This window comes from Rana temporaria, chromosome 13 (genome assembly GCF_905171775.1).
Source record: "Rana temporaria chromosome 13, aRanTem1.1, whole genome shotgun sequence".
NCBI lineage: Eukaryota > Metazoa > Chordata > Amphibia > Anura > Ranidae > Rana > Rana temporaria.
The window spans coordinates 57489915-57634093 of record NC_053501.1 but is presented as its reverse complement, the minus strand read 5'-3'; the positions used below and the strand labels follow the sequence as shown (position 1 = coordinate 57634093).

The following is a 144179-nucleotide window of genomic DNA, read 5'->3' as shown; positions in this document are numbered from 1 at the left end:
GTGTTTTGGGTCATTGTCATGTTGGAATACCCATCCACTACTCATTTTCAATGCCTTGGCTGAGGGAAGGAGGTTCTCACCCAAGATTTGACAGTCCCAATCCATCGTTCCTTTTGATGCAGTGAAGTTGTCCTGTCCCCTTAGCAGAACCCCCCCAAAGCATCTTGTTTCCACCTCAATGTTTGACAGTGGGAATGGTGTTCTTGAGGTCATAGGCAGCATTCCTCCACCTCTTACATGCTGATCCTGATGCCAAAGAGCTCGATTTTGGTCTCATCTGACCACAGCACTTTTACCCAATTCTCCTCATTCAGATGTTCATTAGCAAAGTTCAGACGGGCCTGTACATGTGCTTTCTTGAGTCAAACGGGAGAACACCCAGTCAAGATGTTTCACATGCTCCTCAAAAGTCTTGGAGAAGATAATATTATCAAGATAAAATAGCACATGCTTGAAAAAACACAAGGTTTTACAATCTCTTAAGACTGGGAGCCAGGGCCTTAAACAGGCTTTGCCTGATCCAAGATGGCTGCTCGGGTCACATGGGTCGGCAGCATCCGATTGGATTGCTTCCCTGTTGAGCCAGAAAACCTGTTCCTATTGACTTCCTCTCCAGTTGCAGTGCTACTGTGGAATAGCATCCAATAGCACCAGTGCCACCTCATCAGTGCAACCCAGTGCTAACTGTTAGGCCTCGTACACACGGCCGAGGAACTCGACGTGCCAAACACATCGAGTTCCTCGGCCAGTTCAGCCCTGAAGCCGCCGAGGAGCTCGGCGGGCCGAGAGCTCCCATAGAACAACGAGAAAATAGAGAACATGTTCTCTATTTTCTCGACGAGTTCCTCGGCGGCTCCATCGGACCGAAAGTGTACACACGACAGAGTTTCTCGGCAGAATCCGGCTCTGACCGAGTTTCTCGCCGAATTCAGCCGAGAAACTCTGTCGTGTGTACGGGGCCTCAGTGTCTATGGGCCAGATTCTCAGAGACTTACGTCGGCGTATTAGTAGATACGCCGTCGTAAGTCCGAATCGGCGCCGTCATAAATGTAAGCGTATTCGGCAAACCAGATACGCTTAAATTAGGCTAAGATACGAGCGGCGTAAGTCTCCTACGCTGTCGTATCTTAGGGTGCATCTTTACGCTGGCCGCTAGGTGGCGCTTCCGTTGAGTTTGGCGTAGAATATGCAAATGACTAGATACGCCGATTCACGAACGTATGTACGCCCGTCGCAATTAGTTACGCCGTTTACGTAAGAGATACGCCGGCGTAAAGATAAAGCTGGTCTCTAGGTGGCGCATCCCATGCAAAGTATGGACATCGGAACAAGCGTATCTTTTTATGTCGTTTGCGTAAGTCGTATGCGAATAGGGCTGTGCGTAAATTACGTTCACGTCACAGGCATTGAGCTGACGTATTTTTGGGCGTAAATACGACGTGATACTGAGCATGCGCGCGACTGCGCCGTTCGTTCGGCCATGCATTTACATGGGGTAAATACAACACGCTCCCTACAGCCTACTTTGAATTACGCGCGCTTACGCCGGCCCATTTACGCTACGCCGCCGTAACTTAGGAGGCAAGTGCTTTGTGAATACAGCACTTGCCTCTCTAAGTTGCGGCGGCATAGCGTAAATACGGTACGCTACGCCCGCGCAACGTAGATCGGCCGTACCTGAATCTAGGCCTATCAGTGTCCATCTGTGCAGCCTCATCAGCGAACATCAGTGAAGGAGAAAAATTACCTGTTTTCAAAGTTTTAACAGAAACTAAGAAAAAGGTTTGGTTTATTTCAAAATTTTAGTTTTTCGTTAGTTTAGCAAAAAAAAAAAAAAAAACTGTGGTGATTAAATACCACCAAAATAAATCTCTGGGCAGAAAGGGGGGTAAAAGTGTCCAGTATTGAAGTGGTTAAAGCATATTGCTCTGTGCATATCTGTTCTGGGGTCCCCCAGTCCTCATTTGTTGCCCTGGTGACACAGGACACACAGGAAGGGGGAATGTCCCCAATGTGGTCACATGGAGCAATAAAAACTTTCCAGAAGTTTTACCCTTCCCTCCTATCTAAATATAATAGGTGGTGGATAGACTCGGGCTCTATATGATTGGTATGTTGTTGATGGTGCCCAATTCAGAAAGCCATTCAGTCTATATGTGTCCTCCTGAGGTGTTCCCCCTTCTAACATGGCAGACTCAGGAGGATACAGACTGAGAGACCTGCTTATGTGACCCGCTCGGGTTTAATGAGGTGAAATGTTCACTTCTAGCCGAACCCGTACCGCCGTACCGAGTAGAGGGTGAAATGAAACGCTTCACAACAGCCGGAACCTTTATCTCGGAGGCGGCGCTGCAGCCCGGACCTGTATTGTTGCTGGACCGGAAGTTGATGAATGTCTTGAATGCAGACTGAGCTGGTGCGGTGATTGGAGGAGATTTGCTGGCGGGATGGAGGCCGATTTGTTGGACACGCTGGAGTCTCTGGGGTGAGAGGAGATCTTTACACGATGTACTGTGATGCATTAATTGTACATAGATCCCTGACACTGCTCTACTGCATGAGTGGAGGTTTGCTTGCACCTGTCTCTGGCACTTACCCCCCTGCTTCTCTCTGGTCCTTGTCCTCTCTTCTCCCCCCTTGTCCTCTCTTCTCCCCCCTTGTCCTCTCTTCTCCCCCCTTGTCCTCTCTTCTCCCCCCTTGTCCTCTCTTCTCCCCCCTTGTCCTCTCTTCTCCCCCCTTGTCCTCTCTTCTCCCCCCTTGTCCTCTCTTCTCCCCCCTTGTCCTCTCTTCTCCCCCCTTGTCCTCTCTTCTCCCCCCTTGTCCTCTCTTCTCCCCCCTTGTCCTCTCTTCTCCCCCCTTGTCCTCTCTTCCCCCCCCTTGTCCTCTCTTCTCCCCCCTTGTCCTCTCTTCTCCCCCCTTGTCCTCTCTTCTCCCCCCTTGTCCTCTCTTCTCCCCCCTTGTCCTCTCTTCTCCCCCCTTGTCCTCTCTTCTCCCCCCTTGTCCTCTCTTCTCCCCCCTTGTCCTCTCTTCTCCCCCCTTGTCCTCTCTTCTCCCCCCTTGTCCTCTCTTCCCTCCCACCTGTTTTCTGTGGCCCTTGTCTGTCCCTCCCTGTCTGTCTCCTGCGACTAGGGTTGCCACCTCATTCCTTTAAAACAGAACACATATGAATTACACAGGTTCTGTGGCTGATTAAGGTGGTAATTGAACTCAAGTGGAGCCTTATCTAAATTAAATTAGCCTCAGAACCTGTGTAATTCATATGTGTTCTGTTTTAAAGGAATGAGGTGGCAACCCTACCTGCGACCCTTGTCTGTCCCTCCCTGTCTGTCTACCGCGACCCTTGTCTGTCCCTCCCTGTCTGTCTACCGCGACCCTTGTCTGTCCCTCCCTGTCTGTCTCCCGCGACCCTTGTCTGTCCCTCCCTGTCTGTCTCCCGCGACCCTTGTCTGTCCCTCTGTTGAATGATGACAATGTGACAGTTTACTTGAACTGATGTTAAATGTCATAGTGAACACACCTTGAGATTATTTATTTTCATGCCAGGTACCAGGGGCCCCTATTGGATGAGACCACTCTAGGTCCAGCTTTAGAGAGTGGGCTGTCATCTCCTGAATACTGCCAGCTCTTGTGTTGGCTCAGCTCTCAGATACAGTCATTAGGCAACTTAGAAGAAAGTGTCAGCTCTGAAGGTAAGTAATTCATCTCATCGGATACAATCACTGCAAAGAACATTGCACTGAGCCTATATGAACAATGGCAAATCTTCACCTGATGCCAACTCGCCTTAGCATGTCCCAAACCAGAGCCCTTCCATTGTTTGGAAAGCAAAACACAGTAACGTATTTCCATGCATTGCAGGTATTCAAAATGAATAGCAGTGCATTGTACTGAAACGTGCATGTTGCTGCACCATGCGTTACTGCAGTACAAAAATGTCAAACTGAGTGTAAACAAACTTTTGTGCAAATCTCCCTATTTAAAGCAAGGCAAAGGCATAATGTGCTAGTATTGTCTCCCGCCGCTCTCCGGTGCCCTCCTCCACTTACCGGAGCAGTCGGCAGAGGCGATCGGATGTTGTCCCTACCTGGGTATGAAGACGAGCGAGGGGAAGCTGGCCCCCACCCGTCTCCATATCATTGCAGGGCAGAAGCGCCATCAAAAAAGCACTTTTTTTTTCTTTTTTTTTTTTTCTTCTAAATATAGCACATTAAAAATGTTTGTATAGTGTATGTGAATATTTTTCATATTTGTGCTTTTAAAAGCATATATGTATACATAGAAAAAAGAGGGCAACCCTGATAGGCTTTAATCTGGTGCTGCAAATGTTTTTTTGTTTTTTTTATTATTTTATTGTTGAGAACAAAATAATTAGCACATACCCATTGTGTAAGGTTCAGTGGTTACAATTTACTGGTAATCCCTCCAAAAAATACAGTTTAAAAACAACTATGCTTCTGAGTGGTGTTGCATTGCAAGCAGGATGTTTACAAAATCTGACAGACAAGAGATTTCTGAGCACACTTGCCCGTCAGCCAGCATTTTGCAGGCTGGCGGGTAAGTCTGCTGGGGAATATTTTGTCTGTCTGTGATGTTCATTGCTCTTCCATGTGCGCCTTGCTGCAAAGGCCAGTTGTAGGCCCGGGTGGTTGCCACTTTTGTTTCTACATGCTTAGATGACCTGACATAGGCAAGCATGGGTTCCCTTCTGCTTTAATTTTAAATTTTATATGAAAGGGGATTGTAGAACATCCGTATAGACTAAAATGGTAAGTGTAATTGGGGTTGCATAAAAAAGGGAGTAAGGAGAAGAGTGGAAGGGGGTGGGGAGAGGTGAGATATGGAAGATGGGGAAAGGGATGCTTGGCGGAGATGGCTAGAGGAGAAAAAGGGATGGGAACTTGACTAAGCAAGGAAATGGGGGGGGGGGGGGGGGGGGTGCTGATATTTTAACCGGTTTATTTTTTATTGTTCATGGTAGTGTTGGCGCTTTTGAGCGCATGATGATATTAAAAACCGGTGTCTGTTCCCTTACCCGTAATAGGTGGAGACCTGGAGAGTATTCAGCTGGAAATAAGTGGATTCTTAAAGGAACTCTCTTGCCCATATACTTCTCTGGTGTCTGGAGATATCGCAAGCAGACTCCAAAACAAGGAGGATTGTCTGAAATTGCTGTGTAAGTACAAATAGAACACCTGCATATGAATTAAAGAGGAAGTAAAGTCCCATGCATGTATTGTACCTATAGGTAAGCCTATAATAAGGCTTACCTATAGGTACTGTAAAATATCTCCTAATTATGGGCCGTTTAGGAGAGATTTACTGTATATGCAGCCAATTATGTAATCTGCGCATTCATTCTGATAGAACGGCCACACTGTGCCGTGACCGGTGGCTCCCGCAGCTCCCACTATCTGAGTCCGCGGACCCGGAAGGAAGACGGGCGAAGATGGATGCAGCATTCAGCGGGGCCGACAAGGGCTAAGTTTGCAGTTAAGTTTAACGTACTGTGATGCATACTAGCACATTATGCCTTTACTTTTGAAGGTCAGAAAAATAAAAAAACTTGACTTTACTTCCTCTTTAAAGCGACATATTACATATGTAATGCTGCATACAGTATTCTCATTAATCGTGCCGCTCTATTTATTATATTTTATTTGTAAAACTAACTTTAGATTTGGATGTGTTGATCGGTTCCATCTTGCTAATGGGCATGCAAAGCCCACTAGGATATTCTTCCAGGATGCGGTGTTGCTGAATAATCGGCATTCACTGCCCATTCTCGCACATGTGCAGTAAGCCAATTTAGCAGCGCAGGAAACTTCTCAGGGTGCCATCACAACGGGCATTGGCGTTGAAGTGCCCGCCCCGTTGTGATGTCAACCATGATAAGCCTATCACTGGGATTCTAGCCCTCTGTGCCGAGGGAAGTGACGTCAGGTGCCATGGAGAGGAAGGGGACACATTACAAGAGACCCCATAGCAACAGCCCTGTACAAGTATGTAAAAAAATAAATACAATTCTGATGCTTTTTCCAGTTGATTAATGTAAAGTAAATTTTGTGGGTGGAACTCCGCTTTAAGTGATATTGAAACTTTTCAAAATTTAAATAAAACGCATTATTATGTGCCCCTTCACCATCTTTCAGACCGTTTTTCATTTTATCTTTTATCATATTTCCCAGTATTCTTAGGTTCAGAACTTCAGGCTGTACAGATCCTACAGACGAAGTCGTTGACTTGCTCAGGTCCAAGTGATGCTGTGAATAAAGAAATAAAAACTATTTTTGAAGTTCTCCGGTTGCCTTTGCCATCCACTTCAGATATTATTGGCCAGTTAAAAAGTGTGCAAGAAAAGGTACAAGGTTTATATTAAATGTTTGGCTTTCATGTATCTTTACATCCCTGCCTGTACGGTTTCCTCTTTTCAAAAACCAAGACATGGGCACTAAAGCAGAAAACAAAATGAGCGACAAGCCTCCGATGGAAACGGCCATTCTCTAATTCTTGTGTCACATGTTGGTTCTTTGCCAATGCCTTCACTCTTAAACCCTTGTACACCATGTACTACCACATTTACCTACAGGTAAGCCTATAAAAAAGGACCGTTTAGGAGATATTCACTGTATCTGCATGTACCACCGTCATCGGCACATGCGTACTGAAACAACGGCTTGCTCGTGCCCTTTTTTCAGTAGATGTGCCGTGACCGGCGGCTCCCGCGTCATCACGGCTCCGGCCCACCACAGTGCCGGAGCCTGCAAACTAACGTAAATAACTCCATAACGCTGCAACAGCTTCGATCTAAGGTAAGTATTTCATAATGAGCTAGTATGCGATGCTTAACGCCCGCCGCATGTACATATATAAGTATGGCACGTACAGGCATATGGGCGTACATGTACGTCCCCCCCACCCCCGGTACATGCGGCGGTCGGTAACCCGCGGGGAGCGATCCGTGACGAGGGCGCGGCTATTCGTTTCTAGCCCCCCCTCGTGATCGCTCTTTGGAGCTGAAGAACGGGGAGAGCCGTATGTAAACACGGCTTCCCCGTGCTTCACTGTGGCGGCGCATCGATCGAGTGATCCTTTTTATAGGGAGACTCGATCGATGACATCAGACCTACAGCCACACCCCCCTACAGTTGTAAACACACACTAGGTGAACCCCAACTCCTACAGCGCCCCCTGTGGTTAACTCCCAAACTCCAACTGTCATTTTCACATAAACAATGCAATTTCAATGCATTTTTTGCTGTGAAAATGACAATGGTCCCAAAAATGTGTCAAAATTGTCCGAAGTGTCCGCCATAATGTCGCAGTCACGAAAAAAATCGCTGATCGCCGCCATTAGTAGTAAAAAAAAAAAATAATAAAAATGCAATAAAACTATCCCCTATTTTGTAAACGCTATAAATGTTGCGCAAACCAACGGATAAACCCTTTTTGCGTTTTTTTTTTTTTTACCAAAAATAGGTAGAATATGTATCGGCCTAAACTGAGGAAAAAAATAATTTTATATATGTTTTTGGGGGATATTTATTATAGCAAAAACTAAAAAATATTGCATTTTTTCAAAATTGTCGCTCTATTTTTGTTTATAGCGCAAAAACTAAAAACCGCAGAGGTGATCAAAAACCAGCAAAAGAAAGCTCTATTTGTGGGGGAAAAAAGGACGCCAATTTTGTTTGGGAGCCACGTTAAAGCGACGCAGTGCCGAATCGCAAAACCTGGCCTGGGCATTTAGCTGCGAAATGGTCCGGGGCTTAAGTGGTTAATATGCCTTTGTCTTGCACGTTGTGTGTTGTGTTTTTTTATTTTTTTTTGAGAGAGAGAGAGAGAGAGTTTAAAACCACTTTAAAGCGGAAAAAAACTTCCAAAAATATTCCCCTCCAGCAACGTGGCATTTCCATCTACTTTCCTATTGCCAGGCTTTTGGTCTCTTGATTGGGTGATATGTCATGCTGCACATACACACAGAAGTCAGTGATTTTAAGCACAGCTGAAGTGTGCTAGGAATGCACACTGAGCTTTGTATACTCGATGTACATCCAGTAGAAAACTGCAGGCAGGTGAGTGTTTGTTATGGCAGAAGAGACATAGTGTGCCTCTTCTGCAATAAAAAAGCCGCCTGATGGTTATGTATGTGTACTTTGAATTTTTATTTTTGTTACGCTGGTAATTTTTTTCAGGATTTTTTGGACTATTGATTGTTATTGGCATTTCTCTGTACTGTTTGGCTTTGTGGTTTGATTTAATAAAAGTCTACATTTAGGAAAAAAAAGCTGCCTGATTGCAGTTTTCTAATCAATAGGTTTAGTTTGACTTGTATCTAATTAGGCTAAACTTCACTGCCTAAAGCCCTGTACATACGGGCTGAATGTATGTGTAAGGCACCCAGTCCGGCAGAAGCCGGTCGTTTGGCCTGCTTCTGTCAGATAAGCGTGCTGGAAAACCAGCAGCTGACCAGCTCCTCCATCAGGGTTGAACGGAAGAAAAAAAATGGTAGTGTGTACCATGCATAGGGCTAAGATGGGGCATATCAGTCGATGAATGCCTGCTATCACCAGGAGTTTAACCTAGGTTTTTTGCTTTATAAGTGATTTCCTTAAAAATAAAAAAAATATTTAAAATCGCCTAAAAGCTACTATATACAGTGAATCAGGGGAATCCATTTTAGTAGGTTTTTCTTTTATGAATCTGGCCTGCTGCATCGCAGGAAATAGTGTTCCTATGAGGCGCACACATGCCACAGTTTTCTGGCAGGTCCCTAATACCTGACATGCCCCAGGTCTTTGCAAATTCCAAATCTGGAAGGGACCCGTGAACATCTGGATTTTCCCAGCACATTCATAACGGCGCAGGTGAAAAGCAGCACAAGAAAAACCTGACAGTGATGATGGACTAGTAAGTATGTTGTGTGCTCTTCTGTCTTTTTTTTTTTTTTGTGCTTGGTAAGGTATACAAGTTTATTTAGAGAGAGATACTTTTTATTTTTAGCTACATAAGGTTAAATTTCTCTTTCACATGCATTTCTCAGCCACAAGGAAGAAGGTGGTGGGTTTTGGTTATTTATTCCAATTCAATAGACACCTTCCTTTCCAGAGACCCAGTGCAATGCTGATCCCTTTAGACACCCAGAAGCAAACAAATCTATGAGAAAGTAAGCTCTGCTTGGGGAAAAAAAGATTTATTACCTGAAATATAGTAATGTCATTTAATATGAATATTTATTTTCTTATGGGTTAGGTTACTCAATCCTAAAAAAAACAATTTGTGTGTGTATATACAGTTATATTATATAATTTGAGGAGCATGTGAGTGCAATATGGATGTCTTCATGAACATTTTAACAGAAGTTATTGTGGTATTTATTAGGACAGCCCCCATGCATATATAACACCTTTTTTGTAGGGATGGGTGATGTTGACAGCCCAAATTCACTGATTGAGAGTCTGAGACTCTCCAATCCAAGTTTTAGCAACCTGCTGTCTAGTTGTGAAAAGCGTTTCCTGTAACAATGTGTAGGTATTTGTCTTCCTGGGAGGTAGAGAGTATGCATTGCCTTGGGCATAGTCATGGAGGATATTGACCACCTGCGCCCAGGACCTCCTGAAGGGAAGGGCAGGACCATAATGGATGATAAAGTGTCCTTGAGGTCACCACATTTGGGACACGCCGAGTTGGAACCTGGCCTGTACTTTGAGAGATGAAATGGGAGTAAAGTAGGACCTATGCAATATTTAAAGATGTGTGAGCCGGTCAGATAGTTTGGGGGGGGGGAACAGATTTGCATGTTCCCAAGATTTCATCCAACATCTCTCCTACATTTGACCAGTTGGACTTCAGTTTTTGTAAGCTAGTTTGGTTGCAGAAGGAGATGGTTGTAGAACAAGATAAGTTTCTTAGAATCTTGACTAATGGTTATCTCCATAACATGGAGAGGTTCCAGGGTAGGGGTGGAGTCATGTACTTGAGTGTTAAAAGCGCACCGGAGTTGAGATACCGAAAAATCATGTGATTGGATACTCCAAATCCCTCCTAAATTCTTGGAACAACTTAACCACCCCATTGGCTAGCACATGTGAAAGGTAAAGGACCCTTGTCTCCAACCAGAGTGTATGATCAGGGATGGTTAACAATTTGGGCTATTGCGGGTTGTCCCAGAGGGGAGTCTGGGCATGAACGGGGGGAGCTTTAGTCACATTTATAGCAAGCTGCCAGATTTTGCTATAATAAAAAAGCATAGAACCCCTGTCTCCACAGGACGGCCCATTGACACCCTGAAAGAGGATTCGAAGGGGATGTACTACTGGTAGAGGCGCTTGGGAATATCGGTCTCTTAAAGTAAATTTAGAGTGTAGCTCTAAAGAGTGTAGCTGCGGTCTTTTAATAAACAGACATTCACCTTTCCCATGGTCTAGTGATGCGGCCGTCCGAAGCCTTGGTTTCTCCCCAGCACTGCGTGTCACACTGCGCATCCTGAAGGACTGGGCAATCTTCTGGGATCTGTGACGTGTCCCAAAAGATATCGGAGAGGAAAGGGGAGAACTTCCGCTCCAGTCACTTAGGTGGCCTGATCGGAAGTGGGAGCTGGGTACCTGTCAAAACTAGGTCCCCCCCCCCCCCCCCCCCCCCCCGAGATATTCAAGGTTTAATTTATATCTGGTTTATTTTTTTATGAAGGAAAGCCTGCTTTATTTGTAACTGACAGGTGGTTTTACAATTAAGCAGGAAAGAAAGAATGTGCAAAATGCCATTTATAATATTTATGTTGCCTGTGTTTTTATCCTATTCACAGGTTACAGAGTTATTACCCAAAGTTCAGTCAAATGGCATTAACAAGACGCTCCTCTGTGTGGAACTGAATGCAGAACTGCTGGTGAGAAACAAATTTAATATAGGAAAAACAAGAGAAGATTACAATAAAAAGTAACCCTAACATTTAAGCCTTCTTACTAAGTGACAAGCCTTGACTCATCTAATTGCATCCCTGGAATTGTTGACTTTCCCAGTCAGTTTCTGTAGTCCTATTTTTCACCCTTCTCATCATTTTTAAAGAAATTATTCATCCCTGCCCACCCCCACTGCATACAGCGGGAAGTAATATATATTAAATAGTTTGCACTACAGAATAACTAGTGATATGCTCCAGTCCTACCCATAGAGCTTCTAAAAGTCATGTTTAAATCTGATAATGACATGTATAAAAAGCTTATTTTTTATGTTTTCCTCAATAGTAAACAATCCTAATTGGAGTTGCCCTTTAGGTTTCTGCAGAGAGGTTTGAAACATCAAACATGCAAATGTAAATCTGATACCTAATGAGTGCAGCGCTGAATCCTAAAATATAAAAAATCATTGAATCAAACAACATATAAAGTGCCTAATTAAATGTCCATACAATATTGTGCACAAAAAGACCATAGTAAAACAGTGACATTTCCACAAATGGATGTTGATTGAACAACTAAATGTAATTGTGAAATATATATATATTTCCAGACCACCAATGGATCACCTCGCTCCAACACCGTAGTAACATGCGTTTACTAAAATGTACAGGGTACTCGCAATATGCGGGTGCTTCCAGAGCACCACACTAATAAGAACATGGGTTTAAAGCGCAACATAGAGCCACACATCCAAAATCTCGATCAGCTTCTTAAAGGGGTTGCAAAGGTACAATTTTAAAGGAAGCTATTTAGGGAAACAAAATTGTATCTTTACAACCCCTTTAAATCTCTATAGAGCCGAGTGCCTTTGTCGTCCTAGCCCTTCTTTAAAGTGGAAGTAAACCCTTCAATTTGATAGTTACAAAACAGTTAACATTCCCGGCATGCCGGAAATGCTAGCTGTCACATTTGTTTGTGCTCTCAACCAAACTGCCAAACCATCCAATGGCTGGTTTCATAACAGGTCACATGTACAGCATCATGGCAGTTGCAGATTAAACAGAGGTCAAGATGGCCGCTTCCTTGGCTGAAAACGATAGGAGGGTTTACTTCCACTTTAAGGGGAGGAGCTAGGACAGTGAAGGCCCTCAGGCTCTGTAGCAATTCCAGGAAGTTAACAGGCAGCAGCTTCGGCTGCCCACAGTTAAAATGGCTGCAGCCAGACTCAGTGGAGGGAGATTTCTGCAGCATATCCGGCAAGTACAGAATCACAGTATATATAAAATAATATGCAAAGTGGTTGGAGGGAAGCTTCAGAATGGCAAATATATTTTAATTAAAAATTATGTGAGCAGACTGCAGTTCCTCTTTAATCTCTCCTTCCGGCTACCTGTGCAGTTTGATCTTAAGCTTACCCAGGGTTCGCTGTCCTTTCCCATGTGACAGTGCTGGGACCTGTGGTAGTTGGCCTCTCAGTGCTCCCATGTGGAAAAAAGGGGAAGGAGGTCATGTGATCTTCTTTACCCAGAATTAATGGGTATTTCACTTCCCCCTTTGGGTGAATGGAAGGCAAGTATAACCACAGCCTGTGTGTGTGTGTGTGTGTGTGTGTTTTTTTTTTTTGGTGGGATTTCCTCTTGCTTTCCCATTACTCCATTTTACAGCTCAGTTATGCAGATTACTCAGAGTTTAACTCCTTGTGTCATCGGTGGAGTTCCATTGTTATGACAGCCACCCGCTCTGCATCATTAACTTTGTGGTGCTCAATTTATCAGGAGCACACAAATAGCTGTCATGCTGATTGTGCAGCTCTGCCGATTACACAGGGAAAGCCGTGCTCTCCCAGTGTGATCTGCAAGACTGTGATGTCCATGTCACAAGTCAGTCCGTTTGTTGAATGAAAGCTGATATTGTAGACTTTATACATAAATTACTAAAGGTTCGATTTTTTTTTTTTTTTTTTTTTTTAAATAACAAATATATCATCATACTTGCCTCCACTGTGCATTTTTTTTTTTTGCTCAGATTGGCCCCGAACGCCGTCTTCTGGGGTCCCTTGGCGGCTCCTCCCCACATCAGATCTCACTTTTAGGAGAAGCGCTCTGGGGGGTTTACCTTGCGGGTGTGCTCCCGTGTCCAGCATTCGGCGGCCATAGCCGCCGAATGCAGGACTCTGCCCCACCCCCATGCGTCCGCGTCATTGGATTTGATTGACAACAACGAGAGCCAATGGCTGTGCTGCTATCAATCTATTCAATCAGGAGCCAAGAACAACGGGCAGAGATACGGCGCGTCCTTGGCGTGGGACATTTCAGGGCTTAGGTAAGTAAAACGGTGAGGCTGGGGGGGGCGGTAACTGGCAGAAGTTTCATAGGATGCATTAAGGTGAAAAAACAGGAGGGTTTACAACCCCTTTAAGAACAACCAATTCATGATACCAGGCTCTTTACTTTAAAGCAGTAATCCATTAAAATCGCCATCTATGCTGCCTGCTTTGTAAGCAAGCATGAATATTTGTAATATGTACCATGGAAGGATTTATATATACATTTTTAACCTATCTTGTAGGAACGCCTGGAGAAGATAAATGAAGCTCTCTGTAAAGAGTATGAGTGTCGGCGACGAATGTTAATAAAACGTCTCGATGTTACGGTTCAGTCATTTGGCTGGTCAGAGAGGGCCAAGGTGGGTGCATTTCTGTACAGTACACTAGTTCTTTTCCCTCTTCATTGACAATGCATTGTTATCAAATGTTACATTGCAAGATACTGTGTGAAATTGTACTACTGATATGATAGCAATAATATAAATACATTTTGTTTTTAATGGTCAGTAAAAAAATATTTTTTTTCCATTAGGAAAAAACAGATGAGATTGCTCGTGCTTATCAGCCAGTGCGATACTCGCTATGCTCAAAATCGAGCATTACCATATCACACCTCTTGGCTGCTAGGGAGGATCTCTCCAGAATAGTGCGCACTAGCAGTGGTTTATCAAGGGAGAAGACTGTGTGTCCTGTGAACAAGGTACATTGCTATATAGATATTCTGTATTTGGTTCCTTGTAAGGTTATTGGTATTATGTTTCAAGTTATTTTATTTTTTCATAATTCCATCACTGAGAATGCAGGACTTGAGAAACATCTGAGCGTAGTTTGGGGTATGCAAGGGAGTGACTAGAGCAAGTGACCAGAAAACATGTATTACAGGAGATGTTTCAAGAGCCAACAAAGTTTTTTTTTTTATTTATTTTTTTTTTATTATCAAACATATGTACAAAGGGAACAGCACAATGCTAATAATTTAGTTTTCTGTGATTGTTGCTCATTTTTAACAGTTGCTTATTGACTCTAGTCACCAGCAAAGCAAGTTAGGAAGAGTATGCTCTGTGGAGCCACAATGTTAACCTCACTCTTTTTGTCTCTACAAAAACCCAGGAATAAACACCTAACAAAAGTTTAACATTCTACACTATTCAAAAAGACAAAAGTAAACAGTTTCAGTCCAAGTGTGTCCCCCATATGGGATAAAGTGTTCGTTCACCTTTACTGACTTTTGCCAAAAATATCCTCAAGCATTACTGAATCCTCAATTTTGTGTAAATTTTTTTTTTTTTTCTTAAAGCATACAAACTTTAATTGCTCTCTCCTCTTTGTCCTGTAGATGGCTGGACGTATCAAGCATTGGGTGTGTGCCCCTAGAAACTCACAAATCGGCGATCGGTTTCATTCTCTATCCACGCATACACAGTTTTGCTCTCAGCTCAGCGCTCTTGAGTTTCCAGGGTTGCGCATCCAATGCTTGCTACATCCTGCCATCCACAGGGTGGAGATGGGAGGGAAGTGAAATGAGCACCTGAGAAAGTAAGCATTCTTTTATAGAAAAGAGAAGCACTGCATAGTAATGTATTGAGGACTTTGTAATGTAATAAGAGGATGTTTTTAAGATTGTTTCTGCCCCTTTGTAGACTTGTGCTATAGGCTTGGCGTGTCACACAGTTTCTTGAGTAGGATGGATGATCGCTGGGCTTACATATGAGGATATTAAGTAATAGGATTATCCCAGTCTGCAGTTGAGCACCATGCATCTTTTTGCACTGGTGATGCAATTAGAAGGAAGTGTTTTCTCACTGTGGAAAGATCTCTTCTCACTTCCTGTTTGATTGCTTTTGGCGCCGCTCAAAGTAGAGGTGAAAGCATATCACTGTGTCTCACAGCATGGGGTGCAGGCTTGTCTTAATACCAATCCAGGGGATTAGTAAATGTAAAGCAGAAAGGATTGCTGCTACTCCTGCCCAGCCCAGGTATATAAACGATAGAGCGGCCTCAGCCTACATGTCTTCACCAAACCAGACCCTGATGCATGATTAGTCGTAGTGTTCCAGTGGCAGGGCGAAATCCATTAGAGTATGTGGTTTGGTGGAGACATGTAGGCTGAGGCTGCTCTTTTTTTCACCAGGCTGTATTTTCTTTGTATTGCATTCTATCAGTATTTTAAAATGGGGACAGGTATTGTTCACCTAACTGGCATCTTGGGAGTTTTCTGTGCATTTGAAGGTTGAAAATTGGCGTTCTTTCTATAGTTAGTGAGATTGTACATAAGAGATAAAGTAAATGCAAATGTTTTATTTTTCATCCATTAAAAAAAATACAGCAGTTAAACTTTTACCTGACTTTTATTTATTTTCATTGTTTTTATTCACTTGTTACAGGTTCTAATGGGAAGGGTGCCTGATCGAGGAGGAAGACCCTCAGAGATTGAGCGCCCACCTCCAGAAATGCCACCCTGGCAGAAAAGACAGGATGATGGAGGAAGGGGAGGTTGGAGGGGGGGAGGACGAGGAGGATGGCGAGGTGGTGGTGGTGGAGGATTTGGAAGAGGAGGTTATAATGCAGGTCGAGGAGGTGGCAGAGGATACCAGGGCAGGGGAGGATACAGTGATTATGGAGGAAGGGGAAATCATAAGAGGTTCTGAATGCACAGCTGTCTAGACTGTTTTGCCAAAAGTTTACATTTCATGAATTGATTCTGGATCTGTAAAGGTATTTCTTAATGGCCTATTTGGTACAGACAGTATTCCTTCTCAATAAACCAGAAATTCGTTTTTTTTACATCCGAGATAGAACAGCAGTAACACTAAATTTCACATTGGGCTCATTAGGGTGGAGTCAGGAAATGTGTGTTCTGCTGAACTTATCCTCCACCTTGATCACATATAGTGATTAAATCGTTATTGGTGATCTATGCACAGGCTTGCAATAATTTTTTTTTTTTTACTGTTTGACACGATGAGTTACTGTTTTTGTGCAGCATCTATACAGCACTCTATGAATATTAGACAATGTTAAGGACATAAGTAGTTTTTCTTTATTGTGCTGTCGCCTACAGAGGATCGAAAAAATGGAAAGAAAAAAGCAGCAATCGGCCTGGCTTAACCCCTCCCACCTCCAGCATGTCTCAGTATTTGTAGCCAGTGTACTAGGGCAGTAGACTTCTTTTTTCTTTAAAGAATAGTTGGACCTTTTTTAATAGCTTTTTTTTATGTCTCTTCAATAAAGAATTCATCTTGAGCTAGTCTTTGTGCAGCCATCCAGATTGGTGTATCTTCAATAATACACTAATAGCTTTGGAGGCCATACTAAGGCCCTGCTGCCTTGGGCGATCGCAGGTTTTCGCCTGGAATGTGATCTTAGGACACTGAGCTCTGCACAGTGATGCCTTCCAGACCTCTGGTCATTTAGCTGCAGAATGCTTTCCAGGTTCAGAACCGTGGTGCCTCTGGTGTGACCCAGCCTCTGAAGACTTAATTTATGAGTAGGCCATGTGGGCTAAGCACCTGGAGCTACTTCAATTATTAGAAGCTTTGAGCGGCATTATTACCAATGCTGAGAGAAAAACCAACCAGTATAGCACAATACAAGTCCCAGCTTTCACCAACATCAAAACGGTTCAGGGGAATTTGATGATTGTACCAGCGCGGGATCCTGATTAGCGTTATAAAAATCCATTTATTACAACAAAAAAAATTTAGCTCCTCTATGATGGTTTCTCCACTGGCACTGTCCGCTCCCACTTTTTTGAAGTGCCCCCTAAGCAAGCTGAACGCTAAGGGGGCACCCGTGAGGGAGTGCCCCTAAGCTGGGCTGTGTGCATCCATAGACGCACAAAATGCTGGCAAGCCATGCTCCTCGCCCCCCTTAGTGATTCCTGTGAGACCAGGAGGGGAAGGGAGGACAGCAGCCAGGATGGTTCTGAAGCTGTAGAAGGTGTCGGGTAAGTATTTTAAAGTTTTTCTGGGAACAGTTGGAGAGCATCTTTTACCTTAGTGCAGAGAATATATTAAGGTAAAAAGTGTTTAGCATTTTGGACCACTTTGATTCCTCAGAATTGGTCATGTCCAAAAGATATAAAAACAGCGGCGTGGGCTCCCCATTAACATGTTAAAAATCTATTTATAACAAAAACCATATGCGCACTTACATTTAAAACTCTTGACATCAGCACAAGGATACCGTATGGACTTCATCAGGTGTTGGCATGCAGCAGCAGTTTAGGAGTCTCAAACCGGCATGTGAAGAAACTATATTGCTATAGGTCATGGGTCAGTCACTGGCCGTGGGTGATTGTGTGGGGAAAGTGGAAGAAATCACTTTCGCTAAGTCTGCTCAATGGTGGTGGTGAACCCTCTTAGGGTCTTGGACTGCTATCTTTCCAATACAGCCTTTTGGCTGTTTCAGATAAAAAAATGTGGGTAGGAAATGAGAGCCCAGTGTCCAGAAAACTGCAACTTTTCATATATAGCTCAGAAAGAGGTTTATTAACCACATAAGCTCCGGACCATTTTGCAGCTAAAGGACCTGGCCCCTTTTTGCAATTCGGCACTGCGTCGCTTTAACTGACAATTGCGCAGTCGTGTGACGTGGCTCCCAAACAAAATTGGCGTCCTTTTTTTTTCCCCACAAATGGAGCTTTCTTTTGGTGGCATTTGATCACCGCTGCGGTTTTTATTTTTTGCGCTATAAACAAAAATAGAGTTAATTTTGAAAAAAAATGCAATATCTTTTGCTATAATAAATATCCCCAAAAATTATATAAAACATTTTTTTTCCCCTCAGTTTAGGTCGATTACCTATTCTACTTTATTTTTGGTAAAAAAAGAAATCGCAATAAGTGTTTTGGTTTGCCCAAAATGTATAGCGTCTGCCAAATAGGGGATAGTTTTATGGCATTTTTATTAATAATTTTTTATTTTCTAGTAATGGTGGCGATCAGCTTTTTTTTTTTTTTTTTATGTGGTGTGGATTTGCAGTGATTGTGGCGGGATTAATCGCTGGCAATCGCATTGTGTGAAGCTTGTCGCCAAATCAAGCTCCTGCTCCTTTTTGGGGGACAAGCTTCACGCGACATGGTAAATTGCGGAAAAACCGCACTGCGTTTTACGTGCCATTGAAAATGTCACCTGAGCCTGCGTTTTTTGCCTTTTGTAGCGCATTTTGAGATCACGAGCAGAATCGCAGGTGTGAATGGAGCCTTAATGATTGGGTTCCATCCTTTTCTGTCAAGACACTCCACTAGATCCTAGAGTACTCCTTGGGCTTTTTAGCATGGGGCAACTTTCTCTGATTTGCAAGGCTGCTACTTGGCCTTCTGTTGACACGTTCTCTACTTTTTGACAGGTGGATATTCAGGCCTCATCTGATGCCAGCTTCTGGTTAAACGTCCTTCAGGCTGCTGGCAGTCTTTGTTATAGTTGAGCCTGGTAGCATTGTGTATGCTGTGTTGCCCACCCCTCGGTTGTACTGCATTTGAATGTCTCTGAATCCTGTGTCCCTTAATTGGCAAGCTTGTTACAAAACTGAGGTATGCTGGGAGTGTGGCGCGTTATACCTGGCTGTCCTTCCTTTTGATTTTCTTTCCGCTAGTGGAGGCGGCAATATGAAAATGCAATTTGAATATTTTTCCCACTTTGGAAAATTGGATTGCAATGTAAAGGATGGTCTGTTTGCTGTTTTCCCCTGTAGCCATCATCTGTCTCTGGTTCAGGCATTAAATTGCCGGAACCTCTGGGTATCCTTCAGGTCCAGTGGTATTGCAGCTAGCCAGTGAAGATATAGATTGGGTTGTGAGGTTCGACATTGAAGAAATGTGTATGGGCTGGTTTAGTTAGGGAACAAAAATAATGTTTACAGCCCAATAAGGTAGTCAAGCGATTATCTGATTTTCCTATAGTGGGGAAGATTTCTGTGGCTGTGATTTATAGACGTTATTTGGAGCTGGGAACACTGGTAGTGAAAGGTCATCATCGGTGGAGCCTCAGTAAGTATTGAGCAGCCAAAGAGCCTTATGCCGCGTACACACGATCGGAAATTCCATCAAGAAAAGTCCGATGTGAGCTTTTGGTCGGAAATTCAGACCTTGTGTGTGCTCCATTGGGCTTTTGCTGTCAGAATTTCCGCCTACAAAAGATTGAGAGCAGGTTCTCTATTTTCCGATGGAAAAAGTTCCTATCGGAAAGTCTGCTCGTGTGTACGCAGCATTAGTCTGTCTGTGCATACTGAAATATGGGTCCCGTTGGACTTGATCTGTGTGAGTATAAATAATGGAAGTTGTAAGCTAAAAATTTGTAGTTGGTAGTGACTCTAAACCAAGACTTTTTTTTTTTTTATTTATCTTTTTAATATCGTTTAGTATTTTTTTTTTTTTTTTTTTTTTATTTGCTTTTCTCCCCACTTCCAGCTCCAGTAGAGCCATTTTTTTAAAAATGAGTCTCCTGTTGCTGCTGTATAATAATTATTATTATTTTTTTTTTTTTTAATAAAGTTCCTAGTGAGCAGATATTCCCATCGTTTACTTATTATCGGATCTTGCTATGCTGGAAATAAAATACTTACTGTATCAACTTGTACAATATACATCCAGTGGAGCTTTGTGTGCTGCTTGTTTCATCCTTTTCTTTGAAAGGGGAATCTGCTAATGTAGATGGTGGACAGATCGCTAAAAGATCTTTCTTTTCACAACTCGGGTAGTCAAGTTTTGTGACAAGATGTCCGGTAACACCAGTCAAAAACCCAGGCAGGAATCGTTTCATTAGAGATGAGTAACATTATTTTGTCTTCCGGACTTGACTTGTAAAGGGAAAAAATTGACATTCTTAGCGCTGTGCTCAGCAGTCACTATAATAGACCTCAGTACTGTGGACTGGACAATAGGATCCGTATATTCGAATAAAATATTTGTGATTTTTTTTTTTTTTTTTTTTTTTTCCTAATCTTGCAAGCAATTCACAAACGTGTAATTTGGTGTGGAATCCCCTTATCCTCTCACATGAAATGAGCATTTAACTGCTAAATGTCTTATTTCTTCATAAACAATTACTTTATCACAACTAAACAGCTTCTTGTCTCTTCAATAGAAACATCACTGAAGCTTTTGTGAATTGCCTTTTACAATTGATAAAATAACACGCATACCATCAATGTATTTGTAAATCCTTTATAAAATTGAAATGTCCAGATTATGAAAAACAAATGCGTGTTATACTTGTGAATATTGAGCATTTTGAAGGAAGCAGAACTTGACTTGTTCTGTTCTCCTTCAGTACCAGACAGTTCTTGAAAAAAGCTCTCTGATCTGTGGGAGCTGCGAAGTTCTAGACATTTCATAATGCAGAACGATCTGATTTTCTGACTTAAAGGTAGCCATTACTGAGACAAATGTATGATTGCCATTGCTGACTTACTATAAAAAAATAAATAAAGTATGCTGTCATGCAAGACCTTTTTGCTTTAGAATTTTGAGTAATTGACTTGGAGCAAGTACCGTATATACTCAAGTATAAGCCAGGTTTTTCAGCACATTTTTTTTTTTTTTTTTGTGCTGAACCCCGGATCTTGGTACACAATCTTGGCTCTACAAGTGTGCAAAGTTCGTTGTCTGGGGGGACCTACGGCTGGGGAGCACCGATTTTTTTTTTTTTTTTTTTTATTTTTTTTTTTTTTTTTCTTCTCTTCTCAAAGCCGGGCACGCCTTCCATAGACTCCCATGTTAAACGTCAGTCTAGGCCAGTGATGGCGAACCTTGGCAACCCAGATGTTTTGGAACTACATTTCCCATGGTGCTCAACTACACTGCAGAGTGCATGAGCATCATGGGAAATGTAGTTCCAAAACATCTGGGGTGCCAAGGTTTGCCATCACTGGTCTAGGCATTGGCACAGTGAGGCATGGACAAAGTGAGGCATGCAGATGGACACCCTAGGCCAGACACCTCGGCACCCCAGATGTTTTGGAACTACATTTCCCGTGATGCTCATACACTCAGCAGTATAGATGAGCATCATGGGAAATGTAGTTCCAAAACATCTGGGGTGCCAAGGTTCGCCATCACTGCCCTAGGCTTATACTCGAGTCAATACGTTTTCCCATTTTTTTGTGGTAAAATTAGGTGCCTCGACTTATATTCGGGTTGGCTTATACTCGAGTATATACGGTATGTAGCTGGTCCTGTAAAAAAAAAAGTACTGAAGTAAGAGTCCTCTTAACAGCTATGCAACTGGCAATTTCAGAACAACGTCGACCCTCCTAATGTTCTTTAGAAAGGTTTACATTGGGCAAGGCTACCACTTGTGAGCTTAGAGTATTTTACACTAGCATTATGAATGGCTCAATGAGCAAAATGGCTCAGCCTGTTTTAAGTATATTTTGTAAGGGAATCTTATCCAGAAAGAGACCCATAATGTGGCCTGGGCTTTACATCCACAAACGGATTCATAGTACTTGTTAGTATGATGGGGAAACTTAATGAATTGTAAGCACAAATAACATGTTTGCTATTCTTGGTACTGGCCACACTGATAGCTTTCTATTGAAATATGTACATGCCATGTAAAAGTTTCTTCTGTGATTGGATCTGAGCTGTTTGTTAAACCATTGCAACATAAATTTCAGATAAATGTTGAATGACTTCATCATTTGTAAATGTTTTTAAATCAAATGTGTTGGTGATGCCTTACAAAGTCGTGCTGTTGTGTGGTCACTTGTTTATGTGCAGCAGATACTTTGTGAGATCTGTGTTTTTAGACTATTTATACTGCCAGTAAAATTCCTTGTTTTAACTATCTGCTTGATTTATTAGAGTGTGTGTGTGCGCGCATGATACACATTTATGTATTGTTTCTTTGTATTTTAAAGCCAATTTAAAGGGGTTGTAAAGGTTCATTTTTTTATTTTCTAAATAGGTTCCTTTAAGCTAGTGCATTGTTGGTTCACTTACCTTTTCCTTCCATTTCCCTTCTAAATGTGTTTTTTTTCTTTGTCTGAATTTCTCACTTCCTGTTCCTCCTCAGTAAGCTTGCGCCCCCCCCCCCCATACAGCGTCTCCCCGCAAGGATGTAGTCCCAAGGGAGGGGGCGAGCGCGCTGACTAACCCCCAGCCAGAACGGCTCGGGTGATGGGGGCAAGCTTACTGAGGAGGAAGTGAGAAATTCAGACAAAGAAAACTATTTTTTAGAAGGGAAATGGAAGGAAAAGAGAAGTGAACCAACAATGCACTAGCTTAAAGGAATCTATTTAGAAAATAAAGGGGTTGTAAAGGTTGTTTTTTTTTTTAACGGATATTAACCGTGAATAGAGATGTAAAATTTCTGGAAATTTTGAAGCCGAGAGAAGTTTCCTGTTTTTTATTTTTTTGCCCAGAAAAATAGAAACTTTTGGAACTTGTGAAAAAAATAAATTGATGTGGAATGGTTTTACAAATTTGAAATAATTTTGAATTTCAGAGGTCAGCCTTTGTTTGCAACATTTCCTTACGTGACAATGCTGCTGGCAAAGAAGCACTTTGTGATCTAGAAGTAGCAGGCTGTTTCTGGAGGGAAAAGCTACTTGCACTTTCACCCCATAGTTCTCATCATTTCACCCCATAAATTATTGTAATGTCTTTAGAGCACTTCTGGCATGCCAGTATGTGTTTTGTCATCCTTGTAGCATTTGGAAAAGAATATTTCTTCTTCTATGTGCAAATTACAGCTTTGCTCTCAGCAGAAATTACACTGTGGAAGTGTTTCCAAACTCTAGATGTTGGTCTCATCAGAAGAGGAAAAGAAAAACCAAATTTACTGACCAGACTATAGGTCTCCATTATGCTATGATGGTGGAGGACATTAATAGGAATCCTTTAACGTGCATAAATATGAACTCATTTGTCAGGCAAATTTACCCTTATATCTGTCAGTTTCTATCCTCTCAGAAATAAACTATCTACTGTAGGAGGTACAAGATGGAGCCCACAAGCAAACTAAACTGGTGCCTTTGCCCTACAGTGCTGCCTAGTGGCAGAAATGCACATTGCTCTTGTTTTGAGAACTGTATTGAGAAGTAAAGTGTTATTTGAATTGTATTTGCTTGTTCTTCAGCTGAGCCTTAGGCCCCGTACACACAGACAGATAATCCGCTGAAAACGGTCCGCCGGAGATTTCTGTCTGATGGTTGTACACACCATCAGACAGAAATCCGCGCGTAAACAATATGTGGGGCGTGGCCCTCGAAGTTCAATGCTTCCACGCATGCGAGGGATGACGGTCGGTCGTGTGCGGTGAGTCTGTACAGACGATCGAACACGTCCGACGGACAGATTTCTTAGCATGCTAAGAAATTTTTATCCGCTGGAAACTGTCCGATCCGCCGGACAATTGTCCGCTCGGGCCTACACACGACCGGATCACGTCCGGCGGACCAGTTTCAGCGGATTGATCTGGTCGTGTGTACGGGGCCTTAGAGAACTTGCTAAAATCTAAGACTTTAGATACAGTCTCAGAAAACTTTTCATTATCTAGTTTAAATGGCATGTCATAGATATTTTATTTATCCTTGTAAAAGAACATTCCACTCTTGTTTTTTTTTCCAGAAAAAAAAAGACTGCTTTTGGGGGGAATTTTTTTTTTAATTTATGTTCAGGCCTCTAGCCCTGACCTTGGACATTTTGTACTGTAAAAATACATTACTGCTAATAAAGAGTAAAACATGTATGGTTCCTGCTATGTTAGGGAAAATGTTTATGTTCATTAAGCTTGTACAATAAGTGCCAAACCTGACACTTACAGATTTGGCTGTAGCACACAGATCATAGCAGGTTGCTCGCTGTACCCCGTCCTCCATGTAGAAAATGTCTTGCATTATTTTCACAAACTATATGGCGTTATGTCAGTTGAGGAGGGCAGATTGAGGTTTTCACATCGCCTTAATCTCCTCCCCCCACATGCATCAAGCAGCCATGCATATAACACTTTATTAGTACAAATTTTTATTTATTTTTTTGCTGGAGTTCAGTGTCAACAGAGAGAATTTTGTGCCAGTACTGGCTGCCTGCCATGTTAAGTGTCCAGCACCCTGTGATTGGGCGTATGGGGGTCATGTGGGGCTGGTCTGTCCGCTATCACGGTTGCTCTTGAAGTCCCGCCTCTGCACATGACCCCTATACGCCCAATCACAGTCTGCCGGGAAACACTGAACATGGCAGCGGGACTTGGGAGACAAGCATTGCAAAGTGTGAGCCACCGGGGATTCTCCTCTGCCTGTCCCTCTGGTGTGGCACTGTGTGTACAGCGGGCGGAGGGGCGGGGCTCGGTGAAGACAGGAATCATGGGAGCATGGAGGTGCAGCGGCTGTTAGCTGACCTCCTACCCGGCAGGGAAGCCATGGAGCAGGTGGATGGCGCTGGCCTGGCCCCGGCGGGGACACCGACCATTGAGCGAGCAGGTGGATGGCGGTGAAAGCCACGAAGAGCAGAGGTAAGGAGAAGGATGGCTCTGCACCAAAACTGTGTGGAGGGGGGTCTGTGTGAGTAGTGCAGGTGGGTCAGTGTAGGAGTCAGTTAGGTCAGTGTAGGTGTCAGATCAGTGTAATAGTCAGTGTAGGTGTCTGACACCTACTTTGACTAGAACACTGACTGTTTGGTCAGTGTAATAGTCAATGTGGGTGTCAGGTAGGTCAGTGTAGGGTTCAGGTGGGTCAGTGTAATGTAAGTAGTGCAGGAAGTAGGAATCAGGTGGATCAGTGGATGTGTCAGGTAGGTGTGTCAGGGGATCAGATAGGTCACATGTGTTGCAGGGGCAGGGTAAAGTGGAGTCGGGTTGCAGCAAAATAGATATCGCCTAGGGTGTCAAAGATCCTTGCACCAGCCCTGGTGGTCAGTGTGGTGTGTAGTGTGATGTGCAGTGTAGTGGTCAGTGTAGGAATCTGGTAGGTCAGTGCAGTGGACAGGTAGGTAAGTGTAATGGTCAGTCTAGGAATCATGTAAGTCTGTGTAGAGGTCAGTATAGGAATCAGGCTGATCAGTACTATTGTAGGAAGGGAAAGGACTTGGGGAGTCCCAGGTTAGGGGGGTGCACATTTCTTGCCTTCCCCCGGGTGCTGACAACCCACGCTACGCCACTGTCTGGAAACCCTTGAAAGAGCAGCAGCAGAGTTAGTTCCTCAATGCTGTATGGCAGGCAAGAAAGCGTCATTAAACACAGTATGACCGCTGTGTAAGGGGCCCCAAAATTTCTGATGGTTGCCCTGATGACCTTAGTCAGGGTTGTGGCAATACTGGAGGCTCTGGACCTGGAAAGCGTTCTGCAGCCAACGTGTTTTTGGAATAATCGTAGGCTGGCCTACAATTTTTTTCTGTTTGCCAATGTCGAATCCTCCTCTAGATGGCAGTATAACCTAAAGATGAAAGACTTACCATTTCTGAGAGAAAAAAAGTTTGGGATTCAATAGTGTATGTAAACAGAACAATGTAACATACTACAGCCCACCTGTCCTTCAATGAAGTGACTGCATTCATTTTCCTTGTTTTTTTTACATGCTACGTTCACCTGATCATCCTGCGAAAAACACTTTTGTAACAGGGCTTTTAGCATGCTTGACACATTTTGTGTTGCAGACTGCAGAGCATGCTTTCACTGGATTTTCATGGTAAAGCCATCATTTCCAAAAATACCCATCGGACATTACCCTCGCGGTACAAAATCCCATAGTTTAAGGTTATTTTAGCTGACCCCTCAAGGATTTGCAGCAATAAAGACCAGAGAAGCTGCGGGCAGATTTAAGCTGCAAAAGTCTGTCCAAAATGTTCTTGAATCAAAAATGATTTATCACAGCATTGTTTCTCAACTCCAGTCCTCAAGGCCCCCCAACAGGTCATGTTTTCAGGATTTTCCTGTGCAAAATAATGGAAAGCCTGAAAACATGACCTGTTGTGGCACCTGGAGGACTGGAGCTGAGAAACACTGTATTACAGTATAATGCTGGAATTAGAGGTTTTATTAAAGTTCTACATGAGCTATATCCTGACTAATCTGTGTTCCCTACTATGTTGCAATATAGATAATGTTTCTTTTGCCTCATACAAACAATTGTTTTTCCTGGCAGGAAAACTGCCAGGACAGATTTTGGCCGGGAAAACTTGCCATGGGTATGCTCCATGGCAGTTTTCCCAACAGGAAAACCGACGGAAATCCCGGCAGGAAAAATTAGAGCATGTCTTCTATTGTCCTGCCGGGATTCCTGGCGGTATTTTTCTCGCCAGTTTCCCTATGGAGAAAGCCTGCAGTGGAGCATACACACGGCCGGGATTCCCGGCCAAAGCTCTCATGGCAGATTTTTCTGCCAGGAAAACCGGCTGTGTTTAGGGGGGAAGAAGCTGCCGAGCCGGTTCTCGGCTTTCCCGGCGGTAAAAAGCCCACAGGGAATACCGGTCGTGTATATGAGGCATAATTTTGGTGTGAAATGAAGGATGGATGGCCGCACTCCAAACCAAACAGGTTGTCTTTATTTAAACGAACAGCAAAAACATACCAGATCATAGCAACAGAAACAGAAACAGGAGGATAACCGACGTTTCGCACTGACTTAGTGCCAGCCATGAATAAGCACTAAGTCAGTGCGAAACGTCGGTATCCTCCTGTTTCTGTTGCTGTGATCCGGTATGTTTTTGCTGTTCGTTTAAATAAAGACAACCTGTTTGGTTTGGAGTGCGGCCATCCATCCTTCATTTCACGCTAATGCTTGCCTAGTGCACTGCCAGCACCCTTGGAATCCTACACCTGTGTATGACCCTATAGCAAACCCACCTTGAGCGGTGATTTTCCTTCTTTTATACGAGGCATAAGATCTGCGTTTAATATTCCCAACTGTACACATTGTTGTTGTTCATTCACACAGTTGTCAACTTGTATAAGGCCTAAAAATGACATATCTATAAATAAATATAAAATCCTTTTGATTTTTTTTTCCTGCTGTTCTATTCCTAGCTATCTATATAAAACCTAAAATCAACTTGACATTTTAATGAAGACATACTGGTACCAAATGGGACTGGTGATTTCAACAGTCTGGCAAAGGGCGAACATATTGGGCAATATTTGAATTGTAAAACAGTGAAAGCGGAGCTCCACCCTAAAGTGTAACTTCCGCTCATCGGAACCCTCCCCCCTCCGGTGTCACATTTGACACCTTTCAGGGGGGAGGGGGTGCAGATACCTGTCTAAAGACAGGTATTTGCACCCACTTCCGGCCACACAGTCTGTGGGTAGACTGCAGGCAGGACTTCAGATCCCCCCCCCATTGTGTTCTGGGAACACACACAGCGGGGACCAGTGAGCATGGCGCACACGACTCGCGCATGCGCCGTAGGGAACTGGGCAGTGGAGCCGGAGCGCTTCACTTCCTGGTTCCCTCACCAAGGATGGCGGTGGGGGCACCAGAGTGATGAGCGATCGCTCGTCCTCTGCTGCGGACGGTGCTGGACTCCAGGACAGGTAAGTGTGCTAATATTAAAAGTCAGCAGCTGCAGTATTGGTAGATGCTGGCCTTTAACCTTTTTTTTTTTTTCGGCGGACATCCGCTTTAAGAATGCCTGTGCTACAGGATGATGACTTCAATTATCAGTCATTATTTGGTTTTAGACTGTTATATAGTGTCAGTGCAAGTAAATTGCACCATTAGTGATGAGCCAAGTTCAGCATCAGCATACACTATTGTGTTTTTAAATATAGAATAAAGTTTTGTCAAACATGGGATGAGGGCTTTTTGATGTACAAGGTCAAAAAAAAGGATACTGTGCCCCGTTGCCTTTTGAGTTCTGTCTCTATGTGTGTAACACACCACTAAGGTTAAAGGAGTATTCTGCTCTAAACAAAATATTTGTAGCAAAGCTGCTTGTTGTCTATGTGTGACCTTTGTATTTGTGAACAATTTGTTGACTGTGGTCACACTGGGAGGATACTATGGGTTTGATTTACTAAAACTAAAAATTTACTAAAACTGGAAAATATAACCAACAGGGACATGTCAACAATGCCACCTGACATTGGTATGGGGTGGGGCTGATTTACTAAAACTGGAGAGTGTAAAATCTGGTGCATCTGTGCATGGTAGCCAATCGGCTTCCAAATGCAGCTTGTTCAATTAAGCTTTCACAAAAAACCTAGAAGCCAATGGTTTTCTGTGCACAGCTGCACCAGATTTTGCATTCTCCAGTTTTAGTAAATCAGCCCCAATGTGTTTTGCCCCATCCCGTACCAATGTCAGGTGGAATTGTTGACGTGTCCTTGGTAATATTTTCCTAACTTTCAGTTCTATAGCCTGACACATAGGATGACATTAGGATGGGACGGAAGCGGAAACCTCCCTAGTACATCAAAGGAGTTGTAAATAAAAAAATGTAGGCTGAAATGACTGTTTACAGGGTATAGAGACATAATAGTTAACTGATTCCTTTTAAAAACGATTAAAAATAGATAAAAATCAATCATATAATGTACCTGTAGTTTCTAGTTTAGTTTTTGCATGTTGTTTCCTGCCTCTGTGCTGTAAAGAGCTAATACAGAGCAGTGATGGTTTGGAAAACTAAACTGATTGGTGCTGAGGGGTTTTAGACACACAGTAATCACACCTCCTTGAAGTTAGTGACCACACTGAGAAATTTCCCAGCACTATGGTTATCAGAAAACAGACAACCCGGAAGTGTGGAGTTCAGAGAAGAATTAAAGCAACTTGAGAGCAAAAATGAACAATGAGGACATGAAAACAGCACTGCATTATGGTAAAGGAAGCTATTAAGATAAACAAAAAAAAATCCTTTACAAACCCTTTAATAAACACTTGACAAAGGTTCTGACTCTTACTCACTCTACCCAAAACACTATTAGTTATGAAAATAGAATAAGTATGTAGGGACATGTGTTTGAAAATTGTGCTATTGAGGACATTTCTTATTGCCCAATCAGCTTTAAATTTAACAAATGACAGATGAAGCCAAGTGTTATACAAATCTATTGCCAACTCACTTTTTATATGTAAACCCCTAAGCATGACAAGTAGGCTAACAAGCTCTGGGTCATGGCAGAGACCTATGATAGATCTTCACACATGGGGGATTTCGTGGGCATGTATGCCAATGACATAGGTACCCTGGTACCAGATACCAGAGTTGTGTGTGCACGCATGATCAGAAACCCCCACAATTGTGCAGATGTGCCTCAGGCTTTGGTACCAGGGCTCAAGTCCTGTGGGAACGGAGTTCCTGCACTTTTTTTTACAGCAGCAACTCCGTTCCCTTTGCAGGACTAGAGCAGCCTCGAGCAGCCAAGCCGCCCGAGCCAATTCTTTACTAAGCGGCGATGCCCAGCTCGAGTCACTCTTAGGGGCAGGCGAACCTTAGTAATCCTTTGTTACTGGCCGCTTCCTGTATATGGATTCATAGGGTAGTGTGCGGGTATTCCGTCACTTCCTCAATGCTGCAATGTCTCCTGGGAGCTTTTGTCATTGTTCCCAGGAGACATTGCGGAGGTCTGCCGCGAGTTATCATGGGATTTAGAAAGAACTTGTGATTTAGTAATTATGCATATGAGCGTATCATTTTTTTTTTTGGTGGGAAAGTGGATCTTGGGTGGGAGTTCCCACACTTTTTTCCCCAGGACTTGACCCCTGATTGGTACCTTTTATACATGAGTGAAATTCTCAAAGATGGCAGTGCAGGATAGGAGGGGCTGAACCAAAGTTGCTCTTTAATATCCATAAACAGCAGCAAAGGAAAGTCTCTTGATTCAGGACAGATTAAACAGATATTTTAAGGTTTTAATCGTTTATTTCACCGTCATCCCCTCCCCACCACTAACAAAATAACCGTCAATGAAATTTTGAAACCATAAAATTAAGCTCTTTAAAAGCTCAAAAACCTTCTAGAACATGAGGTAAAACTAGGTCTATAGTTTTATATAAATACTGGACAATGAAATCCTACCATATTAACATATATGAAAATCTATACAACATTTACATAAGGTCACCTATATGTAGCAAACATTCTAGCTGTTGGCACAAGCACCTAATACAGATTAGCAGCACTGTTACCAATGAAACAGTTTCGGAGACAAAAAATAAACAGCGGGCTGGTCCTCTAGTTACCCAGCAGGTCTCTTCTATAGCTATTCACATCAATAACGTGATCACAATTGTACAGTACAAGAGTGGGCGCAACGCGTCTGTAGACACTGAAGTCACTTTAAAATACTTTGGCTTTTAAAGTCAGTTCCTTTTACCTCCATCTCCACTGGCATTGTTTTCTATATCGGCTTCAATCTTACGCCAGGAAACCATTTTTACCAGTACTGTTTTGCATCAAACAGATATGTAACAGCCAATCAGAAAACGGGAGAGGAGTTATGACAAATATACTGTGAAAACTTTAGAGAAACAGACATCTCTTTTAGGACACAATTTACGGTAGTTAAAAATCAGAGACAATTTCAGTTGGCTTAAACCCTTTACATAGAAAAGACTAAATATATTAATGTACTTGACCAAACAGCGCAACACCAAGTTTGCAAATTGATATGCCCAAAATGAGATGGATGAATTTAAGATGTATTTTAAAAATGTGTTATATGGCTTATCCTTTTGATTTATGTTATTGCTTCATAAGAATGTTCATAGGCTTGTACAGATGAGTCATAAATATCATCATACAAAAAAAAAAACACTTACTGATTTTTAGCTTCCTGTGTAAAAAAAAAAAAAAATGACAGGCTGCATTCAATTCTGTACGAGATGTATGAGAAGGCTCAAACATTTGTAATTGCTAATGAAAATCCAGGGCCTCAGTTTACCTATAAGGTCCATTTATCCAAGAACATTAACAATCAGTTGTACAAAAGGGATCTCGGAGCAAGGTGCTGCAGATCAGTGCTTAACCGACTTTGCTCTTATCGAGAACTGTTTCTTTGTCATACCAGGCCAGACGTTTGGTTAAAGTCTTTTAAGAGCTTTTTCTGCAAATCTTTTTTAAACAGGACATGTATTGGTGGAAACAGAAAGTTCTCAACAACTAAGATGAAACCCGTAATCAATTCAACTTGTAGGAACATGGTGGCCAGGAAACGATACTTTTCCTGTTCTTCTTCTAAACCATCGTAGTCCAACCGAAAGATCAAAAAGAACCCTGCTCTGTCATGTACTCTACAGCTACCCATCTGCACTGTGGTACTTTACAGGGCTTTTTTTCTCAGAAAATAGGCGCAAGAACTCAACCACCCTCCAAACTGCATTAAATAGTGGGTGTGGTCATATTTTACTAACAGTGAGAGGGTCTTACAATGGCATTAAATACTAGGAATGCATAATGTACAGAGTGCAGAGTTCAGGGTTGCTCTACACTGGGATTGCAGAGTTCAGGGGTGTACTACACACACAGTGCAGAGTTCAGGGGTGTACTACACACAGAGTGCAGAGTTCAGCCTTCTTCCACAGCTGCCTACATCTTCATCCCCCCATTCGCATCTCACTTTCACCATTCTTTAGGTCTGACCCATGTATGCAACCGCCCCCCCCCCCCCCTCCATAAGCTCCACCATCTTCCACATGTCTTACTTTTGTTGCTGTATTAAGCTGAAGCTTCCAGCCGGCTCTAGTACCTTGTCACACATTGTAGCTGGCTCCTCCTCTTACTTGCAGGGAGATCATTCAATGGGGGTGTTGGCATCCACACTCCACCCTAAGCAACTGCATCTTCCTTGTCTCCATCCTGAACTCTGTGGGAGACGCTGAGGAGATCAGACCTGTGGGAGCCATTGGGAGACAAGCTGTCACCTGTAAACAAAGAAGCTGGACTTCTGTGTTTACAAGTGATAGTGGTGAGCGGGGAGCAGAGGGCCTGAGCCAGAGGTGTTTGAACCGAGTTCCACCAAGTTCCAGCTGAAAAAAAGCCCTGGTACTTTATAATAAGGTTAACCCCACACAATAGGGTAACACCACTGCTAGATGGAAGACAGTGTATTAAAACATGCTCAAAGCCTGTTCTAAAAGGGATTCTGTCACAAGAGATTATAGAGGCGGGCAATACTCAATGTTCCTTTTAAAAATGCTAGTTTCCCAGCTTGCTTAGGTTTTAATGCAGGCTAAACCAATGATCTACAACAAGATAGAGATAACAAAACAATTCTGACACTTCTTAAAGCGGGAGTTCACCCGAAAAACAATTTTTAACATTAGATTGAGGCTCATTTTGTCAAGGAGAATTGGGTGTTTTTTTTTTAAATTGAAGCAGTCCTTTCCGTTTTAGAGATAGATCTTCTCCGCCGCTTCCGGGTATGGTCTTCAGGACTGGGCGTTCCTATTTGATTGACAGGCTTCCGACGGTAAGTACTGCTTCGATTTAAAAAAAAACACCCGATTCCCCTTGACAAAATGAGCCTCAATCTAATGTTAAAAATTTAGTTTTTGGGTGAACCTCCACTTTAAGTCAGATACAGCCTGCCAACCAGCATTTTTAAAAGGGGCCAACAATGGCAACTCCTGTACTTCTATGACAGAGTCACTTTAACATTGTTGTCTTAGAGGAAAGGGTCATCTGCTAAACACCATCTTCACACCCAAGTTGCCATTGTCAAACGAGGTAGTCAAACGTCTGCTCTTTGTATTCCCCACATCGTGAAAAATTTGGCCAGGCAGGAAGAAAGCCTAAATACAATAGTAATAACCTTGATTAGAAAACTGGTCCAAGAGACCAGCTGATGGATCTCCCATTCAAAGCCCTGGAGGAGCACAGGTAACTTATAGTTCCATACTACAATTTTCTTTTCAGTAGATCTCAGCTTAAGAGCCAATGGAATATTCTTTTCTTTGCTTCAAGCTGGTTTTGTATTTCTATCAATCTATAGGAATGCAAATTCTGCTTAAAGCAGGTCAGAAGGAGGTCAATTGCACCGGTCAATTCATTCTGAATGATCTTACACATCTCAGAATAATGTCAGATATCATAAACCTAAAGTAAACCTTTCCTGAGAGAAAAATGCTGAATCTGGGTGTTCTACTGACCTGCCGGCTTCAGTAATTTCTGAGTTTGGTCAGTGACCAAGGTATTAAAGCTGATCAGCCAGCATGAGCAAAGCAAATATCATTTTCAGTCATCAGCCACTAGACTCCAAGTTGTTCTCAATAAACGTTCCTTTTATAAAAGACCATTAAACCTAAATAGATACTTTATGTAAAAGAGCCACCAGTAGTATTCACAAATAAACGTAAAAAAGTTCCCATATTGTACAAAGACAGATATTTGACATTGTTTTACTGTCCTTTGGATTGTTCTGTGTTATTAGCCATTTATAGCCCATAAAAGGCATAAAGCAGCACTTGCTTGTACTGTATTGGGTTACTGACAATATGACCTTTGCTTTAAAACCGTCATTTTAATTTCTGCCGCCGTTCCCGATTTGTCTGTAAATGTTATTGTGTAAGTCAAGCCAACACCTTTTTAATGTTTTAAAAATACTGAGGGATGTTTAGATCTCCAGTCAGGTTTTTACTGCTATCCCAGGCTCTGTCAGAGCGATTAAACCTCATTACCTGCCCTGCTGACAACAATTTTTACCAGACAGGAACTAAGGGAAACTTTTTATAACAGGAATATTAAAAGCTAGAAAAAGACATTGGTTCTAGCTTCCCCTACTCTACTAATAAAAGTATATTTATTTCTGTTTGTGTCGCTATTGAAGGTTTCCCTTACTTCCTGTCTGGTAAAACATGGTCAGCAGAGGAAGTATAGAGACATTTTCTTTACCGGAACCCCCGGACAGCACTACAAATCCGGCGGGTTCAAACACCTCCACACTTTTTGCATATTTCAACCTGTGGTTGATGCTTACTGGTTTTAGTGAAGCTGCAGTGATCTTCACTACGGCCACATTTGTTTTCTTCCAAGCTTCTCTAGAAATGTGTCATTGTCACAGCATAGCCTGAGACATCTTACCATGTAGAATTGCATTTGGTCTTGAAAAACAGCAGAAGCAGAGCAGCCAATATAAAACCAAGCTGCTTTGTTTAGCCTTGAGTTCTGAACCATAATGACATTCTATGTTCATTGCTGCAGGTTTGTTCTGTTTCGACATGCCAGTCAGGTAAGGAAAGGAGAACGCTACATACATTGTACACTGACATCACCAATGTGCTCATCCTTACTAAATAAACTAGCTAGACAAAGGTTATATTTACACACCTTCAACTACTGATAGACACTCCATAACTACACCATGAAATGTGATGTATTAAGGGGAGGATCCTTAAGATTGCATGTAGTAGAGTCTTAGAACAGGTATACATATAATTAACCTTCATGGAAGTAAGGTGTACACCGTATTTCTTCAACCTGCAGAACCCCTGGTGTGTTCCACTGTGCAACTGGCGAGCACCCAGTTTCTACCGTCCGGCTGTGGACATCGAGTCCATCATGCTCATTAGCAGAATAATGGCCTGTATCTGTACAGTCCGTGGCAATAGGCTTTCCAGCAGTCCCTGTACCTATGATCCTTTCCCAACAGTCTCATTGTCCATGACATACTTTCTAAGCTCTGTTCGCAAAGCCTCCATTCTTCTCTGGGCATCTTTAAGCTGGGTCTTCAGGTTTGTGTTCTCGTCCTTTAACAGGGATTTTTCCTGTTGTGAAGAGCAAAAATAGAACATTAGTCTTGCAAACCGCAGTACCGCACCCTAGGGACATATTTCAGGATCTCTACAGCACTGCTGCTTACTTTGCACTTCATGTGACATTGTTTATGGTATTGATTGGTCTCAGAAGCAACAAAATTGATATCATGAACAATAAACTAGGATTGGCCTAAATTAGTGGTTCTCAACCCAAGTCCTCAAGTACCCCTGACAGGTCATGTTTTGGGAATTTCTCTTAGATAAAATAGCTGTCCAAAATACCAAGCCATTGACTAGGATTTAAAGCACCTGTGCAAGATAAAAGGAAAGCCTGCAAACATGGCCTGTTGGGGGTACATGAGGACTGAGGCTGAGAACCACTGGCCTAGATCACTTGGCGACATGGCCAGATTTTAGGAAGAACTGTTAGGCATGTGCGGATTTTTTTAAATAGACCATCACAACCGTGATTAGCAAGCTAGAGACCTCCAGCTTTTGGACAACTGCAAATCCCAGCATTCCCCGGAGGACATGGACAGCCCAAATGTATGAACTGGCAGTATGTTTAGTTCCAGAAGGGCTGCAGAAACCCGTTTTGCCTGTGTCTGCCGATCTTTTAGGTTGTACACTCAACTCTCCGAGATCAGGAAGAGAGACATCTTTTAATAAAAAGTAGATAGGCTAAGGACCCCCCCTGTCACATTGCCTGTTATGCAAACCATGAAGGATTCAAATGCCAAAAATGACTGGTGTTTTTTTTCAACCACTACTTTTCCCTTTTATTGGCCTTTAAAAAAACAAATTCAATCATTTAGAAGTTGGATGGAGTATAACACTTTTGGTAATTAAATACAAGCAGCCCCCGAGTTACAAACATCTGTCTTACATACAACTCATACTTCAGAACAGAGTCAGCCTGACGTCATCTTGTTGCTCACTGCATGCTGCCACCTACTGTACAGCAGACCTGTCAGCAATCTCACATAACCGTATGGCTTGTTAACCCTTCCCTATGCTATCCACAACTTAAAGTGTAAGTTCAAAAAAAATCTGTAAGGTGAACTTACGCCTGACATTGCTCCCTACATGTTGGTCCTTTGTATGTGGCCAGGCTGTGTAAAAGTCTCACACATGTGGTATCGCCATACTCGGGAGGAGTAGCAGTACATATTTTGGGGTGTAATTGGAAGTATACATATGCTGTGTGTGAGAAATTACAATTTTGTGTAGAAAAAAAATAAAAATAAAATAATATTTGTTTTCATTTTCCCAAGAATTGTGGGAAAAATTACAACTTCAAAAAACTTGCCACGCCTCTTACTAAATACCTTGGACTGTCTAATTTTCAAAAAGGGGTCATTTGAGGGGTATTTGTACTTTTCTGACATTTCAGAGCCTCAATAAATGAAAAAGGCTATCAGTGCATCAGGTGTGATCAATTTTCAATGATTTGCACCATAGCTTGTAGACTCTAACTTAATATACACTTAGTTGGGTTATTTTTACCAAATATATGTAGCAGTATACATTTTGGCCCAAATTTATGGACAAAAATTACCAATTTGCAAAATGTTATCACAATTTTTTTGCTCTAATTTCACTTATGTCGCAAAAATAAAAAGAAAAACAGTGGTGATTAAATACCACCAAAAGAAAGCTCTATTTGTGTGGATTTTTTTTTTTTTATAAACATTTTGTTTGGGTACATGTTGCACGACTGAGTAATTGGCATTCAAAATGCAAGAGCACTGAAAGCTGAAAACTGGTCTGGGCAGGAAGTGTGTATAAGTTCCCTGTATTAAAGTAGTAATAAGGTTTTATGAATATATACTGGTTACCTTTTCCAGTTCTTGTGTTGTTTGTTTAGATATTCGTCTCTCCTCTCTGGCTTTACGGACAGAATCTTTATTTTCCCACTTGGCATATGCTCGCTTCCTAATTAAAAGCGGACTAGGACCGCCATCTGGTGTTCGAATCTTATGAGGAGAGGTAACCTGTAAGGAGGGACTGGAAGGAGCGTCTTCGGTCTGCGTGCTCCGGTGTCTCATTGTTGGTTGCATTCGTAAAGAGATTTTATGACTGGAGCTTCCCATCAGCATGAATGTCCTGTCTTTGCCGACCTCTGTGTGCTCACTGTCTTCACCATTTGTGAAAGGGAAAGGGTCCTCTTCAGCTGCACAATTTTGGAAGGTAAAACCCAAAATTAGCAACATAAATGGACCAAGAACCAATTAAAACCTGCTTTTAGTATTTACAAATAAACAAACAAAAATAAAAACACAGAAGTCTCAGTTTACAATTTGTGCTGCGGAAGGTACTTTGCAAGCAAGTGGAAAGGCAACTCTGTACAGTGTGTGCCTCTGCTCTAATCTTTAGAGAAAATTCAGTAATTAGTATATTGAGAGCAAGGTTACAAAGATCAACTTTCACAAAAAAACGGTCTACATTTATCTGCAGCATTTCCTTGGTGTGCTAAAGTGATAAAGCCACTAGAGGGCAAGCATGGAAAACACTTGTGATTACATGAACACTACGGGCCAGATTCACAAAAGAATTACGCCGGCGTATCTCTTGATACGCCGCGTAATTTTAAATTTCCCACGTCGTATCTTTGTTTTGTATCTACAAAACAAGATACGACTGCATCTGGGATCGATCCGACAGGCGTACGTCTTAGTACGCCGTCGGATCGTAGATGCATTTTTTCCGCCGGCCGCTAGGTGGCGTTTCCGTCGAATTCCGCGTCAAGTATGCAAATTAGCCAGTTACGGCGATCCACGAACGTACGTCCGGCGCATTTTTTTACGTCGTTTGCGTTCGGCTTTTTCCGGCGTATAGTTACCCCTGCTATTATGAGGCGTACTCAATGTTAAGTATGGCCATCGTTCCCGCGTCGAATTTTGAATTTTTTACGTCGTTTGCGCAAGTCGTTCGCGAATACGGCTGTACGTCATTTACGTTCACATCAAATCCAATACGTCCTTGCGACGTAATTTGGAGCAATGCACACTGGGATATTTTACGGACGGTGCATGCGCCGTTCAAAAGAACCGTAAAAACCGCGGTCTCAAGTCAAATTTAAATAAAACACGCCCCCAACATCCCCATTTGAATTACGCGGCCTTACGCCGCAACACCTACGTTACGCCGCCGTAAATAAGGGCGCAAGTTCTTTCTGAATACAGAACTTGCGCCCAAAGTTACAGCGGCGTAACGTATCGGGGATACGTTACGCCAGCAGAAAGATCCGCTGATCTTTCTGAATCTGGCCCTACAATTCTGGAAGTTTGTCACATTTAATTAGTAAGGAAGAGTAAAGAGCAATGTTCAATATGTATTTTCATCTAGCAGGTGTGAATACAATAATTTCTCATTGATCAGCTATGTAATCTGATTGCTTCCTCTGGTTAACTGCTCTTTGCACATCATCTGCACAGACTGTTTAGCCCTGTGTTTTCCCAATTGTGTGCTACCTAACCTACACAAAGCACAGCTGCTCACACTGAGGCCCCGTACACACGACCGAGTTTCTCGGCAGAATTCAGCCAGAAACTCGATCGGAGCTGGATTCTGCCGAGAAACACGGTCGTGTGTACACTTTTCACCGAGGAAGCCGACGAGGATCTCGTCGGGCCAAATAGAGAACATGTTCTCTATTTCCTCGTTCAATGAGGAAAGTTGGCCCGCCGAGTTCCTCGGCGGCTTCAACACAGAACTCGACGAGGAACTCGATGTGTTTGGCACGTCGAGTTCCTCGAACGTGTGTACGGGGCCTAACAGTTTGTACATCATCTTGAATGCATTATAGCAATCACTTACTTACCATTTGTTGACTCTTTGCCACTGGCCGATGAAATGTCAGAGGCGGTAGCATCTTGAGATAGACTGCAGTCTTCAGTGGAGCTTTTAGTTCTCTTCTTACATTCAAACACCACCAGCTCCTTACATTGTTTATGGCAATTCATCCCACAGTCTGTGCACAAAATAGCAGAAAAGAAATATGCAGGTTAGGTCACGTGTAAGCAGTAGTCCTAAAATGTGGACAAGCACTTAGTTTTTTCCCCAAAGTAACTCATATTCAAATGTTTTGCACTGTCAAAACAGACAAATGGTTGTGCACACTAAAGGACAACTGCTGATAGGATTCAGTGAACCTGAGCAGTGGGCAGGAGGTACCCTGTGGATATGCTAAATAATTCAACCAGCTGCTGGTGATAACACTACTGAGAAATGAGGTGAACTGTTATCCCCCCTTGTATGGACTTCTGTGATAATTCTTCTTCTATAGTATTTACCTTTGCAGCGATATCCTTGCTTGATCACGCCCCAGAGCTGAAAAATAAAGCATATACAGTACCACACTTCAGCAAAGGCATCAATTAAATAGTATTATTCATTGTCTTACAAATATTAACAGATATTTTGTCTGAAAATGTTTACTATGGAAAATCCTTATACTCTTCTATCATTAAATTGAATTTAACTTTAGTAATGAGTGAATTAGTAGGGCATTCAATGGGTAATGTGATACAGTAAACCTTCTGACATTCATGTAGATGCAATGGTTAGCACTGAAACCTTGTAGCTCCAGGTCCAGGATGTAAATGTTCAGTATATAACTGGGACTACCCTGACACAAACCTTGGACTTTGTAAGTAGGGATTTTTGGGTGTTCTGCCCCTCCATAACACACACACACACACACACACACACACATTAAGGCCCAGATTCACATAGAATCGCGGCGGCGTAACGTATCGTAGATACGTTACACCGCCGCCAGTTTTCATCGCAAGTGCCTGATTCACCAAGCACTTGCGAGAAAACTTCCTCCGGCGTAAGCCCGCGTAATTCAAAGGGGCGTGTGCCATTTAAATTAGGCACGCTCCCGCGCCAGACCTACTGCGCATGCTCCCTTTTGACGGGAAACTAGACTAGCAGCAACGTAGCGAACGCGAAAAACCGCCGTGGATCGCCGTAACTGCTAATTTGCATACCCGACACTGGTTTACGACGCAAACTCCCCCCAGCGGCGGCCGTGGTATTGCATCCTAAGATCCGACAGTGTAAAACAATTACACCTGTCGGATCTTAGGGCTAACTATGCGTAACTGATTCTATGAATCAGTCGCATAGATACTCTGAGAGATACGACGGAGTATCTGAGATACTCCGTCGTATCTCTGCTGTGAATCTAGCCCTAAGTGCCTTTCTGCTCAAATAATCCAAAGACTGCATGGTAGAGACATTCTATTTTACAGGAAACTTGGCCAATAACAGACAGAGGTTGCCTTTGCTGCCACTCTTGCTGGATATGTTCGGCAGCTAACAATATCACTAATATTTAAAAAGCATCTACTTTCTGCCTGAAATCCATATGGTCTAGAACAGGGGTCTCCAAACTTTCTAAACAAAGGGCCAGTTTACTGTGCTTCATACTTTAGGGGGGCCAGACTGGGGCAAGCCTGAATTTAAAATTTACCAGACATTATTGGGAGTAAACAGCGCCCCATCTTTGATACTAGGGGGAGGAATTGTGCCCCATTGTTGGTGCCAGTGGCATGAATTATGCTCCCTTTTTGGTGTCAGAGGGCAGAATAGTGTCTCATAATAGTGCACCAAAGGCCAGATAAGGGCAAGCAAAGGGCCGCATCTGGCCCCCAGGCCACTGTTTGGAGACCCCTGGTCTAGAATAAATTGAACAAGAGCCATCATATTATACATTTTACACATAACCATTCATCTCAGTCATTGCCCAAAAATAGCTTACAGCCTAAAGTTCAACCACAGTCATACACACCTGCACACAATAGGGCCTTGTTTTGTCAAAGACCTACATTTCTAGGCAGGAAACTGGAGCACTATCAGGAAACCCACACATACATTTTCCATAAAGATAGCCTCTGGTGAAAACTGAACTTAAAGTTTCAAGGTAGGTATGCTAATTTCTTAGCCAGTATGATCTGTTGGGTCTTTATGATTTCACTACTTACAAAGCCAGCACAGTTGTCACAGAAAGTTGGGCGCAGGTAGGTGGTCTCTTGGAAGTTGTGATTAAATCCCAAGCCAAGTTTGGAGCATATGGAGCTTGCCCTCATAAAGTATGCAGTGATTTCTTGTCTGCTGATCTGTCCATCCCTGTAGGTAAAAAAAAAGAAAAGCATTAAATAGATTATCAATTTAAAAAATGACCAGCCAACACAGGTGTAAATAGTGAGGCCGTGTACAAATTCCCTGGCCTAGTACCAGGCCTTGTACTAATTCCTAGATGACATTTCCTAGGATGCAGAAGCTCAAGCACAGATATGTGGAGGACTGGGGAGCAAATTAGAGCCAAGGTTTGGACAGGAAGCCCCCCCCCAAAGCCTGACATCTGTATTACAGTGCCCTGCAGTGAGGATACTTTTATCAGGACGATAGGTACTATAATCACACTGGTGGGTCAGTGCCTAGGCAGCAGGGTTAGAAATGGCAGTACCAAACTAAATACAGCACTGACATTAGGTGTTAATGTGCTTCGGAAAAGGGCAATTATGTAGGAGCATTATAAGCCTTCACAAAAACCACATCAGATTACAAAAAAATAATAGTAATATTCATGCTGCTATTTTTAAATGCCAAAAAAAAAAAAACACAGTGTAAAATACAATATGAGGGTGGTTAGATCTAATTCAGTGCTTACATTACTGAACATGGAAATGAAGAGAGCAATGATGGTGTGAAATGTGCAGCAACCAATTAGGAAACTTTTTTGTTAATTAAGGTTGCCATTTGTCTCCCTTTGCTGGGGACAGCCCCTGTGGTGAGGGGTCTGGCCCCCGGCAAACAAATATCCCCAGAGTGTAAAGTTTGTAATGTCTGGGTTTTGGCAACTGAATGAATGAATGAGTAACTTGTATAGCGCTACAAACGCAAACTAAATCGCCTCAAGGCTCTTTTGCAGCCAGTGTCCGCCTGTGCCTTCAGAAGAGATGGGTCTTAAAGCGGAGTTCCGGCCACAATTTCACTTTTTAAATATAAATACCCCTGTAATACACAAGCTTAATGTATTCTAGTAAAGTTAGTCTGTAAACTAAGGTCCGTTTTGTTAGGTTGTTACAGCATTTAGACACTTTATAAAATAGAAATTGACTGGGGCCATCTTAAGTGTGGGCATCATGAAGCCAGACTGTATGACTTCCTGGATTTCAGCCTTGCAGATCTCGCACATGCTCAGTGCTGCACAAGCAGTGTCAGATCAGGTTTCAGCACCTGTGCTGTCCAAGTCACATGATTCTTTGAGACTGGGGAGTGCACAGACTCCTGGAAAGTTACACCCACTACATTCCCAGGAGTCTGTGCGGTGCATTAAGCACCTAGGTGCAGGAAGTGGGAAGATTAACTATTCTGCCTAGCAACAACACTTTAAAGGCATCTAAAAAAAAAAAAAAATTCGTAAAGGACTAATGACATTTTTTTAAAACTACTGATGTAATGTTATATTTATGGGTGGAACTCCACTTTAAGCTTCTTTCTGAAGGCCAAAACTCAAAAATTATGCTGGATGGGGGCAAATGTTTAAGAGTATGTCTACAATTGAGAGTGTGGTGTGGGGATGGTCAGTAGGATGTCCCTGGATTTCATTTGGAAAATCTTCTAACATTAAAGTGGTTATAAAGCCTAAACATGTTTTAAGCTAATGCATTCCTTGTATTAAGTGAATTTTTTTTAGGCGTCAGTATCCCCTCACCCCCCCTACTACTTACTTGAGCCCTCATTCAATCCAGTTATGTGCCCATCTGCAGCTCATTTCTCCTCTCAATTCCTGGTCTCACTGGCTTTGCTGAGGCAGCAGGAGCCATTGGATCCCACTGCTGTCAATCAAAGTCAATTGACGCCAGTAACAAGGGAGGGGGGCCCAAGTCCCGTTGTCTGTTTATAGTTGCAGGGAGCGAGCCAGCATAAAGGCCCTTTCACACGGGGCTGTCCATGTGCGGGCTCCGCTTTGCTCAGCGGGGGTCGATCCCCGTTGAGCAGGCAGATGACAGAGCACCACTCTCCCCTACAGGGGATCGGATGACAACGGACCGTAGAGTCCGTTGTCATCCGATCCCATCCGCCAGATGGATAGAAAAGTAGGGTTTTCCTCCGTCCCACTTTGGCGGATCGGAACGGGTCGGATGTCAGTGGGCATGTCACCGCTGACATCCGTGGCTCCATAGAGGTGCACGGAGCTCCTGTTCAGGTCCGCCTAAAAAACCTGAACGGTCCGCCTGTGTGAAAGGGACCTTAGTTCCCTATAGAAATCGGCTTTTCTACACAACTGAACCTTCATAGTTTTATATAAACATATAAAAAATAAACTGAACTTTCAATGTGAGTTGGTGTGATATTTTACCAACGATAAAGTGCATAGCACATATGGTAGAACTTTTGTTTGTCTTATTTGCTTACAATTTTTTTTTCTAGATGTTCCTTTGCACTGCTCACCTGTCTTTATCCAACACACAGAAAGAGAATGGGAAGCTGGCTGCTATTTTCTCAAACTCTTCTTGAGATATATATCCATCTTGATCCAGATCATAATTCTTAAACACCGACTGAAAGGGAAAGAATATCCATTATCCAAAGCGCATTTAGAATAAACTCATTGTGAATGTAAAATAACAACAAATATCAGATGTTTAAATCCACACATTGTAAGTATGCTGTGCTGGATAAATATAGATTACAAAAACACAGTTGGGCCGCTTCCATACAGGAACACTCTGCTCCAACAGCAGATTTCCTTCTAAAACAGAGCAGGACAGGACAAATGTCAGTTTTCGCTGCATTTTGACAGCAGACTGTTGCGAACCTGTGATAGCTCTATGGACGACCAGATGTAAATGGATGTGTGTCTGATTACATCAGGCTACCTCTGATCTGTAACATTTAGGTCTAGAAAAATGAAAAATAAAATAAAAAATGCAGTCCTTTTGCAGTTTTTTGTTCCAGACCAGGATGGACTTGGAGGTAGGTAGAAGACTGTTTACATCCACCTGCCCATAGACCTGCATGGAGCTTCCAATCAAGTCTGCCTAAAAAACAGACAGGTGGGCCTGATCGGAAAACTCTTCTGAAACTCTTCTGAAACAGAAATTAACATTGGACAAATATTTTAAAATCTTACTTACATCCACCATCCTTTGCACATGTTTGCTGATGGTTTTTGGGTCGGGTTTAGGAGAGACACCAGATGCCCAATCTGCAACAACTGGAGGCTTACAGGGTGTAACGGGCTGTACACAAAAAAAACAGACAATGTTTCATCAGTTGTTATACAACATTTCCTAGTCCATATTGTGAAACTGGCACTGTAATATTAATAACTAATAATGCAAAGTAAAATAATTCTGTCTAGATCCAAAGCAACTGACAGTGAGTAGACTGATATTCTAAGACAAGAACACCAATGCAGAAAAACACCACCTGAAGTCCAAATCAACTGTCGGGCAGATTGCATGTGCAGTCGGGGTGCTGCTGCTACAATGGCCTACTGTTAACATTACAATAAATAAGGGCATGGCCTTGGGATGAGGTAGGCCTGACAGTGGGCTCCCATTTCAGTGTGGATCATCAATGCCTCTCTTTAGAGCAGTCAGATCCCTATTCTCAGGCCCCGCTATTCCAGAAGCCATATGGCTGGATCAAATTAGGAGCAGAAGGGTAAGATAACCATACAGAGAAAACCATGAAACAGTGGACCCTGAGCTCCTGGGTGAGATGGACAGGGCTCTGCATTGCCAGGGGTACCCTGACAATATTTCCTAAGCAAGTGCTGCCTGTGTTCTCTTCCCACCAGTGGATGGAGCACAATACCTATCCCTACCATTATGTGGAGGCAGTGATTAACATTAGAACCGAGCTGTAAGTTTGGGAGCTATTTCACAGAACACTTTGCTCTTCACAGCTAGTGTCACGACTGCAATCCGCATCTAGTATTCTCAGATAATACACGTGTTTGTAGGTGAGGTGGCGCTGCTATTTATACGTCTTCTTTTACACTCTGACTAGACTTAATTTTCAGCTTTCACAGAAACCGTTCCCACCACATATGGAATTGTGTTCTAGGTCACAGCCAAGTAAGCTGAGTGTTTTAGGTTCTTAAAGGGAAGTTAATGGCAAAATCTAAGGAAAAAGAAAGATGTAATTAAGTATTGTGCTGCCAGTTTGTCTCTCTGTACAGAATCTGATACAAGCTTGTCCTTCTATATATTTATACCTACACTCGCCAATGAAAATGTAGGCTAAACAGTTCTGTACTTAAATTTATTAAAACTAACATATTTGCTTATGCAAGTAATGAGTGTTGTATAAGTAGCAGTTTGAATGCATGCAGAGAAGCTCATATCCTAATTGCTAGCTGACCTCAAAAAGAAACGGTTATCTAACCATATCATATTGCAGCTTGGGACAATAGGACAAAAGACGAAACACGTGTGTGCTGGAAGGTCGCAACTGCAATCTGGTTTTGTTAGATACTCTATGAATTACTTTCATGCAATGTTTGTGATGCTCCCTCTCTCCTTGTTATTAAAGACACACCGCCTTAAAAGGATAAGTTCACCTTTCATAACATGTTACACTCATGTTCGGGGTATAACATGTAGCATGTTATGAATGCACTGGCCCCCGCACCTCCATGATCCCCGCTGTTCCAGCTAGCAGGGGTTCTTCTCCACCTGCTAGCTATCAAAATTTATTTTAAAAACATGCCCATCCACCCGGCCAGGTCACTCATTCACAGCGCTCTGTGAATGGAAAACAACAAGGTCCGGCAGCCTTTGCGGCTTACGGCTTGTAGTTTTCTAATGAACTATCAAGGTGTTGTAAAGCGCTGTGGTAGTTCATTCATTTTTCCTATCAGCATGTATTGGCTTCCTCGTAAGAGTTACAAGGAAACAGTTAGGCCTTGTACACACGATCAGTCCATCCCATGACAATGGGCCGAAGGACCGTTTTCATCGGTTAACCAATGAAGCTGACTGATGGTCTGATGTGCCTACACACCATCGGTTAATGAACCGATCGTGTCAGAACGCGGTGACGTAAAACACAACGATGTGCTGAAAAAAACGAAGTTCAATGCTTCCAAGCATGTGTCGACTTGATTCTGAGCATGCACAGGTTTTTAACCGATGCTTTTGCATACTAACGATCGGTTTTGACCTATCAGTTAGGCGTCCATTGGTTCAATTTTAAAGCAAGTTCTCATTTTTTTGACCGAAGGATAACTGACCAATGGGGCCCACACACGATCGGTTTGGACAGATGAAAGCAGACCTTCAGTCCGTTTTCATCGGTTTGGACCGATTGTGTGTACGCGGCCTTACATTGACAGGTCTGCAGAAGACCTGTGTAGCACCAGTGATCTGCTGATCGCTGGTGCAATGCTTTACAGTCTCCTGAATGAAAAATGAAAACATTTTGAAAAGGTGAACTTAAATCTTTTAAGAATCTATTGAACGAAAATCAAAATTGTTGCTCAATTTTTTATACAATTGTGCTGATGGCAAAATGGTATCAGAACTTGTTTTTTTTTACTTTATCTTCGGAAGTGATGCAATGTATTTAGACTCTCTTGGCTAAACTGGGTTTATTATGTTAAATAGCTTTGCTTTACACACTTCCAGCCCCATCTGTCTGGATTCCTTGTTGTGATTACAAGACTGCAGTACATAAAATGTTCAATTTCGCTTGTCCCCTACAGGTAGCCCTGGCTGCAGGAAATTTTTTATTTCCTATAATTGAAAAACACACACACACACACTACACTTATTTTTTTTTTTTTTTTAATGAACGATAACCATATACACAATTAGAAAAACGTTCCTTCTGTTAAAAATTTCCAACATGTTTTGATCAGTCATGCCTGCACGTCGTCTGTTGCTGTGGGCACACTAATTATGCCAAAATCAAACAGTTGTTCTTTCGACATTTTGTTGATTTTTCTACTCATGTATGGCCTGCTTTACATTTGCCACTCATCCTATAATTCAACCATCTCTTAAGGCAATGGAACCACATTGAAAAATCGCTGATTGTTTCCTTTTTCCATAGAAAAGAGAACTGATCTTTCAATGTACATGCGTCATATCTAAATGTTAACTAACTTGCATATGTCTTGATGGCTCCCTGAGTTCACCTCCATTGATGGTGTAAGATCTGTCTGTGTATAGCTGGCCTCAAGCTACCTGCAAGAGTGTCTTATATCCTGTCCCTCTTCTGCTCCGCTTTATATCCAGCACCAGAAACAGTCTGTCTTCCAGAATGGAACCAATAGCTGACAGTCAAAGATGGACACTTAAGAAAGGATAGGTAAAAATAGGATGAACTGATTTGTTTCCCTTCCCTAACCCTTCTTCAGCTGCCAGTGATTGGAACAAAGTGAATTATGCCTGTTATAATAATACTGCAATTTTAGGTAACTTACTGGTGCCCGATGATTCCTAGGCTCCCGTGCGTATGACAGCTCATACATTTCATCCTCTGTGTAATACAAGTCGAGGGAAAGCTGCAAATACATTGATGTACAAATATATAATACAGTGTAGAATGTTCCTTACATATATTAGAGCAAAATAATATGTCATTTGTATGACAGACAGTAAAAACTCGTGCTGTCAGCTGCTGCAGTCTATGTATGCCAAGATAGCCGAAGGGTTTCTAAAATGCTATCACTATGGAGAGATTGCAGTAAGCAGCCACTTCTGGTGCTAGCAAGGATCAACAGGTAAATAGCCATGCAAAATACTTGGAGGCCCATTGTATTAAAGTAACAACTTAGCAATAGTTCATTCCCCAGAGATATAGCATTAATACTAAATCTGGGGTGGGGAAAATGTTACAATAATTCTGTTGAAATATATGTATGGTAGAGGGGCCAATCAGGAAAATGGGCTTCTACAGCTATTGGTTTATATCTAGTAACTTCATAACTGAAGGTCAGAGCTTTACGATAAAGTAAGAATATATTATTTTTTTCTTGTTCCATAGTTGTGATTTTTTTTAAAGTTGTTGTAAGGGCAGAAGTTTTTTTTTTTTTACCTTAAATCGGGAGTTCACCCGAAATTTTTTTTTTAACATTCGATTTAGGCAAATTATGCAAAGCAGAATCGGGTGTTTTGTTTAAAATCAATGCAGTACTTACCGTTTTAGAGATAGATGTTCTCCGCCGCTTCCGAGTATGATCTTCGGGACTGGGCGTTCCTATTTGATTGACAGCCTTCCGACGGTCGCATACAGCGCATCACGAGTGCGGCTCTATACGGCGCCTGCGCACCGACGTTCGGCTACTTTCGGGAACGCGTGACGCGCTGTATGCGACCGTCGGAAGGCTGTCAATCAAATAGGAATGCCCAGTCCCGCAGCCCATACCCGGAAGCGGCGGAGAACATCGATCTCTAAAACGGTAAGTACTGCATTGATTTTAAACAAAACACCCGATTCTGCTTCGCATAATTTGCCTCAATCTAATGTTAAAAAATTATTTTTTTGTGAACCTCCACTTTAATGCATTCTCTGTATTAAGATGAACAACTTTCTGTCCTCAGCCCCCTAAATATTTACCTGAACACGATCTTGTACCAGAGCTGTGCCCGAGAGCAGCAGCTCTCTCCTCTCTCTTCCTCCTCACTGAACAGGAAGGCAGGAAGGCAGCAACAGGAGCCAATGGCTCCTGTTGCTGTCAGTCAAATCCTGTGAGTAGGGAGTGGAGGTGGGGGCAAGCAGCACTGTGTCAATACAAGGTTTATGTATGATTGTTCAAAATATTCCAAGTATATTCAAGTTACCTTCTGCAGTAAACAATCAGGGGAAATGTATAATGGTTTTCTCTAAACAAGCAAACACTGAAAATCAGAACTTACGGTGAGCAGATGTACAAGATCCATATTGGCATCTAATGGCGGAGCTATGTTTTGTAGCTGAATTAGCTCATTAATATGGTTGTACATGGAGTGCAGTTTGGGTACGTTAATTTTCTTTTCATCCAGAAAGTCTGGCATGGCTGCATATAGAGAGATAAGGTCTTTCAGGTGTACCCCAAGAATAGGTATCTTGAAATTACTGCATTCATTATATGCTCGTCTGTAATTATCATAATTTCTGCAGGAGGCCAACAGCTCTGTCATCTCATTAAGGACCTGCAATAAAAACAAACTCAAGTAAAAGATAAAGCATAAATTGATCTACCTGATTTATAAAACCCTTATGCCGCGTACACACGATTGGATTTTCCGTCGGGATAAACTCCGACAGATTTTTCAGATGGAATTCCGTTCAAGCTAAGAACACGGTGACGTACAACACTACGACGAACCAAGAAAAATAAAGTTTAATGCTTTGTCGACTTGATTCTGAGCATGCATGTTTTTTTCTCAGTTGGAAATTCCATACAGACGAACGGAATTTCCGTTGGAAAAAAAGAGAACATGTTCTCTAAGTTCATCGGAATTTCCAAAGGAAAAACTCAGATGGGGCACACATGATTGGAAAATCCTATGACAAAAATTCCGTCTGACTTTTTCCATCAGAAATTCCAATCGTGTGTATGCGGCATTAGAGGTGTGTTTATTACAATTGTCACCAAAAATGTACACAACTTACATCCAAGAGCCACACTTTTTTCTAATTGAATCTTATGTGAAAAATGTGTGAATCTTGTTTCAAAGTTGTGCAAATCTTGGGTGAAAAGTAAACAATAATAAATAAACACCTCATATTGTTACTGGATTTTACGTAGACCCAATACACTTCTGAGGCACACTCTGAGGAGTAGAGTACCCAGTATCTAGTGTCAAGGGCTGTTAATAGCATGGTACAAAAACTAAGGGAAGTGGCAATAAATTAACATGAAATAATGGTAGGAACTACACAAAACCCAGAGAGTGAATGTAATGAAAATAAATATGATACATTAGTGCAGTTCGATAGATAGAGATGGCTGTCTCTTATAAGTTAAGGTTAAAGGTTAACTTAGCACACAGTATTTTTACTCTGATACAATGCATATATCGTGTTCGTAGAAGTATTTACCTTGCTGACATCATGAGACACATGAGAACTGGTCTCCTTGAGTCTAGAAATGGAACTATGACACAGCCCTCCAATAACAGCCATCAGAGTGTTGAAGTTTTGCAGCTGATGAAGTTTCTGTGAGGATAAGCCATAAGATATAGATCTTACTGCTATGATAATTAGATTGCATATCTTTTAATAAACAAAATGACACAATCTACAGATGTTAACGCTCACCTGAGCCACATGAATGAACTTAGTGAGAACCTCGGCTCGGAGCTGAGGGGTTGGCCGGCTTAAGACCATCAGTTGAACCCACTGAGAAATCCCATTGCAGAGTGCAATTGAACGTTCCATAGTAGGATTATCTTTCACACAACCATTTACAATGTAGTTCTGATAGTCCGAAAACTAAAGGGAAAGTAGAACAAGAGTGTTGAGAATATAGGCATGTGCATTATTCTCTAGTCTGTGGTACTTAAAAATATAACCAGGCAATTTAAGGATAAGTTAATTTGGGTAATGTTCAGCCATACACAAAGGATCTTTCAGAAGATAAGTTATATAAAGACTTCATGACTGCTTCGAATGAGATTCCATGCACATTGGGCTTAAAAAAAGTCTGCTCTTTTTGGAGTAAAACATGTCCATATGACCAGGTTGTCTGTTTTGTTTTTTGTTTTTGTATGTTTTTCTGTTTGTTGGTTTGTCTTAAACCTAATAAAATTATCTTAAAAAAAAAAAAAAAAAACGTCCATATAGAGCATTTTTTGTACAAAGTTTCGACGAGTTTAGGAGAGTTTTATGTTTTTTCAGCCAGTGAGCTCCAATCAGAAACGCGAATGAGAAGGGTTTTTTTTTCCTGCCTCTAAACGTTGTTCTCAAAAATATGTCTATAAACGTCCTAATGTGTATGAACACATAGGATAACATTGAGTTGCTTCTACAGGCAGAATACAAAACTCCTGTAGAAGCAAGGGTTTTTTTTCCCCAGTGTGCATGGAGCCTTATTGTTAGACCCAACCCCAGTCCATATTTTTGTTTTTCCTCTCTCTAAGTAATTACATGTATCTGTTTTCTTGTGAGAAGATCCATATATTGTTGTTGAGGTCTGGAGGACAAGAACATCTGCGCTAACACATTAATTGCTGTCATGGTATCAGTTTCCTTGTTTGACAGTTAGGACATAGAGAAGTGTATTATAAAACCGAGTTGTATAACGCCAATGAGATAATTAACATATCCCATTAAGATGATAAACATATCCTTCTTGGCTTTGTTTACTTACAGAAATTCTGCGGAATGATTTGAACTCTAGGTAGGTTAAGTGTTCTGCCAGTTCCTGTGGCTCCAGGTGGTCAAACAGAAGCGACACTTTCCTCTTCTTACTACAGTTTGATTTTATTCTTTGTGTCAGTTTTCGAGACCATTCCCGAGAGTTACTATATTATAAAATAAAAAAATTACTATCCAACATAAAACAACAATATGCCAAAAGATATTTACATTTCCTGAGAACTCACATCTGAGCAGTGTCAAGAAGTTGCCAATGTAATTCTTCCCCCTGGGCTCGCACCAACTCCTGGAACTCCTCCATAGTCTCGGTGAGACGGGAGTCCACTTTGAACATAGTCCAGAGTTCTGTAATCCAATATCTAAAAAGAGGAAAGAGTTGAAGGACTGACCAAAAATGCTGCATCACAACAGAAAAGCTTAGTCTATATTATAAGAAACGTACCTTACAAAGTAGCAGATCTTAAGACAGAGCAGCAAAGACCTCTTCTGCAGAGCTTCCTCATACGTAAATATTAGTTAAAGAAAAACAGCAGTGAAGTCTATTGAGAGCGAATTATAATACAATGTGAACGTAGCATGGCTCTTGAGAACCAAAAATACTTTTAATGCTTAGCCTACACGATAGCTTGTCTAAATCTAGCTTCTATGTTTTAAGGGACTCTGCTTGTAGAGTATAATCATATAAAGCATGTCATATGAAAAGCGTAAAGCAGAATGTATCTCTTGCACCTACTCACATTGAAAAGATGATATGTAAGAAGGGTGATAATAAACAAAGATTGAGTGTAATTTTCTGTTGCCAGGCTCCCCTTCTCCCACGGGAGGCTTTGTTACCTGCTCCCAGCCTCCTCAGCGGCACATGCCTGTCATTAATGACACACATGCTAAAGTCTTTTTGTGCAGAGCCATATGGAATGCATTGCCTTCTAGAAGAAGACTCGCTAAAAAGGCTCATTGTCTCTTTAATAAGCTGTAAACAACTTCTGGCTCTCTGTGCTTAGATTATTCAGTTTGTTTCTAATTTATCTGTAATGAAAAACATCATCATTTAGATGTACCCATTTTCCTTATCTCCAGGCAGAAACACAAAAAAAAAAAAAATTTCCTTATGCTTGCGATACTGACTTTTAGTGCCTGAAGCCTCCTACACATGACCAGTCCATCCAATGAGAACGGTCTGAAGGACCGTTGTCATCGGTTAACCGATGAAGCTGACTGATGGTCCGTCGCGCCTCAGAACGTGGTGACGTAAAACACAACAACGTGCTGAAAAAAATGAAGTTCAATGCTTCCGAGCATGCGTCGACTTGATTCTGAGCATGCTGGGATTCATTGGCTCATTGTGATGCTTTAGCTGTTTAGAGCTCCTAATGAGGACAAATTACAGAACCATCATGGGAAATGATCCATGGAAGGAGGTTATGAAACCCTCAATACACACTAGAGATGGAGCTATGCCTTAAAGCGGAGGTTCACCCATACCTTACACATTTTCCCCTTCGCTTTATGCTCGTTTTGTCTAGGGGAATCGGCTATTTGTTTTAAAATATGATCCGTACTTACCCGTTTACGAGATGCATCTTCTCCGCCACTTCCGGGTATGGGCTGCGAGAATGGGCGTTCCTTCTCGATTGACAGTCTTCCGAGAGGCTTCCGACTGTCGCATCCATCGCGTCACGATTTTCCGAAAGAAGCCGAACGTCGGTGCGCAGGCGCAGTATAGAGCCGCACCGACGGTCGGCTTCTTTCGGCTACGAGTGACGCGATGGATGCGACCGTCGGAAGCCTCTCGGAAGACTGTCAATCAAGAAGGAACGCCCGCTCCCGAAGACCCATACCCGGAAGCGACGGAAGAACATGCATCTCGAAAACGGGTAAGTACGGATCATATTTTAATACAAATAGCCGATTCCCCTAGACCGAACGAGCAGGAAGCTAAGGAAAAAAAAAAAAAGGAATTGGTTGAACTCCCGCTTTAACCTGATATGGGTGAGACAATAGTGGTGGCATTGGAGAAATGTCTGGTATTGATAACAAGTATATACTAAATATTTCAGAATAGACTTTTGAATGTTCCCTGGACAGTGAGGGGCATCCAAGCAAAGGTATATGTGCTACACAATAAAGGATATAATGCCCTGAGCTTGCTGAGCAGGTCTGCAGATGGGATCAGGAATCCGTGCATTGTCAACATAATCTGTACTAGCTCGCTGCTCTGGCAAATATTCCCTTCAGAATCTGAAAATACAAATAAAAAAAATATTGAATAGGTTAAATAATGCCTTGTACACACGGCCGGACTTTCCGCGAAAAAAGTCAGGTGGCATAAGTCTATATATAAGCCACGTCAGATAGTCCAGATTACTGAGGTACAACCTTCAATAAAGCAGTAGATTACTATAAAACATAAAAACTTCCATGTTTTATGTCTCCATATTGCAATGTTACACACACTTTGAAGACTGACTATTGATAGGTTAAATAAGACACATGCAGTGCTTTGAAAAAGTATTCAAACCCCTTGAAATTTTCCAAATGTTGTCATGTTACAACCAAAAATGTAAATTAATTGTATTGGAATTTTATGTGACAGACCAACACAAAGTGGCACATAATTGTGAAGTGGAAGTAAAATGATAAATTGTTCTTCAATTTTTTTTTACAAATAAATATGTGAAAAGTGTGGTGTGCATTTAAATTCAGGTCCCTCTATTCGGATACCCCTAACAAAAATATAGTGGAACCAATTGCCTTCAGAAGTCATCTAATTAGTAAATAGAGTCCACCTGTGTGTAATTTAATCTCAGTATAAATAAAGCTGTTCTGTGAAGCCCTCAGAGGTTTGTTAGAGAACCTTAGTGAACAAACAGCATCATGAAGGCTGACAGGCTGGGCAAGGAGAGCATTAATCAGAGAAGCAGCCAAGAGGCCCGTGGTAACTTTGGAGGAGCTGCAGAGATCCACACCTCAGAGGGGGGAGAATCTGTCCACAGTCCAACTATTAGTTGTGCACTCCACAAATCTGGCCTTTATGGAAGAGTGGCAAGAAGAAAGCCATTGATGAAAGAAAGCCATAAGAAGTCCTGCTTGCAGTTTGTGAGAAGCCATGTGTGGGACACAGGAAACATGTGGAAGAAGGTGCTCTAGTCAGATGAGGCCAAAATTGAACTTTTTGGCCTAAAAGCAAAAAACACTATGGGCCGGATTCACAAAAACTTACGCCGACGTATCTACTGATACCCTGTCGTAAGTCCAAATGTGCGCCGTCGTATCTATGCGCTGATTCTCTAAATCAGATACGCCTGAATTGTGGCAAGATACGACCGACGTAAGTCTCCTACGCCGTCATATCTTGGGTGCATATTTACGCTGGCCGCAAGGGGCGCTTCCGTTGATTTACGCATCGAATATGTAAATGACCTAGATACGCCGATTCACGAATGTACTTGCGCCCGTCGCAGTAAGCTATGCCGTTTACGTAAGGCGTACGTCCGGCATAAAGATAAAACACCTCTATAGGTGGCGCAAACCCATGCATGGTATGGACGACGGAACAGCCGTCGTCGTTTACGTAAGTCGTACGTGAATGGGGCTGGGTGTAAGTTACGTTCACGTCGTACGCATTGAGCCGTCGTATCTTAGGGAGTATATGCGACGTGATTCTGAGCATGCGCGCGCATGCGCCGTTCGTACGGCCATGCATTTACATGGGGTCACGACTCATTTTAATACAACACGCCCACTACCTGCCTACTTTGAATTGGGCGGGCTTACACCTGCCTATTTACATTACGCTGGCGTAAATATGGGAGAAAGTGCTTTGTGAATACTGGCCTTGCCTCTCTATTTTACGTTGGCGTAGCGCAAATGAGCTGCGCTACGCCCGCTCAAATGTACGCGGCTCTATCTTAATCTGGCCCTATGTGTGGTGGAAAACGAACACTGCAAATGATCTTAAACACACCATCCCCACTGTGAAACATGGTGGTGGCAGCATCATGTTATGGGTATGCTTTTCTTCAGCAGGCACAGGGAAGCTGGTCAGAGTTGATGAGAAGATGGATGGAGCCAAATACCGGACAGTCTTAGAAGAAAACCTGTTGGAGTCTGCAAAAGACTTGAGACTGGGGCGGAGGTTCACCTTCCAGCAGGACAACGACCCTAAACATACAGCCAGGGCTACAATGGAATGGTTTAGATCAAAGCATATTAATGCGTTAGAATGGCTCAGTCAAAGTCCAGACCTAAATCCAAATGAGAATCTGTGGCAAGACTTGAAAATTGCTGTTCACAGACGCTCTCCATCCAATCTGAGAGAGCTTGAGCTATTTTGCAAAGAAGAATGGGCAAAAAAATCACTCTGTAGATGTGCAAAGCTGGTAGAGACATCCCCAAAAAGACTTGCAGCTGTAATTGCAGTGAAAGGAGGTTCTACAAAGTATTGACTCAGGGGGGCTGAATACAAATGCACCCCACACTTTTTACATATTTATTTGTAAAACATTTTGAAAACCATTTATAATTTTCTTTTGAATTTACAATTATGTGCCACTTTGTGTTGGTCTATCACATAAAATTCTTATTTGGTTGTAACATGACAAAATGTGGAAAATTTCAAGGGGTATGAATACTTTTTCCATCAATTTGAACCAAAAATTAAAAAAATAAAAAACATACAAATATGAATGGAAGGGTTCACCACCTGTAAGTCATACATATTACTGCAAGAGTGGGTATATAAGAAATTTAGTATTTTCATTCCCTGTTTACTTTCTCAGATTCAGTATGGCTTTCTCAAAGGACTCTGGGTAATATTATAGACTCTTGCAATGCTATGCAATCAACCTTTTTTTTAATCTACATCTCTACATGCAATGCTGTGATTTTTGTATCCATGCAAGTTTGACAAATGGTCTAGTACTAGTATTTACAGTGCAGTGAACATGTTGGCTTATAGATAACATTCAGACTTGACTTGAGGTGCTTTAGGCAAAAACATTTTTTTTACATTTTAGATAGAGTGGGGAAGGGTTCTAACATCTGTTGGCATTTGACTGTTTTTTTTGGTCCCTGTATGGAAGATTGTCCTTTATTTCCTGTTTTGGTGACTGGTGCCATCAGGACAGGAAGTAAGGGATTATCTCCCAAACACCGACACCAACAGCTAGAAAAACATTTAGGTGAATAAAGGTGGTTTTCCCTCACTTCCTGTCCAAGTTACTGCTGGCTGGCCAGGAAGGGCAGTAAAACATAAACTCCAATGTCTAACCTCTACAGTAGTCAAATTGACGGTATGTGCCACGCCACAGCTAAGAACACAATGTTAAGGGGCCTTTCACACGGACGGATAGAATGGTGCTTTTAGCTGCGGATTTTACCGCAGCTAGAAGCACACAATGCTTTCCTATGACATCATTCACACACTACGGTTACCTGTGGTTTTGTTCCACGCAGTTTTGTGCGGACAGAAAAAATATGACCTGGATGCGTCCAGCTGCGAAATCCCACAGCTATCGGCACATAACCGCAGTGCACTATGAATGAGAAGCCCTGGAGGGGGTCGCTAAAGAAGAAAGCGTCCCCCCTCGGAGGAAGAGAACCAGACGGCGGTGAACACCTGCACATCCTGCACACCCCCCCCCCCGCCGAAGACACCGAATGAGAAGACTGGGAGGGGGCCGCTGTAAAAGAGCTAAAGAAGAAAGCGCCCCCCGGCGGAAGAGAACCAGACGGCAGTGAAGACCTGCACATCCCCCCCCCCCCCAGAAGACATCGAAGAAGCAGCCCCCCCCTCGTAAAAAAGCTAAAGAAGAGAGGGGGGGCCCCCCGAGCTGACGAATAAATTACTTTAATAACCCTGTGTTGTGTTTTTTTTTTTACATATTTTTTTCCACCAGGTAAAAGGGTAGGGTACGATGTACCCCATACTCATTTACCTAGGGTGAGGGGCCGGCACCTGAGGGCCCCCTTATTAAAGGGGGCTCACGGATTCCGATAAGCTCCCCTCCCGCAGACCCCGACAACCAACGGCCAGGGTTGTCGGGAAGAGGCCCTGTCCTCATCAACATGGGGACAGGTGCTTTGGGTTGGGGGGCCACAGGGCGCCCCCCTGCCCCAAAGCACCAACCCCCCCATGTTGAGGGCATGCGGCCTGGCACGGTTAAGGAGGAGGGGGGCGCTTGCCCATCCCCACCCCTTTTCTGATCGGCCGGGCTGCTGCTCGGATATGAGTCTGGTATGGATTTTGGGGGGAGCCCCACGCTGTTTTTTCGGGGGAGGGGTGTCTCCTTAAAATCCATATCAGATCCAAGGGCATGGTATGCTCCTGTAGGGGGAACCCATGCCGTTTTTTTATTTGAAATTTGGCGTATAGTTCCCCCTTAAGATTAATACCAAACGCAGTGCTTGGTATTGGCAGGGATCCAAGTCGGATCCCCGTTCAATATCGTGCCGCGGCTAAACGCAACCGCAGCTAAAAGCACTGTACAAATGCAGCTGATCGCTGTGCCTGGAGTCTTGAATTCCAGCAAAACATAAACCTGCTTTTAGCTGCGGCAAAACAGCCGTTCGTCTGAAAGGGGCCTAACAGTTTTCTTTGTAATCAATATTACAAGCTTCATAAATGTCCAATTAAAGTGATTGCAAACTATCACTTTGTAAAACAACTGATTCAGTTTAAAATAGAAATGAAAGACAAAACATTTGTGTATACTTATAAAAAAAGACCCCATAAAATACCCCCCCCCCCCTTTTTATAAATGATCACATTCCCTTTGTTCTCAGATGCATAAGAGCTGGGGAGAGGGAGAAGAAGAAGAAACACACTGAGCTTTCCAGTGAATGGCTGTGCAGCGGGGGCGTGTCAGGACAAGTCTGATCATTGGAGGAGAGTACACCGAGTTCCCAGCATAGCCAGAGAACTGACAATGGTGTGCTCTACTGCTTAGCAAGGTCAGTTTTTAATAGGAAAGCAGAGGGACTAGATCCTTCACCAGGATTTCACATAAAGGAAGCAATACAAAGAGAACAGGATACTTTCTCATACAAGTACATGGTACAGCAGGCACATATCAGGAATATGAAGTCTTGGGGTAACAAACCTTCTACTTTTAGCAGAACATTAGTCATTAATCATATATCTATACAAATGGTGATCAGTCATTAGGTGAAAAAGGCTTCCTAGCCTGGAAGGAACACAAGTTTTGTAAGTACAGTTGTGTATGTGACCTGCAGACGCTAGCATCACTACTAATCTTGGGGGAAAATTTACTATTTTCTGGATGTTTCCAGCTATGACCAAATATTATCTCCTTAGATTTATTTATTAGAGATACACTGATATATGGCACATTTATTATTATTACAGGTACTTACATAGTGCTGTCAATTTACGCAGGTCTTCTCATATATACTGTATATTGTACATTCGCATCAGTCCCTGCCCTCAAGGAACTTCTAAGGTCCCCAACTCACATTCATACTACTAGGGCCAATTTAGACAGGAGCCAATTTACCTACCAGCACTTTGGAGTGTGGGAGGAAACCCACGCAGGAACAAGGAGTACATGCAAACTCCAGGCAGGTAGGGTAGGGTCATCCCCAGTTTTAGGGGACAGTCCCCTGATTGAGGACACTGTCCCCGGACCAAGTCTGTCCCTGGTTTTGTCCCCAGATTGGATTTAATAGGGGGCAGGGGCAATTTCAAAGACAATCAGTACAGAATAAAAAAAATTAGAATTACACACCCCGCTCCGCCGTGCCTACTAGCATAGGGGGGTTGTATGTGTCCCATTATCTGTGCCCCTTTCTGACGATCATGTGCTGGTCGGAGCGGAGGGAATATTTCTTCAGTTTCGGGCACATGCCCATTTAGCTTCGCTCGCATGTTCTTCTGCCTTGGCTCAAATCCTGGCCAGCCACCTGCCTATCTCCTTGCCTTCCCTGGCGGAGTGATCTTCCTCCGCTCCACATCCAGTAGTAGCCGGGGCCCGAAGAGTAAGGCCCCGTACACACGACCAAACATGTATGCTGAAACTGGTCCGCGGACCAGTTTCAGCATACATGTTCGGTCGTGTGTAGGCACGAGCGGGCCGAATTCCAGCAAACATTTGCCCACCGGGCCTTTTCCCAGCAGACAAATATTCCTGGACGTGTTTTAAAACCGTCCGCTGGAATCCTGCCCGCTCGGACATGTTCGGTCGTCAGTACAGACCTACCGAACATGTCCGAGCGCCCGCCTTTAAATGGCAGGCCCGCCCACGTCGCCGTGTCATCGCTGCGGCGACGACGCGGACACGCCCCCGCGTATTGTTTACGCGCGGTATGATGGTTATTACAGCCATCGTACAGAAGCCCTCTGGCAGACATGTACGGTGAAAACGGTCCGACGGACCGGTTTCATCGTACATGTTTGCTCGTTAGTACCCGGCCTAAGACTTGAGGCTGTGAGGCGGGCGGCGACGGGCAGAGAGTCGCTGATTGTTGCCATTACTAGTAAAGAAAAAATATGTCCCCGGATTTCATTTTAAAAATCTGGTCACCTTAAGGTAGGGCCATGGTTGGGATTCGAACCAACGACCCTAGTGCTGTTAGGTGGAAGTGCTCACTACTTAGCCACTGTGCTGCCCACATGCACCAATATCATTCTAATAATTGTCCAAGAACACCAAAATGACAGATATTGTCATACAACCCTTTAATGCCTATTGGTATATTTACACCAACGTTTATCAGCCTAAAATTTCTAGGTTTGGGTTAAAAAAAAAATCCCTAAAAAACAAACTGAACCCTTGCTATTTCTATAATGCAGTCAGGTAATAATTAAGGGGCTCTAATCAGCAGTGCTCTTGCATCTTGAGCAGCGCTAATTAGAACAGCGTTCAGGGAACAGATCTGAACTGCTGGAGAGCATGGCTGCTGCTTTGTAAGACACGGCTACAGTCTGACCCTCCTATGTGCGGACAACACAACATATTTTAACCCTTGGTGTAGCTCTCAGCAGTTGGAAAATGTAAAAGAAGTGCAGCCTGGCTGGCTGGTTCAAATAGTTTTAAAGAAATTCTGAACTCAAGCATAAGGAGCCTACAGATTTAAAGCCGATTAGAATGGGTGTTAATAGCCATAGCCTTAGGACTGCCTGACAATATTTAGAACTTTGACTTTAATACAATGATATTGGCGATAAAATGTTATAACGTCCTGTTACAGAGTGACCAATGCCTATTGGCCTTCCAATTATGTTCATGCGCCATCACCCTGTCACATGGGCTTCTGAAGTGAGGGTCAGTGCACATTACACATCCATGGGCCACTGTTGTCACCATAAGGAATTCTGCCCCATGGTTGTTGAAGTGCATGTATGTAAAAAAATGGCTGCAAAAAAATATAAGAGATCAGCAGCACTGAAATGCAACAAATATTAAAAAAACTAATTTTTAAAAACAGCAATAGTAAACGGATACAATCCTAATGTCATTCTGCTTTACAAAGATTTGTATTGAGTGTTGCAATGTAAAATAACAAAATAACAAAAAGGTATAAAAGTAATGCACAATAAAGGGGGGGGGGGGGTACAATAAAATGAGAGGCATATAGGAGGATTACAGAATTTAACACAAATACATGGGACCAAGCACGAACGGTCACATAACTATACTCCACCTTCTCCAACCGAAGGCAAGGTCAAAAAGTATGTGAATTCAAACTGGGAAGGCACATAACACGGATCAGTAGGAAAATGTGTTGTCTATGTAGTTGTACACCCTGGGGAAGGGGAAAAGAGAGAGAAAAAAGAAAGAAGAAAGAGAAAGGGGGGGGGGGGGGGGAGCTCTCCAAACGCAATACCATTCTGGTATGGTTTAAATCTGTGTTAAAGAGCAATTTCAGGCAAGAAGTAAAGTGTTCAGTTAGCCACTAATGCTAGACATTATAACAATAACCACTATAATTATATAATTGCCTAGATTTACCATAATCAGCGTTGTGTGTAATTCCCTGCAGATTAGACACACATAGGTTGATTCACAAAGAGTTAGGCCGGCTTATCAGTAGATAAGCCGATCTAACTCTGAATCTACGCTGTCGTATGTTTAAGCGTATGCTCAAACAGAGATACGCTTAAACAAAGCTAAGATAGAACGGCGCAAGCCGTCCTATCTTAGCTTGCAATTTTTCGGATGGCCGCTAGGTGGCGCTTCCATTGCGGCCAGCGTAGATTATGTAAATGAGCTTGTACGCCGATTCCCGAACGTACACCAGCCCGCCGCAGTCGAAATACGTCGTTTGCGTAAGGCCCTAGGCGGCCTAAAGTTATTCCACCTATGAGGTGGAATAACAATGTTAAAGTATGGCCACCGTTCCCGCCGCGAGGTTTGAATTTTTTACGTTGTTTGCGTAAGTCGTCCGCGAATCGGGAGTTACGTCGTTTACGTCCACGTCGAAATCAATAGGCCCGTACGGCGTACTTAGCCGCAATGCGCACTAGGAAATGTAGGCGCCCGGTGCATGCGCAGTGTAAAAAAATGTCAAAAAAACGTGAGGTCAAGCCTCATTTCCATACAACACGCCCCCCTCCAAGCAATTTGAATTAGGCGCCCTTACGCCCGCTCGTTTGAGGCTACGCCGCCGTAGATTAGCATGTAAGTAGATTGAAAATCACTACTATCCTAGTTAATTTACGGCGGTGTAGCCTAAACAGGCTAGGCTACGCCGCCCTAAAGATATTCCAATCTACCTGAATCTACCTAACAGAGGTTGATTTACTTAAACTGGAGAGTGCAAAGTATGGTGCAGCTCTGCATAGTAGACAATCAGCTTGTTCAATTAAAGTAGAATTTTTTATTATTATTTTCCATTTTGGATAGAGCAAGGGAGGATTATACCCCTGTCATATTTTTTTTTTCCATCATCTTTGTCGTATTGTGGAGATTGCCCCTTCACTTCCTGTCCTACAGCCAAACAGGAAGTGAAAGGAAATCCCTGCAAATTAAGGGAATTCCTTGGGGACCCCCCAGGTCACCAGAACTAGTGTCCCCATTGGAAGATTTCCCCCTTTGAGATTTATTTTTTGCTTCCACTTAAAATGATAACGGTAAACCGGACAAATAGAGAGGGTGGATCTCTTTAACGGGGCACAAACAGCGATAGAAACCGGCAGGTGTTCTAATCCATCTCCACTCTATCCAAAACTAAAAACAAAAAATTGCCTTTAGTTATACTTTAAGCTTTGGTTACTTGCAGAGCTGCACCCAATTTTGCACTCTCCAGTTTTAGTAAATCAACCCCACAGCTGTATACTGTACATCATAGCTACAAGTGTGCTTCCTGTAGCATATGCTGTGACTTCCTTTCTCACTTTCTGTATCACCAATCAAATTCAGACTTCCAAGGCAGGGTTGAATATGTTTGGTGGCTTTGAGAAACTTTTTTCTTTTTATATAAGTTTTTCTTTATTTGAGAATGAGCAAGGTAGGTGGTGCAGCAACACCAGCAAGTGGATTCCGAGATCTCCAGATTACAGGGATGCTGGATGCTGCTCCCTCTAATGGCGCGTACACGTGATTGGAAATTCCGACAAGAAAACTTTGGCTCAAACTTGTGTTGCATACACATGGTCACACAACGCAGTGACGTACAACACTACGACGAGCCGAGAAAAATTAAGTTGAATGATTCCAAGTATGCGTAGAATTGATTCTGAGCATGCGTAGGATTTTTGCACGTCGGAGTTGCATACAGACTATCGGAATTTCCGACAAGAACTTTTCCCATCTGAAAATTTGAGAACCAGCTCTCAAATTTTTGCTGTAGGAAACTGACGCAAAAAGTCTGATGGGGCCTACACGCATTCGGAATTTCCGACCAAAAGCTCACATCAAACCTTTGTCGGAAATTCTGATCGTGTGTACGCGGTATAAGAATTTCAAGGCCAGTCAAAGTGTTGACTCGTCACTACCAATTAAAAGAAAATATAAGTATTAAAAGGGAAGAAAAAGCACCATCAGGCCATCAAGTACTGACCACCATTACCTTCCATTTGCATTACCACCCCATTGTTGTAGGATACTTCGAGCCCCCATAATCAGAGTGCCTTTAGTTTTTAGTGCTGACTTTCAGTAAAGTCAATGCTGAAGCACACCTTCACCTCATCCAATAATTTAGCACAGGGCAGCCATCAGAAAGTGTGAGGCCCCTTACACAGCTTTATGCCTGGGCCCCCCACCACCATTCCCCAGGGCCCACCCACTGGCCATCCCACCGAAAATGACACTCCCATTTATTTAGTAAAGAGACATCCCCAGGGCTCTAGTCCTGCGGGAACGGAGTTCCTGCACTTTTTTCACAGCAGGAACGCAGTTCCCTTTGCAGGACTAGAGTAGCCGAGAGCAGCCGAGCCGCCCAAGCCAATCCTTCACTAAGCGTCGATGCCCAGCTCGAGTCACTGTCAGGGGCAGGCGAACCTTAGTAATCCTTTATGTTACTGGCCGCTTCCTGTATATGGATTCATCAGGTAGTGTGCCGGTATTCCGTCACTTCCTCGATGCCGCAATGTCTCCTGGGAGCTTTTGTCATTGTTCCCAGGAGACATTGCAGAGGTCTGCCGCGAGTTATCGCGGGATTTAGAAAGAACTTGCTTAAAAAAACATGCGGTTTAGTAATTATGCATACGAGCGTATCATTTTTTTTTTTTGTGGGGGAGTGGATCTTGGGTGGGAGTTCCCACACTTTTTTCCCCAGGACTTGGCCCCTGGACATCCCCATATATTCAAAAAAGAGAAATCCCAGTCCAGCAAAATGACAGCCCAATCCAGCAAAGAGACATCACCATATAGCAAAGACACAGCCAAATCTAGCAGAGATACATCCCCATGCAGCAAAGAGGCATAGACAGCCCAATCCAGCAAAGAGACAGCCCAATCCAACAAAGAGACAGCCCAATCCAGCAAAGAGACAGCCCAATCCAGCAAAGAGACAGCCCAATCCAGCAAAGAGACAGCCCAATCCAGCAAAGAGACAGCCCAATCCAACAAAGAGACAGCCCAATCCAACAAAGAGACAGCCCAATCCAACAAAGAGACCGCCCAATCCAGAAAAAATACATCACCATCAAGCAAAGAGACAGCCCAATCCAGCAAAGAGACAGCCCAATCCAACAAAGAGACAGCCCAATCCAACAAAGAGACAGCCCAATCCAACAAAGAGACAGCCCAATCCAACAAAGAGACAGCCCAATCCAACAAAGAGACAGCCCAATCCAACAAAGAGACAGCCCAATCCAACAAAAAGACAGCCCAATCCAGCAAAGAGACAGCCCAATCCAACAAAGAGACAGCCCAATCCAACAAAGAGACAGCCCAATCCAACAAAGTGACAGCCCAATCCAACAAAAAGACAGCCCAATCCAGCAAAGAGACAGCCCAATCCAGAAAAAATACATCACCATCAAGCAAAGAGACAGCCCAATCCAACAAAATGACAGTCACAGACAATCCAACAAAGAGACAGTCACTGCACAGGCCCACATCCAGAAACCTGGTCAATAAATTTTCCAAAAATGTGATGTCTAACAACTTGTCTCCAATCCACAGCGAGCAGTCAGTCAGTCAGTCAGGCTACACGCAGCTCAGCCCTTCCACACAGCTGAGCTGCACCTGGTGCCCAAACCATCATTCGGACTACAGGGAGAGGCGGAGTGCAGATGATATCACTCCACCTTCCCCTCTCTCAGGCCGAAACTAAGGCTGCATTCACACTGTAACGCCGAGTACGCGGCGTATTTTGCCGCGATTTGTTGAACTTTTTTTTTTTCTCACAAATTATTTCCATTGCTGTCTATGGCCGAACGCCAATGCCGCCTGAAAAAAAGGGTCCGGGACTTGTTTTCAGGCGGCAGGCGTACGGCGTTTCGGCGTTCGGCGTGAGATGTGAACCATCTCATAGACAGCAATGGAAATTCGCCCCTCCAGCGCATCGAGCGTCGCGCTTTGTCGCCTAGGTGTGAATGCAGCCTAAGTGAGCTGTATTGGTTCAATCCTCAGCAGCCACCCCACTAAAGCAATAGTATACTGAGAGTGCTTCTCTCTCACTGTCTCTGGCAGAGATGCTGGAACACCGTTCCGGAAAGTGCTGTCAGAAAAAAAAAAGCCCTGGCTGTTACTATACCGTAAGTTAACAAGTCGTTGGTTTGGGGACCGGGCCCCCTACATGTTTATGGGCTGTCCCGCCCTGATGGCGGGCCTGATTTAGCATATTTAGACATGTCCTGCATTGCATAGTGGGATGCAATCGGATGTTGAGTACTGGGGCGTTTATGTGTTTCAGAGACTCTTGGGGTACACATAGCCAAGGTTTAGCGCATGAAAGGCACTGACTGGGACCTGCTGGCAGTGCCACCAAGGTTAGTTTCACTTGTCTGGGGTACTGCCAGGCTTATTTGACAATGTTTTTGATAAACAAACACATCAATATCTGATTCGATGAATATAGTAGCAAATCTCAATGAATTTTCAAGGTGCTCATCAGATATTTTGGTTCTAATTTTTCCCTTTGTGTGCTTCAACATTGAAATAGTTGCTCACAAATATAAGTGCCGAAAAGGACATGCAGGAGGCGCGATTCTGAAGAGTGGGACATTTTTCTTTGGGAAGATAAAACGTATAAAATTCTAGTCATAGACACTGTAAATTTTTTCTTTCGCAAAGGGTAAATGCGTGTTTACAAAAAAAGGTACATTTTTAAGTAGGTTTACGATTTTGTGTTGGGCCGCATTCATAGTCATCTTTCGCTGCATGCGGCCTGCAGTAAACTCTGTGTGAGAGCAATAGTCTCTTTACAGCGGTCTTATCCACCCCCTGTCTTGTCAGAGCTACATTGATGCAATTAGAGAAGCTTCCCCCTCCCCAACCACTAAACACTCCCTTACCACACCAATAACCACTGCCTAGGCCAGGGGTGCCCAACCAGTGGACCGGGGACCACATGTAGCCCGTGGAGCCCTCTGATGTGGCCCACGACCTCCTGCTCTGGGATGGTGGGTTGGCAAGCCTAGATCACGGTTTGCCGATCTGCCATCCCAGAACATCAGTTTTGTTAATGAAGCCAGCGGTAGCGCAAGCAAGTGGCTGCGTAGCAGAGCCACATAAGCTGATGCTTCCTGTATAGCACTGGATCCTGTCATAGGTGGAGTGATGCCAAATGCACTTTGCCTGGGGCCACAACAGCCGGTGATACCTGAATGGAAGACTTAGCAAAGGTAAGTTTATTACTAAAATCACAGAATATATATGGCCAGATGGTTACTGGGCTGCTTTCAAACTGATGCGCAGGTGCAGCGTGGTGCACCTGTGGGTTACCTGCATTGAGCCATAGGCTTCTGTTTTTTTACCTGTGGGTTTGGTCCAGTTTCAAAAAGCTGCACCACACCTGCAGGATATAATAGAATTCTACAGCAAAATCCAGCTTACCCGCAGGAACGCCACAGGTGCGGTGTGGGTAAACACAGCGCATCAGTGTGAAAGCAGCCTTAGGCCCCTTTTACAGAATCGGTCCGACCCTGTAAACGGTCCTGTGTCCCTTCCATCTGGGCTGATTGGATCAGAAGGCCCATAGAGTAGAGTGGGCTGTGTCAGTGTCCTCTTTCCATATGCACAGTGGACACAAGCCTGTCATCCACCCATTCCGCTCATTACGTGGCCCGTGACCGGTTACTAAGTCGCTTAAGTGGCCCTCGCTCTTCAAAAGGTTGGGCACCCCTGGCCTAGGCCATCGATATATGCAGGAATCAGTGACACATGATAGTCCTAGGAAGGGCAGAGGTGACTTTGACATGCTGGCTTTGATTGACATTCTGGTTTAACTTTGGTTTTACTATAGAAGGAGAAAGATGGCAGCACCCAGCAAGGGAATAATATGGGGACAGACAGGAGTATAGCTTTGTTCACCGATTAAGCACTGGTCTTGTGTTTAAAAGCTGAATGGTTTTGCAATATTTTCTGTATTATTAATATTGGCAAAGGCTTCTTTATCACCTACAACACAATGTCAAAGGATATTTCTTGGTGACTAAATGAGAAGAGCAGAAACTCTTGAGCAGCATTAAGCTTTTATGGTTTAAATATTAAAATGCTTATAACGTTCCCATTTTGGGTTAACATTGATTTAAAGGTTAATTTTCAGTTCAGGACTCACACTCATAAACGAAGATACGCCCCAGGAAGTAACTGGTATGTTCATGCCTCACACCCAGATCCACACTTCCTTTTTAGAGCTTTCTATTCTCAGTTTACCAGAAGTGGTTTTGGGAGATGTTTGTGACAACCACAAGCCTATATACAGTGTCTCACAAAAGTGAGTACACCCCTTTTTGTAAATATTTTATTAAATCTTTTTATTGTGACAACACTGAAGAAATTGCACTTTGCTACAATGTAAAGTAGTGAGTGTACAGCTTGTATAACAGGGTACATTTGCTGTCCCCTCAAAATAACTCAACACACAGCCATTAATGTCAAAACCGCTGGCAACAAAAGTGTCAATATTTTGTGTGGCCGCCATTATTTTCCAGCACTGCCTTAACCCTCTTGGGCATGGAGTTCACCAGAGCTTCACAGGTTGCCACTGGAGTCCTCTTCCACTCCTCCATGACATCACAGAGCTGGTGGATGTTAGAGACCTTGCGCTCCTCCACCTTCCATTTGAGGATGCCCCACAGATGCTCAATAGGGTTTAGGTCTGGAGGCAAGCTTGGCCAGTCCATCGCCTTAACCTTTAGCTTCTTTAGGAAGGCAGTAGTCGTTTTGGAGGTACGTTTGGGGTCGTTATCTTGTTGGAATACTGCCCTGCGGCCCAGTCTCTGAAGGGAGGGGGATCAGGCAGTGCAACAGTATGTCACAATGTAGCTCCCCAGTGATGGCAGCACTAATGCGTCCCCAGACCATGACATTCCCACGACCATGTTTAACTGTAGGCAAGACACACTTGTCTTTGTACTCCTCACCTGGTAGCCGCCACACACGCTTGACACCATCTTAGTCTGCTTGTCTTCAGCAAACTGTTTGCGGGCTCTCTTGTGCATCATCTTTAGAAAAGGCTTCCTTCTGGGACGACATCCATGCAGACCAATTTGATGCAATGTGTGGTGTATGGTCTGAACACTGACCGCAGGCTGATCCCCCCCCCCCACCCCTTCAACCTCTGCAGCAATGCTGGCAGCACTCATATTTCTATTTCCCAAAGACAACCTTTGGATATGACTCTGAGCATGTGCACGCAACTTCTTTGGTCGACCATGGCGAGGCCTGTTCTGAGTGGAACTTGTCCTGTTAAACCGCTGTATGGTCTTGGCCGCCATGCTGCAGCTCAGTTTCAGGGTATTGGCAATCTTCTTATAGCCTAGGCCATCTTTGTAGAGAACGCATGTTCTTTGCCATGAGTTGCCATGTTGAACTTCCAGTGACCAGTATGAGAGAGTGAGAGCGATATTACCAAAATTTAACACACCTGCTCCCCATTCACACCTGAAACCTTGCAACACTAACGAGTCACATGACACCAGGGAGGAAAAATGGCTAATTGGGCCCAATTTGGACATTTTTACTTAGGGTGTACTCACTTTTGTTGCCAGTGGTTTAGATAATAATGGCTGTATGTTGAGTTACTGTGAGGGGACAGCAAATTTACACACAGTTATACAAGCTGTACACTCACTACTTTACATTGTAGTAAAATGTCATTTTTTTCAGTGTTGTCACATGCAAAGATATAATAAAATACTTACAAAAATGTGAGGGGTGTACTTACTTTTGTGAGATACTGTATACCTTACCCAGTATACAAGAGCTCCGTTCACCCGTTTTCTCAATCCTGCCTGTCAGCCTAGAGTTAACAGCTTATTAAACCCCCAGCATGTTACGTTGTTAGACTAGACCATTACTCTGCCCTAGTTACATAAGGAATACCATGTGGCGATGCTCAGCACTAGCATACAGTGCAGCAAGTTGTTTTCTAGAGCATATGACACCAATTTGGCACATAATCTGTCATTTGCACAGTGGATCACGTCATGGAAAATAAAACCAAATAAAAGAGAGCGTTTCTCCATTTCACTTCTTATATTCTTGCAGGTTAGCAGAAGATTTCCTGCCGTGTTTCCATTTAGGGAAAGTTGTTGTATTAATGCTAATGTGATTGCAATTTTCCTCCAGAGTGACAAACAATAGAGTTTCTTTTGTCAATGTTCCTCCCACATTTCTCGGCACAGAATAAGTCCCTGGGGATTTCAAACTCGCTCCAACTCAATCCAGGTAACACACAGAGCGGCCCCCTGCCCAGAGGCAGCTCTCAGTACATTTCTGAAACATACAAATCATAAACACTGAGCTGAATACAACTTACATAGTCCAGCCATCAGCTACTAGTGGAGTCACCGGCACAAACCTCTTCTACTGTGACTATCAAGTAAGCAGCTCTCCTCTTCAACTGAATGACATTTACTTGCTAAAGCACTATGTATCCTAAACAACTGTTATCAAAAAATAGAAAATACTGGGCCAGATTCTCGTAGACTGGCTTAAAAATGCGGCGGCGCAACGTATCTCATTTACGTTACGCCGCCGCAAGTTTTACGGGCAAGTGCTTGATTCACAAAGCACTTGCCTGTAAAGTTGCGGCGGCGTAGCGTAAATCCTCCGGCGCAAGCCCTGCCTAATTCAAATGATCCGGGTAGGGGGCGTGGATCATTTAAATTAGGCGCATTCCCGCGCCGAACGTACTGCGCATGCGCCGTCCCTAAAATTTCCCGACGTGCATTGCGCTAAATGACGTCGCAAGGACGTCATTGGTTTCGACGTTAACGTAAATGGCGTTCAGCCCTATTCACGGACGACTTACGCAAACGACGTAAATTTTTAAATTTCGACGCGGGAACGACGGCCATACTTAACATTGGTTGCCCCTCATATAGCAGGGGCAACTTTACGCGTCGCAAATGGTACGTAAACGTCGTATCTTCACTGCGTCGGCCGGTCGTACATTTGGGAATTCGCGTATTTTGCTAATTTGCATACTCGATCAGGAAAACGACGGAGGTGACACCTAGCGGCGAAAAAAAAAATTGCATTCAAGATCCGACAGCGTAAGAGCCTTACGCCTGTCGGATCTAATGGTTATCTATGGGCAACTGATTCTAGATTAGGATTAGGAGTTACGACGGCGCACATTGCGTTGCGCCGTCGTAAGCCCTTTGAGAATCTGGGCCACTGTTATTTTTTTTTTTGCGCCAGGATTTATTTTTTTTGTACACATGCTGGCATCCCAGCTTTTTACAACATAGGGAAACACTGATAAGTATATTAGGTTACTAATACTGTATATTAAACTCATTGGATATTTTTACTTAATGGTAACCCGTAGAAAATCAAGCTGATACAAACATGAAAACAACAATAAAATATGCAGAATTGAAAATACAGTTTTTTTTTTTTTAATCCTTTGTTGCATGTGAGTGTTGCTGATCTTTTGCACCTTCTTTGCAGTGACATACATGCATACAGACCCGTGATGGCTACCTTGCATTTCTTAAATTGGCGTTCCAAATGTTGTCAACAGCATAATGTTTATCAATCCAGTCGCTTACAGTCTCCATCAGGAGCCCTTGTGACTTGATGAGAACACAGGGGCAGAATTGAGAAAAAGATGTGTTGTCACCCTGTAACATGCATCTTCATGGCAGAATCATCAGATAGTATTCTTCCTGGCTGCTGCCTCACAGCCTCATGTTGGCTCTGCTATGCTAGGAACATTCAGATCTGAAAGGTTGAAACATAAGTAACCAGTTCTTAACATGAATGAATGGTGTACATGCACCGCTTCTTGAGGAAACCAACCAGTATCATTTATGGAAAGAGGACTACTTCCACCAGTGGCGGCTGGTGCTCAAAATCTTTGGGGGAGGCGCAAACAACCTGAAAAAAAAACATCAATTGCAGCCACTGTGCCCATCAAACGCAGCTACTGTGCCATCAAATGCAGCCACTGTGCCATCAAACGCAGCCACTGTGCCATCAAACGCAGCCACTGTGCCATCAAACGCAGCCACTGTGCCATCAAACGCAGCCACTGTGCCATCAAACGCAGCCACTGTGCCATCAAACGCAGCCACTGTACCCATAAATTGCTGCCATTGTGCCATAAAACACAGCTACTGTACCCATCAATTGCTGCCACTGTGCCCATCAATTGCCACCACTGTACAATTAAACGCAGCCAGTGTGTCCATTAAACGCAGCCACTGTACCCATAAATTGCTGCCATTGTGCCATAAAACGCGGCTACTGTACCCATCAAATGCAGCCACTGTGCCATCAAACGCAGCCACTGTGCCATCAAACACAGCCACTGTACCCATTAATTGCTGCCATTGTGCCATAAAACAGCTACTGTACCCATCAATTGCCGCCACTGTGCCATAAACGCAGCCAGTGTGCCCATTAAACGCAGCCACTGTACCCATAAATTGCTGCCATTCTGCCATAAAACGCGGCTACTGTACCCATCAATTGCCGCCACTGTGCCCATCAATTGCCGCCACTGTGCCCATCAATTGCCGCCACTGTGCCCATCAATTGCCACTACTGTGCCCATCAAATGCTGCCAGTGTGCATCCCCCGCCCGGCACTTACCTGTCTCGGTGGGGCAGCGGATCACGGTGGCGATGTCTTCCACACTCCTCAATGTCTTCCTCCCTCCTCGATGTCTTCTCCCATCCTCTTCCCGTCCTCTGCTATGATTGGACGCTTGATTGGCTGAAACGACAGGCGCTGTGATTGGATGCCTATCAGGTGACAGGTAACAGACCCAAGCACCTGATTGGCTGAGAGGCAGTTCAGTGTTAGGAAAACTAATGAATATTCGCTTTCCTAACACAACGCTGAGTGAACTGCGAGCGCCCAGCATGGAGCCCACTGTTCACCCTTTTGGACGCCTATTAGAGCCTATGGCTCTAATCAGGTGCTTCCAAAAAATACCCCGCCGCTGAATAGGGGGTGGCAGCGGCGACCATAGATAGATTCATGCAATGCATGAATCCATCTATGGTGATAGACAGGTGGCAGGAGAAGGCGGCTGTGCCCATGCGCCCTTTATGGACCCACCGCCACTAACTTCCACCTCTTTTCAAAATAAAGTTCTGCATAGAAAATAGAATGGCTTGGAAGGTAAATACCTTCCTGGCCATTCTCTATTCTATGCCTGTCTTTTCTGTTAAGGCTAGCAAAGAGAGACAGCCCGCTTTACCACAAATGAGGGTACTCTAGCCATAGGGTTTCTAAACGAAGGTTCAACCACAGCCTACTGCTGCAGTGGATTTATATCTACTCAGCAGTGGTTTCAAAGCTGAGTCATTGTTGAACACTACTGCGCACATTGATATCTGCCGACAGTACCATTAAAGTTCCAGCTGCTAATGTCATCAGACAGATGCAAGATGAGAGTAGTTCACCTGTTTTTTTTTTCTTAAAGCGGGAGTTCACCCGAAAAAAATGTTTTAACATTAGATTGAGGCTCATTTTGTCTAGGGGAATCGGGTAGTTTTTTTAAAATCGAAGCAGTACTTACCGTTTTAGAGAGCGATCTTCTCCGCCGCTTCCGGGTATGGTCTTCGGGACTGGGCATTCCCATTTGATTGACAGGCTTCCGACGGTCGCATACATTGCGTCACGAGTAGCCGAAAGAAGCCGAACGTCGGTGCGGCTCTATACGGCACCTGCACACCGACGTTCGGCTACTTTCGGAAAATCGTGACGTGAAAGATGCGACCATCGGAAGCCTGTCAATCAAATAGAAACGCCCAGTCCCGCAGCCCATACCTGGAAGCGGCGGAGAAGATCGCTCTCTAAAACGGTAAGTACTGCTTCGATTCTAAAAAAAACTACCCGATTCCCCTTGACAAAATGAGCATCAATCTAAGGTTAAAAATGTACTTTTCGGGTGAACCTCCACTTTAACAATTACAATACAGGGCACTTATACACCGTTCCTGCCCAGACAAATTTTCAGCTTTCAGTGCTCTCGCACCTTGAATGACAATTACTCAGCCAAGCAACACTGTACCCAAACAACATTTTTATCATTTTTTTTCACACAAATAGAGCTTTTTTTTGGTGGTATTTATTCACGACTGTTTTTTTGTGACATAAGTGGAAAAAGAGCGAAAATAACCAGAATAAGTGTATATTATTTGGTCTAGTGTAAAAGTTAGAGTCTACAAGCTATGGTGCAAATCATTTCTTGAGGCCCTGAAATATCAGGAAAGTACAAATACCCCTCAAATGACCCCTTTTTGAAAAGTAGACATTCCAATGTATTTAGTAAGAGAAAAGTGAGTTTTTTAAAGTTGCACATTTTCCCCACAGTTATTGGGGGAAATTAAGAAATTATTATTATAATTTTTTTTTACACAAAATTATCAAAATTGTCATAACAACAAGTTATTTCTTACACACAGCATATGTATACTTCCAATTACACCCCAAAATACATTCTGCTACTTGTCACAAGTATGGCGATAACGCATATGTGAGACTTTTTCACAGCCTGGCCACATACAGAGGAGCAGGGAGCACCGTCAAGCGTTCTAGAAGCATAAATTACACATCAAATTTCCTAACGACCTATCACACTTTTGAAGTCCCTGGAGCACCAGGACAGTGGAATTACCCACAAAATTACCCAATTTTGGAAAGCAAACACCTCCAACATATATTTTATGAAGCATAATTAGTCTTTTGAACGTCTTTGAAGGTCTTTGAAAAACGTGGAAAGAAAATTAAAACTTTTTTTTTTTTTTTTTTACACAAAGAGGTCAATTTCTAAGATATTTCTAACACACAGCATGTACATAGCAAAAATTACACCCCAAAATACATTCTGCTTCTCGTCCCGAGTATGGCGATACCACATGTGTGAGACTTTTACACAGCCTGGCCACATAGAGAGGTCCAAAATTGAAGTAGTACCTTCATGCATTCTAGGAGCATAAAGTACACCTATCATTTCATTCCTTCCCATCACAGTTTTGAAGGTCCTGGAGCACAAGGACAGTGGCATTACCCACAAAATTACCCCCTTTTGGAAAGCAAACACCCCAAAGTATATTCTATGTGGCATGGGCTGCAGATAGGTACTCGGGTACTCTGATGGGCTGAAGACAGGTACTCGGGTAATCAGATGTGCTGCATATAGGTACTCAGATGGGCTGGAGACAGGTACTCGGGTACTCAGATGGGCTGGAGACAGGTATTCTATTTCACTGGGGGGCAATCAGTGTGATTGGTTTGCACTGTAAGCGGTAACGAGCTGTTACCGCAATCTCCTCCTCACACACCATAGAACCCAGTAACAGCTCGTTACTGCAGTTTGTTGACATTCTGTGACCGGTTGTGATTGGAAACAGCCAGTCACGTGGTAAAGAGCCAATTTCTTCGACTCTCTACTGCGATCAGGGATGGGCTGTGTCAGGGTGACAAGCCTCGTCCCAGTTTGCCGCTCTGTGCCCCCCTAGGGGCATGCATGAGCCTGGTGTGGGAGGACAGTGCACGTGATCGGCTGTGATTGGACACAGCCAGTCACGTGGAAAAGAGCCAAATTTTATTGGCTCTTTACACAGATCTGGCGATGGGCTGTGTCCGAGGAACAAGCCTCATCTCCCATAGCCTAGGGGTCCGCAGTAGTGGCTAGCAGCAGAAGACGTCATATGACTCCCACCCAGGATGGCAGAGGACATCATATGATGCCCGCCCAGGATGGCAGAGTGTTCCTGCACACGTCATATGACAATAGCCTTGTATGGAAGTGGCTAAGAATCATGCTTACCTAGGTGGATGCAGCATTGGTCCAAGCAATTTGAACCAAGCGATCAAACACCGCTGATCGCTCAGTGATTGCTGTCTCTGAGGGATTGTATAATTTTTTTTTTGGTTTGAACTATATGGACTTGTGTCTTTTTTTAACCTGACTAACTATTTAACTATACGTAACTATGCAACTATGTCTGTTCTGCCCCTCCTGGAGCTCTGAGCTGTGGAGGGGATGGGAGCACCTGGCCCAGGCTCTTAGTGGCTTGCTGAGATGCTGAACCAGGTGCCGATTCTGGGTGAATCCTGACCATATGGTTGTGATTATTTCCCAGCCTGGGCTCACTCTGTGTCTTCAACCCGCTGTCAGCTGAAAATGGGTCAAAGCAGTGCAGAACGAACTGTACTCCTGTGATTCACAGAAGTACAGCCAAACAAGCTTCTCCTGTATTTCACCTTTAATGGGCAACCTCTATAATACCTGCCTGATCTTTAAAAAGAAGAAGTGGAAGGAGGCGATACCTGCACACGTGCAACAGCTCTGAGCTCCTGCGCTGATAGCCAAATGCCTAAATCTGGTCATACGTGGATCTCCATTTGGATGGTTCTTTCTATCGACTTGACTACCACCAGCCTGTTGGAAGATTTTCTCTCAATCAGCGATGCCGGCTATAGCCAAAGGCGCTGATGAAAATTAATTCTTACGGCCGGGAAGTCTACCCACTGTCACAATACAACAGCTCACCAGGTGGGATTCCCCCATCCGCATTAAATGTGTGGATGGGGAAAATTGAGTAATTTTCTTTCGTTCAACCAGCTGGTCATATGAAATAATGTACTCATGTATGGCCAGCCTAAGGGTCCATTCACACCATATTCTTTGACATGCAATGGGTAGCCATGCCCAATGCAGTCCCAACACATAGACAAGGCAATTTGCCTTATGTCTTATTGTTTCAGCTCACACCAATGCACTGTATTAACGTATGCTGAAAAACAAAAGACGTGTTTTTACACAGCGCATAGACAAGTTCCAACAAACTAAAATGCAAAAAGATGAATGAAATTTTATTTTGTGACATTTCAGCAAGGTATATAAAAAGACAACGCATTTAACATTCTAACATTGCATCGCACTACCCCTCCACAGTGCTCACTCACAGATTCACATTATACATAATACGCACCTGATGGTGTGAATGATCCAACCTACTCTCCTGTACAATGTATTTTGGGGTTCCCTGAAATCTCTAACTTTTGTTTAAGGGTTCCTCTATCATAAAAAGATTCAAAATGTTTGCTCGAAGCAGTATCCACTTCTTTGGGAGTTACTAGACTGAAAGCTGATGAACAGGCCTGAATATGGGAATGTCCTAGTGCACGAAACAGAAGAACTGGTTTATCCAGACAACACCATTCCCAAGTGCATTAAAAGTCCATTGGTATGCTAGAAACGAATAGATGTTAGATGTATTGATGTTTCAAGTCTTTTCATGAAGACAACCAACTTTGTGTTACTAATGCAAGTGGAGGGCACAGAGCAGGGCCCCTGGTCAGATTAATCTCAGCACACAGCTACTATTACATATCATTTATCCGTCATACAAATGTGTTTTTCTAACTCCGTGTTTCACCTCATTCACAGATACAGCACATAAAATCTGGGATCAGACGTCATTGTATTCAGTGCCCTGATTGCAAATACTAGTCACTTTAACCTCAAAATGTGATCTAGCATCTACAAAGCAGTGGCAAGAAAGCCTTTACAAATCGCTAAATCAGATGACCCAAATAGAGGATTAAACTGTCTGGAGAAAGTAGTTGCAGAGTGAGGACCTTACTGCACAGTCATGTGATGCATGTCACCCAAACCGGACATTTTCAACCAGGCTGTGTGTCAATGTCATGTCTATGGTAGCAATAGATGTCCAAATATCTGGAACAAGCAACACAGTAAATTGGTTCTTAGCATGCTCTTCATGTATAATTGGGTTGGGTTTAGTTGCTTATTTTTATGATCTTTCCTGTTTGTGTTGGTTTTCTTTACATGCTGTCTTTACTCCAACAACTCTAAATTGGTCAGTTGACCTCTGACCACCTTGGGCCTAGTGTGAGAGTGTGTTTGGATGATTGAGAAGGACAATGGACTGCACATGCCTCTGAAAGGATGTGACAGAGGAAGGCTCTGTCACTGTAAGAATATAGGAAAGTGTGACACAGGATTCGTATTTAGGGTTAATGCGAGGTTCAGAACTATCATTTCTGAGTGGAGAAAGCGGTCTTTCTCCAGATTCTGTAGTTCTAAATTAGAACATTCAATTCAACACTATACTACACCACAGTAGTACGACTTTCATCCTACTTTGCTCTGTGCCATCGGTCCTACATTGGTCCAACATCCATCCGACTTTCATGAACAGGATACTACTTTGATCCGGCTTTGTGACAGTCTGAATTGTTCTTTGACCAATCAAAACAATCCCAGAGTGAGACAAATACCTTTACTGCTGCTGTAATGCTGTCGGATGTCAAAAGTCGAATGGTAAGGACAAGGATCCTACTTTGATCCGACTTCAATGATATTCAGTGGGCTAAAAGTAGGATCAAAGTCGGACCAAAGTAGTACAGGGAGCATTTTCAAAGTCAGACCGACTTGTGTCGGACCAGTTAAGACGGCTCTCAATGGGAATCATTGATTTTCACACGTCATGTGACATGAGCTCCCAATGTCGAAGCGTTTGTCGGACCAGTGTGAACCCGGCCTCAGTCTAGGTTTTGTTAGATGCCTGCCACCTGGCTGACTACACAGGTGTGCAGGGTCATTATATACTCAGGTCTGAGAATTGCTCAAAGCTCCCATTTTGGAGACAACTTCCAGTTTGGAGACTGCTCCCAGTGTGGGAGATTAAAGGTCTCACCAACGTTTAGTGGGCCCCAGACAGAAGCCACGAGACAGAGGTCTCTTAGAGGGGTCAGAGGGCCCAGCCAGGAGACAGCAGTTCTCAGTTCCAGGAGTCAGGTCAGCTCCTATTGGGGAGATCAGAAAAAAAACCCAATCCTTAGGCCAGAGGTTGGTCGTGGAGCAGGGTGCTGCGACTGAAGGCTAGAAAGTCAAGTATTCCAGGAAAGCTGGATGACACAGTCTAAAGCAGGGTTTCTCAACTCCAGTCCTCAAGGCGCCCCAACAGGTCATGTTTTCAGGCTTTGCATTATTTTGCACAGGTGATTTGATCAGTTTCACTGCCTTGTAATTACCACAGCTGTTTCATCTGAGGGAAATCCCGAAAACATGACCTGTTGGGGCGCCTTGAGGACTGGAGTTGAGAAACACTGGTCTAAAGAACTGGTAAGAAGAGCAAGCAGTGCAGCCAACAAGTGAGCCAGGTGGCTTGGTATTTTAGTTTATGAATGATTATGTGGAAGAAACCCTGCGTGGGCAACTGATGTACAAGTGAACTTTTCATTTATTCAATAAAAGAGGGCTGCCTTGCCCTAAAATATACAGTTTGGACTGGGGTGCAACTCATTGTAAATGCACCTGCTGCTTGCGTTTAATCACCCCAATCTCACAAGGGATTGGTGTGAATAGTACTATATCTTCCATTAGAAGCTTTGTATTATGGCATTATCCTAATTATCCTAATGCATAAAATGCATTCAGATAAAATACTTCTGCCTTTAGAGTCACTTTAAAGTAGAACTATAAGCAATTTTTTATTTTGGATAGAGTAAAGGGGGGTAATAACCCCTTCCAGATTTGTTTTTTCACCATCCGTGTCCCATTGCAGAGATTTCCCTTCCTGTCTCATAGCCAAACAGGAAGTGAGAGGAAATCCCTGCAAAATTGAGGGAATTCCTTGGGGACCTCCAGGTCATCAAAATTAGTGTCCCCATTGGAATATTTCCCCTTTCCTACTTTTCTGGGGAAAACCCATAGACAGACACATCACTAGTAAGCCACACACCCGCTCCCTCCTCACAGGAGCGTGATTGACATAACAAGAGCCTATAACTTCTGCTGCCCTCAGTGTCTCCTGTGAGACCAGGAAGAGAGAAGAGCAGTGCTGCAGCCGGGACAGTTCTGGATTGATGAGAGAAGACTGGTAAGTGTTTAGGGATGGTTGGGAGAGGAAACAGTAGGTGGGTTGTTTTTATTAAAGTGTTTATTAACCCATAAAAAAATATATATTTCCTGGCCCTTAAAGCAGATTAAACAGCACAGTGCTTGTGCTGTGTAATCTGTCCCACTCTAAAACTGTAAAAAACCTCCCTGATCCTGCTACTTCCTGTATCTCCCTCTCTGCTCTGACCACGAAATCAGGTCTGCTGAGCCCTGACCACCATGGTCAGTGTACGTCCCTTCGTCATCTGTAGCCTTACTCTCTGCTCTCCTCTCTCCCCCTCACCCCTCCTCCTGGCTGTCAGCTATGTGTCTGTGTCTCTTTCTCAGCCCCTCTATTATAGCCTGATATAGCACACTGTAGTTATCTTTTATAAAAACGAGCATTATAAATACCGATTTAGCGCGATCTTCAGGTCGGTCACGTGACACTCACCCGGTTACTGCAGAAGGAGCTGAGCGGCCATGTGATCTCCCAGGCTGACGTCAGTGGGAGATCTTAGCCCCTCCTGCAGAAGCCATCCATCAGAGGTATACAGCGGCTGCTGGTCATGTGACCGGCCTAAAGATCGTTCTAAATAGGTATTTACAAGCTTTGTTTTCATAAAAGACTAATGCAGTGTGCTATGCCAGGCTCTAATAAAGGGTCTGGCAGTGTTTGTTATATATGGGTTAACAAACACTTTAACCTCAATGCAGGAAATACTTTGACATTAGAATCACTTTAAGGATGGCATTATCGCTAATACACAGATGAAAGAGACATTTTTAAACCATTCTCTGTCTTTTGGTCTTTGACTATCACAACTTACAGGATGTATAGTGTTGCTTAGAGACAGACTTCCTTGCATTTGTTTCCTGTCCAGACTCAAAGTATGCCACCCCACAAAAAGATAAACTCTGTCACACTCACTCACATAAATCACTGTTGCAGCATGACTGAGCGATCACTGCAATAGTGATGATAAAGAATAATCAAAACAAAAGGATTCGCCCCGGGACTTTAAATGAAGTGGGCAACGTTTCCGCCAGTAAAGATAATAGTAATTGTATAGTATATAATTTATTCAAGTAAAATTGTTTACATGCGTAAAGTAAAATTGTTACATACATAGATAACACCAACAATTGCCAGTACCTAGGATGAAAAAGTATATGGGCCAGATTCAGAAACCACTTACGCTGGCATATCTACAGATACGCAGCGTAAGTGTAGAGATGCGCCGTCGTATCTATGCGCCTTATTCACAATACTAGATATGCCTGAAATATGGCTTCTTCCGACCGACGTAAGTCTTAGTACGCGGTCGTATCTTGGGTGCATATTTACGCTGGCCGCAAGGGGCGCTTCCGGCGATTTACGCGTCGAATATGCAAATGACCTAGATACGCCGATTCACGAACGTACTTGCACCCGTCGTATTAAGCTACGCCGTTTACGTAAGGCTTACATCCGGCGTAAGTTTACCCCTCATAAAGCATGTTAAGGTATGGACGTCGGAACAGCCGTCGATTATTACGTCGTTTACGCAAGTCGTACGTGAATGGGGCTGAGCGTAGGTTACGTTCACGTCACAGGCATTGAGCCGGCGTATGTTAGGGAGTAAATTTTAAGTGATACTGAGCATGCGCGCGCATGCGTCGTTCGTTCGGCGCTTCATTTACATGGGGTCACGATTCATTTAAATACATCACGTCCACCTTCCACCTACTTTGAATTAGGCGGGCTTACCCTGGCTTGTCGGCGAGTGCTTTGTGAATTGTGATCTTCCCTCTCTATGTTACGTCGGCGTAGCGCATATCAGATGCGCTACGCCGCACTAAAGATACGCCGATGTATCTGAATCTGGCCCTATAGGTTTGGCAATCTGGCTGCCAGATTGCCAAACATATATACTTTTTCATCCTAGGTACAGTGTTACACACCCCTAAAGAGCGAGCTGGATCTTGCGAAACTAGGCTAGTCGGTTAGTACGATGCCCGTGTACTCTGTCCACTATTATACTTGTGTACTAATATTTATTGTTTATGTATCGTTTCAACTGGCAATTGTTGGTGTTATCTATGTATGTAACAATTTTACTTTACGCATGTAAACAATTTTACCTGAATAAATGATATACTATACAATTACTGTTATCTTTACTGGTGGAAACGTTACCCACTTCATTTAAAGTCCCGGGGCGAATCCTTTTGCTTTGACTATATGTAACAGGGATGGAAGTGTGTTACTGGGGACACCAGACCTTTGCTCTTTTTTCGTATAAAGAAAAATCATTACCCAGTATGGCTGCAATGTTTTACCTTCTCCTGTCCACATGTCAGCTTAAAGTGACTCCGTCACCAAAATACACCCTGCACAAGAACAGGAATATTACTCATCCCATCTCCGTGTCTTAAATCTACAGAACTACACCAGCTTAAAGCATAACTACACTGTATTTGAGCACCCCAAACCAAAAGTGCCATTTCATTCATTTTTAATATTCAAAGCCAACTCGCCTATCCATCCATGCCTCCATGCTTTATTTGCTGAAAAATCACTTTGAACCCCCCCCCCCCCTAGCATTTCTGGCCATGACTATCCTGAGTAAGGGAGCAATTAATTACTGGAATCCATATGCGCTTAGCTCAAGCATACAGGTAAGAGGGTGTGCTTAGCTGAATAAACCCCTCCTCCCCTACTGAAGACTACTGGGATGTATGACATCATTTGCCTAGGTATGGCAACCAGGACGTTACATAGTTAGTCAGGTTGAAAAAAGACACAAGTCCATCCAGTTCAACCATAAAAAAATTAATAATATCATACAGTCCCATATACCCAATCCCATACCCACAGTTGATCCAGAGGAAGGTGAAAAAAACCAGCAGAGCATGATCCAATTTGCTACAGCAGGGGAAAAATTCCTTCCTGATCCCCCGAGAGACAATCAGATTTTCCCTGGATCAACTTTACCTATAAATGTTAGTACCCAGTTATATTCTGTACATTTAGGAAATAATACGGCCCTTTCTTAAAGCAATCTACTGAGCTGGCCAGAACCACCTCTGCAGGGAGTCTGTTCCACATTTTCACAGCTCTTACTGTGAAGAAACCTTTCCGTATTTGGAAGTAACTAAAGAAAGGTCAAAACAGTTTGAATTGGAAAATTTCCTATCTATTTACCAATGCTATCAGCATAAGGATTTAAAATAGTCAATGTTGATTAAGAGAGTGAAGTTCTACTTTAAGAATCTTCATCTTCTGACACACTTTGGATAGTGTCTGTGGCTGGTTCCCCTCTGCATGCTGTGCTACCAACTATGTCATCCAGGTCTTTTTTTCTCAGAGAATAGGTGCAGGAACTCCCTCCTTCGGAGTCACCTCTTGTGTCCAACCCCTACCCACCTCCAGGCACCATTCATTGGTTCCACCCCCTCCCCACCTCCAAGCACCATTCCCTTTCTCCACCCCCTACCTACTCCGAGCACCATTCCTTAGTTCCACTCCCTACACACCTCTGAGCACCGTTCCTTGGTTCCACCTGCTACCCACCTCCAAGCACTATTCCTTGGTTCTACCCCCTACCCACCTCCGAGCACTATTCCTTCGTTCCACCCCCTACCAACCTCCGAGCACTATTCCTTGGTTACAACCCCTACCAACCTCAGAGCACCATTCCCTTTCTCCACCCCCTACCCACCTCCGAGCACCATTCCTTGGTTCCAACCCCTACCCACCTCAGAGCACCATTCCCTTTCTCCACCCCCTACCCACCTCCAAGCATCATTCCTTGGTTCCACTCCCTACCCACCTCTGAGCACCATTCCTTGGTTCCACTCCCTACCCACCTCCGAGCACCATTCCTTGGTTCCACTCCCTACCCACCTCCAAGCACCATTCCTTGGTTCCACTCCCTACCCACCTCCGAGCACCATTCCTTGGTTCCACTCCCTACCCACCTCCGAGCACCATTCCTTGGTTCCACTCCCTACCCACCTCCAAGCACCATTACATACATTCAGAGCTGGAGGTGCCAGAACTGCGTTCCCCCGTGTTCCTGCTGAAAAAAAGCCCTGATGTCATCACTGCGTATGCAGGTAGATCCACAGCATCTATCAGGGTTCCAAAAATTCAACACTCAAGAACAGATCTGGAACGTTATGCCCAGCATTGAAGAGGAGGGCCTACATGACTGAGTTTGCAGTCAAGGCTGTTGCTAGGCAGTTTTATAGGTCCAAATGATTGGACGGTAAAAAGGTGTGGCAGGGTGGGGCATAGGGGTTTAGTAATCAGTGGGAGTTTACTGTACATCAGTCTGAGTGGTTCAGCTTAGGAGAAACTTTCCCTCACTCCCTCCCCTATTTGTTACTATTGTCTGTTGTGCATTTTACGTGTTTCTTTCCAGTTGCTCCCTTCAAGGGGCAGTTGTGCTCCTGGGGTCGCAATTTTTTGCATGTGGGATATCGGTGTCGTAGCTGGGAGCAGGGGTTCCAGGCTTTTGAAGGTTGGCATGGTCAAATTGTCTGTGGAGAATTATGGGATGGGTCCATCTTTGGTATGGGTACCTTCCCGTAGATAGGACGTCACTATGGTGATATTAGTACTGGGGCTGTATCGGGTGGTAATGTGGTAACTAATTGTCCCTGAGTCAGTGTAATTGTGACCGGGGGCCGTGGTAAGGGACTTGATGTTTGATACAGCCGATTCAATAGACCACGCTGGTCTCCAAATACCTGGATTTAAGATAGTCAGTATTATGCAGTCAGTGAAAAAAAAGTTAATCTTTCAGGAAATTAAAAAAATACATTTGTTCTTATTGAAATGGCGGCTACGGCCGTTTAAAAAAGGCGGTCGTGTTTTATTTACATAAAGTGGGTAAGACGTAAATTATGTTTTGGTCTTGTCAGCCTGTAAGGCCTTGTACACACGGTCGGACGGTCCGATGAAAACGGTCTCTAAACTATCTCTAAGGCTAGAGAAAAAGTTAATTTTAGGGTGAACCCCCGCTTTAAGCAATTTGCACACACAAAAAAGTATTTTTCCTACAATGATCCCAAACACTCATCTACGGCCACTGTTGTATTTCTGAAGAATAACAGAGTAAAAGTGAATCAGTGGCCAAGTATGTCTCATGATCTGAACCCAATCGAACACCTATGGGGAAATCCAGAGAGACAAGTTGCTCCATGCAGCATCCCGGCTCTAAAAAAAAAAAAAAGGAGGTTGTTCTTGAAGAATGGAAAAACATAGATGTTGCAATATGTTGCCAACTTGTTCATTCCATGACTAGAAGACTCTGTGATATCCTTACAAATCATGGAGGCCATACAAAATACTAGATGTAGTCGTTTTTGTTGTGGGGTGTGTTCATCTTTGCATCAACTAATTTGAGTAAAACTGGAGATTTTGTAATCCAAGTTATAATATTAACCTTACTTTCATGCAAGAAGCTAAACAAATGTTCTATAAAACTCAGTTTTGTCAACATTTTGAAAATTGTTCTGGTGTTCATTTATGCTAAGCACTTCGTTTATAAAAACAACCCATTAAAGGGGTTGTAAAGGTAATTTTTGTTCTCCCTAAATAGCTTCCTTTACCTTAGTGCAGTCCTCCTTCCCTTACCTCATCCATTTGCTTTTAAATGTCCTTATTTCTTCTGAAAAATTCTCACTTCCTGTTCTTCTGTCTGTAACTCCACACAGTAATGCAAGGCTTTCTTCCTGGTGTGGAGAAAGCCTCTTGAGGGGGCGAGCAGGAGTGTCAGGACACTCTCTACTTTGCAGATAGAGAAAGGAGCTGTGTGTTAGTGGGCGTCCTGACACTCCTGCTCGCCCTCTCCCCCCTCAAGAGGCTTTCTCCACACCAGGGAGAAAGCATTGCATTACTGTGTGGAGTTACAGACAGAAGAACAGGAAGTGAGGATTTCTCAGAAGAAATAAGGACATTTAAAAGCAAAATGGAAGGATGAGGTAAGTGAAGGAGGACTGCACTAAGGTAAAGGAAGCTATTTAGGGGATTTTTTTTTTACCTTTACAACCCCTTTAAGTTATTAATAGAAATGAAAGTCAAAACATTTGTGTGCGCGTGTGTGTATATATATATAATTTTTTCCCCCCCTTTATTTATAAGTGAAAACATAACCTCTGTTCTCAGCTGCATAAGGAGCTCAGAGAGCTAGGGAAGGGGAAATGGCAGTACACTGGTCTTCCCAGGAAATAGCTGTGCAGGCTAGGTGGGGGTGCGATGACATGTCAGCACAAGTCTAATCATTGGAAAAGAGCAGGCCGAGCTCCCAGCACAGCCAGAAAACTGACCACACTGTGCTCTCATGCCTATTGTGGTCAGCTTTTAATAGGAAAGCAGGGGTGACTGGCAGGAACACCAAGGATTTAATCAAAATGAAAAAAGAGAGGACAGGATACTATTTCATACAAGCACATGGTACAGCAGGCAAGTATCAGGAATATGACATTTTGGGGTAACAAATTCTAAAGAAGTGACAACTGTTTTTTTGTTTTGTTTTTTGGATAAAGGTTTTACATTTATGAATAAAAGCTGACCATTATAAGCACCCCTGTAAGTGGTAAATGGTTTGTCTCAACCCCATAACTGTAACTTTTGCTGGACAGCTTTGTCTGTAAAAGGAAGTTGCAAAAAAAAAAAAAAAAACATCTAAAAATTGCAATATAAAAATGTTTTGTTTTGGGGTTTAATACCAGTTTAAATATGTATTTTTTTAGCTGTCAGTCATTGGAGAGATGCCTTTCATTTCCCGTGTGTCCACATGAGCAGGAAATCTCACTAACAGGGCCAAATCCAGCAATCAGAATCGGTTAGGGGTTAATCCTTCTGCACTCCAATACCCAATAATACTTCTATGTCCAAAAATAATAATTAGAAAAAACATTGCTACCGATAAGCGGTTAGTATTGCTCCTCTTTATTACGGAACACTAATAAAGTCCACAAAGCTTTCTTTTTCTAAAATGTCAATTTTGCGGTTTGTCAGACCGATTAATTTTTACAGAGAAATGGTTAACCACTTCAAACAAAGGGCAACAAAGTATCCTGATGTAATCCTTTATTGACTTGACCCAGCTGGAGTTTCTCACATCAAACACTGTTCTGATTGGTGTTGTATGGCGGTGACATTTTGGCTTGGAGCTGAAGCAGTGCTCAGTTAATGCATGCCCTCAGAATTCTTTTCTCTCTGTGGGGCCCCTACCTGGCTTCTGTATGCAGTCATTTGTAAATACACGGACTCATGGTCAATATATTATTATTTTGGATCTACCAAGAAACCTGAAAGAGGGGAGACTGTGTCCCAATGTTGGGGGCATAGGTGTGCGCAGCCTATCACATTAGGGTGTGCACCGCAGAGCTCCAACACATATGCGTTTGACATTACCGGTCTCTTCCGCGCTCTCCATCCTGAAACAATGGGGGGAAAGGGGGAGCACATGGGGGACCCGGGCAACAGAGGGCAGAGGAACAGGGAAAGAAGGGGTGGCATATATTAGTACCAATCCCCTATATAAAACTCCTGTGGCAGTTGAATATTGACAAAAGAGAGAGGGGGAGATGCCTACTTTCAGCTGCTGCAGGAGGAAAATACTCGGTTCCACTAAATTCCACCCCGCCACCTCTAGTGTCCAGGTTCTGGGGTCGGCAATTAAGGATTGCGGTTTACCCAGCACCTGCCCACCATTGACAGGTTGCCAACCCCAGGATTAGGGTGTGCCCAGGCACACCTGGCACACCCCTTGCGCACGCCTATCGTTGGGGGTATTGTCTGCTCCGCTGGGGCTGTGTGTAGAGACCGGAGACTGAGATCCACAAAAAAAGGCCAAGAACCTGATGAAACGGCTCCTTTCACTGCTGCCAAATGGCAAAACAAGCAGAAATCCACACACAGAAACAAACCTGCAGAGCAAACACACAGGAACCCAACTCATTGGTGGATCGGCATTGGAAGAGATTTTTTTCTCAGATTGGGCAAATACGAACACCTATTTATGGAGCTTTTCTTCTGAGGCAGGGCAGACAGAATGAAAGCTCTAATTTTAAAGTATCACCAAATCAACATCATAAAAAAACATCAATAAATGGTGTATTACATGCTGTTCATACTCAGTCACTATGAGATCCGTTTTCTGTATTCTTCAAAAAACCTGGTTGATCCTGCTGTTTTTTATCCCCCCCTTCTGTCCATGTCCCCACTGCAGTTGGGGATTTTGCAGAGCAGTGTTGGCAACTCTTCACATGCTCAGTTTTCAGTAAGTTTCTATGCTGAGCAATTCTTCTCTATCCCATGTGACTATAGAGTCACACATGTGGGCGTATACACAGTGGTAAATGACAGCCCACTCCCTCCCTAGTCTTCCATGCCCACTAAACCAGCTAAACACAATGAGGACTGGATATTACATGTCAATTGATAGAGGCTTCACCTCCCTTCTATTCTAAGACACAGGCTGGAGGGGCATGGCACAGCCTGTGAGTGGCAGAAATCCACCCATACCATGGTATTGCCAAAAATAATAAAGATTTAATTACAAATATATATTTGTATGACAATTTAAAACCGCTTATTAACCACTTACAGGGCACTTACACACCTTCCTGCCCAGACCAATTTTCAGCTTCAGTGCTGTTGCACTTTGAATGACAATTGCGCGGTCATGCTACACTGTACCCAAACTAAATTTGTATCATTGTGTTCCCACAAATAGAGCTTTCTTTTGGTGGTATTTGATCACCTCTGGGATTTTTATTTTTTGCAAATTTGGAAAAACAAATGCTTTTTTTTTTGTTTCCGTTACAAAACTTTGTAAATAAGTACGTTTTCTCCTGCACTGATGGGGCTGCACTGACGGGCACTGATAAGGCGGCACTGATGAGGTGGAATTGATGGGCACGAGGATTATTTACCCTTGTGTTCAGCGGAGAGGGGGGGCAGCCAATCTTCTTCTCTCCTCTCCACTGAACACACACACGAGAAAGCCAGAAACTGGCGAGAAAGGTTTCCCCTGGCTGCCGGCTGTGATTGAAACTCCGCCCCTCCAGCCCTCTGCTCCTCCTACTCTCCGCTCCTCCAGCCCTCTGCACTGCTGCTCCTCCTATTCTCCCCCGAATGCCAATAATCCTTCTACTGGCCACGGGTGGTCACTGAAGTAAGGAGGGCTCTGTTGCTGGGGGACACTCAGGGAGGGCTCTGTTGCTGGGGGACACAGATCTGTAAAGGAGGGCTCCGCTGCGGAGACACCAGATGTAAAGGAGGGCTCCGCTGCGAGGAAACCAGAAGTAAAGGAGGGGCTCCGCTGCCTGGGACACAGATCTGTAAGGAGGGGCTCTGCTTCTGGGGGCACCTGATGTAAGGACAGACTCTGCTGGGGGCAGCTGATGGCATCTGGTGGCAGGCGACATGACAAGTGACACACTCAGGAGTCCCACGGATTCTGCATTATGGTGAGTTGAATGATTTCATTCTATATTACAATGTAATAATAAAAATAATGCGCTTCAATCATCCGGACACCATAACAGCCATGGTGCCGGGATGATTGAAGCGCTAACACCAGGTGTTTGGAGTATCTTTATCTGTTTATTGTTAAACTTTCTGGAATACACATATTTCTATTGTGGTGTAGGATCTGGGCCTGCTGTCCCTCTATTCCTCTTTCCTTCCTTCCCTCTCTCTTTCTTTTGTTCTCTCCCCTTCTTTCTTTCCTTCCTTCTTTCTCTCCCCCTTTCTTTCTCCATTCATCTCAGACTCTAACCACACCCAATTTGAGCCACGCCCATTTAAGCCGCGCCCACTATTTAATGTAAATCACACCCATTCTTTGCGCGCTACATTTTTCTTTTTAGTAGGCCACACCTACAAATGCATGCCCCTGTCCCCTAATCATAATAAGACTCCACCTACAGCCAAAAAAGTGGCCCTACATTTTTTTTTTACAATATTGCCAACTATGCAGCAGAAGACTTGTCCATCCATGCTGTGGAGCCGGCAACTCCAGGCTGAACAAATAAAATGTATATGTGTATGGTCAGCTAGAGTGTCTGAGGGAATGCGGTAAGTTCCTGCAGCGAGGGCACTGTTTAAGACAGGGGTCTCCAAACTTTTCAAACAAAGGGCCAGCTTATTGTCCTTCACACTTTAGGTAGGCCGGATTGTGGCCAGCGGGGGCAGAAGATGTCCCAGGCCTGGCATCAGTGAGAATAAATATGGCCTCAGGGTTGGTGGTCAATAGGAGGAGGAGTAGTGCCCCTATTAGTAGGAGGAATAGTATCCCATCATTGGTATCGGTGGAAGAAATAGTGCCTAATATCAGTGGGAGGAATAGTGCCCCAAGGGCCAGATAAAGGCTAACAAAGGGCCACATCTGGCCCTCGGGGAGCAGTTTGGAGAATATATATATATTTTTTTTTAAATGGACAAAAACGGAAAATGCCTATAAATGGAAATGCGGCTAAACGCCGGTACTGCGTTTGGCATCTGAAACATGGAAATCTCCGGCATCTGAACTAATTTTTTTGCTTTCAAAGAAACGCTGTTAAAAGCACACGTACATGCTCACATAAGATAATACTGAATGTGTTCAGGGGCAGTTGAAAAAAGCATCCAACTGCCTCTGAACGTCCGTTTAACAGCAGCAGTGTACATGGGGTCTTAAGGCGGCCATACACGGTTCGAATTTCGAAAGAATTTTCTTTTGAAAATCGTATCAAAGAATTTCGCACATTTAGTGGGCTGCAGCAACATTTTCGTGCGGCAAACAAATTTGAGGAATCCGACATGTTGGAAATTTTTTGAAAAACAAACGATTTTCTGTTCATGGATGGGAGAATCGTACGAGAAATGTAATAGAAAAAAAAATACGGGACCGTCAGTGCTGATTAGACTGAAGTGGACTGGAGGAACTGCTAGGCTTAGAGAGAGACTGTCACTGTGACTCAGGAGAGGACATGTCAGGGAGGTCTCATCATCATCTGTGCTGCTGTACATGGCTGTCGATGTGAGAGTCAATTTTATGTGTGTGTGCCGCCCATTCTAATTTCTTGCCCCCTGAGTCCTGACCCTGAGCTACTTACTGTATCGGAAAAAAAAAAAAATGTTTTGCCTTATTATCTACCTTAAATCATATTGCTAATTGCATATTGTATTTGTTCATAGCCTACATACTCTAATTTGCACTTAAAGGGGTTGTAAAGATAAACGTTTTTTGCACCTTAATGCATTCTATGCATCAAGGTGAAAAAACATCTGTCAATTATAGGCCCCCCCGAACCCCCCCCTTTACCTGACCCCTCGAAAGTCCTGCGCTGTGAACGCGCAAGCTTCTCGGCCCTGTCATTGGTTGATTGAAAGCTGCGCAGCCATTGGCTCGCGCTTCTGTCAATCACATCCAATGACGCGGCACGCCCGAGGGCGGGGCCGAGTGATACGGCTATGGCCGTCGGCTGTATCACGGGAGCGTGCCCGCAAAGACTTAACACCATGCTCGCTCGCATTAAGGTGTTGAGTCCTTGCGGGGGGGAGCCGAGACAGCTGCCGAGGGACCCCAGAAGACCAGGTTCGGGGACACTCTGTGCAAAACGAGTTGCACAGTGGAGGTGTGTATAACAGGTTTGTTATTTAAAAATAATAACTTTAGTAATCCTTTAAAACTGTAATTGTGTAACATTTGGAAATGCCAGTAAAAACTTGGCTGTGCCGGTAAATTTTGGGTGTTGTGTCAGTAAATTCCAATCTGGTAGGTTGGCAACACTGGTGTGGAGGAAGTAGAGGTACACTACTGATATCAGGAAGGGGCATTATCTGTACTCCATGAATCCCATTACATCCTCCATGGAAATCTCTCCAGCCAGACATAACTCTTATCACTTGGGATAATGTACACACCATGTTATCTGGGTTTTATTCAGGCTTCAGGACTGTTTCAAGTCAACATTCATTAATCAACAAGGAGTAAAAAAAACATGGCTATAGCCTATGAATGGCCAGCTCAGTAAATAGAAAATACTAGCAATGCTATCAAGAGTTCCATGTCACCCAATATCCAAGGACACAATTTTTTTTTTCTGGTTTAATAAATAAGACATTCTTGTGAAATTGCACTGACAAGCACCCCACGCCAATTAAGGCATCATAAATGGAAAACATTCTTGTTTGATCCATGCAAATACTCATATCAGAAGACAAAATAATTTCCATCAGAGAAAGGTAGGGTTGAAAAAATGTCACGGGATTTCCTAATTATCTCTGGCCTTGTTCTGCATGGAAATGTTTCTTATAAATAACACGGAACTTCCAAAATGTATATCAGAATGCAGACTAATAAAGCCATTACCTTGTTAATATGTCATGATTGTAGGCAAAACATTTTCCAACAATCGCTCCTCACAGCTGTAATTATAAAGTAGGCACAATGGAAAAGCCAGCTGCTGGCTAAGGCATTTGATCTAGTGCCGTTTATGGTAACCCACTGCTGGATTTTACCCCCATCCGTTTGACTGTCACATGTATATTTAGAAATGAACAATCAATGTCTTTACAGAGTTCAGGAAGAGAAAACAAAAGAAATTGTGAGGGACATAATACAACCCAAATAGAATACAAAGAGCCAAAAATAAATGTGTACGGCTCCGACTAAAAACAGGGAGTAATGATCTTGTATTGTATAATAGTCATGAGAGCGCTAAACAAATTACCGGGTCGATTAAAAAAAAAAAAAAAAAAAAAAAAAATTAGGAGGAAGTGGAGTTTCTATTTACTGCAACAGTTTGCAAGATTCCAATTGCCATTTGCTAGCAAAGGTTGTGATTTATTCAAATTGTATTTAACATCTACTACTTTTGCAACAAATTTTATGAGACTATTACGACACGCACATCATTCTGTTTTATTTGGAACCCGCTTAATTAAAAATAGGATCATCATGCGGAAGATAATTGGTTATGGTCTTTTACTTTTCTGTCGCTTGCGAAATATTTAGCAAAAAATAAATAAAAAAAAGGAGATGACAGAAGATCATGATAACTTACCAAAAGTTTGAATACACATCTGTATGAGTTCATCCAAGCTGGCTCCTTTGATAAGCTGTCCTAAAGGCATCATCATCCGTATGGGATTCACTTGGGGAAGCTTGGAATGGGACGTGCAGTGAATGATTTGCTTTAACTCCAGGGCCAGTCTGGGGATTGTCGTACAGCCATGAGCTGGTCTACTGTGGAAATAAAGGAAGAGGGTAAATGAACATCGCAGTCACGATGAGAAAAGCCTTTCTGGACAATGTATTTGAAATGTCAGGATCTGTGATGGAGAAAGAAAGTCACCTCCCCTTCATTCCTCCCCCTTTCACATCAAACAAAAAGCAGCAGGTCTATTTTCCTTCATAGGAAACAGGACACATGGTTTTCTCACAATTCCCGAAATCCTCACGTCTTGTCCAACTTCAAGGGGCCTGGGCTTCTCCGTCACAAGTATTCGGACTTCCTTTACATACAAATGCAGAACTTCCACATTGTCTTGTACATGGTACAATGTGCAAAATGGTACAATGGCTGATGACATACGAGTGGATATTTTTATCTCATCATTGAGTACCAAAAAGCCAACTTGCAGCTTCAGCCATTTATTTCCAAGGAAAATGGTAAAATGCTGCTTAAAGGTTGTAGAGATTTTTTATTTACCGTATATACTCGAGGATAAGCCGACCCGAATATAAGCCGAGGCACCTAATTTTATCACAAAAAAATGGGAAAACGTATTGACTCGAGTATAAGCATAGGGTGTCCATCTGCATGCCTCACTGTGTCCATGTGCATGCCTCACTGTGCTCATGCCTCACCGTGCCCATGCCTCACTGTGCCCATGCCTCACCATGCCCATGCCTCACTGTGCCTCACCGTGTCCATGCCTCACTGTGCCCATGCCTCACCGTGCCCATGCCTCACCGTGCCCATGCCTCACCGTGCCCATGCCTCACCGTGCCCATGCCTCACCGTGCCCATGCCTCACTGTGCCCATGCCTCACTGTGCCCATGACTAGACTTACGTTTAACATAGGAGTATATAGAAGGGGTGCCCGGGTTTGAAAAATTGGTGCTCCCCGGCCGTGGGTCCCCCAGACAGCAAACATTGCACACTTGTACTGGGACTACATGTGTGCCAAGTGTTGGGTCCAGGGAACCTACGGCCGGCTGGTACCATGTCCCCAAATTTACCAGAGAAATTACGGTTTAACATTGGAGTCTATGGAAGAGGTGCCCAACTTTGAAAAATCGGTGCTCCCCGGCCGTAGGTCCCCCGCACAATAAACTTTGCACACTTGTAGAGGAAGAGTGGGGCTATATGTGTGCCAAGTTTGGACGATACCGGGTCGCCAAAGTCCGGGAGATCAGGCGCAAAAAGGTGACTCGAGTATAAGTCATGGGGGGGGCATTTTCAGCATCAAAAAATTTGCTGAAAAACTCAGGTTATACTCGAGTATATACGATGAGTCATATTGATGCTTAAAATGTCTAGCCAACAGGACACAGGTCGCAAGAACCCATTTGTGGGCATTGGATTTTGCATACATTTTTAAACTCCAGATATAAAATTATTAATGCAGTATTTTTCATTAAAAACTTTTTTTGAATATAATTAGTGTAAATATCTGAATTTGTTTTGCTCTCCTCCTGCAGCCCCATACAGCACACAGTGAGAATTGAAGAAAGGGCCGCACACCACTGTACTGTGGATTAAAATCCTTTTTTTTTTGGACATCCCAAAACTACAAGAACCAGCATTCTGTCCAAATAAAAAAGGATTTTGATCTACAGTGGTGTGCGGCCATTTCTTCTATTCCCAACGTTTATAAAGACCAGTGCAAGGATCAAGTATGAGCTTCCTCATTGATCATTTAGAAGGACGATTGTGCACTCTTGGAAAAGCTGTGCTGCAATGGCAGGTTGAGAATCTAGTTGTGCGGTCTGGCAAGAGTGCCTGGATCACACAGTCCCAAAACCTTTGGGAACTCCAGTTCCCATATACAGTTATGTACACTATATTGTCAAAAATATTGGTACGCCTGCCTTTACATGCACATGAATTTTAGTGGCATCCCAGTCTTAGTCCGTAGGGTTCAGTATTGGGTTGGCCCACCCTTTGCAGGTATAACAGCTTTAAAGCGTTTGTAAAGGAACATGTTATACTAACCTCTACTGTGCAGTTCGTTTTGCACAGCGTGGCCCCGATCCACGTCTTCTGGGGTCCCTCAGCGGGACCTCTGGTCCTCCCCGCAATTACTCACCACAGTCATGCGAGAGCTCGCATGGTGGTCAGTAATTGCGGGCGCGCTCTTGTGATACGGCGAGCGGCCATAGCCGCTCGCTGTATCACTTGGCGCGCCGCGTCACTGGATGTGATTGACAGCAGCGCCAGCCAATGGCTGCGCTGCTCTCAATCCATCCGCTCTAGCCAATCAGCGGCCAGGCTGAGCGGCGAAGAGGATCTCGGGACCACACGGGACTTTCGACGGGTCAGGTAAGTAAAACGGGGGGCGGCAACACCAGATGTTTTTTCACCTTAATGCATAGATTGCACTGATGTTGTACGAGAAGGCCTGTCTCGCAGTCTCTGCTGTAATCCATCCCAAAGGTGTTCTATCAGGTTGAGACGCTTTCCCCGACTTGTTCATTCCCCGACTTAGTTGGGGTAGGCGGTACACTTTGGTGGGGGTGGGTCAGCCATGCCATGTGACCTTTGACCTCTGGGAACCCGCCTTGTGACCCTTGACCATGTCTTTATGGACCTTACTTTGTGCACTGGTGCGCAGTCATGTTGGAACAGGAAGGGGCCATCCCGAAACTATTCATGAAATTGTCCAAAATGTCTTGGGTATGCTGACGCCTTAGGTGTTCCCTTCACTGGAACTATGGGGCCAAGCTCCACCCCTGAAAAACAACCCCACACACCATAATCTTCCCTCCACCAAATGATTTGGACCAGTGCACAAAGCAGAGCCCTGACCTCAAGAACACCTTTGGGATGAATTAGAGCGGAGACTGAGAGCCAGGCCTTCTCGCCACATCAGTGCCTGACCTCACAAATGCACTTCTGTAAGAATATTCAAACATTCCCATAGACACACACCTAAACCTTGTGGGCAGCCTTCCCAGAAGAGGTAAAGCTGGTATAGCTGCAATGGGTGGGCCAACTCAATATTAAACCCTACGGACTAAGACTGGGATGCCATTAAAGTTCATGTACGTGTAAAGACAGGTGTCCCAATACTTTTCACAATATAGTGTATTTCAACTTTGATTTTAGCTGTTTTTACATAGTTCAGCTTCATGTGCCATGTACATCTGGCACTTACAGAGTATAGTTCACCATTCAGATACCAACTGCTCATCTGTACCAGTCAACAACCAGATGCATTTTGAAGATCTAGTGCTCTAAACTTTCATTAAACGATTACAGAAAAAATCTTGAATCATTACCCTAAACAGTTAGACCAACATATACTGTAGTCAGATCGTCAATTCTTTCTTTTATTGCATCTTCTAATTGATTTTAAGCTTAAAATTAAAAAAATTAAAAAAGTAAAAGTCCACGGTAAGGCTGGAAACACACATTTGCAATGTTTGTGTGATGTATTTTTCATAGGAAGCAAAGAGATGGCATCAAACAGCAGGCCAAGGCACTTTGTAACATGTTGAAACACATGTTGATACATTGTTGCACATCATGATTCTTGTCGACCCACATCAATATATGTGAATGCAAAAATAACCTTTGGGAAATAGTTTCCATATATTGGCCCGGATTCAGAAAAGAGATACGATGGCGTATCTCCTGATACGCCGTCGTATCTCTGAGTCCGGCCGTCGTATCTATGCGCCTGATTCATAGAATCAGGTTACGCATAGATATCCCTAAGATCCGACAGGTGTAAGTGACTTACACAGTCGGATCTTAGGCTGCAATTCCAGGCCGGCCGCTAGGTGGCGCTTCCGTATTATTACGCAAGGAATATGCAAATGAGGAGTTACGCCGATTCAGAAACGAACGACCGCCCGGTGCTTTTTTTTTACGTCGTTTGCGTTCGGCTTTTTCCGGCGTATAGTTACCCCTGCTATATGAGGCGTAGCTAATGTTAAGTATGGCCGTCGTTCCCGCGCTGAGTTTTGAAATTTTACATCATTTGCGTAAGTCGTTCGCGAATACGGACGTAATTTACGCTCACGTCGAAAGAATGACGAATTGCCAACGTCATTTGGAGCATGCGCACTGGGATTCAGTCGCGGTCGGCGCGGGGACGCGCTTGATTTAAATGTTACACGCCCCCTACCCGCGGAATTTGAATTCCGCCAGGGGATTTACGCTACGCCGGCTCAACTTTACAGGCAAGTGCTTTGTGAATAAAGCACTTGCCTGAAAAACTTGCGCCGGCGTAACGTAAATAAGATACGTTACGCCAGCAGAAAGATCCACGGATCTTTCTGAATCTGGCCCATAGTGTGTATTTAAACTTTGTTTTTAGCAATTTTTTGGGGGGGTTTTGTTCCCATTAACCAGTCCTGGCCTATAGACAAATGACAGCCGGGCGGGACCGCTCCAGTTCTAGGATGTCCTCCCCGGAAAGCAGCTTGCATGGTTCATGCTGCGGCGCAATCTGTCACCCACTGTGTCCAGCCGATGACAAATCACTGTACTGGACAGTTGCCGGTACCATGTGACCGCTTTGACCAATCACAGCAGATCACATGACAATTGTACACAATGGATGGCTTCCATTCATGCCATTCATTGTGTACTATTGTGCTGCTCGCTGTAATTGGTCACAGTGATCACATGATACAGACAGGGCCAATTACAGCCAATCTGTACCATGTGATTAGCTGTGGCAATCACAGCTAAATCACATCAATACACACCGAATGAATCGATTTCATTCAGAAAAACAGGTTGCTTATAACTGTAAATATCACATACAGTGAAAATACACATCAGTAAATGAAAATGCATTAGGTAAAAAAAAGGCAATGAAAATGCAAAGGTTTGAATGAACAAATATAGCAACAAATATAATACTGAGATCCCAAACAAAATATTTCCCATTTGCTATCCATGCTCTACCTGTGTAGCCAGAATTTTTCTACATTGTTTAGGATTATTAGAAGGCCGCCAATCGTATGTCTAAAACATAACGGGACCCATTTCTACTGTCTGTCTTTCCTCCCCAACTCTCTTTTGAAAGTTTTTTTGTTATCTGAGCAAAAAAAATTCAAAATTCACCTGAGAACTCTAAACACGCAGATGATCCAGAGAGGTTCACCCTAATTGTCACTTTCACGTCAATAATTTCACATCAGACAGAAAAAAATAGCAGCCTTTCAGGCCGGGTTCACACATACGAAGACTGGATGCCGATTTCGTCACAACCAATTCGTATGACAGAAGACTGTCTTTGGTTCTGATTCAGGTGCGAATCTAGGCAAAAATTCGGAAACGATTTGCACCTGAAACGGTGGACAGGGACGCTCCGGACCCTCTGCTGTGAGCTGCTGCCACAGCATATATGAACGGAGCCTCAAACTGGTTCAATTTTGTAACTTGAGCTTCAGGCTGTGTCTAGGCTGAGAGATGCAGTCTATGAGAATGTGGTCATCAGGCTGCTGCAGGCTGGAGTAGGCATTTTCTCAGTCTTTCCCTCCCTCCTGCCAGAATTTATACTGCAATATTAGAATATTGTAGCAATGTACAAAGTTAGAGATGATATTTGAGAGAAATGTATACTGTGACAGGAGTCACTTTGGGTAGGGGGTTTGTGCAACTCAGCTTACCTGGAAGAGCTCTGGAAACTTTGGGCCAGATACACATACATTTGCGGCGGCGCAATGTATGTCATTTACGTTACACCGCCGCAAGTTTTCAGCGCAAGTGCTTGATTCACAAAGCACTTGCCTGTAAACTTGCGGCGGCGTAGTGTAAAGCCGTCCGGCGCAAGCCCGCCTAATTCAAATGGGGAGTGTATCATTTAAATTAGGCGGGTTCTCGCGCCGAACGTACTGCGCATGCTCCGTTTTGAAATTTCCTGCCGTGCTTTGCGCGAAATGACGTTGCACCGACGTAATTTTTTGAACACAGACAAAATTCTCACCGCTCCAGGTGAGCCCCGTAGACAATCAAGGGCTGTTGAACCACCAGGGTGCTGGCAATGCTAATGATAGCAAAAATAAAAAGGACGAAAACTGGACAGCCGCACTCCAAAATTTCTTAAAAAGAGATGTCTTTTCTTTTTCAACTGTGCATACAGTCACTGCAAACCAACAACATACAGTATGGCCAACGCGTTTCGCACTGGCAGTCAGTGCTTAGTCATGGCTCAGGAGTGACGGGGAGGTTCTATGACATCACACCACTATGACATCACTTTACCACTATGACATCCCACCACTATGACATCACTATACCACTATGACATCAAACCACTATGACATCACTATACAACTATGACATCACACCACTATGACATCACTATACCACTATGACATCACACCACTATGACATCACTATACCACTATGACATCACCGCTTCTTCAGATACAAAATATATTATACAGGAGTGACGGAGAGGTTCTATGACATCAAACCACTATGACATCACTATATCACTATGACATCGCACCACTATGACATCACTATACCACTATGACATCACACCACTATGACATCACTATACCACTATGACATCACACCACTATGACATCACTATATCACTATGACATCACACCACTATGACATCACTATACCACTATGACATCACTATATCACTATGACATCACTATATCACTATGACATCACTATATCACTATGACATCACTATACCACTATGACATCACTATACCATCACACCACTATGACATCAAACCACTATGACATCCCTATACCACTATGACATCACTATACCACTATGACATCACTATACCATCACTATACCACTATGACATCACTATACCACTATGACATCCCACCACTATGTCACTGTACAGCCACACTGGAATGTTGTGAGATATATATATATATATATATATATATATATATATATATATATATATATATATATATATATATATATATATATATATATATATATATATATTGTCTCATTTTGTTGTGCACTCTTTGCTGTGATCGTTTGGGGTGTGGTTGTATTCCATTGTTTGTGTCTGTCTGCCTTGGAAGAAACTTATATTATGGGATGGATGTCCATGTAGAGGGAGGGGGGACTCCTCCAGCAGCCCCCCTCCGCCTTCTGATGAGACTGTTTACTGATGAGAAGTTTGAATACACCTGACCTGTGTGTCTATTGTCATTGGACAGTTTAAAGCGGAGCTCCACCCTAAAGTGGAACTCCCGCTGATCGGAACCCTCCCCCCCTCCGGTGTCACATTTGACACCTTTCAGGGGGAGGGGGTGCAGATACCTGTCTAAAGACAGGTATTTGCACCCACTTTCAGCCACACAGTCTTGGGCAGACTGCGGGCATGACGTCACCTCCTGTCCCCCCCTTGTGTTCTGGGAACACTCGGCTCCCAGTACACAGCGGGAGCCAATCTGCAGGCGTAGCACGACTCGCGCATGCGCCGTAGGGAACCGGGCAGTGAAGCCGGAGAGCTTCACTTCCTGGTTCCCTCATCGAGGATGGCGGGGGGGCAGCAGAGTGACGAGCGATCGCTCGTCCTCTGCTGTGGACGGCGCTGGACTCCAGGACAGGTAAGTGTCCTAATATTAAAAGTCAGCAGCTGCAGTATTTGTAGACATATTAGCAGACATCTGCTTTAACTTGCCCTGAATCCAAGGGTGGAGGGAGTGTCTGAGTCATTTATCTGTTGTAACATGTGCTGGAATAGAGGCAGTTTGATGTTGTTAGTCACCCTACACTGTGTTATGGCTGGTGAGGTGACTGGGTGAGCTAAAGGGTCTTGGATAGTGCTGGTTCTGGACAGAGGAAGCATTGGCGGTGGACATAGTCCTGTTGAGGACAAGGGTTCGTCCAGGGGCGGACTGACCATTGAGTCACTCGGGCACTGCCCGAGGGCCCCATGCCACTAGGGGGCCCCATCCGGGTTGCCAGGCTCAGTAAAACCAGGGACAGTATGTAAAAATCTGTGTTTTTTTTAGATCTGTCCTTGATATGTCCGAAAATGACATGCTTTTAATGTGAATATCCCAAGATTTTAGCTGCCCGCCTCTGCACTACCTCCTGGCGTGATGGCCATCTGTAAGCCAGAGGGGCCCCATACTCTTCTATTGCCCGGGGGCCCCATGAGTTGTCAGTCCGCCCCTGGGTTCGTCACATATACATACACAGGAATTGCACGATTCTGTTATCAATGGACCAGCATCTTAGGAAGTACTCCTGTGCCTAAGCACTTTTGACCCCAAAGTCCAATTCATTTGACTAGTGTGATAGCTCCAAACCATGCTAGGGCACCGTTTAGTGTGTTGTGCTCTGTCTCACTTAAATGAGTAGGATCGAGCATGGTACTGTCGGACACGCCATGGTATGCATCTATGTGAGGCAGGGGTGATGACTAAGTGTGCCCCTGGGTGTGGCACAATGTGAACATGGGCCAGTGAGGGAATAGGGAGTGGGGACAATGGAGTGGGGACAATGGTGCTAAAGCATGGTACATGGCAAGTATGGCCATAGATCAAGATCAGGGCCGGCCTTTGGGGTGTGCGAGCTGTGCGGCCGCACAGGGCGCCATGGGCAACAGGGGTGCCGTGCGGCCATCACAGCTCGCAGAATGTAAGTCGCAGTCAGTTGCTCACATGATCACATGGGACCCGATGGTACCAATGTACCAGGCGGCACTTTCAGGGGGGTGGCAAATTGCACAATGTCTTGGGGGCGCCACAGGATTAGTGAAAATGGGGGGGGGGGGGCGCCACAGGATTAGCTCGCACAGGGCCCCTGAACACCTAAGGCCGGCCCTGATCAAGATGTGGATGTAGGCTTTGGATGTTACCTAAACAAACATGGTGCCAGACTTTTAGATAGAAAGGCGAGTGTAAATGTTGCACAGGCAAATTACTTAGCACGTATACAAAATATATCTGATGCTGGCTTTAACAAAATATGGTTGCCATGAGCCATGAAGATATTTTTTTTTTTTTCTACATTCATCAGTTTAATGATTTGTGTTTTTTGCATCCCTTTTTCTGATGGTAATTGTTGAATGTACCTGTGAATACAAGAGTGCTCCTTTGGCACACAAAGAACTGATTATTTATTTCGGTGAATTTAAATGAATGAAGGTAATCCCAGGGACTAGGTTTCATATTTAGAACCGTGAACTGATTCATGCACGCAAATTAATGACGTTTGTGAACAGGTGTTTATACGTCATATATTTGTAGTGATATGGGTCTGGAGGCTGCGGTGACCTGGGTCTGTACACCTTGATGACAAATATGTTCCTGAATAGGTATATTTACTTCATGTGCGGCAGAAAAGATCAAGGGCAGATAATGACAATGGGTGTTTTAGCACTAAAGGCAATGCCCGATAGAGCTAGAATATCCAAATCTATGTAATGCTGTAGGGATCTATGCTCCAAAGTAATGTATTTAAAGGTGAACTTTGAATTTAAAAAAAAGGACCCTTCCAGTGCCCCCCATTAAATGTATTGCAAAGATTAAGGGCTTTTACACCACAATTCTTGCGTTCAGTGTGCAGTTCCATATACATGCATTTGTAGTGCATTTTTGACATGCATGTGTAATTTGCATTCCAGAGCAGTTATGTGTGTCTCTAAATCCAGGACCCGGCATTCACTATACCTGGTCTCCCACAGTACACAGAACATGGCAATGCAATCTTTTCAGTGGTGCCTGGTGCTCCAAACCACCACCCCCCCCCCCTGCCAAGTCTGCACTTACCCCATCCAGATTGCTGGCGGCTTCCCCATCTAGCCAATCCTGTCTTAAGATCTGCTTCCTATCCTGAATGGCTGGGAGGAGAAGCAGGAAGACAATAGTGAATGTTGATTCGCTAATGTCACAAGTGGGTTGGCATGGGGCACACTGCTCTGCGTCCCCGAATCCAACCATTTTTTTAAGCCAATTAGAGCCTCTTTTTAGAAATCTATGTGTCCGGCGCCCCCCGCATGAAGATTAGGGGCAGGTGCATGGAGATTAGGGGGGTGGTGCCCCTGCACCCCTTATGGACCGGCCGCTGTCTTAGTAAATATAAACTGCTAAATACCTTTTGTCAGTAGTAAGAGCAGTCTTGTGACTTCTATCAGTGTCTGGTTAAAGCTTTTAGGAGGAGTTTTCCTATAAGGCTGCCGGACCCCTGGCCCTCTGTCTGGCCAGTGCTGATTGGCCCTGTGCTGATCACATGCACTCTCTAGCAATACACACCACACTGAGCATGTGCAGCTTGTACCCTAGCCTCTGTTCTATCAGGAGATGGTTTGGGGACTGTGGAAGAAGGGAAGGAACAGACAAAACAGGGTCAAACAACCTTTTTACACAATGCTGAGGATTTTTCCCTTAGGTTCCACAGTGAGTATAACAAGCATGCTTTACTGCATGTACAGACTGATTTTACTTTTGTGGGTTTAGTAACACTTTACGAAAGCAGCTGCAGCCTAAGTAGAAATGCCTTTTCCTTGTTGGTATACTGTACAGAGGGATCCTTACTCTCTGTGGAGAAGCAGTGGTCTCTCCGCAGAGGTCTGACATGCCCCTCAGCTAAGTCAGATTGCACAGGTCTGAATTAGCCAACAGTAGTGGTTAAAAACACATACAACATTTTTTTTCTCTACATTCTTCAGTGTCTGTACACTAAGCCCAGGTTCACACTGAGCTGCAGGAATGAAGCCGTGCGAGTTCAGCTGAACTTGCCCGAATTTCATTCCCGCATGCCAGTCCTGATTTCGGCGGCGATTTCACAGACATCTGTGCGGGCTCATCTGTTTGCGGGCTCATCTGTGCAGGTTGGTTTCTGCAATAATTCGCACCCCAAAACTTACAAAAATTTGTACAGAAACTTTTCGAAATCGGTTCAGCTCTGCAAATGCAGCGTCGCACCGATTAGGACGGTGCCATTGCCGCCAATTTGACATGTCAAAACGCACCAATGTGAACCAGGGGTTACAGTTGAAGAACACAACAATTAGTGCATATGTGTTCCATTCAAGGAAATACACATAAAGGGCCGGATTCAGGTAGGAGATACGACGGCGTATCTCCAGATTTGCCGTCGTATCTTAGTGCGGGCCGTCGTATCTATGCGCCTGATTCATAGAATCAGTTACGCATAGATTTCCCCAAGATCCGACTGGCGTAACGTATGTTAGGCTGCATATTTACGCTGGCCGCTAGGTGGCACTTCCGTCGATTTACGCGAGGAATATGCTAATTAGGTACATACGCCGATTCACAAATGTACGTACGCCCGGCGCTATTTTTTTACGTCGTTTACGTTAGGCTTTTTCAGCGTAAGGTTGCTCCTGCTATTATGAGGCATACGCAATGTTAAGTATGGACGTCGTTCCCGTGTCGAATTTTGAAATTTTTACTTCGTTTACGTAAGTCGTTCGCGAATAGGGATGTACGTAAGTTACGTTCACGTCTAAAGCATTGTCGATTTGCGGCGGAATTTCGAGCATGCGCACTGGGATTCTTTCCCGAACGGCGCATGCAAACGCGGGGTCACCATTAATTTAAATAAAACACGCCCATCCCCATTTGAATTAGGCGGGCTTACGCTGGCCCACATACGTTACGCCGCCATAACTTAGGGCGCAAGTTCTTTCTGAATACGGAACTTGCGCCCTAATTTACGGCGGCGTAACGTATCAGAGATACGTTACGCCCGCACATCATTACGCTGGGCTACCTAAAATCTGGCCCAAAATATCCCAACATAATAAACTTCCTTCCCAATAAAATTCTTATGAAGCAACATATAATAAATTGCTTTCCTTTCACACCTATTTTCCTAATATAAATTGTTATTTGTTCCATAGGCTTTCCTGTAAAGTTTGGTTGCACAGCTGAACTTAAAATGCAAATGCGCTTTGATGATGTCATGGACTACAGGGTAATTAAATGTACGCTTAGTGGCAAAGTATCGCTTCCTTGTAGGTATGCTGAAGAATTAATCACGCAGGAAGTTTGATGAACAGCCACAACAAGTCTATAAAAGAGACATATTGCTACTTGTCAGCTCGGTATACAGGCCGGACTGGCTGCTCTTACATCATAGAAGGAAGAACAGCTGAACGTTTGATGTCTGGTACACAGTCAAGCCATTCTGAGCAAAATGTTCTGTAACATAAGCTTGGCTCAGTCCAGCAATAATTACCTCTAATGAGATTCTTCACTAGCGTGAGCCGCAGTCTCTGTGCACTCAGCATTACAACCGACAACAGACTGTCTCAATTTCATGTATTGCATGGGATAAAACACTGCCAAGCACAGCTCTGTTTATCTGAGAACAATAAAAGCATTCTATAAAGTCATATTCAGTTCCGTAATGTGGATAACTGGCATTTCAGCACTGTGAAACTATCCAGCTGCAGTGTTACCTTATCATATACTACTCGCTTGTAAACAGGGGCGAACTGACAACTCGTGGGGCCCCCGGGCAATAGGAAATTATGGGGCCCCTGGGCAATAGGAAATTATGGGGCCCCTGGGAAATAGGAGATTATGGGGCACCCAGGCAATAGATTATGGGGCCACACAATATACACACATAGGGCCAGATCCACAAAAACGGGCGTATTTTTAGGCGGGCGTAGCGCATCTCATATGCGCTACACCGCCGTAAATCAGAGTGGCTCCTAGGGTATCCACAAAGAACTTGCTCCCATATGCGGGCCGGCGTAACGTAAATCTGCCGGCGTAAGCCCGCGTAATTCAAAGTAGGCTTGGAGTGGGCGTGTTGTATGGTAATCTGGCATGACCCCATGTAATTGACACTTTTTACGAACGGCGCATGCGCCATCCGTGGACGTATCCCAGTGCGCATGCGCGAAATCACGTTGCAAATAGTCAATGCTTTCGACGTGAACGTAACTTACGCAAAGCCCTATTCGCAAACGATTTACGCAAACAATGGAAAATTCGACGCTGTCCCGACGTCCATACCTAACATTGCGTACACCTCATAGAGGCAGGGGTAATGTTACACCGAAAAAAGCCTTACGTAAAAAAATGCGCCGGGCGGACGTACGTTTGAGAATCGGCGTATCTAGCTAATTTGCATACTCTACGCGGAAATCAACGGAAGCGCCACCTAGCCGCCAGCGTAAATATGCACCTAAGATCCAACGGCGTACTAAGACGTACGTCAGTCGGATCTAGCCCACATTCAGGCGTATCTTGTTTTGTGGATACAAAACAAAGATACGACGGCGCATCGTAGAACTTACGCAGCGTATCAATAGATATGCCGCCGTAAGTTCTTTGTGGATATGGCCCATACAGTATACATACAAAGTATACACACAGACACACAATACATACACACACAGAATACACATACACACACTGAAAAGGTACTGGAGAGGCGGGGCAGCTATGATCTTGGGATTTTTTTTAAAAACACAGATTTTTACGTACTGTCCCTGGTTTTACTGAGGCTGGCAACCATGATGGGGCCCCCTAGTGGCATGGGGCCCTCAGGCAGTGCCCGAGTGTCTGAATGGTCAGTCCGCCCCTGCTTGTAAACAAGCTATAGATCTGATCAAAACAAAAACAAAAAATTCGATTTGGTTATTTGATTATATTTTAGCAGCTGTTTAGCAGGGATGCTAACCACACTTGTAAATATAAATAAATATAAAGACAGCCACTGGAGGGAGAATCTCAACATCTGTTTATGAAATGCAATCGCAAAAAACAGAGGCGCTTTATTTCAGCAGGGATGCTAACCACACTCATAGATAGACAGTCAGCCACTAAAGGCAGAACGTATACAATAATGAAAATAGTGGACAAAAACGTTAAAAACGCTGGTGAGTTTTTGAGCATTTATCTGTGTTTATCGACGTTTATCAGCGTTTGAGCGTTTTTACAGCTGAAAAAATGTCTCTCAGAACCCACTCGTTTTTTTTTTTTATTGCTACTACTCAAAACTGCTGATAAAACCTATGTGTGCATGGACACATAGAATAACATAATGGGGAGTTTATTGACTGTAGAAAAAAATGTCTACTGCCAAAAACATCTGTTGTAAAAACGTCCAAAAACGTCCAGTGTGCATGAGGCCCAATAGTTGCAACTTCCTCTAATCACTGCCACTCATCACCTATTTTTTTTTTTAAAGCCCATGGCGTGTGAAACACACCCAAAAACTCCACCCTGTGCCAAAAAAATGTGCACACACATAAAGAGTGAAACACAAAAACGTGCAACGGGTGTTACACTTGTCCTCCACAAGGAAGGACCTTACCTTGATCCCCTGGGGCGTTAGGCTCCAGACGGGGACTGAGGTACTTCACTTGGTCCATCCGGCCAAAACCAGATGGACCCCGTTCTCTGGAAGGTCTGCCGAAACAGACCCACCCAAGTTCTAGGTGGGGCTCCCCCGAAGGGAGACCCCATGAGAGCAGGCGAACTAAGCCAGAAGGCCATGTCCACCCACTCCCAAGACATTCAGGGCAGGCCCGAGGACCTACACCCTACTAATCACTTGTGACAAACGTGTACCAACCAAACAAAAAGATACAAAAAAGTGACGAACACGGGGGTAAACAATAAGAAAGTGGGGCTTATGGCCATGGACCAGCCAGTAAATGTCTGTGGCTCTAGGTTTAGGAATAAATGGCCTAGGCAGGGTAAGATAAACTTGCAGTGACAAGAACGGCCGTAAAGGTAACCAAAGGGGTATGTCAGACAATATTTGAGCAAATTTGGCAACAATCTAGTATTTGAGATGTTAGCCATCATTTAGCAGAGAATCCGCATTCAAGCAGGTTAGCAAACCATATCCAAGTATTGAATTCTTTGATAAGCTGAAATGAACATTGGTGTTTAGAGGCATGGCAACAAAAACACACGCGTCGGGGAGCTTTCATTGGACCAGCATGGGTGACTGCCCTAAGAGTTATATGGGCCCTTAACAGACATTCACCAGTACAGACAGTAAAAACAATGTACCTCCCCATAAGTCCAATGCTCTCTAATAAATTGATCCAGTTTTATTCATCTGACTACTATGTTGATGTAAGATAGGATGATAATGATCACCTATCTGGGAGTATTTAACCGTCTCTGGCCTGACCTAGATTCCTTCTGATATAAACAGCTCAGCAAATTGCCCTGTTGAGGCTCACATGGTATTCCAATTTTCCATATATTTTTTTTACTGACTGTTTCAATGTCCCAAATTTTCCATAGATGGTTGTAAAATGTATTAAAAACAACACTCAATGTGTTTTTGGGTATAAACAATATCTCACAAAAGTGTAAATATTTTATTATATCTTTTCATGTGACAACACTGAAGAAATGACACAAGTAGTGAATGTACAGATTGTATATTTGTTGTCCCCCTCAAAACAACTCAACACACAGCCATTAATGTCTAAACTGCTGGCAACAAAAGTGAGTACACCCCTAAGTGAACATTTTTAAATTAGGCCCAATTAGCCATTTTCCCTCCCATTGTCATGTGACTCATCAGTGTTACAAGGTCTCAGGTGTGAATGGGGAACAGGTGTGTTAAATTTGTTTTTTCACTCTCACTGTTGCATACTGGTCACTGGATGTTCAACATGGCACCTCATGGCAAATAACTCTCCGAGGATCTGAAAAAAAGAATTGTTGCTCTACATAAAGATGGTCTAGGCCTGGGATATGCAATTAGCGGACCTCCAGCTGTTGCAGAGCTACAAGTCCCATGAGGCATAGGAATGACTCTGACAGACAAAAACATGACATCCAGAGACAGAAGCATGATGGGACTTGTAGTTTTGCAACAGCTGGAGGTCCACTAATTGCAGATCTCTGGTCTAGGCTATAAGAAGATTGCCAAGACCCTGAAGCAGAGCTGCAGCATGGTGGCCAAGACCATATAGCGCATTAACAGGACAGGTTCCACTCAGAACAGGCCTCGCCATAGTCGACAAAAGAAGTTGAGTGCACGTGCTAACCGTCATATCCAGAGGTTGTCTTTGGGAAATAGATGTATGAATGCTGCCAGCATTACTGCATAGGTTAAAGGGGTGGGGGGGTCAGCCTGTCAGTGCTCAGACAATATGCCGCACACTGCATCAAATTGGTCTGCATGGCTGTCTTCCCAGAAGGAAGCCTCTTCTAAAGATCATGCACAAGAAAGCCCACAAACAGTTTGTGAAGACAAGCAGACCAAGGACATGAATTCCTTGAACTATGTCATGTGGTCTGATGAGACCAAGATAAACTTATTTGGTTCTGATGGTTTCAAGTGTGTGCTACAGTTCAATAAGGGAACCATGAATGCCAACATGTACTGTGATATACTGAAGCAGAGCATGATCCCCTCCCTTCGGAGACTGGGCCAACATGATAACGACCCCAAACACACCTCCAAGATGACCACTGCCTTGCTAAAGAAGCTGAGGGTAAAGGTGATGGACTGGCCAAGCATGTCTCTAGATCTAAACCCTATTGAGCATCTGTGGGTCATCCTCAAACGGAAAGTGGAGGAACACAAGGTCTCCAACATCCGTCAGCTCCATGATGTCGTCATGGAGGAGTTGAAGAGGACTCCAGTGGCAACCTGTTAAAGCTCTGGTGAACTCCATGCCCACGAGGGTTAAGGCAGTGCTGGAAAATAATGGTGGCCACACAAAATATTGACACTTTGGGCACAATTTGATTTTTTTTTTATTTTGTACTAGGGTTTTATTGCTAGCGGTTTAGACATTAATGGCTGTGTGTTGAGTTATTTTGAGGGAGAAGCAAATTTACACGGTTATACAAGCTGTACACTCACTACTTTACATTGTAGCAACGTGTAATTTCTCCAGTGTTGTCACATTTAAAGATATAATAAAGTACTCACTTTTGTGAGATACACATACTTCTCGTTTAACCACTTACCTGTTTAACGACCACTCGGACTTACGACCAGCTCTCTCCACCCAAACAACGCGCTATACATCATTGTATTGTACAGTACAGAATTTTCTTTTGTGTTCTGTACAGTAGTTAATAATGCTTAAAATATTGATTATTTGTGACTCCTCGTTTAACAACCAATTTGTTTAACAAACTGGTCATTGGAACAGAACCTGGTCGTTAAGTGAGGAGCACCTGTACGGTTAAAAAAAAAAAAAAAAAAAACACACACCTTGCCAGAAACCCAGTGAACCCCCAACTTCCTGTAGCAAGCTAACAAGGCTGCACGAAAATCTCAAAAAAATTCTATTGGCCCTGCCTGAGGGAAGGGTGAGGTTGCTCCTCCTAACCCTAACTTACTTACAGCAGAGCGGCCAACCAATAACCCCAACCTAACTCCATTGGCAATGTTATCGGTTGGCTGGAAAGAACCTGTGATGGCGGAAACTCCTGTGCACTTCTCTGTCTTGTGCAACATCATCCGCTGCCATGCCGCCCACGGTCACCGGTGTGCATCTCCGTCCACAGCCCTAGAATATGTGTAAAAGCATAATCTTTGCAAGGGCTCCTGACCATTGGTTAGCGTGGTTATGTGACAGTGTTAACCAATGAGAGTCTCTTCTTTTGTATTGGGAGAAAGAACAGACTCTCAATGGTCGGTGCTGTCACATGACCATGCTACTCAATGTCCACTAGCCCTTGCAAAGTTTATGCTTCTACACAGCTTCCAGGGCTGTGTGTGGATGTTTCAAGTGTATAGAGGTGCACACTGGCGACACGGCAGATGATTTTATGCAAGACAGATTTGCACAGAGGATGGAAGCAGTGAGGAGGTAGTTAGGAGGGTCTTAATGATGCCAACAGTTAATTGGCTGACAAAAGCCCAGGTGCCAGGATGCAATTTCTAGTCGCCATGGTTACCTGACACCTGTCATCTGCTGAGCCCTGTCCTAACATATTTCATGTTTTGGGGTGGCAATACTGCTTCTCCACAAATACAGTGAGTGTTGCCACCCTTAAACACGAAGTGTGCTACTGACAAGCCTGGAAAAACACGAATAAAGGTCACCACATCTAAAGATTAGTATGCTGCAATATAGAACGTTTTTGTTGTTGGGTTTAGATACAATTTAAGGTAATAGTATACACTGACCTTCTGATATTAAAGAGGATCTAATAATTACATTTTTGTACAGTTCTGTCCCCTTTTTTCTAACGCTAGTTATGAGGTTTAATCTGCCCCCCTCCTGCGACAGCCAGTCCAGGAACAACCCTGATGGAGATGGCTGATTTTTATAGCTGCAGCTGATCTCAGCTGTGAACACTTTCCTGAAACGGCAAGAGGCATGTAGACCCTAAAGGCCCGTACACATGATCGGATTTTCCGATTGGAATTGTGTGATGGCAGGCTGTTGTTGGAAAATCCGACCATTTGTATGCTCCATCAGACAATCTCTTCCAACCTCCAGAGTCAAAGTCCGACCACAGAGGATTCTGGGCAGAAATTGATTTTGTTTTGCCATGTCACCAGCAAATATCCTGACTAGGACCTAGACATTCATTGAATGGAAAAGGCCCCTTTACTGCTGAGCACCCACACAGACTACCACTTATCCTGGGTGCCGTATACTGCCCCACTTGCTCCCTTGATGCTGTACAGACAAATGCACCCCTGCAGCCTGGAGACAATCAGGTCACAGTTTGTATAATGAGTTCCAGGATGAAGACGGTGGCATGTCTTTGGATGTATGCCAGAGGTGCACAGTCTGATTATGATCTATGTCAAGTACATAAAAGAGAATGTTCCTTTCTATTGTCGTGTAAAAACAAGTGCTAATCATTTTCTGCATTCTTCGTAAAATATGAAATGGTTATATGCAAATCATGAGGGCTCGAGGTACAAGAAAAACGTGATTTAGAACATAGCTTTTACTTGAGTTGTGCTTTTTGCCCTGCTTATTGTTAAACTTCTGTTGTATTCAGCTACCATAACCTGGCCTCTGACTGGGTGTTTTGGCTTATGGCACTTCATTGTGGCCATTATACCAAACGGTGGCATCCAGAAAACCAAATGACCTTGTCAGGTTGTTGGAAACCATCACAATCTTCTATCCAACTTAGGCAGGCCATACACAGTTTAGCAGGATCCGGCACAGATTCAAACTGTGTATGGGTAGGATGATTGTATCCAAGTTGATTGATCGATCAACTCTTGGGTATAACCAGAATGCCAGGTTTTACCTACGATTATCGCCAGGGACGGTGCTACCACTAGGCAAAGTAGGCAGCCGCCTAGGGCGCACTGCTGCCTAGGGTCACTCGGCCGCTGATTTCCCTCCGTGTCTGCATGCTCTGCTTTCAGGCAGCTGCTCCGTCTGGCCCATAGTGTAATTAGAGGACTGGAGCTAGAGCTAGAGGAAGCAGAGCTGATTCTTGCTGTATAGCGCCGCCTCCTGTCACATGGGCAGGGCAAAGGAGGTGGAGTCAGGGGTGGAGCCAATGGGGGCCCGCAAAATTATGTTTTGCCTAGGGTGTCAAAAATCCCTTCCCCAGCCCTGATTATCACTAGAAATCATCACTGTCTTCTCCAGGCAGGACGCCCCCCCCCCCCCCGCTGGGAAAAGACAATGGCTTGGAGGAGGAATTCTCGCATCAACACGGTCTGTGTTGATGAGGGAATCTGGTAAATTTCTTTCCTGCGGTTGTAAAAAAGAAATTTGCTCTATGTCCAGCCTAATGCCCCGTACACACAATCGGAATTTCCGATGGAAAAAGTCAGATGTACTTTTTCCATCTGAAATTCCGAACATGTGTCCCAGACTTTTTTCTTCGGAAATTCCGAGGAATTCCGTCTGAGTTTAGACAACATATTCTCTTTTACTCCGATGGAATTCTGATGCGATTTTGGCCGGTCAAAAGTCCGATCATGTGTACGGGGCATTAGTATACAGGCTCTAACTGCACAAATATGGGGAAACTCCTGTCAATACAACAGGCCACGGCCACAAAGAAATTTACACAATTTGGAAAATTGCTGTGTGATAACGAGTGCTCCCAGTCCCAGCAGTTAGTAGTCCTTAGCATTCAATGCAAAACAACACCAACATGATCTTTCTTCAGCCAGTCACAAGAGATGGTTGGTGGAATTACTGTCTGCATGGACTGCATTGCTACTTATTGGGGTTGATTTACTAAAACTGGAGAGTGCAAAATCTGCTGCAGCTCTGCATGGTAGCCAATCAGCTTCTAACTTCAGCTTGTTCAGGTAAAGGCTAAGGTCACATTTGGGAACGTTCCACCCGTTTTTAGGACTAACCGTCTGCACCTGCGATCTGCTGACCCAAAGGACTTTTATTTTTTAAAAGATGAACTTATCCTGTAACCTTTGACAAAAAAACATGGAAGCTGATTGGTTTCTATGCAGAGCTGCACCAGATTTTGCCCTCTCCAGTTTTAGTAAATCAACCCCACTGTGTAATTAGTGCAATATCATTTCTGACAATGGGTTACTGCTCTTGGAACAAGGCTGAGATGTAAAATGGTATTAAACACAAAAACCAAATATGTATTATATTGCTTCTTACCAACTCTGAGGCCTCGTACACACGACAGAGTTTCTCGGCAGAATTCGGCGAGAAACTCGGTCAGAGCCGGATTCTGCCGAGAAACTCTGTCGTGTGTACACTTTCGGCCCGATGGAGCCGCCGAGGAACTCGTCGAGAAAATAGAGAACATGTTCTCTATTTTCTCGTTGTTCTATGGGAGCTCTCGGCCCGCCGAGCTCCTCGGCGGCTTCAGGGCTGAACTGGCCGAGGAACTCGATGTGTTTGGCACGTCGAGTTCCTCGGCCGTGTGTATGAGGCCTTAGGCTCGGTTCACACTGGAACCGGCTGAGGCAGGGCCTGCCCTACCATGGGACCCAATGGGACCATGGTTCCAGGCGGCATTTAGGAGGGGGCGGCAGCCCGGCCGGCAAGATGTTTTTTTTTTTTTTTTTTTTATATGAGAGGAGACTCGTAGCAGAGAGCAGATGCTGGTCGGCGTTGGGCTGTGCGCTGTCTCCTGCACTGGTTGAGAGTCTCTTCTAAAATTGCTTGCCGACCGTCACCTAGCAACCAGTGATGTCAGAGACTGCGGCCACCCCAGCATTCACAGCGCTCAGCCTCCGCGCCAATCAATTGGTCCACCCACCTCTTCCATCTCCTGCATGAGGGAAGTGTGGGTCTGAGGAGAGCTGCCTGTGCGGCTGTGGCCGGCCCCGGTGACAGAGGGGGAGGGGGCGATCGGGGGAGATATACAGTACAGACAGCCCACGGCTCACCTCTACCTGTTACAGCGCCGCTGCTCCATTTACCAGGGAACTCGGCAGCAGCGCTGTGACAGGGAGAGGAGAACCGCGGGCTGTTTGTACTGTATATCTCCCTGATCGCCCCCTCCCCCTCTCTGTCAGCTGGAGTTAGAAGAAAGAGAGCGTCTCTAATTGGATTCGCCATGCCGCCGCCTTGCTTCCTGCTTTTCTCGCCATGATTGGCCACAGCAGAGGGTCAATCAGAAGACTCTGGGGACTGGGGGCATCATGGGAAATGTAGTCCCTTAAGAGTGGCGGCCCCAGCGTGTCCGCAGACACCATGCTAAAGCCCCCACATGCAAGCACTCTGCTGGGGCGGGGGGGTTACAAAAGGAAAAAAGAGAATACTGTGCTCATGCTGGGGGAAGCCAGAGAGAGCCATGCTGTACCCACACAACCAGAGAGCCACGCTGTACCCGCACCAACCAGAGAGTCACGCTGTACCCGCACCAAGCAAAGAGCCACGCTGTACCCACACCAATCAGAGAGCCACAGTGTACCCGCACCAACCAGAGAGCCACGCTGTACCCACACCAACTAGTCACGCTGTACCCGCACCAACCAGAGAGCCACGCTGTACCCGCACCAACCAGAGAGCCACGCTGTACCCGCACCAACCAGAGAGCCACGATGTACCCGCACCAACCAGAGAGCCACGCTGTACCCGCACCAACCAGAGAGGGAGTCACGCTGTACCCGCACCACCAGAGAGAGAGAGACCCGCTGTAACCGCACCACCATAGCTCCCCGCTGGCGGCTGAAAAGTGCAGCTAAAACAAAGGTAAAGCACGGGGTCGGGGGGGGGGGGGCAGCATTTAATTCTTGGTCCCAGGCAGTACCATGTCTTGGGCTGGCACTGGGCTGAGGATCACACAGGAACGCTGTACGTCCCTATTCTCCGGTTCAGGGATGAATCGGGAACGAATCTTTGCCTGAATTCAGCCCTGAAACGGAGCCAAAGACGCACATGCCCCAGAGATATGTAAACTGGCTCCATAGACAGCCGGTCATTTCTCCTGCTATGCGAAGTTGATGCGGGGAAACCCGCATTCCACTACAGATAGATGTGAACCACATAGGTGTAAACCCAGCCTTATATGTGATGGCCACAGTTTTTTTTTTTCTTAAGCCCTCAATTACACTGAACACAGTTTTGAAATCGTGTAACTTCATCTGAACTCGCACGATTTCAAAACCGCATTTCAGTCTGACTTCGGAGGCGACTTGAAAGGCGTCTGTGTGGGTTCATGCACAGATGTCTTTTGAAGTCGCCAAAAGTAATTGGTGCGGCTCCACAAAGTCGTCGACACATTGATTGGCATGCTCCTATTGCCAGCAATATGCTGCGATTTGGCATGCAATTTGACCTGTTAAATCGCGCTGATGTGAACGGGGGCTTATTGTAAACTAGTGATCCAGCATGTAAGCACACCTCCCAACTTTGTGAGATGAGAATGAGGGACACCTAATTAATAAAAGTATGTAGGCATAGGACACACCCCTGCCACGCCCCCTTAAAGGAGAAGTGTACAAAAAAAAATTATAAGTTAAACCCACAAGTGCTTTTTTTTATACCACTACTATTCCTTTATATTGGCTTTTGGAATTTACAAATGCAGCAGTTTAGAAATTGCATGAAAGGTTTAGGGCTGGGAAACACTTTTTTATAGATAAATAGTGCATTTTATATAGAACTATATAGATCAGACCAAAATGAGGGACAAATAAGGAGGAAAGAGGAGGAAATCGGGACAGTCCTTAGAAAATCAGGGACAGTTGGGAGCTATGCTGTAAGTTTTGTTTTTTGTTTTCAACAGAACGAGCTGTCTTGCAGATGTATCAGTTACAGGGTTGAGACAAACCATTTACCACAAAATAGTTTACCCAAAAGAAAAAAAAACTGCTTTAACTGCTTATAAAGTGTTAACTTGAGTTTGACTTAAATTCGTATTGTATTTAAACCTGCTAGTCCATCTAACACTCCCCTCCCCCAGACAGTGCTGCTGCCCAAAAGGGGCCCCCTGTGCTCCTTCCTCCAGACCAGGGGTCTCCAAACATTCTAAATAAGGGGTCGGTTTATTGTCCTTCAGGCTCTTGGAGGGCCGGACTTTGGCCAGCGGGGGTGGAAATTTTCCTGGCATCAGTGGGACTAAACATATGGTATTAGGGGGAGGAATAGTGCCCCATCGTTGGTATCATAGGGAGGAATAGTGCCTCATTAGTGGTGTCAGTGGGAGAAATGGTGCTCCACTGTCAGTGTCAGATGGTAGAATAGTGTCTCGTATCAGCGGGAGGGATAGTGCCCCAAGGGCCGGATAAAGGCAAGCAAAGGGCCGCATCCGGCCCTCGGGCCACAGTTTGGAGACCACTGCTCCAGACTATAGGCCCTCTAATACAGGGAGGTGTGTTACTGGCTGGATCACCAGGTGAAAAAAGAGGGGGGGGGGGGAGCCTAAATAAAGGAATCATTCAGCCACCACATCTAATGCCTGCTAAGCTGCAATACATTATATTTTTGGTTTTGGGTTTAATACTGCTTTAACCTCAAAGCTATTTTTTATGACGGTTTACAATGGGAGAGTTTTTTGGAGCTGTACTATTCACATCTTTTGTTGCCATAGTTTCTCTATGCACAGAGGCTTAACATTACACAATGTAGAGTTGCCATCTAGATAAAGGAAGGCCCGTAGACGTGGTGTATCTGGATTTTGCAAAAGCATTTGACATTTTAAACATTTACTGTACAAAATAAGTTCTGTTGGCATGGACCATAGTGTTAGTACATGGATTGAAAACTGGCTACAAAGGCGAGTTCAGAGGATGACCATGTGTCCCGGATTGCCCGGGACAGTCCCGCATTTTGCAGGTCTGGGTCTGCCCGGCACATTTATTCCAGGACAATACAGTGTCCCGGAATGAAACTGACACAGCCACCCTCTCGGGCCAATCTTATGCCCCAAAAAAAGGCCGCCACATCACCGCTTTACTCACTGACAGTACTTGTCCTGGCGGGGAATGTCTGGAGGAGCACAATCCCGCCCCATGATTGTGATTGGAGAAATCATAAATTCTGCCTCTTGTGTCCAATCACTGTGCTGTGCTGTGCACAAGCTGATTTTTGGGAATGGAAGGTGTCCCTGAATGGTAGTTTGAAAATGTGGTCACCCTAGTGGTGATGAATGGGGAATAATCGGAATGGTCAGGGTGGGTAGTGGGGTCCCCCAGGGTTCTGTGCTGGGACCAATCCTATTTAATTTGTTCATAACACTGTATTTGCAGACAATACTAAGCTAAGCAGGGCAAAACCTTCTCTGCAGGATGTGGAAACCTTGCAAAAAGATCTGAACAAATGAATGGGTGGGCAACTACATAGCAAATGAAGTTCAATGTAAAAAAATGTAAAATAATGCATTTGGGTGGCAAAAAGACCAATGCAATCTACTCTCTGGGAGAATCTAGGATGGAAAATGACCTGGGGGTCCTAGTAGATGATAGCCTCAGCAATGCTAACAAAGCAAACAGAATATTGGCATGCATTAAAAGGGGGATTAACTCCAGAGATAAAACGATGATTCTCCCGCTCTACAAGACTCTGGTCCGGCCGCACCTAGAGTATGCTGTCCAGTTCTGGGCACCAGTCCTCAGGAAGGATGTACTGGAAATGGAGAGAGTACAAAGAAGGGCAACAAAGATAATAAAAGGTCTGGAGGATATTAGTTATGAGGAAAGGTTGCAAGCACTTAACTTATTCTCTCTGGAGAAGAGACACTTGAGAGGGGATATGATTTCAATTTACAAATACTGTACTGGTGACCCCACAATAGGGATAAAACTTTTTTGCGGAAGGGAGTTTAACAAGAAACGTGGCCACTCATTAAAATTAAAACGGGTTTAAAATTAAACTATGTAGAAGGTTCTTTACTGTAAGAGCGGCAAAGATGTGGAATTCCCTTCCACAGGCGGTGGTCTCAGCGGGGGGGCATCAATGGTTTCAAGAAACTATTAGATAAGCACCTGAATGACCACAACATACAGGGATATACAATGTGATACTGATCTATATTCACACACACATAGGTTGGACTTGATGGACTTGTGTCTTTTTTCTACCTCACCTACTATGTGACTATGTAAGGGGGCTGCTATGATAAAATATGAACTGAATTCAAGAATGTTTGTAGGGAGGAAGGGGTTCTTGAACTGAATTTTAGTACCTGCAAAAGGTCTAAATATGCTGGGAAGAGCAATGGAGACCACATTCCTCCTAGGGTACGCAAGGAGGTAACACACCACACCTTTTAAAATCTTTCACCAAAAGTCTTTACTAAATTAGGATGCTTTGAATACTGTTAGGCTGGCCATACATGGTTGGGACCTCGGCTGGTTCAGGAGGAACCGGCCGGGATTCTAACCATTAATGGGCAGGCTGAAGAAATGCTCGATAGGAGGATTCCCCTGTCAACACTGTCTGCACCTTGGTTGCAGGAAAGAAATTTGCTCTGTGTATGGCCTGCCTTACAGCCTTAAGCAGGGCTGAATGAAAAACGAACAGTTGGGGAGGAGCCCTTGTACTAACTATCCAATGTTAGTACATCGATCTCCCCTGCTGTGCTATTGTGTCCTTACTCTAGGGTGACCACGTGTCCCGGATTGCCCGGGACAGTCCCGCATTTTGCAGGTCTGTCCCGGGCACCTTCATTCCAGGACAATACAGCGTCCTGGAATGACACAGCCACCCCCCGGGCCAATCTGATGCCCCAAAAAAAGGCCGCCACATCACCGCTTTACTCACTGACAGTACTTGTCCTGGCTGGGAATGGAATGCCTGGAGGAGCACAATCCCTGCCCATTGTTTGTGATTGGAGAAATCATAAATCCCGCCTCTTGTGTCCAATCACTGTGCTGTGATTCCTTACAGCACAAGCTGATTTTTGGAAGGGGGGGGGTGTGTCCCTGAATTGTAGTTTGGAAATGTGGTCACCCTACCTTACTCCCCCCGCCAGAATACTCCGATCAGCGCTCCCAGCCATTGGCTGAGAGTGCCGAGTGATAGGCGGTTGGCAGACCTTTTACGGTCTTGCCCCTTCAACAGAAACCAATCCGATTGGCCAGCTTCTGTCGGACCGACTCCAGTACACAACATTAATCCTGTGTGTATGAGGCTTTAAGCATGGATGGACAGATGGCTCATTGAGGAAGGGGTGGTGACACATCTACCTGTCCTGTAACCACGCCAAGATCTGGGCGTATGAGTGAAAGCATTATTCCCTTTTGAACACCTGGCAAGCAATTGGAAAGGGATTTTCCAAAGTGTTCAACACAATTAAAGCACACATTACCACACCTATAAAGAGCCAAGCTGTTACATCAAAAATGCTGGAGTTCCCGTTCAAACTCAACACGGCTTGGAAATCATGCGAGTTTTGCTGAACTCGTGGGATTTCAAACACGCATTTTAGTCCAACCTTGGAAGCAATTTGACATACATATGTGCGGGTTCATGCACAGATGTCTATTGAAATCTCCCCCGAAGTCGCAAAAAGTAGCGCAGGAACTACTTTTGGAAATCGGGGCGTCGGCGTTGCAGCGATTGGAACAGTGCTGCTAAAGTGACACTCGTTTCGGTGGCACTTTAGTGCTTTTTAAGCGGGGGTTCGGGGGGTTTAACACCAGAGAAATGGTTAAAAAATGCCTGTGTTGTGGCGCTTCCGAAGTGCTGCTCATTCATTTCAATGGGCACGGCGTTTTGGGAGCGATGTATACAGTGCTCCCAAACCGCTCCAAAGATGCTGCTTGCAGGACTTTTCCTAACGTCCCACAAGCGCATCGCCCCAGTGTGAAAAGACACACTGAAATGAATGGGAGGCGGTTTTCAGGGGCTATTTAGAACGCTAAACGCCTGAAAACCACGGCAGTGTGAATGGGGTGTAAATTGTAACGTTATCCTTTAGTCTCCGTTCACACTGAATGCAACTTTGAAATTGTGCTGCAAAAAGAAAATGGAATTTTGCACACCCATAGGAATTTTGTAAAAAAATAAAAAGTATAAATGTTTTGTTTGGATAGCGTTAAAAACAGCATGTATATACATACATTTAAATAATGACTGATAGACCTAGATAACACGCCAACCACTAATAACCCGAATTGGCCAAGTAAGTATCAATGTACCGTATTTATCGGCGTACACCGCGCACTTTTTTTAAATAAGGGGAAAATCGTGGGTGCGCGATATACGCCGATCCCCGCTTCCCGCGCTGTGTTTGAACGCCGACATATACCGAGCGCCGTACACTCGGGTACACTCGGCCAGGCTTGGCTCCCCTCGCGGTCACGCCCTGTGCCGCCTCCTAGCCTTTATGCGAAAGGAGCCGAGCGTGCCCAAGTGTACTTCACTCTGTATACGTCGGCGGCGGCGTTCAAACCTAGCGCGGGAAGCGGGGATCGACTCAGAAACAGCTCGGGAGAAGCGGGGAGGACACCACCAGGGCCGCAGACGGACGCCGGACCGGACAAGGCTGCCGATGGACGCCGGACAAGACACCGACGAGGGGCATTCAAACTTTAAGTATTTTCTTTTTTTCAGGAAATTTCCCTTACAGGTTGGGGGTGCGCGCTATACGCCGGGGCGCGCTTTACGAAGATAAATACGGTAATTGGCAACACAATTACTACATATTCCAAAATAGATGAGAAATTGTGCTATTTCACTTGAAATAGCATGATTTCAAAGCCCCAGGTCAGTTCAAAAACAGGTGCGACTTTGCCTGACATCTGTGCGACTTCATTCACAGATGTCTATGCAAGTCGCACCCAAAATCTCAAAAAAATAGCACGGCACAGCAAAGTCGGCACAACACCGATTTGAATGGTTCCATTGCCAATAGGGTGTGACTTGTCGTGTGGTTTGGACCTGTCAAATTGTATGACATGTCGCAACGGTGTGAACGGGGGGCAGGGCTAATGCACTGCATTTTGGACCGAGCTGTGCTAAATCATGGCGCTTATAAAAGATGACCATTATAATATTTTTAAAAATGCTTAACAAAACAGTACAACGTGAAATGGTAATTTGCTAACAACAACTAATCATTTCAGTTTGTTGCCATTAGACCATCTATGAAGTGACCTGTGGTTGGCACTTGTGACCTGCAGCAGGGCTGTCTTTTTACATAGTTACATAGTTAGTCAGGTTGAAAAAAGACACAAGTCCATCCAGTTCAACCACAAAAAAAAATAAACAAACAAAAAATAAATAAAAAACACAATACAATCCAATACACACAACTCCATACCCACAGTTGATCCAGAGGAAGGCAAAAAACCCCAGCAAAGCATGATCCAATTTGCTACAGCAGGGGAAAAAATTTCCTCCTGATCCCCCGAGAGGCAATCGGATTTACCCTGGATCAACTTTACCTACAAATCTTAAGGCAGGGCAAAAGGGGCAGCTGGGCCCTGTCATTGTTGTAGGGCCCAAAGCAGCTGCCTCATACTTGCCTACTATGCCAGTTTAAATTGCCTTGTCCCTTGAGGTTTTAGCCCTGTGCTGTGTCCTGATATCCCAGTGTGAAGTGCTGCTACTAATGCTGCCCAGCTTTACCCTATTGTTGTGTAAACATGACTCACCTGCAGACCATGGCCCGGATTCAGAAAGCAGTTACGCCGTCGTATCTTAGGGTGCAATATTTACGCTGACCGCTAGGGGTGCTTCCCTAGACTTCCGTGTTGAATATGCAATTTAGATAGGTACGCCAATTCAGAAACGTACGTCCGCCCGGCGCATTTTTTTACGTCGTTTACGTTAGACTTTTTACGGCGTAAAGCTACCCCTGCTATTTGAGGGGTATCGTATGTTAAGTATGGACGTCGTTCCCGCGTCGAATTTTGAAAATTTTACGTCGTTTACGTAAGTCGTTCGGGGATAGGGCTGTACGTAAGTTACGTTCACGTCTAAAGCATTGACGATTTGCGGCATAATTTCGAGCATGCGCACCGAGATTCTTTCACGAACGGCGCATGCGCCGTTCGAAGAAAACGTCAAATACGTGGGGTCACAATTCATTTAAGTAAAACACGCCCACATCATCCACATTTGAATTAGGCGGGCTTACGCCGGACCACATACGTTACGCCGCCGTAAGTTAGGGCGCAAGTTCTTTCAGAATACGGAACTTGCGCCCTAATTTACGGTGGCGTAACGTATCTGAGATACATTACGCCCGAGGATAGATACACAATTGTATCTGAATCTAGGCCCCTGTGTTTATATGTAAATAGCGGCAGCATTTATATGTAAATAGCTGCGGCCGGCTGCATTCATATGTAAATAGCGGCAGCATTCATTTGTAAATGGTGGCAGCATTCATATGTAAATAGCGGCAGCATTCATATGTAAATAGCGGCAGCCGGCTGCATTCATATGTATATCATGCCCCACTGCAGTGAAGAGAAGATGTGCTGTAACCTCTAGCAACCAGTGAGCAGTATTACTGAACAGTAATCTCTAGCAACCATTCAACAAGAAGAAATCCTGTAACCTCTAGCAACTAATCAGTGAGCCGTAATGTCAGCTGTAACCTCTAGCAACCAGTCAGTAAGTGGTAATGATATGCTGTAACCTCTGGCAACCAATCGCAATCACTGCCTGATCTGATACAGAAAACAGATTTTAAATCTAGCCGATATTTATTGTATGTCTTTTTTTGCCCGGGGTCCTATCATCATTAAAGACAGCCCTGACCTGCAGCATTTGGCACCTGATCTTTGCTCCTTCCACTGGGTGACGCCTGTAGATGGCACTGATCATCCCTCAGATTGTATAATGTAATCTCATTTTACCTGGTTTCCAACACAACCTTGGCTGCATCACACAAAAGCATTCATCAATCTCCGGAAAGGGTTGCGTCGATCAGAGCGTGTGCGTGAAGAGGCTGGCGCTTGTTCTGAAGCACACTCAGCAGATGGCTCTTTCCTTGCAGGACAGAGCAGAAAGTGAAAGTTTATTCAGCGTATTAATCCGCATATCTGGTCTTCAGGATATTAGTCTGTTTATAAATCACCCCGAGTACTCAGCAGCGTATGACTAACTGCATGAACAAACACTGATAGCGTCACGCCCTTCACTCCTAAAGTTGTGACAAGGACATAGGAAACACTAAAAAGGTGCAAATATAAATCTCAGATTGATTTCGCTTTTCCTCATTGAGTCTCATATTAATCAGATGATTGCGCTATAAACAGTCATTGCAATGTCTGGTTATTTACCTACTCTGTCTACGAATTCTATTACGTGTTTAATCATCCAGGGACAAAGAACGCCTCTAACGCATTTCTAGACTCCACATATCCCAATGGAGATCTCCAACACATGCCTCATCACTCGCCCCATCGTATATTCTCTCTGAAAGCCATATACATCACATCCTGATCTGAGTCATTTGTAGCCCACAAACTATAAATAAGCAGTACCAGCAATGGCAAGATTTAATGCAGCCTCCCTCAACTTATTACCACAGAGGTCTCAGGGAACCCCTGCTAATAAGAAGCAAATCCACAGCTCATGGTCAGTGGGAAGGATGCAACGTGCATGGGTAGTCAGTGGGAAGGAGGCAACTTGCATGGGTAGTCAGTGGGAAGGATGCAACTTGCATGGGTAGTCAGTGGGAAGGATGCAACTTGCATGGGTAGTCAGTGGGAAGGATGCAACGTGCATGGGTAGTCAGTGGGAAGGATGCAACGTGCATGGGTAGTCAGTGGGAAGGATGCAACGTGCATGGGTAGTCAGTGGGAAGGAGGCAACTTGCATGGGTAGTCAGTGGGAAGGATGCAACTTGCATGGGTAGTCAGTGGGAAGGAGGCAACTTGCATGGGTAGTCAGTGGGAAGGAGGCAACTTGCATGGGTAGTCAGTGGGAAGGATGCAACTTGCATGGGTAGTCAGTTGGAAGGATGCAACTTGCATGGGTAGTCAGTGGGAAGGATGCAACTTGCATGGGTGGTCAGTGGGAAGGATGCAACTTGCATGGGTAGTCAGTGGGAAGGATGCAACTTGCATGGGTAGTCAGTGAGAATGATGCCCCTTAGACTGGTGGTCAGTGGGAACAATGCTCCCTTCATTGGTAGTGAATGGGAAGAATGCCCTTTATATTAGTGGTCAGTGGGAAGAATGCCCCTTACACTGGTGGTGAATGGAAAGAATGCCCCGTACACTGGTGGTGAATGGAAAGAATGCCCCTTACACTGGTGGTGAATGGGAAGAATGCCCCTTACACTGGTGGTGATTGGAATGAATGCCCCTTACACTGGTGGTGATTGGGAAGAATGCACTCTATATTGGTGGTCAGTGGGAAAAATACCCTTACACAGGTGGTCAGTGTAAACAATGCTCCTTATATTGGTGGTCAATTGGAAGAATGCTCATTACATTGGTTGTCAGTGGGAAGAATGCTTCTTGCATTGGTGATCAGTGGGAAAAATGCACCTTACATTGGTGGCCAATTGGAAGAATACCCTTTACATTGGTTCTCAGTGAGAAGAATGCTCCTTACACTGGTGGTCAGTGGGAAGAATGTCCCTTACACTGGTGGTCAGTGGGAAGAATGTTCCTTACACTGGTGGTCAGTGGGAAGAATGCCCCTTACACTGAAGGTAAATGGAAAGAATGCCCTTTACACTGGTGGTAAGTGGGTATATTCCTTACATTGGTGATCAGTGGGAAGAGTGCTCCTCACATTGGTGATCAGAATGCTTTTACATTGATGGTCAGGGGGTATTTCCATTACATTGGTGGTCAGGGGGTTTTCTCCTTACATTGGTCATCAGTCGGAAGAGTGCTCCTTACATTGGTGGTCATGGGGTATTCTCCTTACATTGGTGATCAGTGGGAAGAGTGCTCCTTACATTGGTGGTCAGGGGGAAGAGTGCTCCTTACATTGGGGGTATTCTCCTTACATTGGTGATCAGAATGCTTTTACATTGATGGTCAGGGGGTATTTTCATTACATTGTTGGTCAGGGGGTATTCTCCTTACATTGGTCATCAGTGGGAAGAGTGCTCCTTACATTGGTGGTCAGGGGGTATTTTCCTTACATTGGTGGTCAGGGGGTATTCTCCTTACATTGGTCATCAGTGGGAAGAGTGCTCCTTACATTGTTGGTCAGGGGGTATTCTCCTTACATTGGTCATCAGTGGGAAGAGTGCTCCTTACATTGGTGGTCAGGGAGTATTCTCCTTACATTGGTGGTCAGTGGGAAGAGTGCTCCTTACATTGGTGGTCAGGGGGTATTCTCCTTACATTGGTGGTCAGTGGGAAGAGTGCTCCTTACATTGGTGGTCAGGGGGTATTCTCCTTACATTGGTGGTAAGTGGGAAGAGTGCTCCTTACATTGGTGGTCAGGGGGTATTCTCCTTACATTGGTGGTAAGTGGGAAGAGTGCTCCTTACATTGGTGGTCAGGGGGTATTCTCCTTACATTGGTCATCAGTGGGAGAGTGCTCTTTACATTGGGGATCAATGTGAATACTGCTCCTTACATTAGTGTCAGTGGAAAGAATAATCTTACTACAGATAATTAAAAGGATGATTGGTGTAGTGGCTTATTTATCTGAGAGGCAGAAATAAGTCACTGCTCAGTGAACCCCTAAAACCCCTAGAATTCCAAGGAACCCTGGTAAAGGTAGGTTGATTTAAAGGGAAGTCATCCATAGAAAGTATTTTCATTGAGAGCTGACAGATCCCTGAAAGATCAGTTTAATTTTAGCTATAGTGTGGAAAATGCATGACAACAAGGGATCTATAGGTAAAAGATCCAGAAATGCATCTGTAAATGATCAAGGTCTGGTCTTTGTCCTCACATAGAATCACTTCTATCACACTCAGCATTTGACCTGTTGAGCAGACACTATTACAGGTTGGCACACTGTACACATCTTCTATTTGGTGGAATACAAAAAGCTCAAAGTACTTGTCAATCATCTCCTAATAACAATGTCACAGAACAAACACATACACATCGACTGTCACAGCCTCTCCGGCACACACTTTTGGGTGACAGCAAGTGGCTGTATAAAAAGACAAACAAAAAGACACTTACGGGATCCCCTTCTTCTTGCCATTGGTCCCCAGGGCCATCATGAAGATGCTACTGTAGTCGGAGTGATCAGCTGTCCCAGCACTCTGCCTGTATCCCATTGTGGAATGGAGAAGAGCTTGGGGCTGATTACAGGTCTCCACCCCAATACACCTCCCAGGAGTCAGCTAGGAGAATACCTGTCACATACATGGCAGCCCCCCTATTGGGGTGGAGGCTGGTGGCTGCAGACCCCCTAAGTGTGCCCTGATCCTACACAGGAGAACATTGCATTTCATTTCTCCCTGCTAGTTCTGACAAGTTCAACAGATCTCCAGCATTTCCTTCTCTCTCTTTCACACACACACACACACTCCTCCCACACACACAATGCATCTAGATTAACCCTCAGGTATCATTCATACACTCTGACTTTCAGGAGCTAATTTACAGCTTAGATAAGCAGATGAGGCTCATCATAGAAACTAGAGCAAACCTAGTGCAATTTCCTGCACCAACCAACCACAAGCCAGGTGACTTGAATGAAGATAACAGCTGATTCCGATATGGCAGCTTTATATAAGCGTATCCCTTTCATGCCTGAGCCTATTTCTGACATGTGTTGCTTTAAAATCCGTATATTTTGCTTGAAAAAAAGAACCCCCCCCCCCCAAAAAAAAAATATATATATATATTTTTTTTAGCAAAGACCCTAGAGAATAAAATGTCGATCGTTGCAAATTTTTTATGCCACTCAGTGTTTGCGCAGCAGTCTTTCAAATGCAATTTTTTTTTTTCCACTTGAGACCCACGCTATTGACAAAAGACATCAACAGCGTGGCTCTCAGGTGGCAACTGGACGTCTTTGGACGTCATTTAAAGTGCATTACCCGCGCGCGCCTCTGAGGGGTGCGCAGCGGGTAAACACTGTCCTGGCGCATCGCTGGGAAGCCGATGCGGGTACCTGGCGTCCGCGATGTCCGCCGGGTACACGCGATCGTCGGTAACACAGCAGGGACGTGGAGCTCTGTGTGTAAACACAGAGCTCCACGTGCTGTCAGAGGAGAGGAGACCGATCTGTGTCTCTTGTACATAGAGACACAGCATCGGTCACCTCCCCCAGTCACCCCCCTCCCCCCACACAGTTAGAACACACCCAGGATACACATTTAACCCCTTCCTCACCCCCTAGTGTTAACCCCTTCCCTGCCAGTCACATTTATACAGAAATTAGTGCATTTTTATAGCACTGATCGCTGTATAAATGTGAATGGTCCCAAATTTGTGTCAAAAGTGTCCGATACGTCCGCCGCAATATCGCAGTCCCAATAAAAATTGCAGATTGCCGCCATTACTAGTAAAAAAATAAAAATAAAAAATCATAATTCTGTCCCCTATTTTGTAGGCGCTATAACTTTGGCGCAAACCAGTCACTTATTGCGATTTTTTTTTTTACAAAAATACGTCGAAAAATACGTATCGGCCTTAACTGAGAAAAAAAATAGTTTTTTTAAAAAAAAATTGGGATATTTATTATAGCAACAAGTAAAAAATATATATATATTTTTTAAATTGTCGCTCTTTTTTTGTTTATAGCGCAAAAAATAAAAACCGCAGAGGTGATCAAATACCACCAAAATAAAGCTCTATTTGTGGGGAAAAAAGGACGTCAATTTTGTTTGGGAGCCACGTCGCACGACCGCGCAAATGTCAGTTAAAGCGACGCAGTGCCGGAAGCTGAAATTTCGCCTGGGCACGAAGGGGGTTTATGTGCCCAGTAAGCAAGTGGTTAAATAAAAAAGACACTTTCACAAATTAAAAAATAAAACAGCAAAGTTAGCCCAATTTTTTTGTATAATGTGAAAGATGATGTTACGCCGAGTAAATAGATACCTAACATCATGGGCGTCCGCTCCATAGGGCAAGGGAGGGCGCTTGCCCCCCCTAGAAACCAGTGCGGTGGCACGGAAAATCCAATTAGAGCCGCTCTCTCTCTCTCTCTTCAAGCTCCAGCTGACAGAGAGGGGGGCGATCGGGGGAGATATACAGTACAGCTAGCCCATAGCTATCCTCTCCCTGTCACAGCGCCACTGCCGAGTTCTCTGGTAAATGGAGCAGCGGCGCTGTGACAGGGAGAGGAGAGCCGCGGGCTGGCTGTACTGTATATCTCCCCCGATCGCCCCCCTCCCCCTCTCTGTCAGCTGGAGCTAGAAGAGAGAGCGGCTCTAATTGGATTCGCTGTGCCGCCTTGCTTCCTGCTTTCCTCGCCATGATTGGCCACAGCAGAGGGCCAATCAGAAGATTCTGGGGACTGGGGGCATCATGGGAAATGCAGTCCCTTAAGAGTGGCGGCCCCAGCGTGTCCACAGACACCATGCTAAAGCCAGAGAGAGAGCCACGGTGTGCCCGCACAACCAGAGAGCCACGCTGTACCCGCACCAACCAGAGAGCCACGTTGTACCCGCACCAACCAGAGAGCCATGCTATACCCGCACCAACCAGAGAGCCACACTGTCCCCACACCAACCAGAGAGCCACGCTGTACCCACACCAACCAGAGAGCCACGCTGTACCCACACCAACCAGAGAGCCACGCTGTACCCGAACCAACCAGAGAGGGAGTCACGATGTAACCGCACCACCAGAGAGAGAGAGCCCAGCTGTACCCACACTACCAGAGAGGGAGCCCCGCTGTACCTGCACGACCAGAGAGGGAGAAAGACCGAGCCGCTACCAGGGTACAGGCATGCTACACTACTGACTAGAGTCACCCCAGGCAACCCAGAGTGAGCTAACGTCCAGCCAGGAGATCACTGTTGCGGTTTCACCAGGTCTGGTAAGAGGGCCTGTTGGCCATTATCCATTATTGTTCCTAGGGACTGAGCCATTAGGAAGTGTCTAACCTGATATCCTCCCATCTATGCTGGGGGCAATTATTGCAGAAAATGACACCAAATGCTGGGAGTTTTTAGTGCGGAAACTGACACCAGTGCTGAGGGTCATTATTATGTACATTGGTACAGATGCTGAAGTTTTTATTCTAGAAATCTGCACCGATGTGGGGGGTTATTATTGTTGCTACTGACACCAATGCTGGCGATTTTTATTGCGGAAACGAACAGCAAAGCTGGAGATTGTTATTGCAGAAACTGGCACTGATCCTGGGGGTTGTTATTTCCTTGGGGGCGGGGCTCCATTTTTTATGATATTGTTATTCAAAGTTGCTAGTTTCTTGATAGTTGCATCAGGTTTCTCAAACCTTTGCATGCCTGCGCTTTATGTGATAATGACTAAGCCCCTCCCCTTCATGACATTGTCAAAAAGGGACCGAGCATGGATGACCTTAAATTGATGCCCCCCCCTGAAAAAAGTTCAGCGGACGCCCATGCCTAACATTTTATGCTTTGAAATTGCGCACACTCGTGGAATGGCAACAAATTACAGTATGTTAAAATTTCCACAGGCGACACATTAAAAAAAAAAATTAACGGTTACCAGGTGAGAGTTAGGGGCCTTTCACACGGACGGATAGAATGGTGCTTTTAGCTGCGGATTTTCTAGTTTTCTACCGCAGCTAAAAGCACACAATGCTTTCCTATGGCCCCATTCACACACTGTTTAGCTGCGATTTCGTTGCATGCGGTTTGGTGCGAATACAAAATTGAATAGAATAGAATTGAATGCATCCAGGTGCAATTTAGCGCAGCTATATGCACTTAACCGCAGGTAATCGCAGTCTTTTGTGTTAACTGCTGATAGCAGCGTGAAAAAAAAGAACACAAAGCACATCATAATAAAAATAAATAAAAAGGGTTGCTATGGAAATGACTACCGCAGCTAAACGCGGCCGCATGTAACCGCACGCAATCGCAATGTACAAATGCAGCTAATCCCAGTGCCCAGAGCCTTGAATTTCACTGAAAATGTACATGCTTTTAATTGCGGCAAAACTGCCGTCCGTCTGAAAGGGGCCTTACAGGGGAGCAGGGGCGGACTGACAACTCATGGAGCCCCAGTATAAAGGTATAGTAGTGGTGAAAATAAAAAGCACTTGTGGGTTTAACTAATTCTTTTTTCTGTATGTCTCCTTTAAGGAGGCGTGGCAGGGGGTGTGTCCTATGCCTACAAACTATTGCTAATAGGTGTCACTCGTTCCTACCTCTTGGGAGGTGTGGCATTCCTCCTGTCAGAACACAATAGAACAGCAGGGGAGATCGCTGTACCAACGTCGGATTGTTAGTACAGGGGCTCCTCCTGAACTGTCAGTTTTTTTTTCAATCAGCCCTGCTGCGTTGAAAGAAAAGAAACTACTGGTGTGTACTAGGCTTAAGGCCTGGTTCACATCTATGCAATTTTTAGTGCGTTTTCAGTTTTGCAGAAACACACTACAGTCCATATAACATGATTTACTATGAATGTAGTTCATATCTGTGTATTTTAACCACTTAAGCCCCGGACCATTTTGTTGCTAAATGCCCAGGCCAGGTTTTGTGATTCGGCACTGCGTCGCTTTAACAGTGCGACGTGGCTCCCAAACAAAATTGGCGTCCTTTTTTCCCCACAAATAGAGCTTTCTTTTGGTGGTATTTGATCACCTCTGCGGTTTTTATTTTTTTGCGCTATAAACAAAAATAGAGCGACAATTTTGAAAAAAATGCAATATTTTTTACTTTTTGCTATAATAAATATCCCCCAAAAACATACATAAAAAAAAAATTTCCTCAGTTTAGGCCGATACGTATTCTTCTACCCATTTTTGGTAAAAAAAAAATCGCAATAATCGTTTATCGATTGGTTTGCGCAAAAATTATAGCGCTTACAAAATAGAGCATAGTTTTATTATTTTTTTTATTTTTTTTTACTACTAATGGCGGCGATCAGCGTTTTTTTTTCGTGACTGCGACATTATGGCGGACACTTCGGACAATTTTGACACATTTTTGGGACCATTGTCATTTTCACAGCAAAAAATGCATTTAAATTGCATTGTTTATTGTCAAAATGACATTTGCAGTTTGGGAGTTAACCAAGGGGGGCGCTGTAGGAGTAAGGCTGCATTCACACCTAGGCGTTTTCACGCCAGACACCCGCCGCTATTGCAGCCCGCAATACGCTGGAGGGGTGATTTTACATTGTCGGCTATGGAGATGGTTCACATCTCCACGCCGAACGCTGAACGCCTGAAGCTCAAAACAAGTCCCGGACCCTTTTTTTCAGGCGGCTTCGGCGTTCGGGCATAGCCGACAATGTTAAAATCACCCCTCCAGCAAAAAACAAGGCTAAAAACGACGCGTTTTGTCGCCGCAAATCGCGGGACAAAACGGCTATTTTATGTCGCCGCAATACGCCGCAAATGACCTACGCAAAGATGTGAATGCAGCCTTAGGGTTCACCTAGTGTGTGTTTACAACTGATGGGGGGTGTGCCTGTAGGACTGACGTCATCGATCGAGTCTCCCTATAAAAGGGATCACTTGATCGATGCAGCCGCCACAGTGAAGCACGGGGAAGCCATGTTTACATACGGCTCTCCCCGTTCTTCAGCTCCAGGGAGCGAATAGCCGCGCCGTCGTCCCGGATCGCTCCCTGCGGGTTACCGACCGCCGCATGTACCGGGGGGGGGGACCCAATCGGACCCCCGACCCACGGAAAGGCGGGGACGTACATGTACGCCCATATGCCTGTACGTGCCATTCTGTATACGTACATGTACATGCGGCGGGCGTTAACCGGTTAAGGAATGGGCAAGGGACTTTTTTCTGGTTTTTGGTTCCATAGACTTCAATGGATAAAAAGCATGTATTGAAAAACACAAAATGCACCTGTAATATGTAAACTGCAACCTGCATAGGTGTGAACCAGACCTAAAGACTAATGCCGCGTACACACGATAGGAAATTCCGACAACAAAACTGTGAATTTTTTTTTTCGACTGAATTTTGGCTCAAACTTGTGTTGCATACACATGGTCACACAAATGTTGTCGGAAATTCCGAACGCCAAGAACGCGGTGACGTACAACACTACGACAAGCCAAGAAAAATGAAGTTCAATGATTCCGAGCATGCGTAGGATTTTTGTGTGTCGGAATTGCACACAGACGATCGGAATTTCCAACAAGAACTTTTGCTGTCGGAAAAATTAAAGAACCAGCTCTCAAATTTTTCTTGACGGAAATACACATACACACGGTCGGAATTTCCGTCAAAAAGCTCACATCGAACATTTGTTGTCAGAATTTCCGATCGTGTGTACACGGCATCAGTTCAACTTTTATTTATTTTTAAGCCTATTTCTGACATTTGTTTCTTTCAAGCTAAAATACATATTTTTTTGCTAGAAAATTACTAAGAACCCCCAAAAATTATATAGATTTTTTTTAGTAGAGACCCTAGAGAATAAAATGGCGTTGCAATTTTTTTTATGTCACACAGTATTTGTGCAGAGGTCTTTCAAACGCAATGTTTTTGGGAAAAAAATACACTTTCATTAATAATAAAAAAAAAAACAGCAAAGTTAGCCCATTTTTTTTGTATAATGTGAAAGATGATGTTACGCCGAGTAAATAGATATCTAACATGTTATGCTTTGAAATTGCGCACACTCGTGGAATGGCGACAAACGACAGTACGTTAAAATCTCCATAGGCGACGCTTTAAAAAAATTTAACGGTTACCAGGTTAGAGTTACAGAGGAGGTCTTTTGCTAGAAGTATTGCTCTCACTCTGACGATCGCGGCGATACCTCACATGTGTGATTTGAACACCGTTTACATTTGCGGGCGCGACTTACGTATGCGTTTTCTTTGCTGCGCAAGCTCACGGAAACCAGAGTGCTTTGAATAAAATAAATAAGAAAACATTTTTTTTTTTTTTTTTACTTTGTCCCTTAAAAAAAAAAAATATATATATATAATCACTTTTATTGCTGTTACAAGGAATGTAAACATCCCTTGTGACAGTAATAGGTGGTGACTCTTCCCTCCTTTGCACTTAAAAGTATTCATATAGGCAAACCAGCGTTTTTGAAAACGGTCAGGGACTTTTGTTCCCGCAGCAGATTGTGTTTTGCATGTAACAGACTACAATGATTTTTACATGCGTTTTTGTTTTTTTTCTTCATAACAAACTGTGTATAGCTGGTTGTTAAGGAGCGAGCCACCACGTGCTTAACAAGCGAGGAGTCCTCAGCTGTCAGCAGGGTTGCTCGCTGACAGCTGAATGTAAAAATAAAAATTGCTGGTGTTCTGTCAAAACAGCCAACTACGAGTTAGCTGTTTTGACACAACACTGGTGCGTATACACTACGGTACACTATATATTAAATGTGGACATGGTTAGACCGCCCGCTAGTAACCAACAACATGGTCGTCTCCAAGGCGGCGCCAACTTTGTCCTCCTTAGCCGCTGTTCTTTCAAAGCAGCCAAGTTGTTGTGTACCATAGTGTATACGCTGCCAGTGTTTTGTCAAAACAGCCAATTTGTCAAAATCTACATTTTTTGCTCGACAATTACTCCCCCAAACATTATATATATAATTTTTTTAGCAGAGAATCTAAAGAATAAAATGGTGACTGTTGCATTATTTGTGCAGTGGTCTTTCAAACGCAATTTTTTGGGGGAAAAAGACAGTTTCATGAATGAAAAAAAATCTAAACAGTAAAGTTAGCCCAATTTTGTATAATGTGAAAGATGATGTTGCGCTGAGTAAATAGATACTAAACAAGTCACGCTTTAAAATTGCGCACACTCGTAGAATGTCGACAAACTACGGTACCTAAAAATCTCCATAGGCAAAGCTTTTAAAAAAAATTACCGGTTACCAGGTTAGAGTTACAGAGGAGGTCTAGTGCTAGAATCATTGCTCTCACTCTGCCGATCGTGGCAATATGTGTGATTTGAACACCACTTACATATGCAGGTGCGATTTACGTATACGTTTTCTTTGCTGCGCGAGCTTACAAGGACAGGGGTGCTTTAAAAATTTTATTTTATTTTTCTTATTTTTATATGTATTTATATTTTTTATATTTTTTTACAATATAAACATCCCTTGTGACAGTAATAGGAGGTGACAGGTCCTCTTTATGGAGGGATCGGGGGTCCAAAAGACTTCAAAGTATTCGGAGCGCTGAAAACGGCGATTCTGAATACTGTATTTTTTTTTAAACCGGCGCCATTGAGTAAACGTCACTTCCGTGTTTACATACAGGAGACTGGAAAGAAGCCATTTCCGGCTTCGCGCCAGTCTGTCTCTAGCCGCCGAAAGTGGTGGATCGCATCTCCCGGTGGGACAGGAGGCCCAGTAAGAGCAGCAGAAGGCGACGGGAGGGGGGATGTCCCCTCCTGCACCTCCGGGATAACAACCAAGTGGCTTTTAGCTGCATCAGTTGTTATCCCTCGAAAGTCGTCCGCTCGCTCTAAAAAAACAATACCAGGATGATGCCTGCAGCTGAATGCATCATCCCGGTATAAACCCCTAAAGCTGAGGTCGCATATGTGCGTACGCTCTGCGCCAAGGGGTTAAAAAGGACTTGTCAAAAACTTGTGTTGTACCTTTACTCACGTTTTACACTTTTTTAGGTTGATGGGGACAAGGTGCTTTGGGGTAGGGGGCAGCCCCAAAGCACCCCCCCATGTTGAGGGCATGTGGCCTGGTATCGTTTGGGGGGGGCACTTACTCCTTTGCTGAACCTGCAGGGCTGCCTGCTCAAATAAGGGTCCGGTATGGATTTTAGGGGGGAATTTCCTTTAAAATCAACATGGGGGGTGCTTTGGGGCTTCCCCCCACCCCAAAGCACCTTGTCCCCATCAACAAGGGCCTCTTCCCCACAACCCTGTCTGGTGGTTGTGGAGGTCTGTGTGCCAGGAGTTTACTGGACCCTTTAACAAGGGGACCCCCCGGATCCTGCCCCCCCATGTGAATGAGTATGGGGTACATACCCCTACCTGAAGGGCCTGGGGGGGGCCCATACCGTTTTTCACCGATTTTATTATTGCTGCCAATTTTTTTTTCTTCACAGCTCTTAGTAGGTTGCCCACAATACCCAGAATCCCTGCTGATAAAAATAAAAATATAGTTATAAAATCAAAAATGTGTGCACTAATATAAATATATATATAAAAAAATAAGTCTCTATATACATGTTGTTCTTTCCACAGCACTGATCTTCAATCTGAAAAACTACTGTACATTTGCTGAAGAAGCTTCAAGAGGAAGTAAATCCCAATGGGTGTTACTTCCTCTTCGTTTCCCTGTAAAGGTAAAGCATAAGCGATGCATAGTAGCCCATTATGTGGCACTACCCTGCAGGAGAAGCCCCTGATGTCCCCGTCTTCCTCGCTAGTAGCGAGCGGCCATTCTTCGCCCCTCTTCCCAGGGCCGGGAACTCCAGCACTGTGACTGGCTGAAGTCACGTGGGAGCTGCCTTTAACGGCATGACCCAAAATAGAAACGGCACAATGTGCCCTTTCTAACTCCGGCGCATTTGCAGGAGAAATCGCCCTACGGCGATTTGCAAATATCTCCTAGACCGTGCAGGTCTGGGAGATATTTCAAGCACCTACAGGTAAGCCTTAATCTAGGCTTACCTGTAAGCTAAAGTGGTTGTAAAGGGTTTACTTTCAATACCCGAAAATTCCAGTGTTGGATGCCTGGTCGCCCTTTGTGGGCTTTGGTTCCTTCCATCAGCGCCTACATCACTACTGTGTCCATTAGTGACTTAGGGGCCAGCAGATGGAACCAGAGCGTGCAGAAAGAGACCGGGCATTCGACACCCCTGGAAGTGTTGGATGCTAAAAAAGCAAACTTAGCTCTTTAAGAGAGTAAAGATTGGCGATACAATCAGCAGGACAGGCAAGTATTAATTCTCTTTGTTGCAGGCTCAGCTATTCGGAACCGTTTATTATTGACCTAAGGCTCAATTCACACCTATGCAGGTACAATGGAGTGTGCACATTTTTGCACATCATGTTTAGGACACCTATCCATTTCAATGGGCTGCCCTACATGCAAAAAATGCACAAAAGTACATGACCCTTTTTAAAAATTGCACCGCACGAAAATACATGGGGCCAGATCCACGTAGATAGGCGTAACTTTAAATGTGCGTATCGTATCGTAGTTGCGCTACGCCGCCGCTACTTTGAGAGGCAAGTGCTGTATTCACAAAGCATTTGCCTCTAACGTTACGACGGCGTAGCGTAAATGTTCCGGCGTAAGCGCGCCTAAATCAAAAGAGGAACAGGGGGGCGTGTTTTATGTAAACTAAGCATGACCCTACGTAAATGACGCTTTTTTCGAACGGCGCATGCGCGCGCATGCTCAGTATCACGTCGAATTTTCAAATTAAACTACGCCCGCTCAATGCCTAGACGACGTGAACGTAATTTACGCAAAGCCCTATTCGCGAACGTTTTACGTAAACAACGGCAAATTCGACGCTGGCCCAACATCCATACTTAACATTGCGTACGCCTCATAGACCCAGGGGTAACGTTACGCCGAGCAAAGCCTTACGTAAACGACATAAAAAAAATGCGCTGGGCGGACGTACGTTCTGAGAATAGGCGTATCTAGCCAATTTGCATGCTCCACGCGGAAATCAACGGAAGCGCCACCTAGCGGCCAGCGTAAATATGCACCTAAGATCCGACGGCGTACTAAGACGTACGTCAGTCGGATCTAGCCCCAATTCAGGCGTATCTTGTTTTGTGGATACAAAACAAAGATACGCCGGAGCATCCTAGAAGTTACGCGGCGTATCAATAGATACACTGACGTAACTTCTTTGTGGATCTGGCCCATGGTACTTTGTTAGCCTGCATTTTGGTGCATATATATATATATATATATATATATATATATATATATATATATATTTATGAAATCAGAACATATATGCGCTAGTATAAATAGTCTCTATAATACATACAGCGGGGAGGAGTGAGGAGTGAGACCTCCTTTCAGTGATCTGTGCCTTGAACAGTAATCCAATTTTATATTATTATATATATATATATATATATATATATATACATACACACACCCACATATATATATGTACACACTGTATGGTGCTACCACTCACCAGATGTATTGAACTCAAATAATATATTTATGTTCTATAACATGCATATATTCATACCTCCCAACATTTTAAGATGGGAATGAGGGACCCCTACTAGCAAATGTATGTAGGCCTAGTACACGCCCCCTGTCACACCCCCTTAAAGGAGAAAAAGTTAAATAAATCCACAAGAGACTTTTTTTTTTTTTACCACCACTATTCCTTTATATTGGCTTTTAAAATGTACAAATGTAGCAATTTATAATTTGGATGAAAGGTTTATCTCTGGGAAATTGTTTATTCAAGAATAAGGCCACGTCTTTCTAAAACATGCTGCTGACGTGTGTTGTCTGGTGAAAACAGATATTGTTCCTGGAGTAGATATTTTTGTTATTTCAAGGATACCACCTGCCTAAATGTATGCTTATGCAAGCTTAAAAGAAATGTCCAATCTCATAACATGAGTTAATAAATAACCAATGGTGATGTTTTTTCTCTCCATTAAAACTGTCATCCTGTCTCTGAAATTAGTGCAACAATGTAACATTTGGGCTATTATTACAGTCTGTATCGCTCTCAGTCATGTGACTTTAAAGCGGTAGTAAAGCCCACTTTGTGATTTTTACCTACAGGTAAGCCTATAATAAAATTAATATCTCCTAAGGCCCCATACACACGGGAGGATTTATCCGCTAATACGGTCCAGCGGACCGTTTCCTGCGGATAAATCCTCTCGAGGATTTGCGCAGATTTCCATGCGATGGAGTGTACTCACCATCGCATTGAAATCCGCGCCGAAATCCTCTGGCGATGACGTGTCGCGCCGCCGCCGCGATTATGACGCGGCGACGTGCGCGACGCTGTCATATAAGGAATTCCACGCATGCGTCTAATCATTACGACGCATGTGGGGGATCCCTTCGGACGGATGGATCCGGGGAGTCTATACAGACCAGCGGATCCATCCGTTGGGATGGATTCCAGCGGATAGATTTGTTTAGCATGTCAGCAAATATTTATCTGCTGGAATCCATCCCAGGGGAGAAATATCCGCGGAAAAAGATCCGCTGGAGTGTACACACCATAGGATCTATCCGCTGAAACCCATTCGCTGGGATTTTTCAGCGGATGGATTCAATCGTGTGTATGGGGCCTTAATGTGCACCATTGAGGAGATATTCACCCTTCATACAGCCAGTGGCATCCCTGGCACATGTGCTCTGAAGGTCCAGCATATCTTGAGAGCTTTATGTCTAAACCAATGTCTCCCACGTGCATGCGCGGGAGTGACATCATCACGACTTCGGGAAATCACATAGCCGGAGCTCACGAACCTGTAAGAAATATGTCAGTCTTCTCAGCGGTGACTTTACAGTGCTGGAGGGCTTTGTTCCAAGCTGAGTATTTCATAATGTGCTAGTATGCATATGCTAGCATGTGCTCGTAATTTATTTTTAATCTGCGGTTTACAGCCGCTTTAAGGGCTCATGGACACGGGTGCCTGGGTCAATACAACATACAATTCAGGCATATTTCCCCACCCAGTAGCCACAGGTGCTACTGTACAGACACCTATAGAAAGGAATGGCTGTAGGCAGGATGTTACTTGCGTTACCACAAGCGTATTAATGTACACCTCTTTATACAGACAGTCTAAGTCCAAGTTTTTACATCTGCATACAATGCAATAGCATACCTCCCAACTTTCTTAAATGGGAACAAGGGACACCTATTAGCAAAAGTATGTAGGCATAGGACACACCCCCTGCCACACCCCTTAAAGGAGAATAACCCCCAAAAAATTATTAGTTAACCAGTTGCCGACCAGCCACCGCAGTTATACTGTGGCAAGGTGGCTTGGCTGTTCGAAACACCGTACTGATACATCGGTTTGTGCAATAGCTTTTGCGGGTCCGGCAGACTCGATGTCTGCCGGCCACCCTCGATCGCGGTGAAGAGAGGCAGAACAGGGATCTGCCTATGTAAACAAGGCAGATCCCAGTTCTGACAGGGGAGGAGAGAGAGGTCAGCTGTTCCTAGTGGTCAGTCCATCCCCCTGACCGTTTGAAAGCACCTACCTAGAGAACACTTAACCCTTTGATCACCACTAGTGTTAAACCCTTTCCTGCAAGTGCCATTTATACAGCGATCAGTGCAATTTTTATAGCACTGTATTGGTGTCACTGGTTTACCAAAAATATGTAGAAGAATACATATTAGCTGCACTATAGTTCAGACCTTTTGTCTCCTCCTATTGTTCATAAAATTGCATGGGTACTGGGCAAAGGTGTCTCTATAAGTGGAGTAGTTTTTGATGTTTGGTGTATTGTCTATCCCAGTCAACACAGTGAGATCCCATATGGGGTGTCGGGCAGGGAGCCCAATCTCTTGTACTTCTCTAAATTTCTCTTTTTATTATTTTTTCTGGTCTCACCGTGCAGTAATCACTTCATGGCGGTTCTGAGCTGTAATCTGTATGTGAAGATACTCGTCATACTATGACATCCATAGGACAGACAATGTTCTTATTCTGTGTTGATTTCTTATAGTTATAACTCAATAAAAACTTTGAAGCGAAGAATACATATTGGCCTAAATTGATGGATAAATACTTTTTTTTCAAAATTGTAGTTCTTTGTTTATAGCGCAAAAAATAAAAACCGCAGAGGTGAGCAAATACCACCAAAAGAAAGCTCTATTTGTGACAAAAAAAAGGACATACATTTTGTAAGGGTACAGCGCTGCACGACCGCGCAATTGTCAGTTAAAATAGCGCAGTTGCGTATCGGAAAAAATTACCTGGTCAGGAAGGGGGTAAATCCTTCTGTGGCTGAAGTGGTTAAACCCCCAATTACTTTGTTTTATCACTACTATCCCTTTATACTGACTTTTGAAATTGATTAATGCATCATTTTAGAGATTTTTAGTTTTAGCTCTTGGAAACACCTTTTGAAAGATAAATAGTACCGTATTTTCCGGCGTATAAGACGACTTTTTAACCTCTTAAAATCTTCTTAAAAGTCGTGGGTCGTCTTATACGCCGTTAACCTAACATCCCTTACCTTATCCTAAGACATGCAGAATCACGGCCGTCCATTTTTCAAAGCCGCGCCTCCTACTTCTTCTGTTCCGTGATATGTGGAACACTCAGCTTCCCAGGAGGCACTGTGTTTAGCGTCCGCCTATCATGGAGGCCCTCTCATCCTTGGACGAGAGGGCCTCCGTGATAGGCGAACACTGAACACAGTGCCTCCTGGTAAGCTGAGTGTTCCGCCTATCATGGAACAAAAGAAGTAGGAGGCGCGGCTTTTGAAAAATGGATGGCTGCGATTCTGCATGTCTTAGGATAAGGTAAGGGATCGTCAAGACAGTCAGACATGTCATAAGGCAACAGCGAATTTGGCATCTTAATGGGGCACAGTGAGTCTGGCATGTAATGGGGCACAGTGAGTCTGGCATGTAATGGGGCACAGTGAGTCTGGCATGTAATGGGGCACAGTGAGTCTGGCATGTAATGGGGCACAGTGAGTCTGGCATGTAATGGGGCACAGTGAGTCTGGCATGTAGTGGCACAGTGAGGCATGTAATGGGGCACTATGAGTCTGGCATGTAATGGCACAGTGAGGCATGTAATGGGGCACAGTGAGTCTGGCATGTAATGGGGCATAGTGAGTCTGGCATGTAATGGGGCACAGTGAGTCTGGCATGTAGTGGCACAGTGAGGCATGTAATGGGGCACAGTGAGTCTGGCATGTAATGGCACAGTGAGGCATGTAATGGGGCACAGTGAGGCATGTAATGGGGCACAGTGAGGCATGTAATGGTGGCACCGTGAGGTGAGGCATGACTAGTAGGAAGGGGGTAGTCTTATATGGCGAGTATTTTCCAAAACCAACATTTTAGCTGGAAAATTAGGGGGTCGTCTTATATGCCCAGTCGTCTTATACGCCCGCAAATACGGTAATTGTTTTCATTTTTTTCATTACAAATGAGGAGGAAAGAGGGACAGAGGGACTCGAAATCAGACAGTTGGGAGCTATGCAATAGTGTGATCTGAACAAATAGGGCATAAGGCACTTTGCCTCGTCCTTGTTTTGGGACTACTCTTCAAGACTATGCACCTTGTGTGAATGAGCCCTAAAGTTACATTCAAGCAGTATCCAAATATCTACATTAGTGACAGCCCAACCGCCACCGATACAGGGCAACGGATGTATGGATTCCAATACAGAGGCTCAAATAGGCTTAAAAAAAGGGGGTAGGTTCATAGCGCAGAGCCCTGGGACAAACGCCCACCCAATTGTGTGACAATAGCGAATTGTAACGCAGATTCTTCTCCCAGCCAACCAGGAAGGCCGATAGGAGAAGCGATCTTATTGGCCAAGGGGGAGGAGGGAGGAGACGCATGGCCGGAGGAGACTGACCGATCCACAAGCCGCCACGATGGCTCACCTGCACTCCCCGGCTCAGACAGGGTAGGGAGGAGGAGGGGAGAACAAAGTCACTCTCTCATGTCACTTAATTACGCCCATCTGAATGAGGCCTAACAGGAATGCAAACACCTATCTCAATACTGGAACCTGAGTTGGCTTTATTGTTTGAGATTGCTACATTTCTCCTGTGTTTAGACATAAGCAAATCATCTGTTTTTCAAGGTGTAATCATTCAAAACTTGTGGTAAGAGTTAACAGAAAAATGATGCTTGCCTTTAGGATCAGATTTACTTCTCAGGAGTCTGTAGACACAAACCCGTTTGGCAATTCTAAATCAAACCTGCTACTGACCCACATCGTTACATATTTACTGCATCAGACTGCTAAAAAATTAGAGTGCTAATCTCGTGGAGTACGCGGCTGAAATGAAAGGTGACTAAAGCGATCTGTTGGCTCGTCTCCCACATCCGGAAGCTTGCTGTGAAATTGTTGTACCTACATGCCAAGCTGGATTTGTTATACCACCTGGCACAGCCTGCATATGTCTAGAAACAGATAACCATTAGTAAATAGTTTTTTTACATTTTTTATTCTTACTTATACTACCCATCTTTTTTTACAATAAAATAAAACAAGTAGTATAGCGGCTATGTGAGAGTCGCCTCTATGCAAAAATTTAAAAGTTTTCACCTACTGTTTCTGGGTTATATCTTAAGCCCTAAAGGTTTCCAAATGGGCCCCCAAAAGCTTGCTGCTGTCCTGCAATGTTTTTTGGGGTTTGCCAGTTAAAACAGACGCCTCATCAAAGGCTTTGCCATTTTTGCCACCCCTCTTAACGCTATAACCAAAATGGGAGTAAACTGCAAAGTATGGCCCTACAAAGCCATGTCAGCTTTCCAGCAACTAAAGGAAAAGTTTAGCCAGGATCCAGTCCTTCAGCATCTAAACCCAGATTCTCCAGTACATTGTTGAAGTGGATGCATCAGAAGTAGGGCCTGGTGCAGTGCTGTCTAAAGGGCAACCTAAAACAGGTAAAGTTCACCCAGTAGCATTTTCCTCCAAAAAGTTTTCTCCTGCAGAGGTTTTCTATGATGTCAGGAACCAAGAGCTATTGGCAAATAAGCTTGAACTGTCTGAATGGAGGCATCTCCTGGAGATAGGACTGATCATAAAAACCTATTGCATCTCCAGACAGCTAAACGTTTAAATTCACATGAAGCCCGATGAGCTCTTTTCTTTTCCCATTTCAATTTTATCCTCTCATTTGTTCCAGGACACAAGAACAAGAAGGCTGATGCACTGTCCAGACAGTTTGAAACTTCTGAAATAGTTCAGGCCACAAAACAGTACATAATCCCACCAAACTAGATAGTTGCACAAATCTCCACAGCCCTTTTGGAACAGTTACAGGAGGCCCATTAACCGTATTCCCCCAGGTCACCTATTTGTAGGCCCTAGTCTCAGAAAAGCTGTACCTTGGGCTCATGATGTAGTATTGTCTGGCCATCCTGGCGTCACAATCACCCTACAGACTTTGGAGCATCATGTTTGGTGGTCAGGTATGAAAAGGGATGTTTCTGATTATGTGGCGATCTGTCCAAATTGTACTGCTAATATAAGTCCCCACACATTACCCACTGCCAGGGGTCAAGTCCTGGGGGAAAAAAGTGTGGGAACTCCCACCCAAGATCCACTCCCCCATCAAAAAATAAATAAATGATATGCTCATATGCATAATTACTAAACCGCATGTTTTTTTTTTTGATCCACTGTACCTTAGTAATCCTTTGTTACTGGCCGCTTCCTGTATATGGATTCATCGGGTAGTGTGCGGGTATTCCGTCACTTCCTCGATGCCGCAATGTCTCCTGGGAGCTTTTGTCATTGTTCCCAGGAGACATTGCGGAGGTCTGCCTTTAAGCAAGTTCTTTCTAAATCCCGCAATAACTCGCGGCAGACCTCCGCAATGTCTCCTGGGAACAATGACAAAAGCTCCCAGGAGACATTGCGGTATTGAGGAAGTGACGGAATACCCGCACACTACCTGATGAATCCATATACAGGAAGCGGCCAGTAGCATAAAGGATTACTAAGGTTCGCCTGCCCCTGACAGTGACTAGGGCTGGGCATCGCCGCTTAGTGAAGGATTGGCTCGGGCGGCTCGGCTGCCCTAGTCCTGCAAAGGGAACTGAGTTCCTGCTGTGAAAAAAGTGCAGGAACTCCGTTCCCACGCGTTCCCGCAGGACTTGAGCCCTGCCCACTGGCTTTCTACAAATTACTCATTGCACCTCAACAACCTTGGACTCATTTAACCATGGACTTTATCACAGATCTACTCAAGTCTGCTGGTAAGAGTGTAATATGGGTCACAGTGGATCACTTTAAAAAATTACTCACTTTGTGCCACTTTCTGGACTACCTACAGCCGAAACACTGTCTTCCCGCTTCATATCCCATACCGTAAAACATCATGGGATACATCCAGAAAGAGGGAAGGTCTGGTGTCCCCAGTAACACACTTCCGTCCCTATAACATATAGTTAAACAAAAGGATTCGCCCCGGGACTTTAAATGAAGTGGGTACCGTTATCGCCAGTAAGAATAACAATAGTTATTACAGTATATAATTTATTCAAGTAAAATTCTTTACATGCATAGATAACACCAACAGTTGCCAATAAAAAGATACATAAACAATAAATATTGGTACATAAATGTAGTATTGGTCAGAGTACACGGGCATCATACTACCCGACTAGTTTCGCAAGATACAGCTCGCTCTTCAGGGGTGTGTAACACTGTACCTAGGATGAAAAAATATACATATATGTTTGGCAATATGGCACAGTATTGCTTGTAAAGGCACAGGGTAGGAGGGGTTGTGGGTCCCCATACTCACCACTGAGCTTGACCATGGCTACAGGTGTGCGGCCCCAAGACGGCGGCAGCAGGTGCTTCACCCGGGACCTGAGGGGGCGGAGTCAGAAAGGGACCCCAC

The 144179-nt window shown here is 44.1% G+C and overlaps 2 protein-coding genes and 1 long non-coding RNA gene across 4 annotated transcripts in view; 1 reads left to right on the top strand and 2 right to left on the bottom strand.

The window, feature by feature from the left end:
* The first annotated feature begins 2319 nt into the window (after positions 1 to 2319).
* Positions 2320 to 16005, top strand: FAM98B (family with sequence similarity 98 member B). Its single transcript, XM_040332264.1, has 8 exons — positions 2320 to 2485; positions 3544 to 3689; positions 5042 to 5173; positions 6186 to 6358; positions 10802 to 10882; positions 13464 to 13580; positions 13754 to 13921; positions 15606 to 16005. The coding sequence occupies exons 1-8, from the start codon at positions 2448 to 2450 to the stop codon at positions 15867 to 15869; spliced, it is 1119 nt and encodes a 372-aa protein (XP_040188198.1). The 5' UTR covers positions 2320 to 2447; the 3' UTR covers positions 15870 to 16005.
* A 17390-nt stretch (positions 16006 to 33395) lies between these two features.
* RASGRP1 (RAS guanyl releasing protein 1) lies at positions 33396 to 126192 on the bottom strand. Of its 2 annotated transcripts, none has more exons than XM_040332844.1 (17): positions 125706 to 126192; positions 92191 to 92372; positions 53322 to 53427; positions 51632 to 51694; positions 51417 to 51548; positions 51182 to 51335; positions 50131 to 50304; positions 49912 to 50028; positions 48744 to 49019; positions 47309 to 47389; positions 44010 to 44114; positions 43324 to 43433; positions 40848 to 40992; positions 39150 to 39186; positions 38678 to 38827; positions 36693 to 37027; positions 33396 to 34863 (listed from the first exon to the last, which is right to left on the bottom strand). In XM_040332844.1, exons 1-17 carry the CDS (start codon positions 125801 to 125803, stop codon positions 34729 to 34731), a joined length of 2400 nt encoding a protein of 799 aa, XP_040188778.1. In that variant the 5' UTR covers positions 125804 to 126192; the 3' UTR covers positions 33396 to 34728. The 2 variants fall into 2 exon arrangements, with proteins under 2 accessions (XP_040188778.1, XP_040188779.1); XM_040332845.1 differs by lacking the exon at positions 125706 to 126192 and adding an exon at positions 122454 to 123312.
* A 17572-nt stretch (positions 126193 to 143764) lies between these two features.
* LOC120920668 overlaps positions 143765 to 144179 on the bottom strand; it is a 1062-nt gene continuing 647 nt past the window's right edge. Inside the window, exons 2-3 of the long non-coding RNA XR_005744756.1 lie at positions 144081 to 144179; positions 143765 to 143985 (exon numbers count right to left, since the gene is read on the bottom strand). The exon at positions 144081 to 144179 is cut by the window's right edge and continues 81 nt beyond it. This is a non-coding gene — a long non-coding RNA (uncharacterized LOC120920668). The remainder of the gene's footprint in view (positions 143986 to 144080) is intronic.

Bases quoted from the DNA above. Each gene is read 5' to 3' on its own strand.
- RASGRP1 (XM_040332844.1), bottom strand. From the start codon at position 125,803: ATGGGATACAGGCAGAGTGCTGGGACAGCTGATCACTCCGACTACAGT. The intron at 51,549-51,631 runs GTACGTTTCTTA...TCCTCTTTTTAG, and splicing joins AAGATCTGCTACTTTGTAAG to ATATTGGATTACAGAACTCT. The intron at 40,993-43,323 runs GTGAGCAGTGCA...TTTTACCTACAG, and splicing joins TGTGTGTTGGATAAAGACAG to GGATGGACAGATCAGCAGAC.
- FAM98B (XM_040332264.1), top strand. From the start codon at position 2,448: ATGGAGGCCGATTTGTTGGACACGCTGGAGTCTCTGGG. The intron at 6,359-10,801 runs GTACAAGGTTTA...TCCTATTCACAG, and splicing joins TAAAAAGTGTGCAAGAAAAG to GTTACAGAGTTATTACCCAA. The intron at 13,581-13,753 runs GTGGGTGCATTT...TTTTTCCATTAG, and splicing joins GCTGGTCAGAGAGGGCCAAG to GAAAAAACAGATGAGATTGC.